Raw genomic sequence first — 144,179 nt, 5'->3', positions numbered from 1 at the left:
CTGTGTTGTTATTCTCAGGTTTCTTTATTTGAGGCGTTTTTGCACTTTGTGACTGAACCTAGCAAATGATTTAAACTGAAACTGGTCAGACTACATGTATTTCCAACACAATTAATAAACTAAAATACTTACGATTAGAAACTTCATTGCGTGTTGATCCTTTCCTTTCCATGGTTCCAAAAGTTAAGAATCAACTATTATATTTAAACATTACAACAGTAACAATGGCGAAAGGGTTTAAGTATATTTAAAATATGGAGTTTTTAATGAGCTATTCTATGTATTGCCTAAATGTGGTATCATGAGTTGATAAACGAATGTATAAGATTTACGAGCATATATATGGGCTAAAGATAAAAGTAGTCCGAACTGTGCATTGTGGTGTATAGAAAATGTTAGTGCATACTTTGGTAGCCTATACTCTCTAATACGAGTACCCAATGTCCTCGTGTATTTTTTTTTGGTGATTTTCTTTCATAATCGCGATCAAGATGACAACTGCATTTGTGCCCATATGTGCATGAGCCTTGACATTATGTGATATGTCAGATCTTTTATAGTTTACAAATTAAGGATATGTGTTATTGTGTACCAATCTTTCTACTACATGTGAATAATATTCAAAATCGAGTCCAGTATGGCAACCAACTGTATGAAAATGTTAAGTTTATTATTAGCTTTTCCATTTCACGGCCACAAAACGCCAGCTCCACCACTTAACGGTGGTGCAAGGAAAAATGAACTGTCGACACTTCCGTGGTGTTGATGTGCCCTGTATTTACTTCTAAAAACTTCTACAAACGTGATTTATTTTTTATTTGATAATTTTGTCAAACGGACATATTTCGAATATCGGAGAATGTGGTACCTTGTTAAAACCCATAAATTACAGGCAGGCTAAGACATGCTGAAATGCCTTCAAACACGAGTGTACGCTTTGTTTCAGTGTATGGTATAGGTAGCTATATAAGGGAAACAAGTATTATTATCTTAAATTCATTTGAGGAATGCTACAAATGTTCCGGGATGAATCGGTGCATGATTTTCACTAAGCCATACAGCACCAATAAACACTTTTTTTCGAAAATTTCGAAATATGTTACAAGTCAAAATATTTATGTTAATTTGGGCGCAAGTTGTACTCGATAGTGCCACCACTTCTCGACAGCGTAGACACTAGAGCAACAACGCCAGCAGTTTTATTACATGCATATTTCCTTTTTAAGATTTGTTGTGTTCCGGCGTAAGTACTATTGATAACAATTATATTTGCATGCGCCCGAATGTTCTTACGTGTGTGTAAGCAACGAAGTGTACTTGAAATGCTAGCAGATCTCAAAATATTTACACGTCCGATTCGCTTTTGGTACTACTATTCGCCTTCTATTGAAACGAAATCGTCTCTAACCTTTAGTAAAAATGTTCTTACATGGTACCACATTCTCCGAGTTTCTAAATATTTCCGTTTAAAAAAATATCAAAGTGAAATGAAATCACATTCACGTTAGCAGAAGTAAACACATGCAGGACACAGCACCATCACTGAAGTGTCGATAGTTCATTTTCTTTGCACTACCGTTTAGTGGTTGAGCTGGCATTTTGTGGCATTTGATTCTTTGGTTTGGCAATAGTAGCTTATGTTGTAGTCCTTTGATTACAAATTAGATATAAACGAGCATTTTGAACAAGATCAACATCAAAATTGCGTCCAAGGAGGCCGTCGGAATTTCTTTCAAAATTGTGAATCGGTTTCACATTTGGTCTTTAATCATCGTATTGTTTATGGTATCATTGACGTACCCAGCAATGTAACAAGAAAGCATTTTGGACCATATCAAGTTCAATATGGCGTTCTAGACGGTCGCCCGAATAAAACAAAATGGAGTATATAAACAAAAAGGCGAGTTTCCTAGAATAAAAAACTCACTTTAGGATTTTTATTTGATATGTGATTCTTTCAATTTGGAAACACATCGAGATCAGGAAGAGAAAGGTCTGGCTAGTACGGTCGATGATCAAGCGATTCCGAGCCATATCCCTCGAGTAACTCCTTTACATCCTCACGTTTGTAAGAGAACGCGGTGTGCTGTCAATTGTTTCAGTGGCATGATGCTGGACGAAATATTGTCATAAACACTCGGCGGTACCCTATGTGATGTAAATACGTCCCGAACGTCATATGCAGTTATCATAATTGTCTTGGGACAGTTCTGACCTCGGCGGAATTTATCCGGTCTTGGCAAATTTTGGTTTACCATTCTCTACTCAATCCATCGATACCAAGTTTTATCAAGACCAAGGATTCTCTGCAACATGTCATCATCTTCCTCATCGTTACTTTGTATGAGTGAGCGAGCGATATTCACCCGTTGGTGTGTCTGAGAGCATACTGGGTACCCAAAGGTGGCGCGAGGTCATCGAATTCGTGTACACTCAGGTCTAGGCTATCACAATGTGCAAACAAACAGTTTCTATACACCGTCGTGGCCCCATTTGGCTAACGGACTTGTTGTTGTCGACTAAGACTGCTATTTGCTCCGATAAAGATTAGAATTATTAAGCATTATGATTTTGTAACCTTTTTTTACTTCCCTAATTAAGGTCAACTAATGAATAAGTTTGGTGCCTGTGACATTCCTGAAATAGAAAGAGATAAGGTGGGTTGATTAATTTGTGTTACTAAAATACCATTTTAATTCATCATTTTATCTGTTTTGCTTCATGCGTGCATTAGTTTTGTTTTTTTTCATTTATCACCTCTTGAACTTAAGCACCAGTTTGTGTGTACCGTTTCGCTTTCGTATTAAGTCACGTCATAAAGAACAGGCTCCCAACCCGAGGTCTCTTCGGGTGCGCATTAGATGTGTGGGTCTCTGAAACAAGCCGATATTGACTTACATGATAATCCCATTGGTGCAAAAAGGTACCAAACAACATTTTGACCAAAATTGACTTTTCACTATTTTTAGTTTGAAATAACTTTTTTTCTACCTTGTTTAAAACAATCTCCCCTGAATATTGAATATTGACTGAGATATGTGTTCGTGCAGTTTAGTACTAAGTGAAATTATTGTTTTTGATTGGTGGAAAAGGGTACCATATGCCATCTGGTGTATGCAAGAAGGTGCTATAAGACACATGGTACCTTTCTACATTGAAATATTTTTACACATTAGATATATTTTTTTACGCAAAAGGGAGCCTTATGGCATGTGGTACCTTATTGCATGAAATTATTCTAAAGCATTAGGTACATATTGCGATGTAAAAGGGAGCCATATGACTTGTGGTACCTTCTTGCATAAAATGATTTTAACTAAATAAGTTTACAAAGTGTGCAATAAGTGACCTAGTGGCATATGGTTCTTTTTTGCATAAATAATTAAGACTTAAATGTTAAATTTTTACAATATAATAGATGTTTATATGGTACCTTAATGTACTGATAGCAATACACAATTTTCTACTAAATGACACTGATAACTGTGATATCAGGTAACAAGTGTCCGGTAGGTTATTACCACTTTTTGTGGGATAAGAAACAGATGTTGTTGACTACACATTCGAGAAGTGTAAATTGTTCATAAGGACAGAGGATTAAGAAAACATCTACAAAACGAAATTAAGTAATAATGATTATAACTTTATTTGGGGTGCGTTGAATATAACTGAATATATTACTTGTCTGTAAAGTAATGGTATTTTGGATTTATCCGTTCTAATTTGCATTGCGATATGTATTATGGAATGTGTATTTAGCGTAAAATACATCTAAATATTTTTTTATTAATTTAGTAAAGTAGGTATAACAAAATTATGTTTCAGTAAGATTTCATGGTAAGATGAAGATATATGCTTTGCGACGCCAATAGCTGATTAAAGTGGTATTACACAGAAAACAATATGTGGAGATACTATAGCATCAAACAGAACTATTCATGACGAGCCTGCTATACAGAGTTCCAATTCTGAAGATGATTTTTCATTAACAGATATACAAAGGTGTGAAGGACTGAGGTAACCTGTCAAATTAAAATTAATAGATCCAAGTAAAGAAGTTTACAATGACATTGCTCTTGATGAAACTTACAAACCAAGCAAGGATCATTTTACTTCCAATGAAAATGAGACTGTATAAGGAAAATATAAACGGAAACAGACGTTTTAGCGAGGAAATTCATGGAAGAAAATTCCGAAACATATCAAAATATAGCTAATGAAGACTCGAATAAAAGAGAAGCGGGAAAGAACATAGAGAGATGTCCATCAAAAACTAATGAACAGTATAACACTCTTACAAATTAGGAGATGCAAACAGACAATACAATTAATAATTAGAGCCACTTGGAAAGAGCAAAGCGTATGAGTATAAAGTTAAAAACAGTGCAAACAATGTACGACAGTCACACATATCACGACTGGATAACTGTCTTGTCAACAATGAACTTAAGCCAGTTAACGTCCGTGGAGATGGAAACTGCTTTTACAGAGCAAAAACAGAAAAATAAAATGAATTTATAACTGACCATGTATCAGAAATAAGTAAACCCGTGTAACATTATGTTGAAAACCAGTGAACATTCTGTTCAAACAAACCCATAGGGTACCGCAGTTCACCAGAGAAAAAAAGTTAAGAACAATTCTACAAGCCAAAACATAACCAATGTTTCGTGTGTGGATTATATAGAAGGTATAAAGCAAATGGTAGTACTAATGAAAACTTGACCAAAGAATACGAAGACCCCCAGTTAAATAAAGTAAAAGAAATAGAAGAGAAGGAAAAGGTCAAAGAGAGAGCAAAAGCTTTCAGTAGTGTTTTAATACGTTGATACGTTTGACTCACAGGCAGTACTTAGGCCTTACAACTCTCTTTTCTTAAGTCAGTGAGCTAAGCTACTGTATAAAACTTTGTGACCATTTGACCATTTATTTGTTGTGAAAAAAACTTAAGTATTTTGTCACCTTTGGAACAAGACCCAGTGCAAACGCTATGTAAGTTTGTTAAAAAGTTTATGTGGAAGAGATTGTGTACATCTCTGACAAAACAGAAATCAGTATGTAATATTATCCTTTCTGTTCACACTTTCAAGTGCCACAACTCAAACCCCTAAGTAACAAGTTCCTTGTGTCAGGACAATTTAAATGGAATGTGATTCTGTTCACTCAACTATAGAAACAGCAAAAAAAACGTCTGTGTGTGTTCGCGCAATGGATTTAACGAAAGACAAACCTGTATGTTGTGGTTCCAAACAGATTCAACCATGTGGTAGACTACAAGACATTGTGAAAATACTGTCCAACCTTAAAAGTGTCAACCTCTGGTATGCGCAGAAAGTGGCTACATGTTAAATTGAGTTAGGTAAGAAATTCCTCACCCAAAAGTGTATTTATGAACTATTCACTTGAAATGGACTCATACCAACCATAACAAAGTAGACGGAAATGTTGGCCTTTGCACAAAGCAGACTGTTTCTTCACCTCTCATTTAATGTCAGCATAACAAACATAGATGTTGTGCCAGTCACTAGACGATGAAGATATTGATGATGAATAAACATGAGTATTTCAATATGAACAGATATATTTTTCATAATGGAAAATGCTTTCCGTTTGCAGTAGAACTATTTACGGTATAAGCTTCATGATTAATTTCTGTGCGGAAAACAGTGAACACTAGCTTGTGTATACATATAATCAGTGTGCAATGCAAAACTGTTGACATGTGTAACAATTATGATAAAAGTTAGTACATTGACACTGAACTGGGATTAAAAATCATGATACATAGCCTTGTTCTTTGTAATTTAGTTCAAATTTTTGCACCATAAATGAATTATTATAACGTTTACTATAATATAATGCTATAAATATAATCACTTATATTTGACATATTGTACCAAATGTTGCAATATTAAAGATCAATGAACATTTCTTATGTTTTGTGTTTGATATTTAATGCCAATACATCAAGCAATAAGGTACCATATGACATAAGGCACCTTATAGCATGCAGTTTTATCTGATTATTCCAACCAAGGTTTATGCAATAAGGTATTAGTTGCCATATGGCTCCTTTTCACATTATTTGTTTTACCTTATCACTTTATGCAAGAAGGTACCATGATACAAAATTAACTAACTAACCTTTATTATCCATTGTATTGATATGCAATTCAAGGAACAATTTAAATAAACCACTTCAGATAAGTGATAAAAGATTCAAAGTCGCAAAATCGTTTTCTGGTTTTTCAGGAACCGCCAAACCATTAAACTCAATTTACTCGAAAGTATTAAAAAATGTCGCTTGGTACCTTTTTGCACCATTGAGACGATTTATTATGTGTTATTTCCTTTTAAACATGATTTATTTTGAAAACTTGCTTCATTTATTAGTCCATAAAATCCGTACTTGTATCGTTATATCAGTAACAACAAATAGCAATAAAATGTGGAATGTCCAACAAAATAACAATGGTATATTGTTTTCTCTTCAGTAAAAGCACAATTTTATTTCCTCAAAATTACGAGCCATATATAGCATAATATGAACCACTGTCATGTCAGTTCCTGGTTAGTAACCGGTACCGATGTGTCCAATACGAGAGGGCAAGATAACTTAATAGGCATGGCTCAAATCTCTCGAGTGAGAGGCGTACACTTATTTCACTAGACCATCCAAATAGGGTCTGATTGTTTTACAACTCTCAAGATAAAACTGTAAGAACTCTAAGATGGTCCAAACTTTCCAATGAGATTGTGGTTATGGTATGCCTTCAAAGGGTGTATATGCGGGGAAATGTGCGTCCCCTATTACAAAAATCAGTAAATATGTGTATCACGCAATAGAAATACGGTGGAGAAGGGACATCAGTTTTGGCTTGTCTGCTAAAATTATAGTAAATTGAAGTTTAAATTCTTTAAACCATATTCCTACCGTTGACTAAGTTTGAATGTCTTATGAGCTGTTATTCAATGTTGTTCATGGAGTGTTCAAAAACATAGATTATGTTGGAACATGTTTAAATAAAGGTGTGCAAGAATCTCTAAAACAGTAATCAGATGACGTCCGTTTAAAACCTTTAATTGTTTTTAATATTTACAAGTACGCTAAATCATGCCGCCACCATGTTTTAAGATTCTTTTCTACTCCCATATAAGATGTAGCACAATAAATAAAATTGTTTTAATTTGACGAAAAATATGAATATATATATATATCGAAAACAATGGTTCTTTCGTGTTTAAAATGAAAGAAAGCTGCTGAAAAATACGATATTTAAACTTTCTACCTTATGAGACGATAGTAGATCGGTGTTCATCGTTTAGGAATCACCAGTCGTTTAATGTTTGTGCGTTCAGCTTTTAAATACACGGTTACAATATTGATATCAGAAATTATTATATTCCATATATGCATTTTTTAATTTGCAGTTCAAGGCTTATCACTTAAAGTGTTTGTTATACATGTGTATGTATTGACTTTAAAAACGAGTAACACAGCGTATTATAATATTTATCGTATATAAGATCAAACAGATTCATAAGATCAGATATATGTTCATCAAATTCATTTTGGTAAATACGAGGCGGGAAACGGCGTATTTTGATCTAAACATAGGAATGAAACTTGAATATTCGTCAATACGATAACACATGTTATCATAATGATTATAACACGATAATTTTAAAGATTTTTCTAATTTTCCATTTTTAATTTGTACCCTTTCAGATAGCATGCGTCATTTACAACGATAACTTTATGTTATATCTTGAGTCACTGACAAAATATCAATCTTTTGCCCCGTAAATAAGGAGGTGGTACACGATTTCGCATTAAACAATATTTTCATTTTTAGATTGGTTCTTCTGATGTGACCATTATGAATTAGCAAATATAAAATTAACTATCCATTGTAATGTTAAGAGGTTGTAGTAGGTTGTTTAAGTTTCTATTTTTATCAGTTGGTTGTGAGCATTTAGAATGTGAGAAAAAGAAAATTAAACAGTAAATAAAAGACAAATAAATCGCTTTAAAAATATTTTTTTATAGAAAGTATTCAACACGTGATAGTTTAATATAATGGAAAGTTTGTCCTAATTTGTCACACAGTTTGTTTTCATTTATAAAAGTGTCTTTCAGTGCAGATACCGAAAAGTGGTTGAACTATTTTCAGCACACATTTAGGTGGTTAAACCAAAATAAAATTACTATGAAGGCTCTTGTACAGCAAAGGAATTGTCAGGAAAATTAAAATACCTCATTTGAATAATGTTAAAGCAGAAACCATTGCACAAATATGTGTTTTTGAAATTTAAACGTCCTAGAAAGTATCAAAATCTCGCTTCCCACATTTGTAAACAACAGACTGGCCGAAAGTTTTCCTTCAATAACTTGTTTATACCGTAACCTAAACGCATGAAATAAAAAGCCGAGTGAGGCATGGTAATTGTAGAACCGAATGCGCGTCATGATATTTTTGAAATATATACTTTATACCACTTACCAGGCGAAAACAGATTCCAAAAATCCTATTTCGTCATGGTTTCGCCGCCATCTAGCATATCAAGCTCCAAAACCTCACTTAAACCCTTGCAGATTCGGAATACGTGTACCCCCCTGCATTTGCAATGATGTTTTTAATTTCAGGCCTCTATCTTAAACACATTGTGAGCAACCGTCGTCTGGACTTGAAATGGATTGTGGAAAACGACAAATGGCAAATACAGGAAGTGAAGGACGAGTTCTACCTCGAAGTCAACACTCCTTTCTTCCCTTCTCTGGAGAGGGACAGACTTTTGTCGGATAAAAGGTCGAATGACTTATCTATAGTAAAACTAATATATTTCGGGTACGGGAAAATGAAGGACGAGTTCTACCTCGATGGAAACACTCCTTTATCCCATTCCTCGGAGAGGGAAAGACTTTTGTCGGATAAAGGGTAGAATGACTTTATATGGTAAAATTATTATATTTCGGGTACGGGAAAATGAAGGACGACTTCTACCTCGAAGGAAACACTTTTTTCTCCTCCACAGAGAGGGGTAAAAGTTTGTAGGATAAAAAGTAGAATTATCTATACATGGTAAAATGATCTTTCGGGTACAGAAAAATGAAGGAAGAGTAATACCTTGAAGTGAATACTCCTTTCTTCCCTTCTTCGGAGAGGGACAGACTTTTGTCGAATAAAAGGTAGAATGGCTTATCTATGGTAAAATATTATCTTTCTCGTACAGGAAATTGAAGCACTCCCTCGAAGGAAACACTCTTTTTCCATCTACGCAGAGGGACAGACGTTTGTAGGATAAAAGGTAAGATGGCCTATCATTCGGGTACAGGAAAATACAGGACGATTTCTACCTCAAAGGGAACAATTCCTTTTTCTCGTTCACGGAGATGGACAGAATACTGTCGAATAAAAGGTAAAATGAGCTTTCATTTGTTTTATTATTGCTGACTTAGATCATCAATTTGTATGTCCATAAAGGAAGTATTCAACAGGCTTTTGACGAATAATATGTCAAATAACTTATCTGTGGTTGGACTATTTCTGCCTTTTGATTTGTTTAATCTATTGGCGGGTACACGGCGTGATGGACGAGTTCAACCTACGTCGGAACTTCCCATCTTTCCGACAAGATAGGTAAAGGGAAATTGTACCGAACTAAATGAAAAATAATTATACTATAAAGGGGTAAAAGGGGTGTGTTGTACCTGAAGACCCTATATCGGCCTTATACTGGACGATATTTATGTAGAAACTCGAGGTTCTAGTTTTTGAAACAAGTACATTTTGAAGTAAACCTTATAGTTCAAATGATTTCGTATATTCTCTGCAGCCTGGATTTCGTTCAAACCGCATATAATACTTATGTTTATTTTTTAACGTAGCTCTATTTTCTATATTAGGTCTATACCGCTTACTTAATATGACGATTTCATTATATATGTTAAACTAACCAGTTATATGATATGCAGCAGAACACAAGTAGGAAAACACCATATATTCAGGCAAGGACGTATTTACGGAAAAAACAGCGGGCGAGTCTGTGTCCGACATTCGGCTGTGTTACGAGACGGCAGAAAGCACCGGAATGACTTTCCTCACAGGATTTACTAGGTGATTTGGGTGATTCGCAAATCGGCGTACAGTTAAACTGCTTGAGTAAACATTATCATTCTTAGGAATACATTGGTCACATTCATTTCTTTTTATGGAATTTAACAATGACATTTACAGTGGGTATTTCTTGTAAATGTTTTGGAACCGGGTACCCGATCTTAAATTACACGCTGGAACACAGGTATATGTACATACTTTCCGCAAAATACAGTGGCGGATCCAGTATTTGACATTAAAGTGTGCGTTACTTAGGGGCACAAGCTTTTGACACATCCTTCTGCTTTTTGGGATATATCTTCAGCACTAAAATAGCAGCACAATATTAAAAGTATTTCCTCGGAAATATATTTCTCTTTGTTTTCCTGATTGCTCCCACGACCTCCCGACTCACTGTGTTCGATTGTCATAGCATCTAGAAAAACATTAAATATCAGATGCTAATATTCAGACACTCTCAAACGATATACAATGTACTTTTAACATTTTACAGACGTGAAGTCTGCTATCGACAATGGAACCCTGGGGAAATTACAGGTCATCAAGACCACGACCAGAGACTCGCCCAAACCGCCGTACGAGTTTCTCAAATCCGCTGGTGAGATGTACTTTTAACATTTTACAGACGTGAAGTCTGCTATCGACAATGGAACCCTGGGGAAATTACAGGTCATCAAGACCACGACCAGAGACTCGCCCAAACCGCCGTACGAGTTTCTCAAATCCGCTGGTGAGTGCTTTATTGTCGGTTCATGTTCGAGATTTAAGATATGATATGAATAAATTGAGTACTTATACTGTGTAGAAACCAGAACTAATGTCAATTTCGAGAGGCGAAGCTAACTTAAAACTGGTTGGAATCAAACCCATGACCTCGTGGATGAAAGGAATGAATCCTCCTCTACTAGACCGCTCGAAACAATTGATGTTCCATGTTAAAAAATAATTGTTTTACATTGTACACTTATTACTCGTATTAGGTAAATTAAAAAGTGTCCGCGAATGATTCATATGATATTTTGATACAACATATAGATGTTCAACAGGGGTTGAAAAGCTAATAATTGTTTATCCTGAAATAACAACCAGAGCTCTGTTGGAGTAGTGAGCGATTCGTGCCCAAAGCAGGGTAAAAGGGCATAGACAAAAACAATGTATCTCAGGGCAAGTGTAATCATCTAGACTTTATACTGTTTTAATACATAAATCTACGAGCAAAATGCAATCTGGTCAACTGTACAAAAGTCTGATGTTATCATGATTAATCCTGAACTTAAGAACCCATGCAACTAATATAATTGTTACAAAGTCGTTTTGGTAAGTGATCCGACCATTTCGTTTTCAGACATTACCGGCTGCAACATCTTGGCGGACCCTGGTATCCACGACATCGACATGGTTTTCTGGCTAACAGTGCGCAGAGGCCAGACTCTATCTAGATAGCATGCAACGTGCACGACAAGCAGCTACAAGTAAATTGAGTAAAAAATACACGTATTCCATGTATTCAAATATAGTCCATGTATTCAAAAAACACATTAATTTATCTCTTACTACAATGCAACATACAGCATTCAATGACTAGTTTGTGGGTAACGCCTATGTTTGCTTTACAGCGACAATTTACATATTCGATACTTTATATAGTACTGTTTGCACATGTACTTAGTGTTTGAGCCCTGAACGATACCAGGGCAGTTGATATCGCTGTATCCAAACGTAAACCTGGTTCTGAACAGAGTACTGGTTTCTGCCCAGGAAACGGACTCGAAAATGGTCTTATAAGCTATCAGATTTCGTCACAATCGAGCTAATAAAAATAACTATACACTAAACTTAACTTAGCGATTGAGCGTATTTTTTACATATTGCTGTGGACATTTCTATTAATAGAAGGGCTCATACACTCACAAAGGATTCTTTCATATACAGTTTACATAGGTTTCACATCAACTGGCCAACTGAATCGAAGCCTAAGATAACGCTCTTTTAAGTGCCGAAATCGCTTATGATGCGGTAACACTTGACCTCCATCCAATGGCATTGTCATCCTGTTTGAAGCATGAGTACTGTAGCTGAGTTATTTGCGAACACTACACAGTACTTTTGTGGATGTTGGAGGCCTTGTGACACCCATACTATTTTGATAAAATTTGAAAGGGTTTTATTTGGAAAAAATATGCAAATATACATGAAAAAAATCGTATAATGTATTTTTGGACATTTATAAAATATATCAATAAATCAGCAAACAAATACTTTTTGTTTGATACCGAAATAACATTTGGTCACCAAGCCCCAATTAGATATTTGTTGATGATAGTTGAGAAGTAGCTTATTAATGGAGCAATAATATCCAAAACTGCACCTCAAAAGTGCCTCCAAAAAAAATCTTATATTTATGAAACAATAAACTATCTTTAATGTACCATCATTGGGAGTAATTGTGAAATGATACACACAAAGAGTTATGTATAACGACACTGACGAGGGGTGAACGTAGTAACTGTTTAGTGCTATTCACAAGCTTATTGTGCAATAAGTAACGTGCATTATTGAAATGTTCATATTCGCCCGCATATTAGTTATTGAACAGTACGACCGTTAACCTTCTGAAAATACGCAAAAAACAAAGCAAAGATAACACCCTAAAATATGAAACAGAGCCAGTAATGTGACATTTGCACGTACGAACGGTCTCCATAATAAATTTAACATGAAATAAAAAATGATTTGTCAGCCATGCGATTGCGGGCCTCCTCAAGTACCCGTCGTTAGCATAGACGTGTTCAGAGAGTGCGTTTACGGCTATGACATACGTGTCGAGGTTCGCATCCTTTTGTCAATGAAATACATTACTTTACCAGTGAGAATTAAATTTTAAAAGAAGTTGAGGAAAATAAAGTGTACGCGTATTTATACGTGTAGGTAAAAGATGGCGAAAACGGGTATTTTAACGTGTAGGTACAAGATGACGTGTAGGCGTATTTATACGTGAAGGTACAACATGGCGTACAAGATGACGTGTGCGCGTATTTATACGTGTAGGTACTAGATGACGTGTACGCATATCTATACGTGTAGGTACAAGATGACGTGTACGCGTATTTATACGGGTAGGTACAAGATGACGTGTGCGCGTATCTATACAAGACTATGTTGTTTTGTATGTGGTATGACAATGTTGTTATGTATGTGACATGACTATGTTGTTGTCTATGAGGCATGCCTGTGTTGTTTTAAATGTGTTATTACTATGTTGTTTTGTATGATGCATGACTGTATTATTTTGTATGTGATATGAATTATACATGTATGTTGTTTTGAATGTTGCATGACTGTGTTGTTTTGTATGTGGTATGATTTCGTTGTTTTGTATGTGATATGACTGTGTTGTTTTGTTTTATGGCATGACTATGTTGTTTTGTATGTGACATGACTATGTTGTTTTGTTTGTGGTATGACCCTCTTATTTTGAATGTGGTATGACTCTGTTGTTTTGTAAGTGGCATAACTTTGTCGTTTTGAATGTGATAAAGCTCTGTTCTTTTGTATGTGGTTTGACTCTGTTTATTGTTGGTCATAAGACTCTGTTGTTTTGTAAGGTTTCTGTTGGTATGACAATGTTGTAATGTATGCGGGACGACTATGTTGTTTTTATGTGGCATGACTCTGTTTTTTTGTTTGATGCATGACTGTCTTATTTTTTATGTGATATGACTATGTTGTTTTGTAAATGATATGACTCTGTTGTTTTGTATGTGATACGACTCTTTTGTTTTGTATTTGGCATGAATGTGTTGTTTTGTATGTGACATGACAGTGTTGTTTTGTATGTGGCATGACTGTATTTTTTTGTATGTGGTTTGACTTTGTTGCTTTTTATGTGATATGACTGTGTTGTTTTGTATCTGGTATTATTGTGGTGTTTTGTTTTAGGCATGACTATGATGTTTTGATTGAGGCATGAATGTTTTATTTTGTAGTTGGCATGACTGTGTTGTTTTGTATGTGGCATGACTGTGTTGTTGTTTTTTATGTGGCATGACTGTGTTGTTTCGTATTTTGTAAGACTGTCCTGTTTTGTATGTGGCATGACTGTGCTGTTTTGTATGTGGTATAACAATGTTTTACCTATGTGGCATGACTATGTTAATTCGTGTATGGTATGTCTCTGTTGTTTTTGTATGTGGCATGACTGAGCTGTTTTATTCGTGCCATATCTGATCTGTTTTGTATTTTGTATGACTGTGCCGTTTTGTATGTGGCATGACTGTGGTGTTTTGTATGTGGCATGACTGTGGTGTTTTGTATGTTGCAGGACTGAGCTGTTTTGTATGTGGCATGACTGTGGTGTTATGTATGTGGCATGACCGTCTTGTTTTGTATGGTGCATGACTGTACTGTTTTTATGTGGCATGACTGTGGTGTTTTGTAAGTGACATGACTGTACTGTTTTGTATGTGGCATGACTGTACTGTTTTGTCTGCGGCATGACTGTGGTGTTTTCTATGTGGCATGATTGTACTGTTTTGTATGAAGCATGACTGTACTTTTTTTATGTTGCATGACTGTCTTGTTTTGTATGAGGCATGACTGTACTGTTTTGTATGTGTCCTGAATGTCTTGTTTTGTATGTCGCATGACTGTACTGTTTTGTATGTGGCATGGCCATACTGTTTTGTATGTGGCGTGACTGGGTTGTTTTGAATGTGGCATGACTGTGTTGTTTTGTAGGTGGCACGACTGTACTGTTTTGTATTTTTGGTGACTGTATTGTTTTGTATGTGGCATGACTGTACCTTTTTGCATGTTGCATGACTGTACTGCTTTGTATGTGGCATGACTATTCTGTTTTGTAAGTGGCATGACTGTACTGTTTTGTATGTGGCATGACTGTGCTGTTTGTCATGTGTCATGACTGTCTTCTTTTGTATGTGGTATGACTGTGGTGTTTTGTATGTGGCATGACTGTACTGTTTTGTATGTGGCATGATTGTACTGGTTTGTATGTGGCATGCCTGTTCTGTTTTGTATGTGGCATGACTGAACTGTTTTATATGTGGCATGACTGTACTGTTTTGTATGTGGCATGACTGTACTAATTTGTATGTGGCATCACTGTTCTGTTTTGTATGTGGCATGACTTTCTCGTTTTGTATGTGGCGTTACTGTTATGTTTTGTATGTGGTATGACTGTCTTGTTTTGTATGTGGTATGACTGTGGTGTTTTGTATGTGGCATGACTGTACTGTTTTGTATGTGGCATGACTGTACTGTTTTGTATGTGGCATGACTGTGTTGTTTTGCATGTGTCCTGGCTGTCTTGTTTTGTATGTGGCATTACTGTCTTGTTTTGTATGTGGAAATACTGTACTGTTTTGTATGTGGCCTGACTGTGGTATTTTGTATGTGGCATGACTGTTGTGTTTTGTATGTGGCATGGCTGAGCTGTTTTTTATGTGGCATGACCGAGCTGTTTTATGTCTGGCATGTATGTGCTGTTTTGTATGTGGCATGACTGTCTTGTTTTGTATGTTGTTAGACTGATATGTTTGGTATGTGGTATGACTGTGGTGTTTTGTATAAGGTATGACTGAGCTATTTTGTATATGGTATGGTTATGTTGTTTTGATTGTCGAATGACTGTATCGTTTTGTATGTGGTATGACTGTACTGTTTTGTATGTGGCATGACTGTATCATTTTGTATGTGGTATGACTGTCTTGTTTTGTATGTGGCATGACTGTGCTGCTTTGTATGTTATTTGGCAGTGGTGTTTTGTATGTTTTATGACTGTCTTGTTTTGTATGTGGCATGACTGAGCTGTTTTGTATGTGGTATGGTTGTGTTGTTTTGAATGTCGAATGACTGTATCGTTTTGTATGTGGTATGACTGTACTGTTTTGTATGTGGCATGGCCATACTGTTTTGTATGTGGCGTGACTGGGTTGTTTTGAATGTGGCATGACTGTGTTGTTTTGTAGGTGGCACGACTGTACTGTTTTGTATGTTTGGTGACTGTATTGTTTTGTATGTGGCATGACTGTACCTTTTTGCATGTTGCATGACTGTACTGCTTTGTATGTGGCATGACTATTCTGTTTTGTATCTGGCATGACTGTACTGTTTTGTATGTGGCATGACTGTGCTGTTTGTCATGTGTCATGACTGTACTCTTTTGTATGTGGTATGACTGTGGTGTTTTGTATGTGGCATGACTGTACTGTTTTGTATGTGGCATGATTGTACTGGTTTGTATGTGGCATGCCTGTTCTGTTTTGTATGTGGCATGACTGAACTGTTTTGTATGTGGCATGACTGTACTGTTTTGTATGTGGCATGACTGTACTAATTTGTATGTTGCATCACTGTTTTGTTTTGTATGTGGTATGACTGTCTTGTTTTGTATGTGGTATGACTGTGGTGTTTTGTATGTGGCATGACTGTACTGTTTTGTATGTGGCATGACTGTACTGTTTTGTATGTGGCATGACTGTGTTGTTTTGCATGTGTCCTGGCTGTCTTGTTTTGTATGTGGCATTACTGTCTTGTTTTGTATGTGGAAATACTGTACTGTTTTGTATGTGGCCTGACTGTGGTATTTTGTATGTGGCATGACTGTTGTGTTTTGTATGTGGCATGGCTGAGCTGTTTTTTATGTGGCATGACCGAGCTGTTTTATGTCTGGCATGTATGTGCTGTTTTGTATGTGGCATGACTGTCTTGTTTTGTATGTTGTTAGACTGATATGTTTGGTATGTGGTATGACTGTGGTGTTTTGTATAAGGTATGACTGAGCTATTTTGTATATGGTATGGTTATGTTGTTTTGATTGTCGAATGACTGTATCGTTTTGTATGTGGTATGACTGTACTGTTTTGTATGTGGCATGACTGTATCATTTTGTATGTGGTATGACTGTCTTGTTTTCTATGTGGCATGACTGTGCTGCTTTGTATGTTATTTAGCAGTGGTGTTTTGTATGTTTTATGACTGTCTTGTTTTGTATGTGGCATGACTGAGCTGTTTTGTATGTGGTATGGTTGTGTTGTTTTGAATGTCGAATGACTGTATCGTTTTGTATGTGGTATTACTGTACTGTTTTGTATGTGGCATGGCCATACTGTTTTGTATGTGGCGTGACTGGGTTGTTTTGAATGTGGCATGACTGTGTTGTTTTGTAGGTGGCACGACTGTACTGTTTTGTATGTTTGGTGACTGTATTGTTTTGTATGTGGCATGACTGTACCTTTTTGCATGTTGCATGACTGTACTGCTTTGTATGTGGCATGACTATTCTGTTTTGTAAGTGGCATGACTGTACTGTTTTGTATGTGGCATGACTGTGCTGTTTGTCATGTGTCATGACTGTACTCTTTTGTATGTGGTATGACTGTGGTGTTTTGTATGTGGCATGACTGTACTGTTTTGTATGTGGCATGATTGTACTGGTTTGTATGTGGCATGCCTGTTCTGTTTTGTATGTGGCATGACTGAACTGTTTTATATGTGGCATGACTGTACTGTTTTGTATGTGGCATGACTGTACTAATTTGTATGTTGCATCACTGTTTTGTTTTGTATGTGGCATGACTGTCTCGTTTTGTATGTGGCGTTACTGTTATGTTTTGTATGTGGTATGACTGTCTTGTTTTGTATGTGGTATGACTGTGGTGTTTTGTATGTGGCATGACTGTACTGTTTTGTATGTGGCATGACTGTACTGTTTTGTATGTGGCATGACTGTGTTGTTTTGCATGTGTCCTGGCTGTCTTGTTTTGTATGTGGCATTACTGTCTTGTTTTGTATGTGGAAATACTGTACTGTTTTGTATGTGGCCTGACTGTGGTATTTTGTATGTGGCATGACTGTTGTGTTTTGTATGTGGCATGGCTGAGCTGTTTTTTATGTGGCATGACCGAGCTGTTTTATGTCTGGCATGTATGTTCTGTTTTGTATGTGGCATGACTGTCTTGTTTTGTATGTTGTTAGACTGATATGTTTGGTATGTGGTATGACTGTGGTGTTTTGTATAAGGTATGACTGAGCTATTTTGTATATGGTATGGTTATGTTGTTTTGATTGTCGAATGACTGTATCGTTTTGTATGTGGTATGACTGTACTGTTTTGTATGTGGCATGACTGTATCATTTTGTATGTGGTATGACTGTCTTGTTTTCTATGTGGCATGACTGTGCTGCTTTGTATGTTATTTGGCAGTGATGTTTTGTATGTTTTATGACTGTCTTGTTTTGTATGTGGCATGACTGAGCTGTTTTGTATGTGGTATGGTTGTGTTGTTTTGAATGTCGAATGACTGTATCGTTTTGTATGTGGTATGACTGTACAGTTTTGTAAGTGGCATGACTGTGTTGCTTTGTATGTTATTTGGCAGTGGTGTTTTGTATGTTGCATGACTGTCTTGTTTTGTACGTGGCATGACTGAGCTGTTATATGTGTGGTATGTCTGTGCTGTTTTGTATGTGGCATGACTGTACTGTTTTGTATGTGTCATGACTGTACTTTTATTGTGTGGCATGGCTGTACTGTTTTGTATGTGACATGACTGTCTTGTATTGTATGTGGCATGACTGTATTGTTTTGTATGTGGCATGATTGTTTTGTTTTGTATGTGGCATGACTGTCTTGTTTTGTGTGTGGTATGACTGTACTGTTTTGTATGTGGCATGACTGTCCTGTTTTGTATGTGGCATGACTGTCTTGTTTTGTGCATGGCCTGACTGTACTGTTTTGTATGTGGCATGACTGTACTGTTTTGTATTTGGCATGACTGTACTGATAAGTATGTGGCATGACTGTCTTGTTTTGTATGTGGCATGACTGTACTGTTTTGTATGTGGCATGACTTTTCTGTTTTGTATGTGGCATGACTGTACTGTTTTGCATGTGTCCTGACTGTTTTGTTTTGTATGTCGCATGACTGTACTGTTTTGTATGTGGCATAACCGTACTGTTTTGTATGTGGCGTGACTGGGTTGTATTGAATGTGGCATGACTGTGTTGTTTTGTAGGTGGCATGACTGTACTGTTTTCTATATGTCGTGACTGTATTGTTTTGTATGTGTCCTGACTGTCTTGTTTTGTAGGTGGCATGCCTGTACTGTTTTGTATGTGGCATGACCGTACTGTTTTGTATGTGGCGTGACTGTGTTGTTTTGAATGTGGCATGACTGTGGTGTTTGTAGGTGGCATGACTGAGCTGTTTTGTATGTGGCATGACTGTGGTGTTATGTATGTGGCATGACTGTGATGTTTTGTGAGTGACATGACAGTACTGTTTTGTATGTGGCATGACTGTGCTGTTTTGTATGTGGCATGACTGTGGTGTTTTGTATGTGGCATGATTGTTCTGTTTTGTATGTGGCATGACTGTTCTATTTTTTATGTTGCATGACTGTCTTGTTTTGTATGAGGCATGACTGTACTGTTTTGCATGTGTCCTGACTGTCTTATTTTGTATGTCGCATGACTGTACTGTTTTGTATGTGGCGTGACTGGGTTGTTTTGAATGTGGCATGATTGTGTTGTTTTGTAGGTGGCATGACTGTACTGTTATGTATGTGGCATGACTGTCGTGATTGGATAAGGCATTACGGTCTTGTTTTGTATGTGGCATTCCTGTACTGTTTTTTTATGTGGCATGACTGTACAGTTTTGTATGTGGTATGACTGTGGTGTTTTGTTTGTGGTTTGACTGTGGTGTTTTGTATGTGGCATGACTTTTCTGTGTTGTATGTGTCATGACTGTGGTGTTTTGTATGTGGCATGACTGTGCTGTTTTGTATATGGTATGACTGTCTTGTTTTGTATGTGGCATGACTGTTCTGTTTTGTATGCCGCATAACTGTCTTGATTTGTATGTGGCATGACTGTACTGTTTTGAATGTGGCTTTACGGCCTTGTTTTGTATGTGGCATGACTGAGCTGTTTTATGTGTGGCATGACTGTACTGTTTTGTATGTGGCATGACTGTCTTGTTTTGTATTGGCATGACTCTACTGTTTCGTTTGATGCATGACTGTCTTGTTTTGTATGTGGCATGACAGTGCTGTTTTGTATGTGGTATGACTGTGGTGTTTTGGATGTGGCATGACTGTACTGTTTTGTATGTGGCATTACTGTCTTGTTTTGTATGTGGCATGACAGTGCTGTTTTGTATGTTCTATGACTGTGGTGTTTTGTATGTGGCATTACTGTCTTGTTTTGTATGTGGCATGACAGTGCTGTTTTGTATGTGGTATGACTGTGGTGTTTTGGATGTAGCATGACTGTACTGTTTTTTATGTGGCATGACGGTCTTGTTTTGTATGTGGCATGACTGATGTGTTTTGTATGTGGCATGACTATGTTGTTTTGTATGTGGCATGACTGTACTGTTTTGTATGTGGTATGACTGTGGTGTTTTGGTTGTGGCATGACTGTACTGTTTTGTACGTGGCATGACTGTACTGTTTTGTATGTGGCATGACTGTGGTGTTTTGTATTTGGCATGACTGTACTTTTTTGTATGTGGCATGACTGTCTTGTTTCGTATGTGGCATTACTGTACTGTTTTGTATGTGGCATTACTGTACTGTTTTGTATGTGGTATGACTGTGCCGTTTTGTATGTGGTATGACTGTGGTGTTTTGTTTGTGGTATGACTGTTGTGTTTTGTATGTGGCATGACTGTCTTGTTTTGTATGTGGCATGACTGTGCTGTTTTTATATGTGGTATGACTGTGCTGTTTTGAATGTGGTATATCTGGGATGTTTTGTATGTGGTATGACTGCTCTGTTTTGTATGTGGTATAACTGCATGATTGTGTTGTTTTGAATGTTGTTTCACAATATTTTGATCGTTTATAGGCCTTGACTATGGAACTTTTAGCAGGGTTATTGCTTTTGATTGGCCCTTCAGTTTACATTGTAATCTTGTTACTTTCTATAGGTGAAATTTCCCAAACATAAACCTTTATATATATTTAAACATATTGTAAGGCACGATTTTCAGGCGTGATTAATAATTATGAGATGGCTTTAACCGCTTGAAGTGTTCTTGGAGGCAAATTCCAAGGCGTTACTCGATAATATTTAGTTACATGTAGCCTTTATGTTTAATTTGTTGCTGGAGTGAGATTCGGAGGCGTGTCTAGAAAATGTTAAGTTAGCTGTCAATGTTTTGTATGTTCCTGGAGTGAGAATCCGAAGCGTGATTCGATAGATATTAGATAACTTTGAATGTGCTGAGTACTCCTTGAGTGCGAATACCAGGCGTGATTCGGTAGTGATGACAAAGCTTTTAATTGGTGTGAGATTCCCAGCCGTGACTCGATAATGAAGCGATGTTAATGTTATTTTGTTCTTCTTGAGTGCTATTGAAATGCCACAAGCTTTATCGGAATCGGCAGGGAGTGGGGGTTGCAACCGTTCCGCGACAGTCAAGAGAATATTTCATGTCAATAAGTTCAGAAATTATGCATCAATCACACCAACAATCCCTCACCCACATATATATGTTGTTGGTATTTTATAGGTAATTCCCGTATTGCTAAGAATAGAATATTGTTTATTGGCACGTTAAGTATTGATCATGGTCGCGACATCATGTAGAATTTACGATAAAGAATTTACTTGTGTTAATACTTAAATTATAAAGATTTACATTCCTTTTCCTACTACGGCTTCCAAAATTTCAAATTTATACAACAATTTTTACACACCCTTTAAATGTTCAATTAGACCAAATTATATGTCAGAATGAACCTTTGAATAATTGATCATATCATATATTAACGTACATGATAGCTAAAGCTATCTAAAACCGACCTTTATAAACACTGTACATGTACATGAAACGTCACCGCACAATGAACATATCTAAACCGAAAGTAGATGTCTTTCGATTGATAATATTTTACCTGGAGGTGTGTGCAAAGTGACCTATACTAAAACGAAAGTAGATTGGCATTTGTTTATTAGCAGCGGAAAGACAGATACGGAAGACTTAAACCTGTTTTAAAAGTAAAAGGAATAAACACCTGGGAAACACTATGGCTACCGGAGGAATTGACGATACACTTCTAGAATGTAGTAGTGACGCCGTCGTTGGAAAGATCGGGAGCAAGTGTGAACCTTGTCGTCGGCGGGACAGGTCAGAGGTTGCTTCAATGTTTTGTTATACATGTAAGGTATATCTATGCGATGACTGCTGTGAAGTACACAGGATACACATGACAAACGTTTATGAACATAACATCGTTGCTGCACATGATGCCTGTGTCAAGCCAGATGTCGATATGAAGGGACTGGATCAGTGTTGCCAACACAAACGAGTGTTCCTGTTTCACTGTGAAGACCACGACGATTTGTGCTGTGAAATATGTGCCTTTTCTCGTCATCGTAGATGCGAGAATATCCACGAAATAGCAAAGGTTGCTAAGATTGTGAAAGATGATGAAAGGGATAAGATACGTGAATCAATTATCGCTGTCTCAGAAGTTATAAGAAAATGCAAGGAGGATCAATTGAACAACGTTTCGCGAGTGGAAGAAATAATGAAGGAAATTGATACTTACAAGGAAGACTTTTTAACAAAAATTGGGAAAGCCAAGGCGCGAATTGTCAGAGACATGACGAACCATAACACACAGGAAGACGAACGGCTAAATACGAGGAGAAATGCGGCTGAAAACCTGGAGAAAGAACTCGACACGAACTTGGCAATGTCAGATAGCGTTCGCGAGACTGGAACGGAAACGAAAATATTCATTCTAAACCACATTCTGAAAAGGACGCAGGACAAGGCATCAACAACACTGAACACTTTGTGGAAGAATGATTACACCGTCAAAGTGGAATTAAAAATCAACGAAAACATTTTAAAAATAAAAACTACTGATGTCGCATTATTCTCATTAAATAAAACACAAGAGCCAAAAATACAAGAACCAAAAGCCGTGCGTCTGGAGCTGTTGAAGACAGTGGAGCTCGTGAAGACAGGAGATGACATGAATGTGCCGTTTGTTACTGGGCTGGACCTCCTGCCGGACGGGAGAATCGTCGCCGTGGATCAGTCCAATCAGAAATGTTTTATATTGAGTGACACACTGAAGAGGTTTGACACATTTTATAAATTTAATACGTATCCTTCGGACGTAACGTCTTACTCTGATAACAATATTGCAGTAACTGTTAGTTACGGAGATATCCAATCCATCTGCCTGTTGACAGTGGACAGTGACAACACGATTACGTTGAAGAAGACGCTGACCACGTCCACCTCCTACAACTCCATCTGTCCCCTGAACGACCGCACGTTCGTAGTGAGCACCTGGGACGACCCGCGGCCTGCCAGGATGATTGACGTGGACGGCAAGGAGAGCGACTTTGACAACGTGAAGTTTCCTGGAAAGACGTATAAGTGTGGTGAAAGTAAATGTACCTACATACAATCCCGGGATACGCTTGTTCTTATTGACAAGTTTGCTCGCACAGTTTACATGTATAACACCGTATCCGGCAAGGGCATCGAGGTTAAAGATGGCCGGATACGAGAACCGAGGGGCGCCTGTGTGGGCAACGGTGACACTGTGTTTGTCTGCAGTACGGACACAAACTCTGTCATCCAGGTATCGGCCGACGGGGACATACTGGCGTCATGTGACGTCGACATGGAGTATCCGTTTGCCGTTGCTGCCTCCAGGGATGGCTCGAGAATGGCCGTGACCAACTGTTTGAGTGGAGTGAGAAAACTGAAACTGTTTAAAATAATTCAATGAAAGTGTATTGGTCAAGAACAGAAATAGATAAAAGTGTTTAGTATTATCTGTATAAAAGGTAATAATAACTTTCTGTTTGAACATTATTTGTGAATAGATTGTAAATAAGATTGTTATAGTTATACAATGTGTTTTTTGAAGAACGACTTTGATTTGTCTTGCACGAATATGTTTTCAAGATAAATATGTTTCTTAATATAATTGATTGAAAAATGATGAAACACCCCTAAGACAGAAAATCATACTTGGGTACAAACACAATTCCTAAGATTCTTTACGAAATGCCGTATGAGTATTGTATTCACTGAAGCGTAAAAGAGACAAACGGAGGTATTATTATTATTATTATTATTATTATTATTATTATTATTAACAATTTTATTAACATCATTATTATTGCATGTGTTAATATACAACTAGTTTTAAGGTGCGAGTTGTTCATGATGCTGATGTTGCTACTAAAATCATATTAAACCCGCGCTTCGCGTATATTATTTAAATCAACATGGTTGTGGGTGCATTCATTAAAGATGTGTGTGAAGTTGGCTCAGCCATCGCCAATCGACAATCGACATTCAAAATTATATAGTAAAACTACAATGTCGAGCTGGAATGTCGAGCTTGACGGAATACCATCTCGACATTCGATATTATATAGGGGATTTTCAATGTCGAGCTGGAAAGTCGAGCTGGACTGAAATATAGCTCGACATTCGATATTATATAGGGAATTTTCAATGTCGAGCTGGAATGTCGAGCTGGACGGAATACTAGCTCGACATTCGATATCATATAGGGGATTTTCAATGTCGAGCTGGAATATCGAGCTGGACGAAATACTAGCTCAACATTCGATATGATATAGGGAATTTTCAATGTCGAGATTAAATGTCGAGCTGGACGGAATTCTATCGATAATATATAGGAAGATTTCTTTGTCGAGTTGCAAAGTCTAGCTAGACAGAATCGTAGCTCGACATTGGATGTAAAATAGGGAATTTTCAATGTCGCGCCGGAATGTCGAGCTAGACGGAATTCTAGTTCGACACTCGATAATATATAGGAAGATGTCACTGTCGAGATGCAAAGTCGAGCTGGACGGAATCCTAGCTCGACATTCGATACCATATACGGAATTTGCAAGTTCGCGCTGCAATGTCGAGCTGAACAGAATCCTGCCTCGACATTCGATATAATTAACGGAATTTGCAATATATCTGTGCAATTTCGAACTGGACGCCATCCTAGCTCGACATTCGATAATATAAAGTCAATCTTCAATGTCGAGCTGAACGGAATCCTAGTCATTCGATGTACAATAGGGAATTTTCAATGTCGAGCTGGAATGTCGAGCTGGACGGAATTTTAGTTCGACACTCGATAGTATATAGGAAGAATTCACTGTCGAGTTGCAAAATCGAGCTGGACGGAATTCTAGCTCGACATTCAATATAATAAAGGAAATTATCAATGTCAAACTGGAAGGTCGAGCTGGGCGGAAATCTAGCTCAACATTATAAAGCAAATCTTAAATGTCGAACTGCAATGTCAAGCTGGACGGAATCCTAGCTCGACATTCGATACCATATACGGAATTTGCAATATATCGGTTCAATTTCGAACTGGATGACATCCTAGCTCGACATTCAATAATATAAAGTCAATCTCCAATGTCGAGCTGAACGGAATTCTAGCTCGACATTAGATAACATAAAGAGAATTTTCAATGTCGAGATGGAATATTGAGCTCGACGGAATTCCAGCTCGACATACGATGTTATATAGCAAATCTTCACCGTCGAGCTTCAATGTCGAGCTTAACGGAATTCTAGCTCGACACTCAATATTATAAAGGAATATTTCACTGTCGAGTTGCAATGTCGAGCTGGACGCCATCCAAGCTCGGCATTTGAATACATAAAGCAAATTTTCAATGTCGAGCTTGACGGAATCCTAGCTCGACATTTGATATTGTAAAGGAACTATTCAATGTCGAGCTGCAATGTTGAGCTTGATGGCTTCCCATCTCGACATTCGATACTATGAAGCGAATTTTTAAAGTCGAGATGCAATGTCGAGCTTGACGAAATCCTACTTCGACATTCGATATTTAATAGATAATATTCAATAGCGAGCTGCAATGTCGAGTTGGGCGGCATTCTAGCTCGACATTCGATATTATATAGGGAATTTTCAATGTCGAGCTGGAATGACGAGTTGGACGCAATCCTCGACATTCAATATTATATAGGAATTATTCAATTACTGTCGAGCTGCAATGTCGAACAGGTGGGCTTCCAATCTCGACGTTCAATAATATAAAGTTATATATTTTCAATGTCGAGCTTGAATGGGGAACTGGACGGAATCTCAGCATGCCATATGATATAAATATAGGAAATACTGACCGACTGATATGTACAATGCAATATAAAACTATATGTACTTCTTTGAAAGGGGCATGCTTAATGTAATGAGTTATTTGGCTTAACGAGAGGCTTAAATTTGTTATGCGTTATATTTTTGGCAAGCTCCGAAGTTTATATAATATGTCCCCCAACGCCGAACACCTACAACAACCACTTCTACGCTTTTAAAACAAACAAGAACACAAACTCTTAAAACTACGCCTTATACAAGAACAATAAAACACAACCTATTATTCTTAAAACTTTTTTTCTCAATATTTATCTTTGTCGGATTGTGTCCGCGAGGTTGAATTGTTACACTATCGTAAATGCTCGACCATATCAGGCAAGCTCGGAACAGAACTATTTTCAAACCAAAGCTCTTTTAGCACTGCGGTATTCACTGCTTGCCCGTAATTTAGCCGTTGAAAGCGTTGGAAATACATTTTCCAGTTCATCTGTCTATGCCAACACAACTCACGACAACAAACACAATGCCATCTACCTTAATTAGACATACACCAACTATTACGGTGCCAACAAGAACAAATACTATTCTTACTTATACCACTAATACTCGTAAAATACTGGAAATAGCAATCTGTGACAAATGTGACTCATAAAAATGGTACATAAAAACCGGCTACGATCACAAATTTCCCATGAGCTGTGACATATATGTTCGAAATGTGTGACAACTGAGATCTTATTTTTCCCAGCTGTGAAGAAAAGGATCCTGTATTTCCCAGGTGGAAAGAATATGATCTGGGGGAAAATAAGGTCTTACAAAGCCATTCTGCACGTAATTCAAGCTTACCATTGTAAATTCACTTTTTTTAAACCGAATGCCAAAGTATTATTCCGTCGAGGCCAAAATCAATGCACAACATTAAAGATTTCCTATATAATATCGAATGTCAAGCTAGAATCTCGACCAGCTCGACATTTCAGCTCGACATTGTAGATTTGCTATATAATATCTTATGTCGAGCTGGAATTCCGTCGAGCTCGATATTCCAACTCGACATTGAAAATTCTCTTTATATTAATATCTAATGTCGAGCTAGGATTCCGTTCAGCTCGACATTGCAGCTCGACATTGAAGATTCCCTATATGATATTGAATGTCGAGCTAGGATTGCGTCCAGCTCGTCATTCCAGCTCGACATTGAAAATTTTACTCCTGATAACCTTTTGATTTCACTCCTGATAACCTCTTGATTTTACCCCTGATAACCTCCTGATTTTACCCTGATAACCTCTTGATTTTACTCCTGATAACCTTTTGATTTTACCCCTGATAACCTCCAGATTTTACCCTGATAACCTCTTGATTTTACCCCTGATAACCTCTTGATTTTACCCCTGATAACCTCCTGATTCTACTCCTTATAACCTCCTGATTTTACCCTGATAACCTCTTGATTTTACCCCTGATAACCATTTGATTTTACCCTGATAACCTCCTGATTTTACTCCTGATAACCTCTTGATTTTACACCTGATAACCTCCTGATTTTACCCTGATAACCTTTTGATTTTACCCCTGATAACCTCTTGATTTTACCCCTGATAACCTCCTGATTTTACCCTGATAACCTCTTGATTTTACTCCTGATAACCTTTTGATTTTACCCCTGATAACCTCCTGATTTTACCCTGATAACCTCTTGATTTTACCCCTGATAACCTCTTGATTTTACCCCTGATATACTCCTGATTTTACCCTGATAACCTCCTGATTTTACTCCTGATAACCTTTTGATTTTACCCCTGATAACTTCCTGATTTTACCCTGATAACCTCTTGATTTTACTCCTGATAACCTTTTGATTTTACCCCTGATAACCTCCTGATTTTACCCTGATAACCTCTTGATTTTACTCCTGATAACCTCCTTCCTTTTGACATTATTTCTTGTGAGATGTATAGATTGATTTAGTTACCTAAGAATAATGAGAACATTATTTGCCTTGATTAGTATTTAAGTTATTTAAATAAAAATATTTAAATGTTATTTGAATTGTGTTGCAATTAAAGAAAGTTGCTTCTCAATAAGGTGTCATTAAATACAGTGGAATTGATAAAGAAAACAGTTGTAGAATCGTATCGTCGAAAGGTCATAGCTTAAGGGCCAATGTCGAAATGACTTTTGTCATAGTCGAAACGTCAAAGCAAATGTACGTCATAAACATAAGTAAAAAGGTAAATGTTTGAATAAAAAAAGAAACATCCAACAAAGAGGTGTCGGTAGAAGTGATTGTAGTGGTGGTGCTGCTGCTTCTGCTGCTGCTACTAAAGATGAACATGCTCCCGCAACTTTTACTGATGCGTATGGTGATAATGTTTGTGATGGTGATGGTTGTGGTGGTCGTGGAGGTGGTGGTGGTGGTGGTGGTGGTGGTGGTGGTGGTGATGATGATGATGATGATGATGATGATGATGATGATGATGATGATGATGCTACTGCTGTTGCTGATGATAATGATTGTGGTGGTGATGGTGGTGGTTGTGTTGGTGGTGCTGGTGTTATTTTTGACGAGGATGATGATGAAGATGGTGATGGTGATGGTGGTGTTAGTTGTGCTGGTGATGTTTGTGGTGCTGTCGTCGGTGGTGTTTGCGATTGTGATTGTGGTGTGAGTTTTTTTTCGTAATTTCCTTTATATTGTGCATGTTTTTAAAGAACATAAAAACTTTGACCATTTCATATTTTAATATTACTTACAAAAGTGATATACCCTTATGCAGGTCGGTCTTGTACAGAATACCGCTTTTAAAAAAATAAGAATAAGTTATGCATTCGTATCCTCCGTATTTTTTTGAAGATGTTAGTGGAAACAAGGTATTTTTTGTTGGCTTATGTATATGGTAAATATAATATGCGTTTGATGTCGATCACTACATAATTTAATTGTAATGAAGTATCTATATTTAGCACGTTTATTTCTATTACATTTTTTGTGTTTTACATATTCTTTCTTTACCCACCAAACCCTTTGATACTAAAATAATTAAATGTCAGTAGCGGCATAATCATCGTTTATAATCAACATCATTATCTGCAGCAGCACCACCACCACTACCACACCATCAACAAAACCACCATTGACACTTTTTTTTTAAATCGCAGCACAAAGAAACAATAAAACAACATTAACATTTTTTTTCAATAACAGCATTAATCAAAGCAAACAGACTTATGTAAACTACACCAATCCATCTACTCTTTTTGTTGTTGTTTTTAATTTAAATAGAAAGACATGAATATTATTTCGATACACACAAAAGTTGTCGACATTTGAATATGGACTGTTTCTGTTCCGGGTATAAACACAAAGCTATAATATTGTGTGGACAGGTAGGAAAGGAAAGGGTGTCCATATAATGGCTTAGGTGTGAACTCGTTTTAAACCACTTACAGATCGCAATCAATAAGGTGCATTCATGTCCATGTACATATTTGTCTTATCATTTGATTGAAGATTATTTGCAAAAAAATCAAAGCAAACTTCATTTCAGAGATAAGTGTGTGTGTTCGACTATATCTAAGTTTAGGGCTTTAAGATTGGTTGAAATATAGAATACGATACGATGTTGTTCCGTAGACGTCTTAAATTCGCTTGATTAAAATGGAATACCAATATTTTTTTGTTTTCTTGGGCAGTTTATAGCTCACAGTCAGAAGTAAATTGTGTTAGTATGTTAGTATTACTGTAGAATATTTGCAGTCATGAGAAACTATATGCTGACGGACAGTTGAACACTTAAACAGACGGACGGATAAGTAGGCACGCAGCAAGCCAGACAGACGTACGTACGGACATGTAGGCTCACATCCAGCCAGACAGACAGACGGACGGACAGGTTGGCACACATCAAGCCAGACAGACAGACGGACGAATATATAGGCACACATCAAGCCAGACAGACTGACGGACGGATAAGTAGGCACGCAGCAGGCCAGACAAAGAGACGGACGGATAGGTAGGCACACATCAAGCCAGACGGACGGACGGACAGATATAAAGACACGCAGGAAGCCAGACAGACGTACGGACGGATATATAGGCAGGCAGCAAGCCAGACAGACGGAGGGGTGGAATATAGGTACGCAGCAAGCCAGACTGAGAGACGGACGGATTGGTAGGCACACATCAAGCCAGACGTACTGACGGATATATAGGCACGCAGCAAGCCATACAGACGGACGAACGGATATATAGGCACGCAGCAAGCCATACAGACGGACGAACGGATATATAGGCACGCAGCAAGCCAGACAGACGGACTAACTGATCTATAGGCACGCAGCAAGCCAGACAGACGGACTAACTGATATATAGGCACGCTGCAAACCAGACTGAGAGACGGACGGATAGGGAGGCACACAGCAAGCCAGACAGACAGACGAACGGATATATAGGCACGCAGCAAGCCATACAGACAGACGAACGGATATATACACACGCAGCAAGCCAGACAGACGGACTAACTGATCTATAGGCACGCAGCAAACCAGACAGAGAGACGGACGGATAGGTCGGCACACATCAAGCCAGACTGACGGACTGATGGAATATAGGTACGCAGCAAGCCAGAAAACAGACGGACGGAGAAGAAGGCACGCAGCAAGCCAGACAGACCCACGTACGGACAGATAGGCACACATCATGCCAGAAAAACAAACGGACGGACGGATATATAAGCTCACACCAAGTCGGACAGATGAACGTTCGGAGTTATAGACACGCAGCAAACCATACAAAGGTACGGACCGATAGATATACACGCAGCAAACGAGACAGAAGGACGAATATGTGGGCACACAGCAAGCCAAACAGATGGGCGTATCGATATAAGGGATGGCAACGAGTACCCGAGTATTCGATCGAACGTCCGAGTACTCGAGAAAAAATATATAAAAATTACATAAATCACGATGTACAGACGAAGTAACAGATCTGGTTAGTTGCCAAGAGGACAATTTACGGTCCCTCTAATCCCCGCTGTGTACACAATTGACCCTAATAAATTAGTTGATGGTTGCAAACTGTCAGTAAAGAGCCCCTATTTCCAATTAGCACTGATGTCAATTAGCGAAGTTTTGAAGCGGAACTTTCACCTACACAATTCTATTGTTTACCGATTAGAGGCCTTTCACCAAACCATGGACGCTAACGAGCGAACGAGTAGCGACCGTTACGAGCATTGATTTCTTAATGGGCGTATTTTAACTATTTTTGCAATGATTATCACAATTGATTGGTTGATATCTTAAATGAAGAATTATGAATATTAATGAGGTAAACAACAATAATACAGTACGAAGTATTTCGTTCTTTATGTATGCTATTGATTTTCGTTCATTGTAATTCTGATTGATGTTCATTATAAATCCCGACTTTCTAGACGCTCGAATAAAATCCGGGTTAAACTTTCAAGCTATATTGTTGCTAATTTCAGTGCACACTTATATGTAAAATCATCAATTTAAAAGTGAAATGAAAAAGACAAAATTAAAAGCATGAAACAGCATTTGTTTTCCTTTTATTTAATTTTCTGTTAAGGTAAATAATGAAAGTCTAATTTAACGATTGAAATGACCAACAATACGACCAACGCATAATATACGCCATGAACGGTACATCTATACACGATCTTGTCTTTCCCAAAAACAAATTCATTTTTTCCGAGTAATTTTCGACCCGAGTACTCGATCGAAAGATTGTTCGAGTACTCGAGTAGCAATTTTACTACTCGTTGCCACCCCTAATAGATATACATGCAGTAAGACTGACAAACGGACGGATGGATGAAAAAATTATGCTAACGGATAGGAATTTTAAATGTTGTAGAATAATTAACAACGTAATAAAAATATTGATTGGGTATACGGAATAGACATGAAGTATTTTATTGTAAGTTGCCCAAGATTTTAAGTATATTCCATGGCGTGCTTGTGGAAGATACGTTGATCCCGACCCGAGCGAATGGTGTTTTTCGGAAACGAGGTTGGCCTCGTAAACACATACAATTGTAGTTAGTCAGAGGTATGTAGTTAATTTTACAGCACATTATGAACAGTTGGACACACTGAAATGATGCAGAAGGTTGTTTGCATTGTCACCAAAATGTGAGTAATATGCTTGCACTAAACGAATTGGGGGTTAAGGTACAAAAAATTGGTCAGGAAACGTGTTCAGTCGAGAAATAACCATGACGTTTGGAAGATAGGAAAACAACATGCAGAGATATGCCATATTTGCCGAGAAAGTACGAAAAAATCGGGATAAATTTCAACACATTTATTTGTAAACATTGCCTCCTGAGCAAAATCTGTTCAATTACTTTTTTATCTTTAAAGTTATGATACCAAACTAAGATGTCGATTGAAGAATATGTTTTTCCACACACACTGGACGCATTAATTTTTCTAAATGATAAAAAGGTCAACTCACCAGGCCATTTTGTTTGCCATGAAACATTTTTCTCACTTAATGTTTGCCATAAACGAAATTACGTCCTCCCCCTTTTATCTATGGTAAAATCAATATCTTCCGGATCAGGAAGTTAAGGATGATTTCTACCTCCAATGAAACACTCCCTTCTTCCCTTCTTCGAAAGGGACAGACTTTTGTCGGATAAAAGGTAGAATGACTTATCCATGGTAAAATCATTATCTTCCGGATCAGAAAGTAAAGGACGAGTTCTACCTCGAAGGAAACACTCCCTTTTTCTCCTCCATGGAGAGGGACAGACTACTGTCGGATAACAGGTAGAGTGACCTTTCAATTATTATATTATTTCCGACTTAGATCACTTTAGTATGAATGTCGATAACGAATTTAATTGACCAGTTCTACATCTTATGTTGTTGATGTGTTGGGCGTCCATACAGGCTTTTGACGAATAAAATGTCAAATGAGTTATCTTTCTGCCTTAAGATTTGTTTAATTTATTTGGGGGCACATGGGGCGAAGGACGAGTTCTGCCTATGTTGGATCTTCCCACTCTTCCGACATGACAGGTAAAGGGATATTAAACCGAATCTATTATCAAGCAATCTTCTAATCGTAAAGGAGGTTTGGTGTACCCGAAGGCCCTATACATCATAGTTGTACTGGACGAGATTTAAGTACAAACCCGTGTTTCTAGTTTTTAAAACAAGTACGTTTTGAATTAAACCTTATAATTCAATTGTTTTCGTACATTCCCTGCAGCCTGGACGCCGTTGTGGTCGTGTCACTAAACAGGACACATACAGAGTGCATTGTCCAGAGTCTCAAAAACGGTAAACTTCATGCTTTGGAAAAGTATTTTATATTAACGACAGTTATACCAATAGCTAATTCATCTGCACAACTTAGTGTTTATTTGGTACGAAACTCAGGGCATTTACTGTTTATTTCTTACGAACCTCAGAGCATATACTGTTTATTTCGTACCAACCTCGGGGCATTTTCTTTTTATTTCCAAAAAGCTTCAGGGCATATACCGTTTATCTCGTACAAGCATCAAGGCATATACTGTTTAATTCGTACGAGCATCAGGGCATATACTGTTTCCTTTCGTACGAGTATCTGGGCATTTACTGTTTATATGGTACTAACTGCATGATATACCTTTTTACTTTGTACAAACCGCATCGGATACTGTTTACTTCGTACAACTCCCAGGACATACTGTCTATTTCGAACAAACCGCAGAGCATAGTTTTGTTTATTCCGTACATACTGCAGGACATACTGTCTATTTTGTACAAACCGCAGAGCATACTCTTGTTTATTCCGTACATACTGCAGCACATACTGTCTATTTCGTACAAACCGCAGAGCATACTCTTGTTTATTCCGTACATACTGCAGCACATACTGTCTATTTCGTACAAACCGCAGAGCATACTCTTGTTTATTCCGTACATACTGCAGCACATACTGTATATTTCGTTCAAACCGCATAGAATACTTATGTTTATTTTTAACGTAGCTCTATTTTCTATGTTAGGTCTATACCGCTTACTTAATAGGACAATTTCATTATATATGTTAAACTAACCAGTTATATGATATGCAGCAGAACACAAGTAGAAAAACACCTTTATATTCAGGCAAGGACGTATTTACGGAAAAACCAGCGGGCGAGTCTGTGTCCGACATTCGGCTGTGTTACGAGATGGCAGAAAGCACCAGAAGGACTTTCCTCACAGGATTTACTAGGTGATTTGGGTGATTCGCAAATCAGCGTACAGTTAAACTGCTTGAGTAAACATTATTATTCTTAGGAATTCATTGGCTATGTACATTTCTTTTTATGGAATTTAACAATGGCATTTACAGTGGGTATTTCTTGTAAAAGAAATGTGCAAATATTTTGGAATCGGGTACCCGATCTTCAATTACACGCGGGAACACAGGTATATGTACATACATTCCGCAAAATACAGTGGCGGATCCAGGATTTGACATTAAAGTGTCCGTAACTTAGGGGCACAAGCTTTTGACACATCTTTTTGCTTTTTGGGATATATCTTAAGCACTAAAATAGCAGTACAATATTAAAAGCATTTCCTCGGAAATATCTTGCTCTTTGTTTTCCTGATGGCTCCCACGACCTCCCGACTCACTGTGTTCGATTGTCATAGTATCTAGAAAAAAACATTAAATATCAGATGCTAATATTCAGACACTCTCAAACGATATACAATGTACTTTTAACATTTTACAGACGTTTTGACGATTCGTATCGAGACGTGAAGTCTGCTATCGACAATGGAACCTTTCGGAAATTACAGGCCATCAAGACCACGACCAGAGACTCGCCCAAGCCGTCGTACGAGTTTCTCAAATCCGCTGGTGAGTGCTTTATTGTCGGTTCATGTTCGAGGTTTAAGATATGATATGAATAAATTGAGTACTTATACTGTGTAGAAACCAGAACTGGTGTCAATTTCGAGAGGCGAAGCTTACTTTACGCTGGTTGGGATCAAACCCATGACCTCGTGGATGAAAGGAATGTATCCTCCTCTACTAGACCGATCGAAACAATTGATGATCCATGTTAAAAAAAAACTGTTTTACATTGAACACTTATTACTCGAATTAGGGAAAATTAAAAAGTGTCCGCGAATGATTCATATGATATTTTGATACAACATATAGATGTTCAACAGGGGTTGAAAAGCTAATAATTGTTTATCCTGAAATAACAACCAGAGCTCTGTTGGAGTAGTGAGCGATTCGTGCCAAAAGCATGGTAAAAGGGCATAGACTAAAACAATGTATCTCAGGGCAAGTGTAATCATCTAGTCTTTATATTGTTTTAATACATTAATCTACGAGCAAAATGCAATCTGGTCAACTGTACAAAAGTGTGATGTTATCATGATTAATCCTGAACTTAAGAACCCATGCAACTTATATAATTGTTACAAAGTCTTCTTGGTAAGTGACCGACATTTCGTTTTCAGACAGCACCGGCTGCATCATATTGGCGGACCCTGGTATCCACGACATCGACATGGCTCACAGTGCGCAGAGGCCAGCGTCTATCTAGATAGCATGCAACGTGCACGACAAGCAGCTTTAAGTAAATTGAGCAAAATATACACATATTCCATGTATTCCATGTATTCAAAAACCGCATTAATTTATTTCTTACTACAATGCAACATACAGCATTCAATGACCAGTTTGTGGGTAACGCTTATGTTTGCTTTACAGCGACAATTAACATATTCGATACTTTATATAGTACTGTTTGCACATGTACTTAATGTTTGAGCTCTGAACGATACCAGGGCAGTAGATATCGCTGCATCCAAATGTAATCATTGTTCTGAACAGAGTACTGGTTCTGCCAAGGAAACGAACTCTAAAATGGCTTTTTAAGCTATCAGATTTCGTTACAATCGAGCTAATAAAAATAACTATAAACTAAACTAAACTAAACTTAGCGATTGAGCGTATTTTTACGTATTGCTGTGGACATTTCTATTAATAGAAGGGCTCATACACTCACAAAGAATTCTTACATATACAGTTGACATAGGTTTCACATCAACTGGCCAACTGAATCGAAGCCTTAGATAAGGCTCTTTTAAGTGCCGAAATCGCTTATGATGCGGTAACAATTGACCTCCATCCAATGGCATTGTCATCCTGTTTGAAGCATGAGTACTGTAGATGAGTTATTTGCGAACAATACACAGTACTTTTGTGGATGTTGGAGGCCTTGTGACACCCATACTATTTTGGTAAAATTTGAAAGGGTTTCATTTGGAAAAAATATTCAAATATACATGAACAAATAAATTAAAAAAGAAGCTTTTTTGGCCTTGAACGATTAAAAAACATGCCATTTCTCATCGGGTTTGATTTAGAATAAGATGCAGATACACCAAACTGTATTTACATATCGTATAATGTATTTTTGGACATTTATAAAATATATCAATAAATCAGCAAACAAATACTTTTTATTTGATACCGAAATAACATTTGGTCACCAAGCCCCAATTAGATAGTTGTTGATGATAGTTGAGAAGTAGCTTATTAATGGAGTAATAATATCCAAAACTGCACCTCAAAAGTGCCTCCAAAAGATCTTATATTTATGATACATTAACTATCTTTATTGTAGCCTCATTGTGAGTTATTGTAAAATGATACACACGAAGAGTTATGTATAACGACAATGATGAGGGGTGAACGTAGTAACTGTTTAGTGCTATTTACAAGCTTATTGAGCAATAAGTAACGTGCATTATTGAAATGTTCATATTCGCCCGCATATTAGTTATTGAACGGTACGACCGGTAACCTTCTGAAAATATTCAAAAAAAACAAAGCAAAGAAAACACCCTAAAATATGAAACAGAGCCAGTAATGTGACATTTGCACGTACGAACGGTCTCCATAAAAAAATTAACATGAAATAAAAAATGTTTTGTCAGCCATGCGATTGGCGGCCTCCTCAAGTACCCATCGTTAGCATAGACGTGTTCAGAGAGAGCGTTTACGGCTATGACATACGTGTCGAGGTTCGCATCCTTTTGTCAATGAAATACATTACTTTACCAGTGAGAATTAACTATTTTTTTTAAAGAAGTTGAGGAAAATAAAGTGTAGGCGTATTTATACGTGTAGGTAAAAGATGGCTAAAACGGGCATTTTAACGTGTAGGTACATGATGACGTGTAGGCGTATTTATACGTGAAGGTACAACATGGCGTACAAGATGACGTGTGGGCGTATTTATACGTGTAGGTACTAAATGACGTGTACACGTATCTATACGTGTAGGTACAAGATGACGTGCACGCGTATTAATACGGGTAGGTACAAGATGACGTGTACGCGTATCTATACAAGACTGTGTTGTTTTGTATGTGGTATGACAATGTTGTTATGTATGTGACATGACTATGTTGTTTCTATGAGGCATGCCTGTGTTGTTTTAAATGTGGTATTACTATGTTGTTTTGTATGATGCATGACTGTATTATTTTGTATGTGATATAAATACATGTATGTTGTTTTGTATGTTGCATGACTGTGTTGTTTTGTATGTGATATGACTGTATTGTTTTGTTTGTGGCATGACTATGTTGTTTTGTATGTGACATGACTATGTTGTTTTGTTTGTGGTATGACCCTCTTATATTGAATGTGGTATGACTCTGTTGTTTTGTAAGTGGCATAACTATATCGTTTTGAATGTGATGAAACTCTGTTCTTTTGTATGTGGCTTGACTCTGTTTACTGTGCTGTATTGTATGTGGCATGACTGTGTTGTTTTGCATGTGGTATGACAATGTTGTTATGTATGCGGGACGACTATGTTGTTTGTATGTGGCATGACTCTGTTTTTTTGTTTGATGCATGACTGTGTTATTTTTTATGTGATATGACTATGTTGTTTTGTAAATGATATGAAACTGTTGTTTTGTATGTGATACGACTCTTTTGTTTTGTATTTGGCACAAATGAGTTGTTTTGTATGTGACATGACAGTGTTGTTTTGTATGTGGCATGACTGTATTTTTTTGCATGTGGTTTTACTTTGTTGCTTTGTATGTGATATGACTGTGTGGTTTTTTTTTGACATGGCTATGTTGTTTTGAATCTGGTATTATTGTGATGTTTTGTTTTAGGCATGACTATAATGTTTAGATTGAGGCATGACTGTTTTATTTTGCAGTTGGCATGACTGTGTTGTTTTGTATGTGGCATGACTGTGTTGTTTTTTATGTGGCATGACTGTGTTGTTTCGTATTTTGTATGACTGTCCTGTTTTGTATGTGGCATGACTGTGCTGTTTTGTATGTGGTATAACAATGTTTCACCTATGTGGCATGACTATGTTAATTTGTGTATGGCATCTCTCTGTTGTTTTTGTATGTGGCATGACTGAGCTGTTTTATTCGTGCCATATCTGATCTGTTTTGTATTTTGTATGACTGTGCCGTTTTGTATGTGGCATGACTGTGGTGTTTTGTATGTGGCATGATTGTGGTGTTTTGTATGTGGCATGACTGAGCTGTTTGTATGTGGCATGACTGTGGTGTTATGTATGTGGCATGACCGCCTTGTTTTGTATGTGGCATGACTGTACTGTTTTGTATGTGGTATGACTGTACTGTTTTGTATATTGCAAGACTGTTCTGCTTTGTATGTGGCATGACTATACTGTTTTGTATGTGGCATGACTGTACTGTTTTGCATGTGGCATGACTGTATTGTTTTGTATTGTATGTCTCTGTTGTTTTTGTATGTGGCATGACTGAGCTGTTTTATTCGTGCCACATCTAATCTGTTTTGTATTTTGCCGTTTTGAATGTGGCATGACTGTACTGTTTTGTATGTGGCATGACTGTGGTGTTTTGTATGTGACATGACTGTACTGTTTTGTATGTCGCATGACTGTGCTGTTTTGTATGTGGCATGACTGTCTTGTTTTGTATGTGGCATGACTGTACTGTTTTGTATGTGGCATGACTGTACTGTTTTGTATGTGGCATGACTGTCTTGTTTTGTATGGTATGTCTATGTTGTTTTTGTATGTGGCATGACTGTACTGTTTTGTATGTGGCATAACTGTTTTGTTTTGTATGTGGCATGACTGTCTCGTTTTGCAGGTGGCGTTACTGTGTTTTTGTATGTGGTATGACTGTCTTGTTTTGTATGTGGTATGACTGTGGTATTTTGTATGTTACATGACTACTGTATTGTATGTGGCATGACTGTACTGTTTTGTATGTGGCATTACTGTCTTGTTTTGCATGTGTCCTGGCTGTCTTGTTTTGTATGTGGCATTACTGTCTTGTTTTGTATGTGGAATGACTGTACTGTTTTGTATGTGTCATGACTGTGGTGTTTTGTATGTTGCATGGCTGAGCTGTTTTTTATGTGGCATGACCGAGCTGTTTTATGTCTGGCATGAAAGTGCTGTTTTGTATGTGGCATGACTGTACTGTTTTGTATGTGGTAAGACTGAGATGTTTTGTATGTGGCCTGACTGTGGTGTTTTGAATAAGGTATGACTGAGCTATTTTATACGTGGTATGGTTGTGTTGTTTTGAATGCCGAATGACTGCATCGTTTTGTATGTGGTATGACTGTACTGTTTTGTATGTGGCATGACTGTGTTGCTTTGTATGTTATTTGGCAGTGGTGTTTTGTATGTTTCATGACTGTCTTATTTTGTATGTGGCATGACTGTACTGTTTTGTATGTGGTATGGTTGTTTTGTTTTGAAAGTCGAATGACTGTATCGTTTTGTATGTGGTATGACTGTACTGTTTTTATGTGGCATGACTGTGCTGCTTTGTATGTTATTTGGCAGTGGTGTTTTGTATGTTTCATGATTGTCTTGTTTTGTATGTGGCATGACTAAGCTGTTTTATGTGTGGCATGTCTGTGCTGTTTTGTATGTGGCATGACTGTACTGTTTTGTATGTGGCATGACTGTTCTGTTTTGTATGTAGCATGACTGTACCGTTTTGTATGTGGCATGACTGTACTGTTTTGTGTGTGGCATGGCTGTACTGTTTTGTATGTGACATGACTGTCTTGTATTGTATGTGGCATGACTGTACTGTTTTGTATGTGGCATGACTGTACTGTTTTGTATGTGGCATGACTGTCTTGTTTTGTATGTGGCATGACTGTACAGTTTTGTATGAGGCATTACTGTACTGTTTTGTATGTGGCCATGACTGTCTTGTTTTGTATGTGTCCTGACTGTACAGTTTTGTATGTGGCATAAATGTACTGTTTTGTATGTGGCATGACTGTACTGTTTTGTATGTGGCATGACTGTTTTGTTTTGTATGTGGCATGACTGTACTGTTTTGTATGTGTCATGACTGTTCTGTTTTGTATGTGTCATGACTGTTTTGTTTTGTATGTGGCATGACTGTACTGTTTTGTATGTGGCATGACTGTTCTGTTTTGTATGTGGCATGACTATACTGTTTTGTATGTGGCATGACTGTTCTATTTGTATGTGGCACGAATTTACTGTTATGTATGTGGCATGATTGTCTTGTTTTGTATGTACAATTACTGTACTGTTTTGTATGTTGAATGTCTGTACTGTTTTGTATGTGGCATGACTGTACTGTTTGTTATGTGGCATTACTCTACTATTTTGTATGTGGCATGACTGTTTTGTTTTGTATGTGGCAAGACTGTCGTGTTTTGTATGTGGCATTACGGTCTTGTTTTGTATGTGGCATTACTGTACTGTTTTGTATGTGGCATGACTGTACTGTTTTGTATGTGGTATGACTGTCTTGTTTTGTATGTGGTATGACTGTGTTGTTTTGTATGTGGCATTACTGTACTCTTTTGTATGTGGTACGACTGTCTTGTTTTGTATGTGGTATGACCGTGGTGTTTTGTTTGTGGTATGACTGTGGTGTTTTGTATGTGGCCTGACTGTGGTGTTTTGTATGTGGCATGACTGTGCTGTTTGTATGTGGTATGACTGTGCTGTTTTTTTGTGGTATGACTGGGATGTTTTGCATGTGGTATGACTGTTCTGTTTTGTATGTGGTATAACTGCATGATTGTGTTGTTTTGAATGTTGTTTCACAATATTTTGATCGTTTTCTGGCCTTGACTATGGAGCTTTTAGCAGGGTTATTGCTATTGCCTTCAGTTTACATTGTAATCTTGTTACTTTCTTTAGGTGAAATTTCCCAAACATAAACCTTTATATATATAAACATATTGTGAGGCACGATTTACAGGCGTGATTAATAATTATGAGATGGCTTTAACCTCTTGAAGTGTTCTTGGAGGCAAATTCCAAGGCATTACTCGATAATATTTAGTTACATGTAGCCTTAATGTTTAATTTGTTGCTGGAGTGAGATTCGGAGGCGTGTCTAGAAAATGTTTAGTTAGCTTTCAATGTTTTGTATTTTCCTACAGTGAGAATCCGAAGCGTGATTCGATAGTTATAAGTTAACATTGAATGTGTTGAGTACTCCTTGAGTGCGAATACCAGGCGTGATTCGGTAGTGATGACAAAGCTTTTAATTGGTGTGAGATTCCCAGCCGTGACTCGATAGTGAAGCGATGTTAATGTTATTTTGTTCTTTTTGAGTGCTATTGAAATGCCACAAGCTTTATCGGAATCGGCAGGGGGTGAGGGTTGCAACCGTTCCGCGACAGTCAAGAGAATATTTCATGTCAATAAGTACAGAAATTATGCATCAATCACACCAACAATCCCCTACCCCTCTTGAGCGTCAAAACGTGGAGCCGCCCCTGCTTAAGAGTTTGATAAAACAGTGACATGATTTTTACCAGTTTTGATATATTTGTCAAAGTTGAGCAACAGCTTCCCAGAAAAAATATTGATATACTTTGCTCATATATATATGTTGTTGGTATTTTATAGGTAATTCCCGTATTGCTAAGAATAGAATATCGTTTATGGGGACGTTAAGTATAGATCATGGTCGCGACATCATGCAGAATTCACGATAACAAATTTGACTTGCGTTAATACTTAAATCATAAAGATTTACATTCCTTTTCCTACTACGGCTTCCAAACTTTCAAATTTATACAACAATTTTTACACACCCTTTAAATGTTCAATTAGACCAAATTATATGTCAGAATGAACCTTTAAATAATTGATCATATCATATATTAACATCCATGATAGCTAAAGCTATCTAAAACGGACCTTTGTAAACACTGTACATGTACATGAAACGTCACCGCACAGTGAACATATCTAAATCGAAAGTAGATGTCTTTCGATTGATTTTTTACCTGGAGGTGAGTGCATAGTGACCTATACTAAAACGAAAGTAGATTGGCATTTGTTTATTAGCAGCGGAAAGACAGATACGGAAGACTTAAACCTGTTTTTAAAAGTAAAAGGAATAAACACCTGGGAAACACTATGGCTACAGGAAGAATTGACGACACACTTCTAGAATGTAGTAGTGACGCCGTCGGTGGAAAGATCGGGAGCAAGTGTGAACCTTGTCGTCGGCGGGACAGGTCAGAGGTTGCTTCAATGTTTTGTTATACATGTAAGGTATATCTATGCGATGACTGCTGTGAAGTACACAGGATACACATGACAAACGTTTATGAACATAACATCGTTGCTGCACATGATGCCTGTGTCAAGCCAGATGTCGATATGAAGGGACTGGATCAGTGTTGCGAACACAAACGAGTGTTCACTGTGAAGACCACGACGATTTGTGCTGTGAAATATGTGCCTTTTCTCGTCATCGTAGATGCGAGAATGTCCACGAAATAGCGAAGGTGGCTAAGAATGTGAAAGATGATGAAAGGGATAAGATACGTGCATCCATTTTCACTGCCTCTGATGTTATAAGGAAATGCGAAGAGGATCAATTGAACAACGTTTCGCGAGTGGAAGAAATCGTTAAAGAAATTGATAAATACAAGGAAGACTTTTTAACGAAAATTGAGGAAGCAAATGCGCGAATTGTTAGCGAAATAAGGAACCATAACACACAGGAAGCAGAACGTCTAAATACGAGAAGAAATGCGGCTGAAAACCTGGAGAAAGAACTTGACACGCACTTGGAAATGTCAGATAGCGTTCGCGAGAATGGGACGGAAACGGAAATATTCATTCTAAACCACACTCTGAAAAGGACACAAGACAAGGCATCACAAACACTGAACATTTTGTTGCAGAATGATAACACCGATAAATTGGGATTAAAATTCGACGAACACTTTTTAAAAATGACAACTACTGGTGTCGCATTATTTTCATTAAATAAAACAGAAGAACCAAAAACACAATTAAATGGAGACAATGTAAGCAAAACAGCAATAAGCTCAACAGACGAGAAACAAACAAACCAACAAAGGCCGGTGAGTCTGGAGCTGTTGAAAACCATGGAGCTTGTGAAGACAGGGGACGACCAGAGGGAGCCGTTTGTTACTGGGCTCGACTTCCTGCCGGACGGGAGGATCGTCGCTGTGGATCAGTTCAACTGTAAATGTTTTATTTTGAGTGACACACTGAAGAGGTTCCATACATCTTATAAATTTAAGACATATCCTAGGGACGTAACTTGTTACTCTGATAACAATATTGCAGTAACCGTCAGTGCCGGAGACATCCGAACCATCTGCCTGCTGACAGTGGGCAGTGACAACATGATCAAGCTGATGAAGACGCTAACCACGTCGTCCTACTGCGACTCCATCTGTCTTCAAAACGACAGAACGTTCGTAGTGGGCACTATTGACGACCCGCGGCCGGCCAGGATGATTGACGTGGACGGCAAGGAGAGCGACTTTGACAACGTGAAGTTTCCTGGAAAAACGTATAAGCCTGGTGAAAGTAAATGTACCCACATACCATCCCGGGATACGCGTGTCCTTTCTGACAGGCATGCTCACACAATTTACATATACAAAACCGTGACCGGAAAGAGCGTGGAGGTGAAAGATGGCCGGATACATGAACCCAGAGGCGCCTGTGCTGGCCCAGATGAATCCGTATTTGTTTGCAGTGGGAACACAAACTCCGTCATCCAGATATCGCCCGACGGGGACATATTGGCGTCATGTGACGTGGACATGGAGTTACCGTACGTCGTTGCCGTCTCCAGGGATGACTCGGGAATGGCCGTGACCAACTGTGCAGGTGGCGTGAGACAATTGAAACTGTTTAAAATGATACAATAAAAGTGTATTCGTCTAGCTCAGAAATAATTAGTGTATTGTATAATTTTATTATGAAAGTAAATATATCTTTTTGTATGATCATTATTTGTGAATAGTTTATAAATACGATTGTTGTGGTTATAGAATGTTTTTGTTTTTTTTTTTAAAAACGACTATGCTTTGTATTGTATTGATATGTTTCAAGATAAATATATTTCTAAATATAATTGATTGAAACATGATGAAACACCCCTAGGACAGAAAATCAACTTGGTTACGAACACAATTCCTAAGATTAATTATGAAACGACTTCCAGATTATTGTATTTACTGAAGCGTAACAGAAAAAAAATATTCAATAAAAATAAATAATTTTAAACTGTATTGTATTAATGTAATGTTGACATATGCTATCAGTTTTAAGGCTCGGGCGTTCAGGATGCTGATGTCGCTACTATATAAATATATAACTCGCGCTTCACGCTCGTGTATTATTTCAATCACCATAATAGTGGGTGCATTACTTAAAGTTGAATTCCAGTTTTTAATGTTTATATTAAATATTAATAATTGGAATGTTATAGCCAAAGTGTCAATATGGAAATGGCAAAAACAGCGTGTCAATGCGGAAATGTCATAGCCAAAGTGTCAATATGGAAATGGCATAGACAGAGTGTCAATGTGGAAATGTCACAGTCAAAGTGTCAATGCGAAAATGTCACAGCCAAAGTGTCAATGCGGAAATGCCAAGTCAAAGTGTCAATGTGGAAATGTCGTAGTCAATGTGGAAATGTCGTAGACAACGTGTCAATGCGGAGATGTCATAGACAAAGTTTCAATATGGAAATTGCATAGACAACGTGTCAATGTGGAAATGTCATAGACAAAGTTTCAATATGAAAATTGCATAGACAACGTGTCAATGTGGAAATGTCGTAGACAGAGTGTCAATGTTTAAATATCGTAGTCAAAGTATCAATGCGGAAATGTCGTAGCCAAAGTGTCAGTATGGAAATGTCATAGACAGCGTGTCAATGTGGAAATGTCCTAGCCAAAGTGCCAATGCGGAAATTTCCTTGCAAAGGCTTCAATGTTTAAATGGCATATTCACGGCTTCAATGTCTTAATGTCATACCAACGGCTTCAATGTCATAATGTCATAGCCAAAGAGACAAAACGAAGCCAAAGTGTCACTGTCGAAATGTTATAGCCAAAGTGCCAATGTCGAAATGTCATAGCCAATGCTTCAATGTGGTAATGTCAAAGCCAAAGTTTTGAGGGAAGTAGATAACTTAAGTCTTATATAAAAATATATGAGTGACAAGGTCAAAGCTTAAATGAAAATAAGAAAACCCCACCACACGTGTGTCTGTGTTGGTAATTGTTGCTGTGGTGGTGGTGGTGGTGGTGGTGGTTGTGTTGCTGCTCTCAAGTGAAAATTTGTACACGATTTTTAAACTCAACATTATCTGTAACACGTACGAGTACCTACATATACAAGTACACGTACACGTGGTGTTTCGTTACCTCGTATACTAGTAATTGAATTTTTACTGGTGGCAGAATGAATCTCACTAACAACGGAATGCGAACCTCGAGTCGTATGTCAAAGCCGTAAACGTTCTCTCGGAACACTTCTTTTTTCGTCATCTATTTAACCTTGGAAAAGGAAAGTAGGTATGTACAAAGGTGACTTTGCTTGCCTTGTAAATATCTTACAATATTTCATTGTTTGGTTTTTGTAGTTATTTTTACATCAGAACGGCAACCAGCTGTACCATTCAATAACTAGCGTGCTGGTAAATAACAACATTTCAAATATACGCGTACTACTTATTGCATGGTAAACTGTCAGGTAATAAATAATAAAAGCTCGATCATTATGCACCCAAATCAATTTCGAGCTATACGTTTCGGCACTAAAAAGAGCAATATTCAAGGATTCGATTTATTGACCGGTTGATGTGAAACCAATTCATTTTCTACATGTATGAATCATTTGCGTCTTTACGAGACAACCCCTTAATAGTAAGCTCTAGTTTGATGCATAAAAATGCTTAATAGCCGACGTCGGGAGTCGGGTTTTTTTAAGTGATTAGGAGGCTATAAGTAGATGGTGCATTTTTTTTTGAAAATTCACTTGATGTATTTAGGCGGAGCGAAAACCACGATTATTCAGTGCTCCAAAACCCCAAAAGCTAACTTCATTCGCAAACATTATTAAATGTCTGATACCGCAATGACGACGTAAAGCAGACATGTGCGAAATATTAAACCTATCATTGAGTGTTGGAATATGTGTCGTATCAATACGATAAATTACAGTTGTATTTTGAATGTGCTGGAAAATACTTGTAACTGCTGGTCGTGCACGTGGCACGTTATGTAGATGGACTCTGGCCTCTGCGCACGTGTGAGCCAGACAACCATGTCGATGTCGTGAACACCAAGGTTCGCCAGAATGTTGCAGCCGGTGCTGTCTAATAATGAAATGGTCGAGTCATTTACCAAGTAATCTTTGCGGTCATTGTTTTAGTTGCAAGAGTTCTAAGTTCAGGATTGATCCTAATTTAGGATTGAAGACTTTAAACATAAGACTATTGTATAGTTGTTATGATTGTTTTTGCTCGGACATTTGCTCACACAGCTGTAATAAGTTCCATGAAATGGATATTAATATATGCCTTTGGAAATAATTATAAAAGGGTTTAAGCCCCTTACGTGACCCTGCTTTGGGCATGAGTCTCCAATCACTCGCACATCCCTGGCTATTTCTCAAGATTGACAATGATCGCCTATTAGAACCTTATGTCACATACACATATCAGCTGATAGTTGTCTTAATACTGTAACTTTAACCAACATGGAAACACGCACCGGTGGGCTTCAGAAACTCGTACGACGGTTTAGGTAAGTCTCTGGTCGTGATCTTCCCGTTAAAACGTACTTGCTTTGGAAATAAAGGTGTTTTCCTATTTGCGTTCTGTTTCCTATGATGTAACTGCATTAACAATTTAGAATAAATGTATGGCATGCGTTTTGTACACAATATGCTCTGTAACTTGTACAAAAAACAGTATGCTATGTGAGGCTGGGTAGCGTAAACTGGTGTTTACCCCAGAGGACTCTTGTTTCACTAACTGTTCCAAGGCGGTAACCCCAATAATGGGAAACATTTGAGGTCAAGTACTCGTAAACTAAATTAAATCCCATTGGACTCCTGATCACTAACTGTTCCAAGGCGGTAACCCCAATAATGGGGAAAATTTGAGGTCAAGTACTCGTAAACTAGATTAAATCCCATTGGACTCCTGGTCACTGATTGTTTGAAGGCGGTAACCCCAATAATGGGAAAAGTGTGAGGTTGAGTACTCGTAAACTAGATTAGACCCCCATTGGACTCCTGTTTGAAGGCGGTAACCCCAATAGGGGAAAAGTGTGAGGTCGAATACTCGTTAACTAGATTAAACCCCGTTGGAATCCTATTTCTCTGTCTGTTTGAAGGCTTTATTCCCAGTATTATCACAAGTGTGAGGTTGAGTACTCGTAAATTAGATTAAACCCCATTGGACTCCCGTTTCACTGTCTGTTTGAAGGCGGTAACTCCAATAATGGGAAAAGTGTGAGGTCGAGTACTCGTAAACTAGATTAAACCCCATTGGACTCTTGTTTCACTGTCTGTTTGAAGGCGTTATACCCAGTATTATCACAAAAGTGAGGTTGAGTACTCGTAAACTAGATTACACCCCATACTGAACTCCTCTCCCATTGATTGTTCTTTAGCGAGAACCGCAATGTTGAGACAAGTGTAATGTTGGATGCCAGTTAACTAGATTTAACCCCAGTTACCTCCTAGCTTGCTGACCGTTCAATTGCGGTATCCCCAATATCGGGACAGGATTGTGGATGGGAACCCGTAAACTTAATTAAACCCCAGTGAACTCCTGTTTCTCTGACCGTTCCAAGCCGGTCGCCTCAAAGTTAGGATAAGTGTGAGGTTAGGTATTCGTAAACTAGTTTAAACACTAGTGACCTCCTACATTGCTTACCGTTCCAAGGCGGTAACCCCAATATTGAGAGGTTTGGTACCAGAAAACTAGATAAAACCCAAGACGTTACTTGGACTGTTTCACTGACTGTTCAAAGGCGCTCATCCAGATGCTTTGACAATTGTGAGTACTCCTAAACTAGCAAAACCCAAGTGGACTATTGTTACTGACTGGTCCAAGGCTTGTGACAAGTGTGAGGTTTTATACCTGCGAAATATGTTTTAAAGTTGGGAGCTAGACGACTCCTGTTTCACTGACTGTTCCAAGGAGGTTACCCCAACATGTATTGATTTATTTTAATGCATGGTTCGTCCGTCTTTGTTAAGTGATGTTCTGTATATCTGGAAAACATGTACATAACCAGACTCCAATATCATAAACATACTTAAGTAAAATCTCAATATCTAACTCATTTTCAAACATTTCGCATTTTTAGAGAGAGGGTCCTCGTTCAAGTTGGTGATTTTGCTTGTCCCCGTATTTCCATTATTTTATCACAAACGAAAAATACATCAAAATTAGAACACGTTGTTTTAACATTACAATTTGTACATATACAGGTACTTTAAATGACATCGGTGGCTATACAACAACATTCTAACATCCTGAATACTTACATACATAACATATCCGTCCGTCCGTCCGTCCGTTTTTCTGGATTGTTGTATGTCTACTTATCCGTGCATCAGTCTGTCTTGTCCGCATATCTGGCTCTCTGTCCTGCTTTCTGCTTGTTAATATATTAGTCTGTTCATCTGACTAGACGACCGCCCGTCTGACTGGCTTGATCTAGGCCATTGTATGGACATTCTTTCCCTTTTCTCGTTAAAGCGACACACTCTGCTCGGGCAAGTATATTGTTTTATATATACTAAACAAATAATAATAAAAGGTTAAATTAGGTCTTTCGAAAAATCATTATAATTATAATTATCCTAATACCTGATAGCGAAAAACAAACATATAAAAGAATAGCTTAGGTTTACTTAAGTTTATTAAAACAACTCGAAACAGTCAATATACGATATAATGCTGACAACTTTCGTACTTATCAAAATAACAATAAGCTCAGTTTACTATAAAACCAAATACATTTCAATCATACAGATATCCCCTTTACACTTTAACCCCCTGGCCCTCACCCTCAATACTCGCGCGCCCTCTCAGGCATATCCCCCAGCCCCTGAACATATACGAGTACTAAAATCCTGTGTAATTTGTATTATTTAAAGGCGCACGATATAAGTTTATGCTCAAATTGTTGTTTATATATTCATGTTGTTATATACATATAATATGTTTAATGATAAAAAATATTGGTCTTTAAATATGTGGGGAGTTTTCAATTAATGGCTACGTGGCGACGAATGCCTCCGTTAAAAGCGCCATAATATCACCTGCAGGAATATTGACTAATCAATAAAGTTATTCGATTAATCAAAAACTGCTCAGTTATAAGAGTTTTTAGGTGTATACAAAATACCAAATATACCAACTTTGTAATATTTCCATATTTTCTATTTTCTATTATTCATGAGAGCCTCTACATTGAGGTCTTTATCATATAACTCAATGTGTTCATGGTGTACATGAATCTGAAAGAATAAACGTGTTGAGTTGACAGGACTTTAATTGTTCTTAATAAATGAACTCATTAAATCTATGGAATACGTAACTGTATTTATATAATATAAAACTTTGACGAATATTGATCAAACCTCGTTTTGAATTTATAAACTAATCAACGAAGGGTAAATAACAATGCCCAAAACTTTCGACGGGAATCTTGAGTCTAAAAGATAGGAAATCTTTTAGGTGGTAATTAAGTCAGTTGTTTACATTAGCAAAAAAGTAACACAATTGCAACTTTGAGTCTCAAGTTTAAATTCAGGTCTATGGACAGTCTCAGGTACAAGTCTAGACGAAGACCTTGAGACTGTTCGTAATCATGGCAAAAGGTCTTGAAAGCCAAGATTGAACAAAATGGTTTGTTTCTAGAATACCACCTAAAACGATCGTCTTTACCCATGATAAGCTCCTGATTTTAATCCTGTTAAGTTCCTGATTAGCTCCTGATTTTATCCTGATAAGTTCCTGATTTTACTCCGGATAAGCTGCTGATTTCTCCTGATAACCTCCGAGTTCACTCTTGATTTTTCTTCTATAAAGCTCCTGGTTTTACTCCTGATAAGCTCCTGAGTTCACCCCTGAATTCAACTCCTGTAATGTTCCCCGTCAGTTAATTGTTTCATGCTTAACGATTTTTATATTCGTTGCTATTTAAGAAATATAACACTGAGGGTCATATGACATTATAAGGACCGGCCAGTCAGCCCCTGAAAGTGTATATGCCGAGGCGTTAGCTAACAATGTCAGAAAAGGAATTTCGAGCTTTTCTGGCATTGTTAAACTGCAGTAATTCATAGTGTTTTATGCTAGATAGTTGGTAGGAGTGACCCTTTTTATAAATCTGAAAAAATAGAACTATTTAAGGTTAAATGTCACTAATTTGTGCACAGGTCAAATGACACCAAAGCAGGAGCTCATTCCCAGATAATCACTGTGATGCCATATGGTCCGAATTGGAGTGTTATATGTCTTATATTATACCGAACACTTTTTTACCATTTGATAAATTTAAAGCGCCTTTGATGTGTTTTATTGAAATAAAATAATAATATTTACTTACGAAAAAATGTCGTGAAAATTGCAAGCATCACTCACCAGTTTTATGACGTCAGCGGTCCATATTATATGACGTCAGCGGTCCATATTATATTTTTGGTGAGGTCCGGACCGGCCAAAAACATGATATGGACCGCTGACGTCATAAAAACTGGATTTTTTATTAAAATACATTAATAGACGGACCGATCAACTTTATACACACAAAGAAGGGACACATTTATGTAAGGTATAATATGGTATAATAATGATGTTTGTTTGAATTATAGTTTCTCGATTTTCAAAACTGCTTGTGAGATGTATATGGATTAATTTTGTTTACCTAAGAATATTAAGAAGCCTGTTCGCTTTGATCAATACTAAAGTTATTTAAATAAAAATATGTAAATGTTATTTGAATTGATTCCTTGTGTTACGATAAAAGAAAGCTGCATAATAAATGTCATAGCCAACCTTTAATGTTGAAATGTCATAGCCGAAGTGACAACAATGTCGAAATGGCATAGCCAAAGTGTCAATGTCGAAATGCTACATCCAAATTTTCACAGTCGAAATGTCATAGCGAAAGTGCCAATGTCGAAATGTCATTGCCAAAGTTTTATGGTCGAAATGTCATAGTCGAAGTTTCGAAGGAAGTATTAACTTAAGTCACATTTATTATACATAAAGGTCTATAATGACTTGGTCAAAGCTGAAATGAAAATTAGGAAACCCACCACACGGGTTAATGTGCCATTGTGTAAGTGGTGTTGAAGTGTGGTTGTGATACTGTTACTGCTGTTGCTGCCGCTGCTGCTGCTGCTGCTGATAATGATTGTGGTGGTGGTGGTGGTGGTGATGATGATGATGATGATGATGATGATAATGCTGCTGCTGCTGATGCTGATGCTGCTGATGTGGTTTTCAATTGTCACCACCCATAAAGATTCAAATGTAAGGATTCAATCCAAGAATGCAAAAGATATAAGATAATACATTAATTTGTTGATTTTATTTTTCTTTAAGACAGTTCCCCGTGATACATGTATGTCATTGTTCTCAACAATTGTTAACTGATGTTTATCATATATACAGGTATGTCAACCTTAATGTATTGTTCAAGAAACATAATCCAAAAAGGGCTTACCTAAAAAAATCCATAACAATTAATTAATCTATGGGCGCTTTAAATTCCCTTAATAATTCATAAATATTAATGCCTGAGCGTGGCTGGTGACTATATATATAATATTAAATATAAACGATTAAACTCAAATAACGAACTAGTCCAAAAGTTCATACCCAATCATTTGTTCTTTGTTCATTTAAAGAGAAAATAATTGATAAAGACCAAAACTGTTTTCATGGTGACCAAAAAAGAGAAAGTTAATGGATATAAAAAAGCCGCCTCCCTGCATGACATTTTAAATTTTCCCCAAATGTTAGACGTTTCCCATAATTCTTTCACTAATCTATTCAGTTACTTAAAATCAAAAGTCTCCTTCAATAATATATTGTTACCATATACTTCCATCATATAAGCATAAATTCGTTCGCCCAAAAGCTATGATTAAAATAATCAGAGTCAACTAAGATTGAACATTATATTTAAAAACTTAATTTTACATAATGTCGAATATCAAATTAAGCTAGTGTCGTACGTATCTTTGTGTTAAAGTTCAGTACAAAGTGTTAAAGGCACACTTGAAATATGTGTGAGCTACGGGAATGTTGCCAGAAAGTAAAGTGAGTATTGAATATGACATCATGAATAAGCGTGTGTGTGCCTTTATATTACAGACACGATGGTTTCATAGCATAATTATTTTCATTATAATTTTTGAGACACCTTTTCCGGAAGTGAAACAATTTCGGCTCAAGCTGGTACTTTATGATTGTCACGGTAACATTACCTATCCAGGTGTAATGAAGGCGGCACGGTGTGGCTGACCCGTGATCTAGTGGTTACACACTTGATGGTCAATCAAGGGATCACAGGTTCGATTTCACGTCGCATCACTTAAAAACATCGGCCCGTGTAACAGTGCTATACACTGGTACACGTTTAAGAACCTGGGCCCCGTTTCAATAAGATATCTTAGTCGTAAAGTTACGCTGGCGTAAATATTTAGTTACGATATTTTTTACGGGCGTTTCAATAAAGCTGTCGTAACAATTATCGTAAGTGCTCCGCGTTTTCTTTTCGGCGAAAAGTGAAAGTAGTGAAACGTCACTTCCGTTATCAATATTGTCGTATGTCAACATTGAACCAGATATACAAATGGCAATGAAAAGAGATCGTCAAACGAATTGGAGCATGGACGAGGAGTCGACTTTAGTCGACTTCTGCGTAAATAATTACTCGTTTTTGTATGGGGGACTTGGCCCTACCGTTACAAAGCAAGGGCGCCATACAAAATGGGAAGAATTGCGTGAAGAGTAAGGATTTGCTACTTTCAGTTTTACTTTCAGTTTCTTTTTAAAAAGTACGTGGAAGGATTAATTTTAAACCTAAGGTTATGATTCCAGTTAACTTAAACATAAGCTGTATCGATTCGAAATGAACATTTCATTCCCTAGTTATGTCACTGTTTTATTTCGGATATTGATCTGTTTAGAAATGCATCTTGCCACCTAATATTTAATCGCACTAGATCTACTCAATTATTCAATTAATATTTTCGAAATGTAATTATGAATTATCGTTGTTGTTTTTATTTCATTCAGGATCAGTGCAGTAGGGCCGGGGAGGACTATTGATCAGTTAAAAAAGAAGTGGACGGATTTAAAGGTATGTATTCACAAGCCGATTTAGAGGGATGAGGTTGCCCCCCCCCCCCCCCAAAAAAAAAAAATGCGCACTTACTACAAATTGTTACAATGGCATTGAGTTGGTAACCTCAAACACACATGCAAATAGTTAATGCAGTATTCTGTCAGTTCATAGGTTGGGGCGCATGTCAAAATGTTTGGCCTCTAAGTTACACACCCTCTAACGTCAACTCCTGGATCTGCCCCTGGTATTCGATTATAATTTTGGTTGTGTCTTTTACAGTTGATATATATGCACGTTTTTTTTTAAAACTGGTTAATGATGGTATGGATGTATATATTTTTAAAAATGTTTTCAGTCTGCAGCAAAGAAGAACGAGATAAAGCGGAGGCATTTTGCTGCCGGGACAGGTGGGGGTCCTGCGCCCCAAGAGCCAACTGATGTAGAGATGAAGGTGAGACACTGATGTTCTTCTTGGATACAATGTATTTGTTGCACATACATGTTTTGATTGACCTTGTAGTTAGCTTATCACTTCATAGAATATATTTGGCAATGTGGTGGGCGTATAAGCATTATTTATTTTAAGTCGGACAATTTTCATTATCATTTTTCATGTTAACACTGGAAATTTATTGCCTAAATTGTCTTGTTCCTGTCTACGGAAATGGTATGTACCTTCATTCTAGAAATAAGTCATAATGGTCAGATTCAGCAAAATAGTTACTTATTGTTACACAATTGTTTTTGCATTTAGATCCTGAGTGTAATCCCCGAGGAAATGGTAACAGGGGTTGCTGGTGGAGTGGATGTTTTCGAAGGTAAATTTGCATATATTGAGTGAAATATAATGTATGTACAAATAAATGTACATAATGCATTCATTATTTTGTACATTCATATAAGCATTTTAAGATCAGCGGAGGCTTACAAGAATTGTATGTATTTTTTATCAATAAACTTCAACTCTTGTATACCAAAGTACCAGTCATTATAATTTAGGTCATGCCGTACATTTTGTTGGAAAGTTTATTGACTGAATGCATATCAACTTATAAATCAGATATAATTTATTATTATGAAATTTCAGACTCATGCAAGCCTCATGCTGTCAAAAAGTATAGGCCATCTGAGCCTTCAGGGTCAACTTTCACCGCCAACAGTTCAACGCATCATGGTAATTTTGTCAGTTGAATGAATTTTGTTCAATAACAAAATCATAAACATAAACAACAATTTTATTAACAATAAAGAAATATGTAATTAAGTGTACACATAGGACTTTTGTCCTTTTAAATATGACTACAATCTGTATGGTCAAGTTATTTATAATGAAATAAACGTATCTTTACATATAATCTCTCAAAACATCTTTCTGATAGACATTTAAAGAAAAATGTCATAGTGATTTTTTTTGAAGTTCTAAGAATTTTTTTTACTGTTTCAGACATAAGTATCAGTGAGGAAGAGGTCAATGGCAAAGAAGACAGTAACACAGGTTATTTTGATAAGTCAACATTTTTTTAATAAGTAATGCTGGGAAAAAAACAACACAACATTTTTTTGCAATGAAAGCTAATAGCGTGTAGAAAAAAACACAGACAAGTTCATTTCTATTTTGGGAAGCCACGATAATGTACCACTGGTGGTTATTGAACCAAGAGTTTCTTTGGCATAGAGGGACACCTACACCACTAGACCATTCCCACCCTTTTTAGGAGCATTATACCATTTTTATAACCTTGCTGAACCTCTATTGAATTAACATATTTTTTCAAATTATTTATAATAGCATTCAAGGAATATTTTTAATAGTAAAATTAAATAAGTAAAGAAATTCAACAACATCATTCTACTTGTGTATGATTATATATTTGTCTTTTATCCCAAAACAGAATCAAGACCTACACCACCAAAAAGAAATGACATTGCTCATCAGATGCTTGAAGAGCAAAAGAAACAAAACGAGTTCCTGGCAATGATTAATTTCAACCTTGCAGAACTTGTGAGCTTGAAGAGGACAGAAGTCCAAATTCTGTCAGAAAAACATCTGAACAAGACATTTTTTTAAATTAAAAGACAGTGAATACTTGAATGAAAGGGAGTGAAAATAGTTTATTGGTTGTTAATATATATGATAAACATAATATGAATGTGTACATATTATTTCTATATCATAATGTACATGGTTAACTTTACTTGCTAGAATGTCATTATGGCATACATACTAAAAATTTAACTATAATATGTTCTTTTAAATGAATTTCAATCAAATTACTTTCACTCCCTTTCATGTTACATTACAGTTTATTTCATTTAATACTATCATAAAAACTCGGGAAAAATCCTATTACATTTCATAAGTGCATATACATGTAAATGATAACCTCTTCAAGCTTACAAGTTCTGCTGTATGATCTGTTTGAAAATATTTCTCCATAAAAAGAGTGTAATTTAGTTATGTCTAACATTGTCATCAACCAATGTGATAACCGAAAGACATTTTTTTCATTTCCTTTAATACATGCTTTTGCTTATTTTTCAAGTGCAATACAACCATCATAATTTAACTAGTTTTACACTAGTGTAATTTAACTTGATATTAAAGTTGCACTCTAACAGATTAAAAGTTTTGACTACTATGATATTTTTTGTCTTGGAACAAGCCATTGTTGTAACATCCAAAGAAACCATCTATATAAGAAAGCTGATAAAATATAAGATCACAATATCTTATATTCAAATAAAAAAAATCTGATGTTTTATTCATTTTTTTAAACAATAAGTAACAGCCATTAAACATCAATTGTCAACCGGAAATATGACAATCTGTATTCTGATCTTTTGTTAGCAATCTTTTATCATTGGCTTTCAGACATTTAAACAAAGATTTGCCCTATCCAAGACAAAAAATAAAAAATAAACTTGTTAAAATGGTATATCTGTGAGAGCTTTAAGGCTCACTTTGAAGTTTTCACTAATCTGTTTCATAACTTTCTGTAGTAAATGGCAACTCATGCAAAACATTTTTATGTATTACACAATTTATAAGCTCAATGACTAAACTGAAACCCTTAGACTATGTTATGGTACAAAATAAGTCTTAGTGCATCTTTATATAAACAAAGTTTGCTTTCTTTATCGGTTTTGAAATGAAAGCCCACTATTGTTTCCAAATCAAATGTCTCACACACAAGCATGGAACACTTCTTGTTAGGAATTTTTATATGTGCTCCAAAATATTTGTTGAATTTTCTAAAGAATTATTAGTTATTGACTTATAATCTAGTTCTAGGCATATAAAACAAAGAAAAAAATGTTTGTTTCAGTGTACAATTGCAATGTATATCATCTTGTGAATACCTGAAGACAATATAGGCTGTATCTAGTACTTGTTTTGGTGCTCAATAGGTGAAATATAATAAGATCTTGAACTAAAATGAACAATACTAACCCCTTCATGATTGTTGAAAGTTTACATTTGTCTCAAAATTTGAACTCAACAGGTATGTTTCATTTTTAAACTTTAATTTTTGCAATAATATTTCAACTTTCAAGATTCATGTTCATGTCTTAAATAACAAAATTTCTATGAAGTAACCTCATATTAAAATATCACATCAGAATTAGAAATGATATTTTCATCTTTATAAATAATGAACATGAAGTCGAGAATTTGTGGCAAATGTGTTTCTCAGTGTGTGTTGTAAATAGTATATTATCTATTGAGTTATTCCTTAATGCTGTTGCTGTTAACATTTTACATCTTCTGTGATATGTATAGCTGTGATATATCTACCATGTTATATTACAGAATAAATAATTGAACATGTTACTAGTGAATTTTTGGTCAATGGAATATGTTTGTAGACAACCTTCAAAAATGTTAATGAAGAAGCTAAGAGGCCAACGTTAGTGCACATTTAAGAATGCACATACACTTACCTAACAAAAACAAGAGCGATATAATAACTTAATGTCCCAAAACTTTAATGAAGGGTATTGGACTTATAAGTGAAAATCCCAACTTGCCCTAAAACTTTAACAAGACGTCGACGCCGGGGCGAATAGTATAGCCCTCCTTATTCTTCGAATAATCGAGCAAAAAAACTGGTGTAAATATAGTGCCAACACTGTATTGAGTAGTTAAACTCTTCTTATTAATTAAATTGCCCATATAAAAAATAAACCAATTAACAGTTCAATATCGATTTATAAGAATGTTCCGATGAAGCACCCCGCTGTGGTTTGGTGCTGGTACAGCAAGTGGCTGCTGGTCCATATCTTGACCGTCCTGTCTCAGAACTGTTCCTGGCATTGGCACATGCCGGTCTAGACATAAATTATGCAGGTGGATGCAGGCTGTGACAATCTGTGCGCATTTGTCAGGGGAAAACATCAGACAGCCCCCAGTCTTGTGCAAACACCTAAAATGCATGTTTTATTTTTAAACATGTTTTTATTCGACCTATTAATCACTTTGGTCAAATAATTTACGCAAGTCAATTATTACTTTATATCCAATATTTTCAAGTTTGTCAAAAATATGCACATTGTAAGAAACAATATATTCAGCGGAGTGTTGTTTACAGAAATATACATATATTGATGATCTAGCTCATTCCATCATTTACCTGAACCTTGACTTCAATAGTCCAAAGGCTCGTTCCACAACGACCCTCCCCCTTGCATGAGCAACATTGTAAGCTGTTTGTTGTATCCCTTGTGGCCGAAGAACTGGGGTCATGAGGTAGTGGCGTAATGGATAGCCGCTTTCACCCAACAACATCCCTACATCGTTCAGCTCTAGGTGTCTCTTAAAATAAATAATACATCAATCAAATAATAGTGCTTGTTCTTTTGTCATTATAATATCACCAAATATAAACATTGAGCATTTTAATCAATACATACAAAAGGTTTGTACAAGTATGTTACATTGTATTCCATGCTTTCAAACTTTCTATAAACATCACATTACAATGGTGCCATATAACGCTTCTTAACTTTATATTTCATTTTCAGTCTCATTATTAAAACAGAAATTCTGGGTGACAAATATAAAGGTTTTACCTTCAAACCACAGTTATCAAAAATGCCTGCATCATTTGCAGATCCAGGCCATCTGGCCACAACATCATTGAATCTACAATAAAACAAATGGTCTTTACTGTATTGTATTAAAAACAATGAAAATAATTTTAACTCCAAAATTATTGATTTTCTTTATGTCTACCGGTATGTGATTGTAACATTATAAAGTAGATATATTAAATAATTTAAAGGGTAAGCATTGTGTTGTCCTTCAATTAAAAATCATGCTTGCAGAGATTAAAGCTGCACTATCACAAATTGACGGTGTTGACAGAACCGGCTGCTTTTGTGATCAATGCCTTCATTTCAGTAATACGACCACTCACAATAAATATCAATTGTCTGAAAAATGCCTTTTTTTCTTTTTATATAATATCATTCTTAATGGATATTATGGTTTATGGTCTCAAAAAACATATTGTACAATAAGTATATTTAGACCATGTACAAAAGATTAAACTCATCGATCATTTTTGTCTTATGATGTTTAATATCCATTTACAAATACAAACCTCATATTTGAATTGACAACAGCCTGTATGTTCAGGGCGTGGTAACCTTTTCTGCAAACATATACTTCCTCATTGTCATGGGGAGCTATGATAGGCACTAACGTCCCATCAACAGCTCCCAGAACTCTTGGAATGCCACAAAGTGTGTAGAATCCCAAACTGGCTTCTCGCCTCTCTTCCAAAGTCGTTGGAAACCTGTTTAAAAAAAACAAAAATACCAGTATATTTCATGTTTCTCAATAAATATGAATTTTACTATGACAGTCATGGATGTAGAAAGTAACTGACAAGCCACTAATAATTCTATTTTAAATTCACTTATTCTTCCCTTTTTTAAATCTGCCATATTGCCATTTGAAGCATTAATGTAGGCAGCCAATTTTTCTTGAGCTTAATGCATTTCCAGCATTCATTTCAATACCATGCTTGTTAGTTTCATGCAAGTTAATGTAACGTTCAAGACTAAATGTGGACTTGCCTTATATTTTTCATCTTATTGTTGATGGCCGCAACAACTTCATGGAGGTGCCTACTCATGGATGACCTTGACACACCGTGCAGGTCACCAACCTCTGAATAGAAATCCCCTTTGCCGAGGAACCGAAGTGTCAGCAAAAGCTGGAATTACAAAAATGGATCAAATAAATTTTTCAAAACAATGAGTTGCCAACTTGCCTAGACTTCTTTTAAGTCAACATATATATTTACATGTTAAAAACAATAAATATCTACGTAGTATACTTTCCCTGGTAAATAGAGACAACAGTCATGTACATGAGGTCAACAGTTGTCAGAATGCTGTTGTATTTCCCATCCGAATATTCCATCCGAAAATTAGTGATGTTCTTTTAAAAATTCCAAACGTACTTGCATCCGTAGTTATCAGCAAATACACAAGTACAATACACTTCATTAATCCAAGTGCAAACTGTGTAAATGCCTGAATTAGGTGTGTTAACAAACAAAACCGAATTGGATGGAATTTTCGTCTTTTTTTGTTGTTTAGTCGTGGTGGTCTTGAATCGCCGGTGTACTCCGCCATTTTCTTTTCTTAGCAACCGAACTAAGGGAGCTTACCCAATTATTGTTTTAATCCAACGAAACACTAAAACTCTTCAAATGAATAAGTTTATCCTCAAGTGTTTACCTTGGTCTCTGCCGAAATCGAGTGCCCGCGATTCGTCTGTGGGGAAACATCCTCCGATATCAAGGCCAAAAGCTCGAGTATCTCTGCACTCCCCAACCGATACCGGGAGACGACAATATCTTCCCGGACATCGGCTAGGGTTACCTTGCCGGAAACGTCCTCTCAATCCCATTATTATTTCTTGCCATGTAAAGAACGCCAAACGCTGCCGCCATATTTACGCTTCTTAAGAGAGGCTAGGTGCTCCCGTAAAGTTACGACCAGAATTTAAGATAATTTCCTTAAGATATTCTTATTGAAACGCAATTTACGCCAAAAACAGAGTTACGTCAGAAAGTTACGATCTTAAGCCTTACGATCTTTATTGAAACGGGCCCCAGGGTAACTCTGACCAGGGTTACATTAATTATGAGCACTTTGCTTCAAAAATATAATATGACTTACAATCTTATCGGAGCACTCTCCGAATGAGTCTTGCCCGAGTGCGAGTAAAAATGAAATAAAAACATAATGCGCGGCTCGGTAGCTCAGCCGGTTCGGCGCCCACTTTAACCGCGGGGTCGAGTATGATTGCACGTTTTTTGCCACCCGGTGACATTTGGTGCTCAACGAGGGACCGTGACTGTATATATATATATATATAGAGAGAGAGAGAGAATAGTCGGTTAGTGCCGTGGATGGAGGAAGTTTATCTGGAAAAGCGAAGGAATTTATCGGGTGAGCCGCACATACAGATTTGAATTTCTTTTCCGAGAACAGCTTAGACTATTTTGAAAGTCATACAAAACAGGCTACACGTAATTTAAAAGTTTAATTTGACACAATTCCGCGTCAAAATGAACATTTTATTGATCATATAATATGTTAACGTGCATTATAGATTGTGCTATCTCACAACCGAGCTTTATTGCACTGCACATGTTCATGAAACGTCAATGCACAGTGAACAAGTAGTTGTCTGTCGATTGATAACAATTTACCTGGAAGTGAATGCATAGTGAACTATGCTAAAACGAAAATAGATTGTTATTTATACATTCACAGCGGAAAGACAGGTACGGGAGATTTAAACCTGTTTTAAAAATAAAAGGAAATACACGTTGGAAAAACTATGGCCACCGGAGGAATTGACGATACACTTCTAGAATGTGGTAGTGACGCCGTCGGTGGAAAGATTGGGAGCAAGTGTGGACCTTGTCGTCGGCGGGACAGGTCAGAGGTGGCTTCAATGTTTTGTAATACATGTAAGGTATTTCTATGCGATGACTGCTGTGAAGTACACATGATACACATGACAAACGTTTATGAACATAACATCGTTGCTGCCAATGAAGCTTGCTTCAAGGCAAAGGTCGATATGAAGGGACTGGATCAGTGTTTAGAACACACACGAGTATTTATGTTCTACTGTGAAGGTCATAATGATTTATGCTGTGAGATATGTGCAATTGCTCACCATCGAAAATGCGACGATGTCCACGAAATAGAAAAGGTAGCTAAGAATGTAATAGATGATGAAAGGGACAACATACGTGCATCCATTGCAACTGCCACAGAAGTTATAATGAAATGCAAGGAGGATCAATTGAACAACGTTTCGCGAGTGGAAGAAATCGTAAAAGAAATTGATTTTTACAAGGAAGACTTATTAACGAAAATCGAGGAAGCCAAGGCGCGAATTGTCAGCGAAATGGCTAACCATAACACACAGGAAGACGAACGTCTAAATACGAGGAGATATGCGGCTGAAAACCTGAAGAGAGAACTTGACACGCACTTGGCATTGTTGGATAGCGTTCGCGAGAATGGAACGGAAACGGAAATATTCATTCTAAGCCACATTCTCAAGAGGACGCAAGACAAGGCATCACAAACACTGAACGCTTTGCTAAAGAATGATGACACCGTCAAAGTGGGGCTAAAAATCAACGAACACATTTTAAAAATAAAAACTACTGATGTCGCATTATTCTCATTAAATATAACACTAGAATCAAAAACACAAGAGTCAACAACACAAGAACCAAAAACACAATCAGCCGTGCGTTTGGAGCTGTTGAAGACCAAGGGCCTCGTGAAGACAGGGGACGACAAGATGCAGCCGTTTGCTACTGGGCTTGACTTCCTGCCGGACGGGAGGATCGTCGCCGTTGATGTCTTTAACTGTAAATGCTTTATCTTGAGTGACACATTGAAGAGGTTCGACAAATTTTATAAATTTCCGACATATCCTAGGGACGTAACTTTTTACTCTGATAACAATATTGCAGTAACCGTCAGTGAAGGAGACATCCGAACCATCTGCCTGCTGACAGTGGGCAGTGACAACACGATCACGCTGATGAAGACGCTGACTTTGTCCACCTACTGCTGCTCTATCTGTCCCCTGAACGATCGCACGTTCGTAGTGAGCACTTATGACGCTCCGCGGCCTGCCAGGATGATAGACGTGGACGGCAAGGAGAGCGACTTTGACAACATGAAGTTTCCTGGAAAGACGTATAAGCTTGGTGCAAGTAACTGTACCTACATACAATCCCGGGATAGTATTGTTCTGACTGACAGGTTTGCTCACACAGTTTACATGTATAACACCGTATCCGACAAGAATAGCAAGGTGAAAGGTGGCCAAATACGAGAACCGAAAGGCACCTGTGTTGGCCCTGATGACTCTGTGTTTGTCTGCAGTAAGAACACAAACTCCGTCATCCAGATATCGCCCGACGGGGACATATTGGCGTCCTGTGACGTCGACATGAAGCATCCGTACGCCGTTGCCGTCTCCAGGGATGGCTCGAGAATGGTGGTGACCAACGGTGCGAAAGGCGTGAAAACACTAAAACTGTTTAAAATAATACAATAAGAGTGTATTTGTCAAGCTCAGAAACAAATAAAGGTGCTTTGTATAACTAATTATGAAAGTAAATATATTCTCTGTTTGAACAATGTTTCTGAATAGTTTGTGTATAAGATTCTTGTAGTGAAACAATGTGTTTTTGAAACAACAACTATGATTTGTCTTGTAGTGGTATGTTTATAAAATAATTTGTTTCTAAATATAATTGATTGAAAAAGAAGAAACACCTCTAGGACAGAAAATCATACTAAGATACAAACACAATTCCTAAGATTCTTTATGAAACTCCTTCTAGAGTATTGTATTTACTAAAGAGTAAGAGAAACTTACAAACAAACAAAAAAACATGTCCCCAATAGAAATTAGTATTATTTAACTGTGATGTATTTTTGTATTGTATGTTTAAGTATACTATGAGTCTGAAAGTGCGGGTCGTTCATGATGCTGATGCTACTAAAATTATGTAAAACTCGCGCTTCGCGTTCGTGTATTATTTCAATCACCATGGTAGTAGGTGCATTGCTTATAGCTGAATTGCATGTTATTATGATAATAATAATAACGTCATGCCGATGAACATCTTTTATATCATTTATTTAACAAAATTGCACAGGGCAATATTTTAAGCCTGTATATTAGGAATGCAAACGAATGGCAAAATTGATATTCGAAAATGTGGTAATTCCTTTGATCGAATATTCGAATATTCTAATAGTTTAAAACTTTATGTATATTTAGTATATATACATAAAGTTTTGAACTATTAGAACCTAACCTCACAGAACAGTTATTACAAACGAGAACATTTTCAACAATGAATCGTTGTGACAATATAATGCAAAAGCAGTTAATCGAACAACAATTCAATAACGTGTCCTTTCCAATCATATTCAATGCATTATGCTACTGTTGCTGCTGATGATGATGATGTCGGTGGTTGTCGTGACAATCTCGATAATTGTTTTATTTATAAACATGTTTGCCCCTGAATTTACTGCTGATAAGCTCCTGATTTCACTCCTGAATTCGACTCCTGTAATGTTCCCCGCCAGTCATTTTGTCCATGCTTCACAACTTTATTATTCCTTGTTCTTGTAAATAAAGGATGTTTGTTTGAATAATGGTCACTCTTTGTTTACTCAATTGCTCGTGTCATGCATATGGATGTATTTTGTTGCTTTGATTAATTTTGAAGTTAATGAAATAAAAGATATGTAAATAATATAAGAATTGTTTCATTGCGTTGCGATTAAACATAAGTTGCTTCTTAATGAGGTGTTATTAAATAAAGTCTAATTCGATGTAATTGATAATAAAAACAAATATATAATCGTTACGTCGAAATGTTACAGCTAGAGTGCAAATGTCGAAATGTCATAACATGTTTAAATATGGAAATGTCATAATAAATGTTTCAATATCGAAATGTCATAGCAAAGGATTCAATATTGAAATGTCATAACAAATGTTTCAATATGGAAATGTCATAACAAAGGATTGAATATGGTAAAATCATAACAAAGGATTCAATATGGAAATGTCATATCTAGAGTGCAAATGTCGAAATGTCATAGCAAAGGTTTCAATATGGAAATGTCATAACAAAGGTTTCAATATGGAAATGTCATAGCAAAGGATTCAATATGGAAATGTCATAGCAAAGGTTTCAATATGGAAATGTCATAACAAATGTTTCAATATGGAAATGTCATAGCAAAGGTTTCAATATGGGAATGTTATAGCAAAGGTTTCAATATGGAAATGTCATATCTAGAGTGCAAATGTCGAAATGTCATAGCAAAGGTTTCAATATGGAAATGTCATATTAAATGTTTCAATATGGAAATGTCATTGCAAAGGTTTTATTATGACAATGTCATAGCAAAGAATTCAATATGGAAATATCAAAGCAAAGGATTAAATATGAAAATGTCATACCAAAGGTTTCAATATGAAATTGTCATAGCTAGAGTGCAAATGTCGAATTGCATAGCAAAGGTCTCAATATGGAAATGTCATAGCAAATGATTCAAAATGGAAATGTCTTTGCAAAGGATTCAATACGGAAATGTCATAGCAAAGGTTCCAATATGAAAATGTCATAACAAAGTTTTCAATATCGAAATGTCGTAACAAAGGATTCAACATGGAAATGTCATAACAAAGGTTTTAATATCAAAATGTCATATCAAATGTTTCAATATCAAAATGTCATAGCAAAGATTTCAATACCGAAATGTCATAACAAAGGATTCAATATGGAAATGTCATAACAAAGGTTTCAATATGGAAATGTCATAGCAAAGGATTTATTACGGAAATGTCATAAAAAAGAATTTAGTATTAAAAGGTCATAACAATGGATTCAATAGCGAAATGTCATAGCAAATGTTTCAATATGGAAATGTCATAGCAAAGGATTCAATATGGAAATGTCATAGCAAAGGATTCAATATGGAAATGTCATAGCAAAGGATTCAATATGGAAATGTCATAGCAAAGGATTCAATATGGAAATGTCATAGCAAACGATACAATATGGAAATGTCATAGCAAACGATACAATATGGAAATGTCATAGCAAAGGTTTCAATATGGAAATGTCATAGCAAAGGTTTCAATATGGAAATGTCATAGCAAAGGATTCAATATGGAAATGTCATAGCAAAGGTTTTAATATGGAAATGTCATAGCAAAGGTTTTAATATGGAAATGTCATAGCAAAGGTTTCGATATGGAAATGTCATAGCAAACGATACAATATGGAAATGTCATAGCAAAGGTTTCAATATGGAAATGTCATAGCAAAGGATTCAATATGGAAATATCATAGCAAAGGTTTCAATACGGAAATGTCAAAGCTAAGGTTTCAATATGGAAATGTCATAGCAAAGGATTCAATATGGAAATATCATAGCAAAGGATTCAATACGGAAATGTCATAGCAAAGGATTCAATATGAAAATATCATAGCAATGGATTCAATATGGAAATGTCATACCAAAGGTTTCAATACGGAAATGTCAAAGCTAACGTTTCAATATGGAAATGTCATAGCAAAGGATTCAATATGGAAATATCATAGTAAGGGATTTATTACGGAAATGTCATAAAAAAGAATTTAGTATTAAAAGGTCATAACAATGGATTTAATAGCGAAATGTCATAGCAAATGTTTCAATATGGAAATGTCATAGCAAAGGATTCAATATGGAAATGTCATAGCAAAGGATTCAATATGGAAATGTCATAGCAAAGGATTCAATATGGAAATGTCATAGCAAAGGATTCAATATGGAAATGTCATAGCAAAGGATTCAATATGGAAATGCCATAGCAAACGATACAATATGGAAATGTCATAGCAAAGGTTTCAATATGGAAATGTCATAGCAAAGGTTTCAATATGGAAATGTCATAGCAAAGGATTCAATATGGAAATGTCATAGCAAAGGTTTTAATATGGAAATGTCATAGCAAAGGTTTTAATATGGAAATGTCATAGCAAAGGTTTCGATATGGAAATGTCATAGCAAACGATACAATATGGAAATGTCATAGCAAAGGTTTCAATATGGAAATGTCATAGCAAAGGATTCAATATGGAAATATCATAGCAAACGATTCAATATGGAAATGTCATAGCAAAGGTTTCAATACGGAAATGTCAAAGCTAAGGTTTCAATATGGAAATGTCATAGCAAAGTATTCAATATGGAAATATCATAGCAAAGGATTCAATACGGAAATGTCATAGCAAAGGATTCAATATGAAAATATCATAGCAAAGGATTCAATATGGAAATGTCATACCAAAGGTTTCAATACGGAAATGTCAAAGCTAACGTTTCAATATGGAAATGTCATAGCAAAGGATTCAATATGGAAATATCATAGCAAAGGATTCAATACGGAAATGTCATAGCAAAGGATTCAATATGGAAATATCATAGCAAAGGATTCAATATGGAAATGTCATAGCAAAGGTTTCGATATGGAAATGTCATAGCAAAGGATACAATATGGAAATGTCAAAGCAAAGGTTTCAATATGGAAATGTCATATCATAGCAAAGAATTCAATAGGAAATGTCATAGCAAAGGATACAATATGGAAATGTCATAGCAAAGGATTCAATATGGAAATGTCATTCAAAGGATTCAATATGAAAATGTCATAGCAAAGGTTTCAATATGGAAATGTCATAGCAAAGGTTTCAATATGGAAATGTCATAACAAAGGTCTCGATATGGAAATGTCATAGCAAAGGATTCAATATGGAAATGTCATAGCAAATGATTCAATATGGAAATGTCATAGCAAAGGTTTCAATATGGAAATGTCATAGCAAAGGATTCAACATGGAAATGTCATAGCAAATGATTCAATATGGAAATGTCATAACAAAGGATACAATATGGAAATGACATAGCAAAGGATTCAATATGGAAATGTCATAGCAAAGGATTCAATGTGGAAATGTCATAGCAAAGGTTTCAATATGGAATTGTCATAGCAAAAGATTCAATATCGAAATGTCGTAATTAAGGATTCAATATGGAATTGTCATAGCAAAAGTTTCAATATTGCAATGTCATAGCTAGAGTGCAAATGTCCAAAGGTCATAGCATAGGTTTCAATATGGAAATATCATAACAAAGATTTCAATATGGAAATATCATAACAAAGATTTCCATTTGGAAATATCATAACAAAGATTTCAATATGGAAATGTCATAACAAAAATTTCCATTTGGAAATATCATAACAAAGATTTCAATATGGAAATATCATAACAAAGATTTCCATTTGGAAATATCATAACAAAGATTTCAATATGGAAATGTCATAACAAAGGTTTGAGTATGGAAATATCATAGCAAAGGATTCAATATGGAAATGTCATAGCAAACGATTCAATATGGAAATGTCATAGCAAAGGTTTCAATATGGAAATATCATAGCAAAGGATTTAATATGGAAATGAAATAACAAAGGTTTCAGTATGGAAATGTCAAAGCAAATGTTTCAATATGGAAATGTCATAGCAAAGGTTTCAATATGGAAATGTCATAGCAAAGGTTTCAATATGGAAATGTCATAACAAAGGTTTGAATATGGAAATATCATAGCAAAGGATTTAATATGGAAATGAAATAACAAAGGTTTCAGTATGGAAATGTCAAAGCAAAAGTTTCAATATGGAAATGTCATAGCAAAGGATTCAATATGGAAATGTCATAGCAAAGGTTTCAATATGGAAATGTCATAGCAAAGGTTTCAATATCAAAATGTCAAGGCAAATGTTTCAATATCGAAATGTCTTTGCAAAGGTTTCAATATGGAAATGTCATAGCAAAGGTTTCAATATGGAAATGTCATAGCAAAGGTTTCAATATTTAAATGTCAAGGCAAATGTTTCAATATCGAAATGTCTTTGCAAAGGTTTCAATATCGAAATGTCATAACAAAGGATTCAATACGGAAATGTCATAACAAAGGATTCAATATGGAAATGTCATAACAAAGGATTCAATACGGAAATGTCATAACAAAGGATTCAATACGGAAATGTCATAACAAAGGATTCAATATGGAAATGTCGGAGGAAAGGTTTCAAAATCGAAATGTCATAACAAAGGATTCAATACGGAAATGTCATAACAAAGGTTTCAATATCGAAATGTCATAACAAAGGATTCAATACGGAAATGTCATAGCAAAGGTTTCAATATCGAAATGTCATAACAAATGATTCAATACGGAAATGTCATATCAAAGGATTCAATACGGAAATGTCATAACAAAGGATTCAATACGGAAATGTCATAACAAAGGATTCAATACGGAAATGTCATAACAAAGGTTTCAATATCGAAATGTCATAACAAAGGATTCAATATGGAAATGTCATAGCAAAGGTTTCAATATCGAAGTGTCATAACGAAGGATTCAATACGGAAATGTCATAACAAAGGATTCAATACGGAAATGTCATAACAAAGGATTCAATACGGAAATGTCATAACAAAGGATTCAATATGGAAAGTCGGAGGAAAGGTTTCAAAATCGAAATGTCATAACAAAGGTTTCTAGGTATGTATATGTGTACACTGTTTTCAATGATTACTATTTTTTTAGTAAGTACTTGGGACCCTAGAGGGTGCTACGTGGTACGCGGAATTTAGAAATAAACGCTATATTTGGTACGAAGACTCGTGATATAAATTTATGGCAGTTGTTGCGCATGATTCGTATAGAAGCTGAAGTTTATTTGGTACACAACGGGATATGTGAGGGGAAGAAGTTAAACCCCCTGCTACAAATAAGAAATAAATGGCAAGTTTCCTTCATTTTTTATGGCTGCCAATCACCTACATGAATGGGTCATTAAACATTTTTATAAAAATATCCATGAACAGCTTGTATACATACAAACATACATTGACTAAATACAAATCAACTTTTTACCACGGGTGCTATGCATTCCCTTCTTTGGACATTTAACTAACTACGTCGTTCTCACTTCGGTCAAATGAAACAAAGCCACTGATCCCAAAGATTGAATGTCAGTTGACACGTCAAGACTGGCAAATCTCGAACAGGAAGTGCTGGAGTGATGAATGATGACGTCATAGTGGCCTTTCTACATACTCGAGATCGGCGAACATTTTTGGGTTCTCATGAAGGAAGTTGTAATTTGACTCGTCAACCCTCTCAGTCCCTCGTCAGATTATCACGGCGTTGACATGAAAACGGCCAGTGAGTTATGGCTTGGATGAGTATATGTATAGGGCGACCGAATCTATCTGCGAAATCTGATTTTTCAAATTCCTCCTTAAGTCCTCCTTCAGCAGCCTGGCCGCTAGTCAGCTTCTGCGCAAAGATCCCACTCAAATGTCCGCGTAGGATGGTCGCTTCCATCGGACCACGAGCCCATTTGCAGCTATAAAGATGACTGCCTCTTGTGCGCAATCCCTGAAACCGGTGTGGTAGGAGGATTCGGAGGAGGCGGCGTCTATGGCTTTGGTTGCGATGCGGATGATTCTCTGCTGAAGCTGGAGCAGTGTTAAATGGAACACGGTGAGCTCAAGGATGTCCGTCTTGTCCACACGCGACATTGGTGAAATGAAAATAAAATGAAGATACAATTTGTGGATTTTTTTAAATCACGCACAACCACCCATTTATACGCAATAAATTTTAATTTAGCGACAAAAACATTAAATTTCCATGAGGTTTTGATAAATGTCATCTTGTTTTTTTCCTGACTATCAATATTTTAATGATAATTTAATATATTTATTAGCATTGCAAAATCATCGTACGTATACACTAAATTATGGCTTACTAAGTCTGCTTTTCAAGTGTCCTTAACTAAATGGCATATGGAAAGCTACATTTGGTAAGAACGAAATGCTATAGAAATTATTCAACATAAAATTGCGTGTTAATAACATTTGATTATGAAAAAAAGTCATGTCGGGGCGTTCCTGATGTCGGATGGTGTCAGCGTTAAGGAACTTGAGACGGTCAATACTCGCGTTCATCCTCTCACGGCGTTAACGCTCTACTAGGAGCTTGAGACGGTCAATACTCGCGTTCATCATGTCACGGCGTTGACGCTCTACTTGGGGCTTACGTACATATAAGGGACACAAAATGAATTGATATATACATGCAGCTATGCAGTAATATCTGTATAGAAATAAGATCGGACAAGCACACAGCCAAGGCTCCCAGCGATTTATATTCTTCAATGTTAGACACTGAGAATGCTTTTGAAAAAGAATGAATATATTGCATTTCATTATTCTTCTTTATTTGTAACAATAGCGATTGTCCGATTACTTTAGAAAACTGATTCTAATAGTATTGATATACTATTTTATCATAGTTTAATGATTCTAAATATAATTGATTAAAATATGATGAAACACCCCTAGGACAATAAATCATACTTAAATAGGTACGAACACAATCCCTAAGATTCTTTATGATACACCTTCCAGGGTATTGTATTTACTGAAGCGTAAGATAAATTTTGACAAACCAAATAAATGTCCTCAATATTATTGATATAATGTAATTAAACTGTGATTAAATGTTATGTCAATAATATTAGAATCCGTTTTAAAGTGCGAGCCGTTCAGGATGCTGGTGTTGCTGCTAAAATTATAAATAAACCCGCGTGTCGCTTTCGTGTATTATTTCAATCACCATGGTCGTGTGAGCATTATTTGATAATGAATTGCAGGTTATAATAATAATAATAATAATAATAATAATAATAATAATAATAATAATGAGATGTGATTTTTACTGAATTCCACTCCCGTAAAGTTCCCCGCCAGTAAGGCTTTTCATGTTTAACGATTTTATCATTTCTTGCTCTTGTATAAATATGATGTTTGTTTGAATCACTCTTCTTTACATATTTGCTAGTGAGATGTATGTGGATTTATTTAGTTTACCTAATAATAAGAAGAATTCTGCTTGCTTTGATTATTATTGAAGTTATTGAAATAAAAATATGTAAATCTTATGATAATTGTTTACTTGTGTTGCGATTAAAGGCAGTTGTTTCTCAATGTGGCGTCAGTATACTCAGGCTTACTCTATGATATTGATAAAGAAAACAATTATATAATCGTAACGTCGAACTGCCATAGCTAAAGTTTCAATGTTGAAATGTCATAGCCACAGTTTTGATGTCGAAATGTCATAGCAAAAATTTTGATGTCGAAATGTCATAGCCAAAGTTGATGATGATGATGATCATCATCATCATCGATGATGATTATGATGATGATGATGATCATGATGATCATGATGATGATCATGATGATGATCATGATAAAGATGTAAGATAATACATTTGTTTATTTTATCATTTTTAAGATGGTTTTCCGATATATAGCGTATAGTTGGGGTGTAAAAGGATAGGTTTGATCACACAACAATCTGGTTAGTTTACATTGTAGCATATAAAGTTCTATGTAAACCTTATTTTATAGTAAGGGAAACATACATCCAACAGCATATACAATAAGTATCGCTATGTCGAAGACGTTTGCACCTCGGGAGATACTTCCAGATAACGAACATTCGAAACAACCGAATTCAGAACTTGTCTCAATTAACCCAACGCATTCGATTTTTTTTCGAAATAACCAGAACATCGAGATAACGGTGTTAGTTTAAGATAGCGAATTTCGACTGTTTTTGTTTTAATATTAAATGCGTATAACATAGGTTGGTACTTTGTTAATTTTAATGCATTATTGTATTTAACTAATTTGAATTTAATGATCATAGCGAGTTTCGACTGTTAATGTTTGATTATTAATGTTGATGCTTTTTTTGAATGAAAGATAAATATATTATTAAGGTAAAGATACAAAATATCAGCGATAATTTGGCGCTATTTAAACTATGGAATATGTGGCCACGTAGCTCTAAATCTAAAAGATGTATCAACCTTATTGTTGGACCTTTAAAGAAAACTTCGACCAGATGGGTTCTGCTTACTTAATTGAATATGATTTAAATAAACTAAACTAAAAAGTGTGTATTTTCAATTTCATAAAAAAAACAATAAAATTGTGTTTTTAGTTTTCATAATACTTAAATAGTACTAATGAGATCGCGTGGCTTTCCGATGATTTTTAATAAAAACCTTTCAACTCGACAAAAAACTTTGTTCGCGAGCTTAAACCAACACTGTTGTATTGTTAATGGGATGATAAATCAATGATAAGGAAAACTGTTTGACATTTTTTTCTAATAAAAGAGGAAGTTAATTGATGCGTATCGATTAGAACGGTTATGACTCATATCGAGTTTAGATAGCAGCCTCTCTGCATGATATGTTAACTTTTCCCCAAATGTCAGACTGTTTCAAATCCTCATTTAATAAAATATTTTAAATATAACAGCATCCGGTATAAGTTTGCAAATCCGGTTTACTTGCAAACTTAGTTTTTTATTATCTTAGATATCAACTTCAAAAGCGACACATAGAAAGTTTGCCCATTAAATAAGAAATATTTTAAGTAAAATTAAAAAAAAAGTTTTAAGAAATATGAAAATTTTAATTCCAAAATTGATTTCTCCCGTTGGCCACCAATTGGATTTTAGGTCCCCCGCGGGGTTTTGGCAAACTCCAATTGGAGAATTTTCCATATGAGCCGAAACGGGGGAAAAAATCAGCAATTTGAAAAAAATCAAATATTACAATTTGGAACAGAAAATTACATTTCTATGTATGTCTGTAGTACTAGATTCATAAACATAATTAAAATCTAATAAATAATCAAAAATTATGATTTTGTAAAAACGGCTCTCCAATTGGGGAAAATTCCAATTGGAGAATTCCACAGTCAATTTCTATAGATAAAAGCCACCAATTGGAGTTCACAGAAGTTGGTGATCACAGAAGTTGGAGGAATCACCAGTTGGAGACTTTCACCGTATAACATCTGCTGGGGAGAAATAAAGTTGTGATATATACATGTCATGATATTATTGCTCATTAATTTAATATTGTAGATTATTCAAGAAAATAACATTGCAAGATGTTACCTGATTTCGAGTATTACATCGGTGTTTTCACTTGTGACGTTGTGTGCAATCTAAAACAGTGATCTTAAATACAACTGCGTCAGATTTGCGAATTATTTATCCTTTTCTGAAGCCTTCTGGTCCTAGATGCTCGAAAATATTAAATACTTTTAAAAAGAATAACTTACTAATTTTCATTTCCTGGTGGGCTCAATTTGTGTCTTTCAGTTAATCGAATAGGTTAGAGAACACCATCTTATATTGTCAGTAGGTACATTAAACTATGTTGACTTAGTGACAAACTTAATTTGATCACTCAGATTTAAAGAAAAAAACCTTTCGATGTGTATCTTTTATCCTATGCAAAAGTGGCTTCTTTTTATTATTTCGTTTCCATCACTCACGGTATGTTATTTTTCTTGTCATATGAAATGGGTACATATATGTATGATAGCACTATCACGAACCTATTACCAGTATAGGTTAAACAATTATTTATAAGTCAGTGATATTATTTATAAATGTTCTATAACATTGTGTATTGACTTAATACTTCGTAAAAAAATAAGCTCAACAATCATTCTTTGTTTCAGAATTCATCCATTTCAAATGATTCTTTGAAAAGGAGCCATTATCTCGGTTCACTTATTGTCAGGGTTTAGGAGCTGTAGCTAAAAGCAGTGGCGATATTCGTTTACACTCTTAAATTGTGCTCAGTTACATTGAACACCTGCCATAACTGAATGATAGCTTTACATTGATAAATAAGAAGTAAATATATCCAAATACTATTGCAAGGGGTATTTTTTTTGCAAAAGTGTATAGCCCTTCACGCAATTCATGATAGTTTAAAAACTCATGTCTTGAATGACATTATCTTTGATCAAGTATACGTTCTAAGCATTAGGAATGATATTGTTCATATTGTTTCATCCTGCTACCTGTTTGCATGTTTTTGTTCGTTTATCAAATATACGCATGTACTTTGCTTATCAATATCATGTCCACGTGTTTGTGAATGGAGGATAAAGATACTGTAATAATGTTTCAAAGATGAATATCGTTAAACACGTTGATTAAATATTAACATATTTTTAAATCACATTTATGAGAGTTAGGTGAAGATTTTGTGATGGATTTTATATTTGCTACTGTACAATAGGGGGGGTTACTGCGTAGGAGACGAACATTTTCTTAAACCGGTTTAGCATCAAATCAAGTAGGACCTACTCCGGTGACCTCAGACGAACATTCGTGTAAAAAATGGATTGAAATGGACAATCATAAACTTTTGGGCTATGGACTTATTGAAGACAACTGTATGGTAAGTCTAAATGCCGTTTGTTTTCATGATGGTTTAAATGATAATAATTGTTTGTTATTTTTGATCACGCACAGGTATGCCCCCCCCCCCCCCCCACATAGTGACATTACTCCGCAAAGCTTTGTCTGCTTTTTCCTCGCAAAATTTCCTCGGGAATGGGCGTAACCTAGGTTCCCTTTGGTGCGAGGACATTTTACCATCAGTTCATTCCTGCAGGGAAGGAATTTAAGCGGGGGTTAGTCCACCTAAATGGCCTTCAGTCTTTTGAAGATTTTTAGACTATGGCAGACTCGAGACAGGGATACATGTAATGTAGTTAGTGTCGGTTAGAACCAGCCGCCCACCCGGGTAGCCCAGTTGGTTAGAGCGCCATGCTAGTGTTCCGGCGGTCGTGGGTTCGAGCCCCACACCGGGCGCACTTTTCCTCCCAGGTTAACTTTAATAACAAATGTCAAAATAATAAAAAAGTATCCCTGATTGCTAATTATTGTAGCTTTATAAAGCCGGGATTGGCTGAACCTAAAATCCCACTATTCCCCGGACCTGGGGAGTTCATGGTTACAATTGACTGCAATCATTTTTTTGAAAAAAAAGGTAAAAAAGTGTTAAAAAAAGTGTTATTGTTTATCCTTCAAACTAAATTCAATTGACGCCAAGTCTATTGCTAACTATTGCACCAGTCAATTGTACATAGAAACAGTGATTCTTCACAATCATGTGCTTATTTGTTTGTCATACTGTACCAAATTATTTGGGAATATTGTTAGCACATGTTTTAATAATACCATTTTACCTCAGGACAATTTTTCAATAAGAACTCAGTCAAGTATGAAATATTTCCATTTTGGAAGAATGCTGTAGATCTTTTACATTTGAAGATTTGGAAATTATTCTTGGTTATTCTTTAAAAAGTGTCAAAATTTGAGTAGATCTATGGTAATGCAATTAGTAGCTCAAAATTTTAATCCTTCAATTGTTATTTTAAAAACTGTTTTACTTAATGATAAAGGAAAATTATTCATTTTATTAAACAGATGTACACAAGAAGGTATGCAATTCTAATTTTGTTAATTTTATCCAAAATTGAAAACTTATGGCTAAGTATCTGTAGATGTTGATATATATTATATATATACAATTGACTGTTTTTATTGCTTATTAGTGTTGGGAATCAGACTGAAATATTACTATAGATAATCGGTTTATGAAAACAATCAATGATCGATTATTAATCGTTTTAATCATTATTTAACTATCTTAGGTCATCATATATAAGGCATATAGATAAACTACATGAACCAGTTTAAGAAAAAATGTTCCCTTACAATATTATTTGTACATTTATTTGTATAAATTACATTATTTATTCAGAACGCAACTATACTTTAGTGTTTACAAGTTACTATTACAGATCATGAGACTGCAGGCTCTAAATTTTGTGTACGGTATTGAATACATGTGTAAAGTAAACACAAAGAAAAATATCAATTTCGTTTTGATAATCAGTCAGTAACAAGTAAAACAAACAGTTGAATATTCTGTGTTTTACAAGAACATTTTCTTTCAGAAAACTGAAAAAACTAAATTATTACATGATTTAAGAAGTAAACAATACCGGTAACATTTTAAAACCACAAAAGTGTGATGTTGAGAACCAATCCTTTTGCAGTTAAATTACAAAGAAAATTTGTAATAAGGTACTGTAGTGAGCTACTGACATGATAATATGACTAGATAACACAATATAGTACCACATGAACATTTCAACATTAACATGTATTGACCAGAAACAAAATATATTTTCAAGACAATCTTTTAACTGGTAGTCGGTTGTGGTTACGTCTCTTGTTTCTATAATCGATTGTTCAAATTTCACTATCGATTGTCGCTGATGAAGGCCTTTCCGATCAATTGTCGATTATAACTGATCTTCGGCACAACACTATTGCTTATACTTCAGCGTTTTGAGATTTCATTAAGTTTCAAGTAATATTTTTCATATACTATATCAATATAATTTCCATGTTCTTTTTTTTTAATAATGATATAGATAGACTATACTAATTAGTGATGTTCTGATGATCAATTATAATGAAAAAATAACTGGTATGTTCCTGAAATCAGTTTTTCTTCTTTCATCTTGTCAATTTTGTTCAGTTGTAATCATTAACAATATGGCTAAAGCAACAACAACATTAATAGTGGGGTTTTTTGGTGAAATTTACTGCCTTACTGCCTTCTTCCCTAGTGAAAACTTGTCCATTTTTCACCATATTTTATGTTTTCCAAATTTGATAAGTGGAGATTTCATAACATTAATGAATAAAAAATCTTGAAAAGACTTACTATAAATTAACAAAATAATATATGCATAAAAATCTTTAAAACATGTAGTATATAGAATATTTTAGCACAAGCCCACAATCATGCACTGGTGAAAATTATGTAATCGGGGCTTGTTCTAATTCTGAATTTAATATAGCAGGGCTTGAAAAAAAAATATGCCAAGCAATAGAGTAATAATTCAGGCTTGTTCATCCCGAACTCCAATTTCGATGATATATTTTGCCATTAAAATCTAAATTAGATATTTAAGCCTGATTTTGTATTTTTCCCAATGTCAACTTTTTTCCCAAATTGTATTGTACAGGTGGTAAAAATAATTCCATAAAATACACTAACTAGATATTTTCAATCCTTTACCTAACATAAGTAGAGTAAAGGATGATGAGTTTTTGTACAAGAACAAAATTACAAGTACGGTACCAGGTATTGTCAAAAAATATTTCTTCTATTAATAAACAGCAACGTGAGTGGAACTGATTACCAATAGTCAAACCAGTGTGTGTATACCACGTGATAAATTACGTCATATATGCTACGTCGGAAGGCAACATTTTGCTTAAAATGAACACTTAAATTAAATGCCGCCAACTTTACGCCGCAATGCCGCTAATTTCACGCCGCTTGGCCGCTACCTTCACGTACATAACTTTCATATAAACGGACACGCTCTGAAACTTATCTCTGAAATGAAGTTTGTTTAAAAAGAGGTTTTGCAAATATACTTCAATTACATGTTAAGACAAATATGTGAATGGACATGAATGCACCTTACTGATAGGGGCCATTAAGTGGTTTAAAGTTCATATCTAGGACATTGTATGGGCATTCTTCCCTCTCGTTAAAGCGGCTCACTCTGCTCTAACCAGAATGTGTGTTTTATATACACAAACAATTAGCAGCGTTAAAAATGGCCTCTCGAAAAATTATTATTATCCTATTACCTGATAGCATTTCTTAACCATAAGAATAGCTTTGGTCTACCAGGTTGTTAAAACAACCTGAAACAACCAATACACGATCAAATGTTTCGTGCAGATTAAAATGAAAATAAATTCTTCATCTTCTATAAACAAATATACTTCAAACATTCGGGTGTACCCCATTCAACTCTTACACCGCCGCCCCGCCCTCCCTCATCCCCCAATTCTTGTGCGCCCTCTCAGTGTAATTTTCTAGTCTTAAGTCTCAAATACACGTCTAGACTCAGAAAAATACTATTGGCATTTTTGATGATTTATTACAGTGGCGGATCAAGGATTCGACGTAAGTGGGGGCGTAACTAAACACGGAATCGCAATTTATTTGGCCCACGGTCAAGTGTTTGCAGGGGGTGGGGGCGTGGGTGTTTTGTGTACTCCCCATTGAACAATTTGACAATGTCTTATTGGAAATGGTGCATTTTGGGCGTATTTTATTACTGTTTTTTTCCTATATTAAACTACCTTGCAAACTTGGACAATTAGGAGGGAGTGGGGTCGGGGGGGGGGGTCCCCTCCTTTGGATCAGCTAGTGAATATCATTTTACTTGTTATAATTACTTTCAATTTCTTTTTCCATATATGCTCCTGGGCTGGTTTTCATGAAACATCTCAAGTTAATTTCTTATTTAGTCATTTCCTGAGGTTAAGATTTGCACTGGTCGAATGATATAATAACTAAATATTATTTTAAATACTTTATTTTCATTAACTTTATGTAGTACATATGATTTTATGTATAAAACCTGTAGTTTTTCTTAATTTGACCATGAACACTTTAGAAAATCTACTTAAGTAATTTAATGACTTAAGATGTTGTATGAATACCAGTTTGTTTTTATTATCATGCCGCTTATAAACTGGAATAATATAGAATTTCCCTTATTCACCCAAAGCTTGTGTCACTAAAACTATAAAACCTAAGTTTATCATTGTTAGTATTACAACACCTGAGAGGTTATTGCCTTAAAGGGTTCTAATGCTTTGTAGGCAGGTTAGTCAAAGGTCAATGCCGTGCTGACCTTAAGATGACCTTTAGCTGAAATCAATATATGAAGAAAACAAAGGTCAAGGTCGTTGTGACCGTAAGCTGAAAATTCACAGTTTCCAATCAATAATTGAAAACGCTTAGGCTTAGAGACTACAAACTTGGTAGAGGTCCCTTAAACATGACCAGCACCCTAACTATTTTGACGTCAATAGGTCAAAAGTCAAAAAAACATTTTGAATTAGTTTTTTTCAATAATGTTGAGGTTGTGTACAGATCAGCTAGTTTAAACCCCATAAAGACTTCCTGTTGCACTGACCGTTCCAAGGTGGTAACCGAAATATTTGCTTATCAATATATTCTGATTCATTTGTACAGTGATTTTGTTGCTGGGTGGAATGACTGTGATCCTTTATATATGCTATATCTGTGTTGTTTCGTATGCGGAATAATTTTTTTGCTTTGTATATTGCATGACTGTGTGATTTTTGTATGTGGCATGACTGTGTTGTATTGTATGTGGAATGATTTTTTTTGTTTTGTAAGTGACATGAATGTGTAGTTTTGTATGTGGCATGAGAGTGTTGTTTTGTATGTGGCATGACTGTGTTGTTTTGTATGTGGCATGAATGTGTAGTTTTGTATGTGGCATGACAGTGTTGTTTTGTATTTGGCATGAACGTGTAGTTTTGTATGTGGCATGACAATGTTGTTTTGTATGTGGCATGAATGTGTAGTTTTGTATGTGGCATGACTGTGTTGTTATGTATGTGGTATGACTGTGTAGTTTTGTATGTGGCATGAATGTGTAGTTTTGTATGTGACATGACTGTGTAGTTTTGTATGTGACATGACAGTGTTGTTTTGTATGTGGCATGAATGTGTAGTTTTGTATGTGACGTGAATGTGTAGTTTTGTATGTGACATAACTGTGTTGTTTTGCATGTGGCATGACTGTGTTGTTATGTTTGTGACATGAATGTGTAGTTTTGTATGTGACATGACAGTGTTTTTTGAGTGTGACATGACTGTGTTGTTTTGTATGTAGTACGACTGTCTTGTTACGTATGTTGCATGATTCTGTTGTTTTACAAGTGGCATGACTGTGTTATTTTGTATGTTGTATGACTATGTTGTTTTTGTATGTGGCATGACTGTGCTGATTTGTATGTGGTATGACTATGTTGTTTTGTATGTGGCATGACTGTGTTGTTTTGTATGTGGTATGACTGTGTTGTTTTTGTATGTGGCATGACTTTGTTGTTTTGTATGTGGCATGACTGTGTTGTTTTGTATGTGGTTTTACTGTGTTGTTTTTGTATGTGGCATGACTGTGTTGTTTTGTATGTGGTATGACTGTCTTGTTACGTATGTTGCATGATTCTGTTGTTTTGCAAGTGGCATGACTGTGTTGTTTTGTATGTGGTATTACTGTGTTGTTTTTGTATGTGGCATGACTGTGTTGTTTTGTATGTGGTATTACTTTGTTGTTTTGTATGTGGTATGACTGTGTTGTTTTGTATGTGACATGACTGTGTTGTTTTGCATATGGTATGACTTTGTTGTTTTGTATGTGGTATGACAGTGTTGTTTTGTATGTGACATGACAGTGTTGTTTTGTATGTTGTAATGTTCGGTTTATACATTTAGTTATAACTATACCTTTATTTTCTCAAATTCATTTTCAGTATAACAAAAGTAGTGTATGTTATAGAATAATTGTTATGCGAAGTCTGTAATAAAGTTTAGAAATAATACGGTAATAACATATAACCAAATTTAAAAACGAATGATATAGAAGGCATCAGATTTCTTCAACAGTCAAAGAATCATTGAAAAGTTCCAGTTGACCAATAAAATGTATTCACAAAGTTGTGTTAAAATGACAAAGCTATTCGAATTTATTAATCGTAAGCGAATCGCACTAACAATATAAACCAAACATGGAGACGTAATGTGTTCCTTACTTTACTCACTGAACTCATTTCTTTTATCAAGGTTATATCAAGGTCCAACTTAAAGTTAAGTTGATATAATATAATGTTAACGGTGCAATTTTAAGTTACTTCATACTCTAGCCGTCCTCAATATTTTATTAAAAAAGCATGAGCATTTTTATTGTCATCGCATCTCTCTCTACACCTTTAACAAATGGCATAAATAGCATATATAACAATTTGCATAAATTAAGACTTAAGTTAGACAGACGTACGGAAGGATAGGCACGCAGCAAGCCAAACAGACGTACGGGCGGGTAGACACGCAGCTAACCACACGGACGTACGGACGGGTAGGCACGCAGCAAGCCAGACAGACGTACGGACGGGTAGACACGCAGCTAACCACACGGACGTACGAAAGGGTAGGCACGCAGCAAGCCAGACAGACGTACGGACGGGTAGACACGCAGCAAGCCAGACAGGCATACGGACGGGTAGACACGCAGCAAGCCAGACAGACGTACGGACGGATAGACACGCAGCAAGCCAGACAAACGTACGGGCGTGTAGACACACAGCAAGCCAGACAGACGTACGGACGGGTAGGCCCGCAGCAATTCAGACAGACGTACGGACGGGTAGACACGCAGCAAGCAAGACAGAAATACGGACGGGTAGAAACGCAGCTAACCTCACGAATATACGGACGGGACGACACGCAAAAAGCCAGACAGACGCACGGACGGGTAGACACGCAGCAAGCAAGACAGACGTACGGACGCGTAGACACGCAGCAAGAAAGACAGACGTACGGACGGGTAGACACGCAGCTAACCACACGGTCGTACGGACGGGTAGGCACGCAGCAAGCAAAGCAGACGGACGGACGGACAGGTAGATACGCAGCAAGCCAGACAGACATACGGACGGGTAGACACGTAGCAAGCAAGACAGACGTACGGATGGATAGGCACGCAGCAAGCCAGACAGACGTACGGAAGGGTAGACACGCAGCACACAAGACAGCCGTACGGACGGGTAGGCCCGCAGCAATTCAGACAGACGTACGGACGGGTAGACACGCAGCAAGCAAGACAAAAATACGGACGAGTAGAAACGCAGTAAGCAAGCCGGACGTAGTGACATTTAGGTTGACACACAGCAAGCCAGAAAGACGGAGAATAAAGCACGCATCAAATCAGACAGACGTACGGACGAATGGTTAAACACGCAGGTAGCCAAACATACATACGGACGGATATGAAGACACACAGTTAACCAGACAACCTGACGGGCGGATAGTTGGGCACGCAGCAAGCATGACGTACGGACGTTAAGGTAGACACGCAATAAGCAAGTCAAAGGGACGGACGGGACATGATGATTCGTATATAGCACACACCACTTCCTGGTGGGGGTATATTTAATGTTTGTGTATTGAGTTAATGGGAATATTCAAACGCATACAACCTCCTATACACACTAGGAACCAAAATTACAAATGGAACAGTTATTTCTTAGGCCATGACCAATTAATAACATTGCTAGTGTCATTTGGTGGGTAGGTTCTGGGTTTTTAAGTCCAAACAAAATTAACATTTTTCATAAGTGAAATATAAGGACGAATATTTTGGAAGTATTAAAACAGTTTGAACATAATTACATAAACAATAAAAAAATAATATTTAGTAATTTGCAAGTGAATAGTTTTTCTGTTTTAAATTAAAGAATCTCTTCTCTGGCTCTGCTTTGTATATATCGTAGAGAATTATGCTTGTTGATTTTTACATTAATTTTGTTTGCCTTCCTGCCTTTAAAGTTTGTTTTGAAATAGATTCACGATTCAGGGTTAATTACAAAATATCCAGAAGGCCGTGTCACATGTGGACGAATAAAGATACAAAACAGTGTTTTCGATGACTCAATGCATGTATATTTCAAATAATAAATTATTATTCAATCAAACAGTTATAAGCCTAAATTTCGAATTCACATATAGAGCAACACAATTAGTTAGGTAAATCAAAACATTTCATAATTTTATCTTATAATCATACCTTGTTGTTAAAAACCTGCCAACGTACGTTTATTTTGTCTATATTTATTTGTTTTGTGGATATACAGTCATACAACAGCTACAACAGTAGTTCTATTATGAAAGATAAATTAGCAAATAACAATGATCTGAAACTTATAATTTATATAAAGACACTTTATGTACAGATTCATCCTAAACAAATAGCCATACAGAAAGAAAGTATTTGCCAAAGGAAAAAGTTATACTAAATACATATCAATATATGTTAGCAATCAGAAATATCGCTTACACTGTAGATAGTACTAACACTTAAACACTTGTACGACTATATACTTTAAGATAAACATTCGCTTTTGTTAAAATAATTCTCTATATATAAGTATCTCATACTTTTATGTAAATTAAGACATATTCGTAACTAATTTTACAATATTAAAAACGAATGAAAATAAATAAGCACATAATACACATACAACTCATTGAATAAAGTTTTGCATTTTAGGTTACGTGTCATATCAGAATATAGACTACATTCTACATTTAAATATGAACATGACGCTCAACATTTACTTTCGTTGAGTTGGCTGTACAGGACACAATTTACTAAATTAAATGATCATCGGATTGCAAGTTCAACATTCACATATTCACAAATTTAGAAGTGGATGAGATTTGAAAGCCGATAGTAATAATTAAGACCAAACTGCCCTTGTTGTCATCTCAAATTTATATCATACAAAAACAAGTATCCATTTTTAATCTACTGTAATGAAGTATGACATAATAAAATTAATTTTATTTAGCGCAGATATATGTAATCAACATTATAAGCGAGAACTGAAATATGCAGGTAAATGCATGTTTTTTATTGCATACTTTCGACTTATTGAGCTATTCATAATGAAACAGAGGTTTTTATTCTGAAAACATCATAAAAAGAATTGTTGCTAAGTATATGAATAAGCAGTTTTGTATCAGAAAGGTTAAGTGAACTAAATATTGATTTTAACCAAAATAGTATATCCTGCTTGTAAGGAAAAAACGTACGTAACTCCATAAATAAATCAAGGATGCATAAACTTCCTTCATTTTTAGAAAAAAATGCAAAATACGATAAAATGGAGCGAATAAATGTTCTGTTTTTTTTTGGGCAAACCCATTAACATGGAACAGTTGATCAATAAAAATGGATGCTTGCTTTCTGTTTAGTAGATAATCAAAATAATATATTTTAATATATAACTCGTTTAACGATGCAAACGTACATGAGGCACACAGTGTTAGGAAGAAAATATCAATAATGTCAGCGTTAACTTAATTTCTGACGCTATTAGCAAGTGCAATCCCAGTTAAATAACAGTTAACACAAATAAGCAGTTTTCACTTGAAATGAAAATGAGTTTCGTTACGTCTAAGATTGAAATATTGTTTGCCTCGTAGCACCATCATAAACGTTACAAAAACGACAAGCCGCTCGTGAAATGACGCTGTTGGTGCTACTTTGTTGCAATACATTGCAATCGTACAAAAATCAAAATAAACAAATACATACACAACTCTTCTGCATATCGGTCAAGTAAACAGTATTTGAAAACCCCATCTTACAACACTTTGTCAAACTCAACACAGCAATCACTTCCCATTCCACACAGTTATCACTGCCTGTTCGCGTATAAAATGATGATGTTCAAATTCACGAAACGCCATTCAAAATGTTTAAAAATTTATTTCGCTTATAATATATATACAAATGAAATCAAATTGAAATCATTGTTATTAAATATAATAAAGCTTCATTAAAACATTAAATCAATACCCATAGAAGTAGTATATAGCTGAAATCCAGCTTTTCTCAGCAGAGACGTTATTTGTTCGCCAAGGGATATCACCGCATAGAAGATCGCCAACATTTAAGGTGAATCACGCGCAATAACGCGCCAATTTAGTAAAATAAAATGTAAATGTATTTGTGTAAGCAATTTGAATTAAGCTATTTAAAAAATCGAAAACAGTTAACGTAAGACTCGAATAAGCCAAACTGATCACCCGTCCGTCTTATATGATAATAAACGATATATCAAACATAATCAGGTGTATTGCGTATTAAAAGAACCGGTTATAATTTCTATCATGACGCATTGATTTTCGTTTCAATTCTTTGTAGGGTTGCTTCTATCTGGTCTATTTTGTTGCTCATATGAACAATGTCTTTCGTGTTTTTCTCGTTTTCGAACTGTTTAAAGTTTCGAATTTTAAATTGTTCCAGAACATCTTGAACTGGGGAAACACAAGTGACCTGGCTATTCTTCTGCCCGCCCTCAACAATTCCTATACACAAGTTCTTCTTATCTAAATCCTTTGCTAAAACAAGTGCCCCAGAATCGCCTGGATTTGCAAAGAAATCGTCTCCTGGAGCACTACGGACTTGGTATTGATTAAACAATTTCAACTGATAATCACCAACCATCCATTTCAACTCCATTGTCTTGAAGCAGACAAATGGCTCTTCGAATTCCAAGATACCTTCGGTGAGTTCGGTTGCCGCTCCAAATTTGGATACTTTTTTTTCACTGAATGGTATTGTTCCACATATTTTACCGGTTTCGAATGAAAATGCAGGATTTATATATTCACCTGAAAAAGAAATGAGAACATGTATTCTCCTAAAAACATATAACCACATAGTTTCAAAGGCAATCAAATACGTGTCAATAAAATGTATACATATAGAGTTTATGTTTACGTTGAGATAGAAAATGAATTCAGAAAAAGGTAATACACAGCATATGCGATCGAAACGTTTATGAACTCGTCAAAATGCAACGATTCCGACCAGGTTACAAGTAACTTTAAAACTTAAAAATCTGACGGTGCATGCAAAAATCATTAGCATGCGTCTTTCTTTATAGAACACAGCGGCGCATTTCGGACCACTACAACATAATACATATAGAGGCCTTAAAGGTAATTATATATGAGATCAGTACAAAGTGTGCCTAAGAACTGAATTTGAAGGAGATTAACCACCGAATTTAACTAAAGTATGGCGAATGTTGCCGAAAGGCAACCCAAACAAATATATATATATATATATATATATATATATATATATATATATATAACGATGTTGTAATGTCCGTGTAAACTTTGTTTAAAGTCGTGTCGCATTGCGCGTATCTCGGTATGTGTATTTTGTTAAACTAAGTTATTTATAGTGTTTTGCTGCTATGCCGGGTCAGTGAAATCAAGTGCAAAGAAAATTAAAATCAGTAGACGAGGAGAAAAGGACTGAGCACTTATTCCAACATAAATAAATAAAATTATAAGACTAAACATGTCATACTTCATAGTAGTCAGCAATTTAGAAAAAAAAAAACATACGAAATGTGTAATTTTAAACAACGTCTTTTAAATGTTTGGCTTCTTATATTGTTATTGAAAAGCAAACCAAGATACCCGTCCACACGCCCACACACTTTACTGCCAATACATCCAAAATACGCGACTTAAATGTACCAACTATAGATACCTTTTCTCAATATGAAGGGACTTCCACCAGACAATGGAAACCGGTTTTCAATTCGAAATAAAACCGCATCTACCCCGGATCGATTGTCTCCTCCCGGACAATAAGCTGCTTCAACTATCTGTCCCATTGGAACCTGATTTGAGATTTTTTCTGGCTGAAAGACGTCTCTCATCTTGACATCACGATACTTTTCTGGTCAGTCCTTTAATCCTTAATTCGATCCATGTTTTTCAAAACGTTCTAATTCTTTACTATTCAACAAGGCATGTGCGCATGTTAAACCAATTAATCCATGCTTGTGGTGATCGTAAAATCCCCAAAGGGTTCCTCCGCGTATGTTGCTCCGAAAGATTTTGCAGCCCATTTTAACGTTGTCATGGTATTCTGTACACGTTTTCATATAAGGAGTAAAAACGCCTTCCAGCACATCTATAGCAATTTTGTCATATGTTTCATCAAATGGATCTTCGTCAATCGGAATGAAGCCTTTTGCATGAACGAAAAACACTATGCAAAGCCGCCTGTCTTTATAATGATTGTCGGTTTTAAATCCTCTTGACTTTTGGGTGCTTGCGGTTATAATGCTCAAGTACCTATGCCTTTTGAGAAGCTCCTCAGAATGGATATTAATGCATCGTTTAACCTTCAGCTGGTCTCTCATGGACATGTGTTCAACAGTTTTACTTTGGTATATCGACTTTGCTTCGGTTGAGTAGCATCCTAACACACGAAACTCAGTAGCAAACAAAATATCTTCTTCTAAAAGTGTCACATCAATTATTTTTTTCAGCGTTATCACAAAAACAATGTGGTTTCCCTTTTCAAGGGTAAACGATGGATAAATATCCGCCACTATGTCCGTACACTTAGTTAGCGTTTCTATCTGCTTTTTGGTTTGAACAATGACAGCTTCGCATATTTCTCTTACTATCTTCGATTTCCGCCCATATAAATCACACAACTCATCCAAAATATCAGCTGGTGGAAGACATTTCTGGATCAGACGTCTGATGTATTTTTCTCCGCGTAGCGAACTCTGGTTCCATTCGTAGATTACTTTGAACATCAGAAATAATGTAATATTATATACGTATTTCGTGAAGTATATGTACATGTATACTGCAAGCACATGTCGTTATTTGGCGAAACTTTATTTGCATTAACATTTGAAATAAAATGTTAATAAATGTTTCAAGAGGCTTGACACCGTATGGTCACCAAATCAGCAAATGCATTTTTTAACAAAATAATCCTAGAATTTTCAATACCGCAGGCCGACAATACATCATTTTAAATGATTGAAATTACATTTTGTCGCTGTCTCAACTGTGTTTACCCGTTTAAAAATAGCGCATAATGGTTTCACGGTTTATAGTGTGTATAGATACATATACCGTCGCTAGTTTTTCATTCGCTGTGATGTACGTGGTAGACAAATCCAGTAAATTTCGAATTGAGAAAATACGCAAAAACTGCGAAAGAAACATGTGTGGTAAGCGATGTGATACACCAGTAAGTTGAATTCAACAACAACGATATCAATTGTATGTAAATTTGCGACAATTTTTGTCTTTTTTTTTGCTAATCTATCATCTTGTGTCTAGTCCCTTTAAGGGGGTTATTAAATTAGAATTTAATAGCTTCATGTACCAAATGTGATATGTATTGAAAATGATTTAAACCGTATAAAATGGCTATATCTTTAAACACATGTACATCTAACTGCAAATATTCCTAAGATGGTATTTCAAATGCGTATATTCTGTTAACCCAAAGTACATTATAATGGTCAAAATAAACACCGGGTTTATCTTCTGCATATTTTGTTATGCAATGAATGTTTTTGTTTGATTTAGGAGTGTTGCAAGAAGTTCAAAATTCAGACACTTCTATGTTAACAGCGTGTCATCAATAAAACAACGTTAACACAAATGAGTCAAAATTGCACAATTCTACTAAACTCCATGTAAGACTTTACGTCAAACATATCCTTTCTTTAATGTTTCGATTTGATTTTTTTTTCAAATGGTGTTCATTTAAATGCAAATATATCCACCATTTAAAACCATTATAAAACAAAAGAATTGAGGTAGTGTGTTGTTGTAATTTCTAAAATAGGAGCTAAACCGGCTAATTTTGACAATACTGGCCCCTGTTTCCTTTTGTAATGTGCTCTATGTTGAACTGGACATACCTACTTTCAGAATTGTGCTATTCATGGACACAGACTAACCTCAATCTACACACATGGCACCATTGCCAAAAGACAAATATTTCAGACCCATTCTATGTAGGCCCACATAATGCGAATGTAGTTTTTACACCCTTTTCGGAAATTCAACAAAATGTCATCCTACTTTATCCTCGTATATATATATATACAGAGAGAGAGAGAGAGAGAGAGAGAGAGAGAGAGATTTTATTTTTACACTTCAACTTCAATTCCTTAAATGAACTGCCTTTTGGCAATTGCGGTTATCATCCGATGAACGCAACATCTTCGGATATATTTGGATCGCGAATCATCGCATAACAATATACATGGAAATTGTTTATCTTGTAAGTGTTTGTATTGTGTCAGCAGGCCCCGTAAACCACGTAAATCAACATTTTAGAAAAAGTTCATTTATGATGTGTTAAATGTATTGTAGTCATTAGTGTTTCAATTTTACGCTTAAAAGTGATTTTAAGTGGTTGATCTTTTCCCACGTTATTGTGACGTTATTTGATCAACTGTTTCCGGTTACGGTCAGGTCGTTCTATTAACAGAATGGGTGAGAAAAGATTACTGTTAGGTTTTCTTAAATGAAATGAATAACTTTTTAGAAATTCTTGAATGAAATAATGAACTATTGGTGTAAATATAAGTAATAAATTGCGGAATTGATGTCATTATCGGGGATATGAACGCCATTGGGCTGGTGAAAGTACGCGTGGAGTCCACATACTTTAACTTTAACCAACCCAATTCTTTCATACCCCGATTATAACTTCAATCCCGCAATTCATCCCTTAAATACATATAAACATCAAAGATTTGTCACATTTAAGTCGTCATATAAGACACAGTTTAATTCAACGATCTTATGAAATGTCTTAATAAGTAAGCCTTTGGCAGCTTACTTACATATTTCCTCGACGTGTTGAATACTAATGAGAATTATGACTATTAAAGTGTCAGATTCATGGCATCCTTTTTTCCGGCCAACAATAGCGAAAAACCACATATGTTTCCCCTGTACCACCACAACTCAGTGCTGAGTGCATGCCCATTTTGATGACGTCATAATGCGTTATTTCCATGTCGTCATTAATGAAGAAATCATAGAATACTGATTATTTATCTTATATTATTAGGTTCTTTTTTTCTTCTGTTTTTGATAAAACAATCATTGCTCAATTCAAATTATGAATCTTCATCAAAACAGATCGATATAGAACCGCGAATGAATTGCCAGAATGTTGTCAATAAAGGCAATATATTTTCCAAACAAAACGCTTACAATATGCCAAACGATATATGTTTTAACCAGTTGAGAGAGAGAGATATGTATAATTACACAAATAAATTACAAAACAGGAACGAAACGTGTTGTTTGATATAATTCACCCGGAAACAAAATGTAGCGTGTTATAAAAGGCCTGGGCAAGCACAGCAGCTAATTTTATAATCATGTTTTAATAACCCATTGTTCAATGCTTAACATACATTAAACGTGAGATACGTACTAACTCAGTAAAGATGAACCATGACAACAGAGTTCGTTTCAAACAAAATCGTGTAACTTACATTTTTTGTTTTGAAATACAACGAATAAGATTTTGTACAAAACTTGGTTATTTTAGATGAGCAAAATAAATTACTAAAACTCAAATTACTGAAAGTTAACTTCTCGCATTGTTATTTGTTTGCATTTAGCATCTGATAATCGTTTATCTGATGCATCTGATTTTAGTTTGGAAAACCGCTTTATTTGCAAACTTTTTGTTGAACGACCTTGGTTTGCTGAACGATCATTTTGTGTGAAAGGCGGACACTTCCGATTGTTTTACAACTCTTCAAATTTTGGTTTTCACTGTTCCTACCTTTTCTTTTTTTGTCCATTAAGGGCAACGGCAGTGGCTTTGGCGGCCCAGCCCCATACATTACGAACTGACTTCCGTCTAAAACGAGTACAAAAAAATTAACAAAAATAAACAAGGCAGTCTTATTGATTCCAGGATCTGACATAAGGGTAGATCGTAACCAAACGGTATCGTACTGATACTTATGTGAAAAACTACAGAAACAAGCTCAGTTAAGAAAACGCATTGGCATTGAGTTACTGTCCAACACGTGTATAAACTTTGATCACCATGTAGAGAAATGTAGTATATATATTATCTGGGACCAATCATAAACATACTCTCAGATATAATTTTATATTATAAACAGGTTCATCTTGGTATTCATGTTATACTTTTTAAAACTTACTTTTATTTTTGCGCAGGATGTGTGACACATCACGTGGTTGGTTTTCATAAATCAAGTTGATGAAACGATGTATGCAAATATCATTCATAAGTGTGTTGTTATTCAAATGTTCCTTTGTGTATGTGAATTTTTGTACCAAACCTAGTTTCCATACGATCCTAGATCTTGATTACATAATGATAAATACTTAAACTGTGTTTGAAATACATGTATATCCAAAACATTCTGCATCATTTGAAATAAAATACTTACGATCAAAACGGTCATATCTTTGAGCCTTTTTGCCTTTCGTTGTTGCTGAACTGCTAAAAAACAAATCTGCCTAGGTTAAACATTATATTTAAGGCTGAAAAAGAGAGACATTTTGAGCAGAATAGTTGTAGATTTCATTATTAATGCGTTTATGCTTCAAGTGGGTATTTATTTGCATTTTACATACCTGAAATAACTATTAAATCACCTTTTTGTATACCTTGTGGTCTTTTGTTTTTCTTTGTCCTCAGAGGGACCAGTTTCAGCAATCATCTTGGCAGGCTTCGTGACCGCATCGCATTCGTGGGACCCTGTGTACAAATTAAATATTATATCAAACGGATGTTTTAACTACATTGCTAAGTAGCAATAACACATGGGTTATTGCTTACAAAGTGCATGATAAAATCATGTTTGCTAGCTTATATACTAATTTATTTCAGCCCGATTGTAAGTGACCTATGATATAAATACATGTTGGGTTTCTTTTATGGGCAGTAACCAGTACCGAGTTGTCCTTATTGAGAGGCCAAGGTAATGTGTGCCCGAACTTCATGAGTGGATACTTTAAGCACTTGAGTATCAAAAATCACTAAAATCACTAACAATCTTATCGAAGTACTTGCCGCATGGGCCTTGCACGATTGCGAGTATCAATAAGCTTACACACCACCAAGACACTACCACCGGACAACGAAGCCATTCAGGCTCTTGAGATTGTCAGAAGGTTCTTAAAATTCTTCGCCGATACTGATCGTGATCTTCAGTACACTGTCAAGCCATATTATGATTAAACAGTACACGAGACAGACAAGATGAGCCAATAAACCATCCTTGATTTTGCGAAACATAATTCTGACCAATGCCATAATATGCACTGTCATGTTGTTTGTTTAGAAAATCTGCTAATTGGTAAAAATAAACTATGCTATTTTTTCACTATTTTTTGTTTTATCGTTTACATTTTCACGTTTATTATACGACAGCCTTTGAACATATGAGCGATTTCCACAACGCATAACTTAAACGGTGCCGTAGTAACAATCGATATTACGACTTTTGAAAATGAATTGTAACACATTTCATAACGAACTAAAATGGAAACCTTGGTCGTTCGAAACATCGGATCACTTGAGGTTTTAGCTCGGGCCCGTTGTCCTCGAGCGATCGTAGTTTTACTGCATATCCAACAAAGTCTGCATCAGTAAAATAAAATACTTACAATAGGAAGGGGTTTCTCGTTGAGTTGTTTTGCTTCGAGTAGTTACTGAACTGCTGGAAACAATCTGACTAAGTTAGACACTATATCTCAACCATCTATTGTTAACGAATGATAGGATGCATGCACATATATACATATAAATAAAGATTTCTCCAAAAAGCAAATTTGACGTAACGTCTCAAGGATGTTTTCAGTATCATGAGTTGATAAGATTTATGTACGTATATAAGGGTTTGTGATAGAAATATAATTGTTGTCGACAAAGACTGGTGTTTACTCAAAAATATCTTATTAGTATCTTATATAAGTGTGTCCTACACTAATATATATGTGTTTTTATTCCATGATTAAGGCCAAAACAATAACTTAGCCTGGTTCTTGTACATGCCTATAAAATAGTTTTTAGTGAAATAACATTAGTATTTATTATTAATGTGCTTTGACTTCATGCTTGCATTAGTTTTTCATACTAAGTTACTATTAAAACACTGTCAGTTTTTAAATATATATATACTGTTTGACTTGCCTTCTTCTTTTGTCGACTGGGGAAACAAACTCAAGCAACAGGGAACTCTTCTGGACCACTTCAGTTTTTTTGGTCCCTGAAATGAGTGAACGTTGACTAGCATGATATGTTTGGTGTCCTCTGAAACATGGATTACTTTAAAAACTTCTTTATCTATTAGGCCATGAAAATCGGATGTTTTTATATTACTTCGCTAAACACGAAAAGCAATGAAAACTAAATTGCATGGTGCATGGTGGAATGTCTTTTTATTTAATGCATATACTAATTTTGTTCGATTGTGAGCCGTAAATGGGCAGATATTAATCACTTTCGGGTCCATTTTCTTGGTGGAATGGTATTCAATATTGGTCTTAATTGAATCTAAGAACGATGTAGCTGATCGGATTACTGGTCATTAATAACTGACCAATAGTGTGAATGAAGTAAATGATGTATGACCATAAAGATGTTGTATATTGAATACCACCTGAGTACCAAGTGTCCTTAAAGAAGAAGCAAAATAAAGTGGGGCTCGAACATCTGGAGTGAGAGGCGGACAACAAAACACCCTTTTTTTACAACTTGACTCAGTTTTGTTGTCCATCTCGCGCCTTGACGTGGACTGCCCTTCGCGTACGGAAGGACCTTGTTAAAACACAATTAGACAAATTGAATAAAAATATAGAAAACACAAACAAGGAAGACGGAACGTAGCCGGGATTTGACGTAAGAGAGGGTGTACCCTTGGACTGTAGACCATAACTTTTAAATTTTGCAATTTCGATATTTTTCGAAATAATTGATTATGTTGGTATTTAAACAGTTCGCACTATTGCAGATGTATGTAAAGATTTAACTTGATATTTCAATTCCTTGCCAAACCCACCGCAAATCAAAAGTCCCACTCACATGGAGCGCGTGTGAAATTCATAAACATAAATTTATGTTATTAAATGATTATCCACGTTAATTTCCAAACCCGTGCTTTAAATAATTATGTATAGAAACCAAGCGGGGTCTCATTCAGAAAATTTATGAACTTTGATTCCCATAAAGGAATTTGGTATATATAACCTGAGACAAATAATAAACATACTCCAAGATATAAACAATTGATAAGTAAGTATTTATCTTAGTATCCATTTTTTACTTTTGAAAAGCGTATTTTTGTTTAATGCGCAGGTTGTGTGTAACGTCACTGAGAGTCGTAGCTTTTGTTAGAATATTGGTGTTTATCACGAATCAAGTTGTAGCCAGTTATATCCGAATATTATTCTTTTAACTATGTAGAAATTCGGTGAATGACTCTTTGAAAAATGGTAGTAATACTGATGCCCATAGGGCTTGAACTTTGATTAGAATTAAATTTGTTGAGATAAACATGTCGTTTGTCCAACACAATCGACACATGTAATATGAAATACTTACGACCAGAAAGGACTCCTCGATCAGCTGTTTTCTTTTCCATGATTGGAACACATCTAAAACACATCTGAATATGTTAACACTATTTTATACAATCAACGGTCACGTAAGAGAAAAAGTATGTAGTATATAAAAAAGGATTTCCCATAAAGCTAGCTTAACGAATTGTTTCAATAAGATGTATTTATCATGATAAGATTTATACGCGTTTAATGGGTTTCAATGTTGTACCATGATGGGTCACGTGATCAAAATGAGCCAGTTAACATTATTATAATTGTAAAATAAAACTTTAAAATATGTTGGATAAAAAAACCGTTAATGAACAAACAATTGTCTAAACTGATTAAAGAAAAAATAAACATCAATATACAAAAAAAACTATGACTTTAACGTACCGTTATTACAAACCATTGGACATATATAATGGGTATTTAATAACTTGTCCCAAAATTCGCAGGCTATGGGCTTTTTTATGGATTGGTTTACGAACCGTACGACCCGATCCATCAAAGCTCAGTTTTGGAGAATGTTTTGCATATTTAAAATAATCTGATTTTTAATAAATTGGTAAACTTGAAAACTCAATGTCAATTCATAACATAACCAAATTAAACTCATGGCCGTAACATTGTCTTATTACCTCCCTTTTCTTCAATTAATATAATTTAGCTTTCAATTTTGAAATATTTTATGACAAAAACAATGTAAGGATGATTATTTTGTTTTAAAAATATTTACACGTATTACTTCTAAGTTAAAATTTGAAAATTACTGTACATTAAGCAGTATGGCATTTTAAGCATTAAGAAAGTCACGTGATATTCAAATTTCGTAGTGACGTCGTGCGCGCTAAATAAGGACATAATTTTCGGTTTTATGGCATGAGTTTTATAACGATAAATTTACTTTTTTTATCAAACATTTCAACAATGTCTAAAATGTTAAGAGAAGTTATTAGGATATACATACATTTCGATAAGTTTACTCTACTTAATTATACCGGTACTGGGACTTTAAACATAAATAATATTTACGGATAAATTTATATAAACAAATAAATATTACTATTATTTCTATGCTAAAACAGTTAAACATCTTGAAGTTCTAATAAGATTTTGGAAATTTGTAATTTTATTCAAACTCATTGAAAATATTTCAAATTTACTTAAGATCTATGCTTCTGTAATACGGGCCCTGTGGTACTAACATTCCTCTTAATACAGTACAGTTTGTTTATTCAGACACCTGTATTCCTGTTAATCGTCGAGAATACAATCATGTGAACTTTATTTTAAATATCATAATTGCTCATTATGATAATCAATTCAATTTAACTTGTTATAACTACTTTCAATATATGCTCTTTGGCTGGTATTCATAAAACATCTTATAAGTCATTTCTCCACTAAAAGCATTTCTTAGGTTAAGTATTTCACTGGTCATATGATATAATAACTTAATAATGTCTGAAATACATTATTTTAATTAAATTTATGTAATGCACATTCGTTTATGTTAAAACACTTATCATATCCCTCATAAACTGGAAGAGTATAGAATGTCCCTTATTCACCCAAAGCTTGTATCACACTTAACTCGTAACTAAAAACATAAAACCTTAAGTTCAGCAGATAAACACTATTGCTTTAGACGTCATTGGGTCGAAGGTCAAGGTCGTTTTGACTGTAAGCTGAAAATACGCATTTTCCTATCACTAATTAAAACGCTTAGTCTTAGATACTTCGAACTTGGTTGAGGTCCTTTCAACATGAGCAGCACCCTAACTATATTGACGTCAGTTCAAGGTCGTGGTGACCTTGAGCTGAAAGTCCGAATCCGTTGAATAACTGAAGAATACTTGTATCCAGCTACCTGGAATGTTATACATGTTTGCTGGTGAACGGCATTCGCTTCCCTTTAGTCATGTTTCAAAAACATTCGCGGCGTCGTTGATGCTTTGCATCTTTATAAGTATTGTATGTCTTTATGATAGATGTATAATTGTCGTCGACTAAGACCGGTGTTTTCTCCGATAAAACTTGTAATGTTACTTATTTAAACATATGATTTTTTTAGTGTGTCCTACTTTGATATCAAAGAAATCTACCAAAGTCTAATAAGATTTACCAAATCAAAGGACTGAAGGTCCTGAGAGTTGCCAAGAGAAGTTTCTTGCAGATGCATTGCTAAATGAAGCTTATATGAGTAAACAAAAGTTTTGTAAATATTTGACGAAAGGTTCTAGATTTTTAGCAGACATGAGACATGTAATATTGTCATGGTTTGAAAGAACTATACACAGTTGTTCAGCACATGAAGATGATGTGACATATACAAGATCCAGGTCCCTACCTATAAGGTCAAGATCACACTTGGAGGGAGACAAACAGCTGTATACAATTGTCGGATGTAAAATCACTTGCAGTTACAAGTCTTGCATAAAACAGTTGAAATCAGTGTGACCTTGACGTTGATGAAGTGGTTATAGTGACAAAAAAAAAATTGTGGACTTTTCTTTTATTTTTATCAAGAAAATAGATACATTGCACATTAAGTATGATTTGGTAAAAAATCAGAGGTAACAAAATAGTGAATATTTAACCTGTTTACTGGCCTAAATGGCACACAGTAGCTCAGGGGCCGTATTCATAAAGCTCCTAAGGAAAATCTTAAACTTAAGTGAACATTTCCATTGCAGATTTCTCACTTTTTTACCCATAATACTTCAAAGAAACTTTTCATGCTTATGAAAAACATAGTTTTGCATATGAATGCAAAGTTTCATTGAAGTATTATGGGTAAAAAAGTGAGAAATCTGCAATGGAAATGTTCACTTAAGTTTAAGATTTTCCTTAGGAGCTTAATCAATATGGCTTGAGCCTGTACAAGACACTTAGTAACTAAAGTTTCATCTAGATCCAAACTGTTTGAAATTCAATCCATAGATTTTATTACCAAAGGTTGGGGAAGTGTTTTAAGTTGGAAGTAAATATAATAGTTTTCATGTGCACACTTGGCCTGGGAGTGAAGGGGTTATTTTTTCTAAGCCTTTGAAGATATGAGATGAAGAAACAAGAGGCACATCAGTGCCTGTGCTCCACTGGCCAAAAGGTTCAAGCAAAGACCACCTAACGAACATTTTCGTCAAGTTTCATAGAAATACAATCATCAATTTTTGAGGAGAAGTTATTTGAATTTTTTTTTTACTTTAATAGCTCTGGCTGCCATGTTGTGCAGTGGACCGAAATGATTTGGGCAATTTGAGTAAAGGAGCACCAAACAAACATTTCTGTCAAGTTTTATCGAAAAAAGGTCATCGGTTTCGACGACAAGTCGTATAAAGTTTTTTTTTATTTTTTAGCAGCCATGGTGTGCAGTGGACTGGAACCATTTAACAAATTTTGGTTAATGACCACCCAAGGAACATTTCTGTCAAGTTTCATCAAAATCTGATCATCGGTTAACATTTAATCTGAATAGATTATGAAGCAAATATCTAACCTGAACAAGAACTGACGAGATAGAATCGACTTGGTGTTTCACTTACACTTTTCGGCCATTTAAGTTACTAAAAATAGCTGTTTCATAAACTTTCAGAATGTCACTTAAACGAAAATTAATGTTCAGTCTATATATACTTTCCTATGTATAAATGTAAGGTTTTTTTAATTGATCTTTTTGTGAGAACTTTATGCTTATATGTTTACTCATAAATTATTATTGTTTAAAAATTATTTAAAGATGCTATACATGAAAAATTAAGACATTATTTTTTTTTCTATTAAAGGGAGGTAATTCAGTAGTAAAATGTAATCAAAGCTATTAAAGCATGGCATTTTTTTTCTAACCATGTTGATATTATTACAGTCTATTCAAGCAAGATGCCTTTTGTTTTTACATAGTACCCATAGGTTCTGAAAAACAAGAAGCACTATTCCCAACAGAAGGATGTCACTCCCTATCACTGCATGAGCATCATAATAAAGAAATGTTTACTCAAACTGCAAGCTGCTCAATTGAAATAGGTATTTACCTCAAGCATACAGTTTTATAATGTGGCAAAATAGTCGGACTACTAGATTGTCATTCGGACTAGTAAAATATGCCATTATGCTAGTCCAACTGGCTAGTAGGTTAAAATGTTTTTCGTGAAGACTGCGGACGAGAAGTCCTTAAAGGTTTTTCTATTTTTAACTCTCGCAGCCATGTTGTGAAGCGGACCGGAACCATTTGGGCAATTTTGGTTAAAGGGCATCCCGATGAACATTTATGTAAAGTTTTATCAAAATCTGATAATCGGTTTCTGAGAAGATGTAGTTTAACGTTTTTTTTTCTATTCTTAGCTCTGGTGCCCATGTTGTGCAGCAGACCAGAACTGTTTGGGCTGTTTTGGTTAAGGACTACCCAAGTAACATTTCTGTCAAGTTTCATTGCAATACGATCATCGGTTTCTGAGGAGAAGTCGTTTAAAGGTTTATTCTATTTTTACCTCTGGGGGCCATCTTGTGCAGTGGACCGAAACCATTGAAGCAAATTTGATAAAGGACCATCCAAGGAACATTTCTGTTAAGTTTCATCAAAATCTGATCATCGGTTTCTGAGAAGATGTTCTTTAAAGGTTTTTCTATTTTTTTTGCCCTGGCAGCCATGTTGTGCAGCGGACCGGAACCATTTGAGCAATTTTGGTTAAGGACCACCCAAGGAACAATTCTGTCAAGTTTCATCAAAATCTGCCTATCCGTTTCAGAGGAGATGTCGTTTAAAGATTTTGCTATTTTTAGCTGTGGCGGCCATATTGTGCAATGGACCAGAACTATTTGAGCAATTTTAATAAAGGACCACCCAAGGAACATTACTGTCAAGTTTCATCAAAATCTGCCTAACCGTTTCAGAGGAGATGTCGTTTAAAGATTTTGCTATTTTTAGCTATGGCGGCCATATTGTGCAATGGACCGGAACCATTTGAGCAATTTTGGTAAAGGACCACCAAAGGAACATTCCTGTGAAGTTTTGGCAAAATCCGCCTATCAGTTTCAGAGGAGATGTCGTTTAAAGTAAAAGTTTACGCACGCACGCACGCACTCACGACGGACAATCTGTGACGACATAAGCTCCATGGCCTCGGCCAGTGGAGCTAAAAAAACAATGACTAGATTGGCATAGAATCTGCTTGAAATACTGGTTAGAATGAGATTGTACATACAAGATGGTGTAAAAGTAATACAAGTACAAGGTTTATGTTGTACATTATCAGTTTTGTAAAATAGTATGTCTCGTGTTTCACATCAAACACTGTTTGTAAAACAATTTGCTGCCTGTATGCAATATGGCCTATTAACATCTTGATTAACCTTAAATTTGACCTTTGACTTTGAAGGATGATCTTGGCTTTGATATGTTGCCATTAATTATGTGTACTAACACTAACCCGCGACACTATTAACCCATTATCTGATAAGACACATTTTGATGCATCCGAGAAATGTTAAAAATGGAGCATGTTCTTCTTAAGGAGCAAATGCTCACTTTTTTAAAAAGGTTTTCAAAACTGTTAGAAATTCAATTTTTCTTTTGCAAAGCATTTCAAAAATGTATAACCAAGTGTAGAAAATAATGTCATCATCCAAATATAGCATATCGGGTAATGGGTAAATGATGTACTATGAAAGCAGTTGTATTCCTGTTATATTAATTTAAGGTTAGCAAAAAAATAATTGGCTTGAAAAATTATCTAAGTTGAATGAAACAAAGATAAACAGACAACGATATGTACAGTATAGTAAAAGTTTAGTCATAACATAGAAAGAAATCATAGGCAACATAATAAGCAAATGACATATCAATAGTTTGTAAGATATGTGAAATGACATACACTCAGTCAAAGTTCTAACCGATCACTTCTTAAACTGGATTTTTTTTAAAACTATATTTCTGTCCTGTCTGAAAAATTAGTAATTGTCTCAGCTGATGTAAACTTGGCAAAACTCCTAATCGGTCACTTAGTAAAGTAACTTTCCTGAAAAATGCATAAAGTGTCAACAATATACAGTTCAGTATTCTATTTTCCCCATCTCGTGGCAATATTCTTAGAAAATTTCAGCTAAATCGAAGCTTAAACGGCAGAGAAAACACAGTTCATATGTGATTACTCCTAATCCAAAAGTCACAAGGAAAAGAAATTACAATGCAAATTCCATAGGGAATCACATTTTTCATTGATTTTGTATTTTTAAAATCTTTTGACACAGTCTCTGTTTCACATAGAAGGTAATGTTAAAGTTGAACATTTTTTTTTAACTTATTAAGCCATTGGTGACTGTGTATCAGTCTCACATGTCATGTAATATCATTTTAAAGTGACAAAGGGTGGTATTTTTATTTTTCTTCCTTTATACGCTATGTTAGATTTTGTGACTTTTATTATTGATAGTGTTGTCATTTGAGACACTGTATCTTTTTGATGAAGCGTAGTACGTGAACCAAGTTTTCACAGCATGTGTACGAGATAATGGTCTTTTCATAAATCTAATTTGTAATTAAGCTTATTGTACAGGGAAGGGAATATTAGAAGATTACCTAGGTGACCGATTAGGAGTTTTGTTGAGTGTATTCAGCAAAACAACTCTTTAATACAACTACCTGTCTTAGATAGGTAGTGGTCAATTAGGGAAGGTGTCACCAAGAGCATGTAAAAAGAATGCAGACAGCTGTAGCTGGAATTTGGCAAAAGCAAATTCAATTTTTAAAGCCTGGTATAATAAAATGCGAGTATTCCTGTACTCCTTGTATTTAACTAAAGTATATTTAAAACTTAACTACTAGTAGACATGCATATATGGTACATGGACGCCTCCACTCAATTGGTGTGTGAAAATCAAGGTAGAATGTGAACGTCAAGGTCAGAATGATAGTGATACATGACACTTCACAATCCAAAAATGCAACCACAAGCCAAGTTTGGTGATCGTAGGCCATATAGTATAGGAGATATGCACTGACAAAGATTTAAAAGTAATTCTGCTGATGAATATTCAATCTTTCAAACACGAAAAAAAAACCTATATCGTCTGGTAAAAGTAATGACCAAAAACGTTATAGATGAAATCATTTTTAGTAAAAGAGGTAGATTTTTTCCTACAATATGTAACTGAACTAGAACTCTGACCAAGTGAGCTCTACCATTGTATGAAGTAAATATGAAATTCCATCCAGTAGTTTTCAAGTTATGCTCCAGACAAGTAAAAGTACCAAAGGACAATAGCTCCATAATTAGCAAATTAAGAGTTATGGTTCTTGTACACTGCACTTCATCTCATTGAGTTTTAACATTGTATGAAGTATTATGAAATTCCATCCAGTAGTTTCCAAGTTTTGCTCTGGACAAGAAAAAGTAACAAAGGGCAATAACTCTGTAATTAAGCAAATTACTGCACTTCCTATCATTGAACTTTACCATTGTATGATGTTTTATGAAATTCCATACAGTAGTTTTCAAGTTATGTTCCGGACAAGACAAAGTAACAAAGGTCAATAACTCCATAATTAGGTAAATTAGAGCTATGGTTCTTGTACACTGCATTTCTTCCCATTGAGCTTTACTATTGTATGAAGTTTTATCAAATTCCATTAACTCATTATCTCCTAGAGACACATTATTGCACAATTATTGTGGCTGATGTTTGAAGAAATTGTGAGAAATAGAGCATTTGCTCCTTAGGAGCAAATGCTCTATATCCCATAATGCCTTTAAAACCATTGAGATAAACCGATACTTCAAGCCTTCAAGATTATTTTTGGTTAGCTAAAAATATAAAAATGACATCGGAATCTAAATATAGCATAGGGGATAATGTGTTAAGAAATACTGAAGTTATGGAAGAAAAACAAAAAACGAATGGACGGACAGACAAACAGGGTGATTACTATAGGGCTCCCACATTGATGTGTGGGGGTCCCTAATTACACCAAAATGAATAAAGTGTGAGGATTTTAATGCCTCATGATTCCCACCCCAGATTGTAAATTAGTTTACGAACCGTTGCGTGCTTTACAATTGGCCAATTAAAAAGTACACAAGAGGTTGATTGGCACATTGCTGCTCTTGTTTCATACTGGTACCTTTAAAGTAAAATTGTGAAACGCGGCTGGTGGTTCACATAATGATTGACAGTTGTGGGCAGGAACTATGAGAAAAAAAATTCTCAAATTCAATTCAAATGACTTTTATAATAGGTAAAATACGCCACTTTCACATCAAATAATGCATCAATCTGTCACATCAATGACAGATAGGTAATGTCCTCTAACAGACAAAGATAGATTTTTGTGTGTTTTAAAGTGAATTTTCATCAAGAATATTACTCTAAATAATGAAGATCAAATGTAAAGGTCAACGTCAGAAGGACATGAAACTGATGAAAGTGGAACGCTGCATTCAATATATGCATCCTCACACTAAGTTTGGTAATCCTAGGTGATAACTAGATCCCCGTTCGATTTAGTGAAGATTCCATCCTGTTCTGTGACTAAGCTTGATTCCACACCACCCAGGTCAAGAGCTAGCAAGTTTGGTAATTCTTGGTGATGGAATGATATAACAGGCAACACTATGAATGCTCCAGTGTATGAAAAGTAAACATCTCTAAACTATAAACTATGAACATGATTTTTCACTCATTAAAGGTGACCACAGACTGTCATGCTCCAGTGTATGAAAAGTAAACATCTCTAAACTATAAACTTTGAACATGATTTTTCACTCATTAAAGGTGACCACAGACTGTCCTTTGGCTATGAAATTCAGTGTTTTTGGTAGTTTGGCTGTAATGTCTTCCAACTGACACTGAAAGGCTGCAACTAGCACTTCGTTTGATACATTGAAGATTCCATCCTGTTCTGTGAGTAACTGGGATTCCACATCACCCAGGTCAAGTCCTAGAATGGTGGCCGTCATCTCGGTGTTTGGCATGTCAGTAACCTATATAAATAAAGTAGGGAATAACTCCGTTATTAAGCATAAAGGGGTTATGGTTCTTGTACACTGCACTTCCTTTCATTGAGCTCTACCATTGTATGCAGTATATGAAATTCCATCCGGTAGTTTTCAAGTTATGCACTGGACAAGAAAAAGTAACAAAGGGAAATAACTCTGTCATTAAGCAAACATGGGTTATGGTATTTGTAAACTGTACTTCCTCTAATTGAGCTCTACCATTGTTTAAAACTTTATCAAATATAATCTAGTAGTTGTCATAGTATGCTCTGGACAAAGTTTACACTATTAAACTATGGAACAAGGGGAGATAACTCTTCAACAAATTGACCAAGCGTTATAACCCTTGCAAAGTGCACAACTTCACATTGCTATCTATCTAAGTTGCAAGTTTCAATCAAATTCCTTCAATTCCTTTAATTCTTTCAAGTAGTTTTTAAGTTAGAGTATGGGACAAATACACTATCGAAATAGTTTGCATGCGTAATTGCCAGGGGTAGTATAAACATTTCATAAATGAAACGCTTGATGTTGATGGGACATCTTTACCTTAACATGGCCGCTAAAAAAATGAGCGGCTTCCTGAGATGCAATATCATGTTAAATATGAAGTTTGTCAAATGGATGAAAAGTTAATGGCAATTTTACATCTTGAATGTGACCTTGACAAGTGGACCCTCAAAATGTGTGGGTCATTGAGATGCACCTTCATGCTAAAATTCAAGTCTGTGCATTGCAAATAGTTTAGGTAGATCAGAGGATTTGGAAAGGAACTTTTGCTCGAGTACATGTATGTTTGTATGTTCCAAGATATAGCATTTACCTCTATCTTTGTAAATTGTGTTGACGACAGGGATTCCTCATTGTTATATCTCTTGCTGTTGACAACAATATTGGTGATGGCAACAACATCCCCCAACACCACAGGCTCTGCTGCAATGTTGCGCCACAGGCTGACTTTCACCTTCCCAGTACGGTCCTCCACCGTAATGGTCCGCACATTCACCTCTTTGTCATTCACCATTACTGTAGTGGCAACGCTGTCCTGCAAGGAGAAATAACATCGACATCTTTGATGTGGCATAAAGAAGTTTTTGATTGCTTATTTTCAATCATCATCTTTTATGTATGCCAACATTTGTCTGCCTGTAAAGGGGCAATAAATTTGCACACAAAAAAATCGTTAGTTATTACCCTGTCAAATTGTAACCCTTGCGATGGTAAATAAAAGTGTGTAGTTGAAACACCAATGCGCCCAAAGGGTCTTGTCACAAATAAATTTGACATTTGACCTTGAAGGATGACCTTGACTGTGTTATGTTACAAATTAATATCTGCAACTTAATGAGATACACATGCATGTCAAGTATCAATTCTGTATCTGCAATAGTTCAAAAGTTGACCTTTGACATTGAAGGATGACCTTGACCTTCAAATGTTACCACTGAAAATTGGTGGCTCCATCAGGTACACCTACATGCCAAATATGAAGTCACTAGCTGTATTAGTAGAATATATGACAATTAAGCTTTGTGACATTGAACTTTGACCTGCAACACATAATCTTGGATGTGGTTAACATTTCTGTAAAATTTAAAAAATCATTTATTCATGACGGGAGATATGGATCAGACACGAACATGTGTACGGCTAGACAGACACATAGGGCGAATCCTGTTACACTCTATCCAATAAGCTCTATGTATGGGTGATGGTATACTTTGTATAACAATTACGCAATCAATTTTTAAGTGTTCACTTTTATATATATACACTTTGAGAAAACACTTAGAATACACTTTGTGCTCAATACAGTCCAAAGGACTTAAAATCAAAGAAGCTCGACCAATAAAAATGAAAAAGTTAAAATCAAACTATTGATCAAACACACACTTAACAATTAAAATCTCGTTTCCAATATTCAAACACGTGTGATGTAAACACTTGATGAAAAAAGTCACAAGTGCTTCTCAAATACTTGCTTTACAATATTTTAACAATGTATCCAATATTCCAAACACCTCAAACTATTGATTATCAAACTCTTGATGTAAACAAAATGTTAATTGATTTTTAACCAGTCTTTAATATGTCAATTCAATACATGTCTATGAGTGTGAACATCAATAAAATAATCCCAAATGTACGTGTTTGATAATGGTGGTGGGGGCGAATAGCGCAGTAAAATGATATTATCATTGATAACCTAAATTTAGCATGCGCACTCGAGTAACGTTAAGTAGAAATGCACGGAATACAACATACATATATAACCCGAGATAAACATAAGGCTTGGTTACGAAATTATTCCATGCATGCTAAAATGAACGGAGACGGATCGTTTTTCCGAAGTCGAATTCACGTAATTTGTGCAAAAATGGTTTGTTTAAAAATGCACAGAGAACATCAAACATAAATAACCTACGATAAAAAGAAAACTCAAGTGAATGACAATATATTCAAGTGCATGCAAACGGAACTGCTGATTGTCGATTCGTTGTTGTTGAACGAGGGCCGAGATTTTACAAAATGGCAGGCTCCGGTGTTGTTGAACGATGCCCAGAGTTTTTGAAAAATGACTGACTTCGGACGCTTTGTAAATTGTGCAGATATGTCACAAGACAAAAATAACAATGCACTGCTATGATTGTAAAATACTCAACACATACAATAAGAAATTGAAGGAAAAACAATTTGTTATAGTTGGCTACTTACCAGATATAGTTTGTGGTTTGTAGAAGAGTTAGCCCGGATTGAAGCTGGCGACGATTCCTCCGCGATATTTTAGTCGAACATTCAAAATGAATTGTATATAAATCACTTATGATAACAAACGTTTCTCGACGTTATTTTTTTTTAATTTCCATACGTTTATTTTAATGAAATAACAAAATAGCACGCCCGACACTTCACATTCATGGACTACTTTTAGCCGAAGTACCACAGAATTGGGCGGGTTTTGACAAGCTGGCGGGAAATTCAATGGACTACTTTTATTACCCGGTACTGCACAATTTGACAGAGGGGTGAGCGCAAGACTGTGCTAAGTGCATTCTTTATTGCTTTACACTTAACACAGTCTTGCGCTCACCCCTCTGACAATATGTAAAAGCATAAATTACTACGAGACAGGATAAATCATTTTTAATACCTTCATTTGACCAAAATGCAAATAATCGAGTTTCAGACTCGCACAATAAATGATTTATTAAGACACATCACACATAATAATTGAACTATGCATGTGGAAAACATGATAGATATGGAACTTCTTTCAGCGCGGCATTCTACCTGAATCAAGGGGTCCGCGAAAAATAGTGTAACTCTGAAATATGGTATCAAACATGACTCCAGAGAGTTTGCCTAAAGGCAACTCAAAAAGACATATCTTGTTCCTGTATCATGCATAATGAGGAAAAGGTAAGGTAGATTGGATGCTTTTTAGTGGAATTCATTATTTATGTGTCTTTCCCTCATGTATGCATTTGTGTTTTTACACTCCTGAAACTAAGTAACTATTAAAAAAGTTAAATGTACCGTTTTGATGTACATCTTAATGTATCGGCAGGTGGAGCATGCTTAGCACCAGACCTCGGTCTCTTTGTGACCGCATAAGATTCGTGGGTCCCTGAAATATTTGTAAATTTGCTAACATGATATCTGTAGTGTTCCCTGAAACACGGTTTATGCTAAAACCTGCTTAATTTGATTTTTCATTAAATTCTTATTTTATCATTATATCGTTAAATACAAAAAGCAATTCAACTTGGAAAATTCAACACATTCTGCATGCTGGGATTGCTTCTTTTTTCCTCTTCTTTTTTGAATTTGTATACTTATTTTTTTTCATCTAAAGTGTGACCTATCTATCAGCTGACATAAATCAACCTCCGGTCCGTTTCCTTGTAGAAACCAGTACTAAGCTGACCTTATTTATGGAGCCAAGAGAACGTCCCTGGTATGACTCGAGAGTCTGGAATGAGGGATGGTCACTAGTACATATAAACCACCCCTTTTAGGTAGGAATGTTTGACAAGTTGGTGCTGTAAACTAAGAATAATATTAATAAATTATTAACAATAATTTGGGTTTAAACTGTTCGGTCTACCCCTCCTTTTCTTAACAGTCTTACTTCCTGACTTGGTATGCCTTTTGCGTACGGATCTACCTTGATCTAAAAGAAATAAAATGATAAAGTTTAAAACAAACTTATTAGTCGGAGCGGAAAAACATGAACTATAAAAGTATACATTCCAGTCGGAGCCCCGAATATTGGTGTTTCTTTCATGATTTTCATGAATCAAATTGATGCAAACATGTATTCGAATATCACTTTTTTAACTGTGTTGTAAATTTAGGGATGCAAAAGAATGGCAAAACTGATATTCGAATATTCGGTAATTCTTTCGAACGAATATTCGAATATTCGATTACCAAAATACATCTTTTAGAAGTTGTAGTAAACTATTATTATTATTCGCTAAAGTAATAGCCGGGGAATTTTAACCCTACTTTGTCGTAGCGGACCCTGATTTTCCATAAATGAGCCTCTGAAATTCCCAATTTTTAGAAAGAAAAAAAGAAAAACATTATGAACAAACAAATAAAATCGAATGATTTCAATTTCACTTCATTTTTGTAAACAATGTAAAATTAGATGAATTGCTGGTCAAATGGCGTTATGCGCCAATGGAAGGTCATTCCGTATGACGAGCAGCCTCGTTCTAGGAATGGCCTCCGCTAAATATAAATATGGAAAAGCCATTGATTTGCGTAATTTTGCACAGAAGACAACACATTGGTGTGAAGGCCGATTCCTTAAATCCTTGATTAGCAAAAGCATTTCAATTTAGCGAAATTTTATATCACTTGTCTATTAGCCAAATATTGGAAAAATTACAATGGGCTTCCTATAGTACCCGATGTTTTGGCCCTAGATGTCACATGACTCGTGTTTAGTCTATTGTCATCACATTCACACCTTTGGCATTAGGGGACAATCGTTGTGAAAACAAGACAACTGAATTGTATACACAACAACAGAGTTGTGGGCAAAATTATTATTATTTTATTTATTCAACAACAAAAATCGAATACTCGAATACCTATTTTGACATTCGAATACCAAACGTTTGATTGAATATTCGAATATTCATTTGCATCCCCAGTTGAAATAGTTAAGTTTAATTTCATGTTGTTTTTTTGGTTGTTTTTAAAACGCATGCCTTTCTAGGCAGTTTTCGATTAAAACCAGTGAAATCAAATATTTACATGTACGGTTAAAAAGGTTACCTTGTTTCCTTGTTTTCCCCATGATCTGAATCCAATCTAAATATATTTAAAGACTTTATTCCAACAAGCAATGACCACGATTGAGAAGATGTCAAACAGGAAAATAAATACGGATTTTCCAAAAAGCTATATTAGTCGCAATGAGATAAGGGTATCATGTGCTGTTATGATGTGCGCTGATATTGGTTTATGATTTAAGTAATCATACAGTCGGCAAAGCGGTGTATAACACGTGTTTACCTATCTTGCTAGCCTTAACCCTCCTATACAGGATTTCGATTGATGACCTCGCGCTACTTTTCTTTTCATGATGGCGTACCTTGGTCGCTGTTCGTCCAGTATACACATAACCGTTTTCATTTCGTCCATTTTGCATGTGTATTCGACATTTCAACAGCTTTGGCCATCCTTTGTGCTGAAGGTATGTAGGAATGTTCTTGTATCATATCCTTAACATGTAAACATAGTTAAACAATAAACAAATCATAACCGCAAATGCAGTACATACCATTTTAAATGGCGGTTTCAGGACTCGAATGGATAACGAGATAGCCAAATCGCCCACGGTACACAACGATCCATATTGTAGAAGAGAAACTGACATTGATGTATATGATGTGTTTCAGCAGTTCAAGTGAATTTTGTTTAAAAACAATTGTTAAACGTAGTATAAGGAGATTGAAGATAGGGTAAGCTCCCGGCTGCTTAAACTCCGACAGTGCTTAAATAAGAAGGATGCTTGAGATTTTTCTTCAAATAAGGAAGTTTTATATAGATTATTTAACTTCAAAAGCTGGGCGAATGCAAAATCAAGTGTAAACAAACAAAGTATGAAACACTTGAAAACTCTACATGAATAGTGTGTGCGTTGAAACAATTAATTCATGAAGGAAATTTTGCTTCGTTTTATATATTTTCATTATAATACTTAAATCAGTTGATGTGTTATTTGCCTAATTTGCTTTGTTTTTCTACAGTTAAGAAGTAATGATAATTTAGCTTGAATTATTTAAATCGTCATCGATAAAGCAAAATTCCAAGATGCATGTTTATTATTGCAGCGCTCAATCACAAGAGAAAATATTGTTGGTAGGAATAAAATTAAGCTTTTATCACCTGCCAGACATTGTGTATTTCATTTAGCCATTAACAGTCGTGTTAGTTTTTATATGTCTACTTAAGTTATGTATTTTAGATATAATTTGAAAGCGTATTGCGTACTGATTACTAATAGTTTAAATAAATTACTAAAAAATACATTACAGATAAGGTAATTGTATTTTGTATTTGTTTTATGACAATGGCAACTTTTCCACGTAAATGGTTGTACTGCGTCTTAATTATCTTTATAATAATAATCAACTATTGAAAGAGTACTTACGGTTCTTTTCGTACTGTTGCTATTTTGATTGCCTCCTATATCACAATGTTCTACTATTTTTAACATTTCGTCGGAAATAAATTAAAGCTTCATTAAGAGATTAAATAATGTAATTGAGAAAGTGCACTACAAATGTTAAAATGACAACAATAAAATAGCATGTAGAACGAAATAAAGGCGGGTAAATGACTATTTGTACCATATTTACCATTAAAGAATGTTACTCATTGTCGTCATTTCAACCCGATTAACGGCTTGCTTAATATATTTTAAATGGTAAAAGTTTTCTTTTCATTTCATGATCTATGCGGAGTACGCAAGATTCGCGCTGATGCCGTCAATTATGAGCCCACGATTTGCTTCTTCATACTTAGATTTTGAGAGTAGAAAGCTAGTGGAGGGTCGATCGTTCACAAGTAAAAAATATATTTCTTGATGCGTTTATCTATAGGAACTGAAAAAATAGCATGAACGCCTTGCAGTTTACCCACGACAGGAATGCGAATAACATTGATATATGTACGACTATTAATATGTCATGACAATTGCCGCATCCCATTCTTTGATGAAAATTGAAGTCCCTTCAATACACGACAAAACATGACGTTCCATTGTGGTCAATAAACAGTCATTGTCAAACAGAGACAGCTGTTTTATAGCGGACGTGGTCGGTTCTGCACTAATCAATGAGGACAATAAACATTCTCGAGGCTGATGTTTTATACACTAGCGGGAGTGGCCAGTACTTCACTTACCATTGTGGACAATAAACATTCTCGATCAAACCGAGGCTGCTGTTTTATACACTAGCGGGAGTGGCCAGTACTGCACTTACCATTGTGGACAATGAACAATCTCGATCCAACCGAGGCTGCTGTTTTATACACTAGCGGGAGTGGCCAGTACTGCACTTACCACTGAAGTCAATAAATATTCTCGATCAAACCGAGGCTGCTGTTTTATACACTAGCGGGAGTGGCCAGTACTGCACTCACCATTGTGGACAATGAACATTCTCGATCCAACCGAGGCTGCTGTTTTATACACTAGCGGGAGTGGCCAGTACTGCACTTACCATTGTTGACAATAAACATTCTCGTTCAAACCGAGGCTGCTGTTTTATACACTAGCTGGAGTGGCCAGTACTGCACTCACCATTGTGGACAATGAACATTCTCGATCCAACCGAGGCTGCTGTTTTATACACTCGCGGGAGTGGCCAGTACTGCACTTACCACTGAAGACAATAAACATTCTCGATCAAACCGAAGCTGCTGTTTTATACACTAGCGGGAGTGGCCAGTAATGCACTTACCACTGTGGACAATAAACATTCTCGATCAAACCGAGGCTGCTGTTTTATACACTAGCGGTAGTGGCCAGTACTGCACTTACACTGAAGACAATAAACATTCTCGATCAAACCGAGGCTGCTGTTTTATACAATCGCGGGAGTGGCCAGTACTGCACTCACCATTGTGGACAATAAACATTCTCGATCAAACCGAGGCTGCTGTTTTATACACTAGCGGGAGTGGCCAGTACTGCACTTACCACTGTGGACAATAAACATTCTCGATCAAACCGAGGCTGCTGTTTTATACACTAGCGGTAGTGGCCAGTACTGTACTTACCACTGAAGACAATAAACATTCTCGATCAAACCGAGGCTGCTGTTTTATACACTCGCGGGAGTGGCCAGTACTGCACTTACCACTGAGGACAATAAACATTCTCGATCAAACCGAGGCTGATGTTTTGTACACTCGCGGGAGTGGCCAGTACTGCACTTACCACTGAGGACAATAAACATTCTCGATCAAACCGAGGCTGATGTTTTATACACTAGCGGGAGTGGCCAGTACTGCACTTACCACTGTGGACAATAAACATTCTCGATCAAACCGAGGCTGCTGTTTTATACACTAGCGGGAGTGGCCAGTAATGCACTTACCACTGTGGACAATAAACATTCTCGATAATAACACTAATAATAATAATAATAATAATAATAATAATAATAATAATAACAATAATGATAATAATAATAATAATAATAATAATAATAATAATAATAATAATAATAATAATAATAATAATAATAATATCTTTTTTTAGAGAAGGTATAAACACATTATGACATAATTACAGGTTCAACCATAACAACATCATATTTACAATGTGGCCTTATATATGGAAAAAAACACAGAAACAAAATGCATTTGGTAAATCATAAAACATCTGCATCGCACTTATACATTCCTATACAAGAACTTTTGATGTTTTGAATATAATTATTCTATACAAATCATGTTTAATTAACATAACAATTATTTCAATATACATCATGTACACGCCGTCAGACACTCAATAAAACACAACAGTTTATAAAACAACAGTTATTTCAATCTTTTAGATAATGAAAGGATGATGTACCTTTTTGAAACTAATGATATGCACATTTCAAGAGGTGCACTTTATAATTATGCTTAAATGTGTTTAACTTTTTTGCAATACGTATTTCATCCGGAATAGTATTCCAAACCTTCATCAAACCGAGGCTGCTGTTTTATACACTCGCGGGAGTGGCCAATACTGCACTTAACATTGTGGACAATAAACATTCTCGATCCAACCGAGGCTGCTGTTTTATACACTAGCGGGAGTGGCCAGTACTGTACTAACCATTGTGGAAATAAACATTCTCGATCAAACCGAGGCTACTGTTTTATACACTAGCGGGAGTGGCCAGTACTGCACTTACCATTGTGGAAATAAACATTCTCGATCCAACCGAGGCTACTGTTTTATACACTAGCGGGAGTGGCCAGTACTGCACTAACCATTGTGGACAATAAACATTCTCGATCAAACCGAGGCTACTGTTTTATACACTAGCGGGAGTGGCCAGTACTGCACTTACCATTGTGGAAATAAACATTCTCGATCCAACCGAGGCTACTGTTTTATACACTAGCGGGAGTGGCCAGTACTGCACTAACCATTGTGGACAATAAACATTCTCGATCAAACCGAGGCTACTGTTTTATACACTCGCGGGAGTGGCCAGTACTGCACTTACCATTGTGGAAATAAACATTCTCGATCCAACCGAGGCTACTGTTTTATACACTAGCGGGAGTGGCCAGTACTGCACTAACCATTGTGGACAATAAACATTCTCGATCAAACCGAGGCTACTGTTTTATACACTCGCGGGAGTGGCCAGTACTGCACTTACCATTGTGGACAATAAACATTCTCGATCCAACCGAGGCTACTGTTTTATACACTAGCGGGAGTGGCCAGTACTGCACTTACCATTGTGGACAATAAACATTCTCGATCAAACCGAGGCTACTGTTTTATACACTAGCGGGAGTGGCCAGTACTGTACTAACCATTGTGGACAATAAACATTCTCGATCAAACCGATGCTACTGTTTTATACACTAGCGGGAGTGGCCAGTACTGCACTTACCATTGTGGAAATAAACATTCTCGATCCAACCGAGGCTACTGTTTTATACACTAGCGGGAGTGGCCAGTACTGCACTAACCATTGTGGACAATAAACATTCTCGATCAAACCGAGGCTACTGTTTTATACACTCGCGGGAGTGGCCAGTACTGCACTTACCATTGTGGAAATAAACATTCTCGATCCAACCGAGGCTACTGTTTTATACACTAGCGGGAGTGGCCAGTACTGCACTTACCATTGTGGACAATAAACATTCTCGATCAAACCGAGGCTACTGTTTTATACACTAGCGGGAGTGGCCAGTACTGCACTAACCATTGTGGACAATAAACATTCTCGATCAAACCGAGGCTACTGTTTTATACACTAGCGGGAGTGGCCAGTACTGCACTTACCATTGTGGACAATAAACATTCTCGATCAAACCGAGGCTACTGTTTTATACACTAGCGGGAGTGGCCAGTACTGCACTTACCATTGTGGACAATAAACATTCTCGATCAAACCGAGGCTACTGTTTTATACACTAGCGGGAGTGGCCAGTACTGCACTAACCACTGTGGACAATAAACATTCTCGATCAAACCGAGGCTACTGTTTTATACACTAGCGGGAGTGGCCAGTACTGCACTAACCACTGTGGACAATAAACATTCTCGATCAAACCGAGGCTACTGTTTTATACACTAGCGGGAGTGGCCAGTACTGCACTAACCACTGTGGACAATAAACATTCTCGATCAAACCGAGGCTACTGTTTTATACACTAGCGGGAGTGGCCAGTACTGCACTTAACATTGTGGACAATAAACATTCTCGATCAAACCGAGGCTACTGTTTTATACACTAGCGGGAGTGGCCAGTACTGTACTAACCACTGTGGACAATAAACATTCTCGATCCAACCGAGGCTACTGTTTTATACACTAGCGGGAGTGGCCAGTACTGCACTAACCATTGTGGACAATAAACATTCTCGATCAAACCGAGGCTACTGTTTTATACACTAGCGGGAGTGGCCAGTACTGCACTAACCACTGTGGACAATAAACATTCTCGATCAAACCGAGGCTACTGTTTTATACACTAGCGGGAGTGGCCAATACTGCACTTACCATTGTGGAAATAAACATTCTCGATCCAACCGAGGCTACTGTTTTATACACTAGCGGGAGTGGCCAGTACTGCACTAACCATTGTGGAAATAAACATTCTCGATCCAACCGAGGCTACTGTTTTATACACTAGCGGGAGTGGCCAGTACTGCACTTACCATTGTGGAAATAAACATTCTCGATCCAACCGAGGCTGCTGTTTTATACACTAGCGGGAGTGGCCAGTACTGCACTTACCATTGTGGACAATAAACATTCTCGATCCAACCGAGGCTACTGTTTTATACACTAGCGGGAGTGGCCAGTACTGCACTTACCATTGTGGAAATAAACATTCTCGATCAAACCGAGGCTGATGTTTTATACACTAGCGGGAGTGGCCAGTACTGCACTTACCATTGTGGACAATAAACATTCTCGATCCAACCGAGGCTGATGTTTTATACACTAGCGGGAGTGGCCAGTACTGCACTTACCATTGTGGAAATAAACATTCTCGATCAAACCGAGGCTACTGTTTTATACACTAGCGGGAGTGGCCAGTACTGCACTTACCATTGTGGAAATAAACATTCTCGATCCAACCGAGGCTGATGTTTTATACACTAGCGGGAGTGGCCAATACTGCACTAACCACTGTGGAAATAAACATTCTCGATCCAACCGAGGCTGATGTTTTATACACTAGCGGGAGTGGCCAGTACTGTACTTACCACTGAAGACAATAAACATTCTCGATCAAACCGAGGCTACTGTTTTATACACTAGCGGGAGTGGCCAGTACTGCACTAACCACTGTGGAAATAAACATTCTCGATCCAACCGAGGCTGCTGTTTTATACACTCGCGGGAGTGGCCAGTACTGCACTTACCATTGTGGAAATAAACATTCTCGATCAAACCGAGGCTACTGTTTTATACACTAGCGGGAGTGGCCAGTACTGCACTAACCACTGTGGAAATAAACATTCTCGATCAAACCGAGGCTGCTGTTTTATACACTAGCGGGAGTGGCCAGTACTGTACTTACCACTGAAGACAATAAACATTCTCGATCAAACCGAGGCTGCTGTTTTATACACTCGCGGGAGTGGCCAATACTGCACTTAACATTGTGGACAATAAACATTCTCGATCAAACCGAGGCTACTGTTTTATACACTAGCGGGAGTGGCCAGTACTGCACTAACCATTGTGGACAATAAACATTCTCGATCAAACCGAGGCTGCTGTTTTATACACTAGCGGGAGTGGCCAGTACTTCACTTACCATTGTGGACAATAAACATTCTCGATCAAACCGAGGCTGCTGTTTTATACACTAGCGGGAGTGGCCAGTACTGCACTTACCACTGTGGAAATAAACATTCTCGATCAAACCGAGGCTACTGTTTTATACACTAGCGGGAGTGGCCAGTACTGCACTAACCATTGCGGACAATGAGCAGTCTCGATCAAACCGAGGCTGCTGTTTTATACACTAGCGGGAGTGGCCAGTACTTCACTTACCATTGTGGACAATAAACATTCTCGATCAAACCGAGGCTGCTGTTTTATACACTAGCGGGAGTGGCCAGTACTGCACTAACCACTGTGGAAATAATCATTCTCGATCAAACCGAGGCTACTGTTCTATACACTAGCGGGAGTGGCCAGTACTGCACTTACCATTGTGGAAATAAACATTCTCGATCAAACCGAGGCTGCTGTTTTATACACTAGCGGGAGTGGCCAGTACTGCACTTACCATTGTGGAAATAAACATTCTCGATCCAACCGAGGCTGATGTTTTATACACTAGCGGGAGTGGCCAGTACTGCACTAACCACTGTGGAAATAAACATTCTCGATCAAACCGAGGCTGCTGTTTTATACACTAGCGGGAGTGGCCAATACTGCACTTACCATTGTGGAAATAAACATTCTCGATCAAACCGAGGCTGCTGTTTTATACACTAGCGGGAGTGGCCAATACTGCACTTACCATTGTGGAAATAAACATTCTCGATCAAACCGAGGCTACTGTTTTATACACTAGCGGGAGTGGCCAGTACTGCACTAACCACTGTGGAAATAAACATTCTCGATCCAACCGAGGCTGATGTTTTATACACTAGCGGGAGTGGCCAATACTGCACTTACCATTGTGGAAATAAACATTCTCGATCAAACCGAGGCTGCTGTTTTATACACTAGCGGGAGTGGCCAGTACTGCACTAACCACTGTGGAAATAAACATTCTCGATCAAACCGAGGCTGCTGTTTTATACACTAGCGGGAGTGGCCAGTACTGCACTAACCACTGTGGAAATAATCATTCTCGATCAAACCGAGGCTACTGTTCTATACACTAGCGGGAGTGGCCAGTACTGCACTTACCATTGTGGACAATGAGCAGTCTCGATCCAACCGAGGCTGATGTTTTATACACTAGCGGGAGTGGCCAGTACTGCACTTACCATTGTGGACAATAAACATTCTCGATCCAACCGAGGCTGCTGTTTTATACACTAGCGGGAGTGGCCAGTACTGCACTTACCATTGTGGACAATAAACATTCTCGATCAAACCGAGGCTGCTGTTTTATACACTAGCGGGAGTGGCCAGTACTGCACTTACCATTGTGGACAATAAACATTCTCGATCCAACCGAGGCTACTGTTTTATACACTAGCGGGAGTGGCCAGTACTGCACTAACCATTGTGGAAATAAACATTCTCGATCAAACCGAGGCTGATGTTTTATACACTAGCGGGAGTGGCCAGTACTGCACTAACCACTGTGGAAATAAACATTCTCGATCAAACCGAGGCTGCTGTTTTATACACTAGCGGGAGTGGCCAGTACTGCACTTACCATTGTGGACAATAAACATTCTCGATCAAACCGAGGCTACTGTTTTATACACTAGCGGGAGTGGCCAGTACTGCACTTACCACTGAAGACAATAAACATTCTCGATCCAACCGAGGCTGCTGTTTTATACACTAGCGGGAGTGGCCAGTACTGCACTTACCATTGTGGACAATAAACATTCTCGATCAAACCGAGGCTACTGTTTTATACACTAGCGGGAGTGGCCAGTACTGCACTTACCACTGTGGAAATAAACATTCTCGATCAAACCGAGGCTGCTGTTTTATACACTAGCGGGAGTGGCCAGTACTGCACTTACCATTGTGGACAATAAACATTCTCGATCAAACCGAGGCTACTGTTTTATACACTAGCGGGAGTGGCCAGTACTGCACTAACCACTGTGGACAATAAACATTCTCGATCAAACCGAGGCTGATGTTTTATACACTAGCGGGAGTGGCCAGTACTGCACTAACCACTGTGGAAATAAACATTCTCGATCAAACCGAGGCTGCTGTTTTATACACTAGCGGGAGTGGCCAGTACTGCACTAACCACTGTGGAAATAAACATTCTCGATCAAACCGAGGCTGCTGTTTTATACACTAGCGGGAGTGGCCAGTACTGCACTAACCATTGTGGACAATGAGCAGTCTCGATCCAACCGAGGCTGATGTTTTATACACTAGCGGGAGTGGCCAGTACTGCACTAACCACTGTGGAAATAAACATTCTCGATCAAACCGAGGCTACTGTTCTATACACTCGCGGGAGTGGCCAGTACTGCACTTACCACTGAAGACAATAAACATTCTCGATCAAACCGAGGCTGCTGTTTTATACACTAGCGGGAGTGGCCAGTACTGCACTAACCATTGTGGACAATGAGCAGTCTCGATCCAACCGAGGCTGATGTTTTATACACTAGCGGGAGTGGCCAGTACTGCACTTACCATTGTGGAAATAAACATTCTCGATCAAACCGAGGCTACTGTTCTATACACTCGCGGGAGTGGCCAGTACTGCACTTACCATTGTGGAAATAAACATTCTCGATCAAACCGAGGCTACTGTTTTATACACTAGCGGGAGTGGCCAGTACTGCACTAACCATTGTGGACAATGAGCAGTCTCGATCCAACCGAGGCTGATGTTTTATACACTAGCGGGAGTGGCCAGTACTGCACTTACCATTGTGGAAATAAACATTCTCGATCAAACCGAGGCTACTGTTTTATACACTAGCGGGAGTGGCCAGTACTGCACTTACCACTGAAGACAATAAACATTCTCGATCAAACCGAGGCTACTGTTTTATACACTAGCGGGAGTGGCCAGTACTGTACTTACCATTGTGGACAATAAACATTCTCGATCAAACCGAGGCTGCTGTTTTATACACTAGCGGGAGTGGCCAGTACTGCACTAACCATTGTGGAAATAAACATTCTCGATCAAACCGAGGCTACTGTTTTATACACTAGCGGGAGTGGCCAGTACTGCACTAACCACTGTGGAAATAAACATTCTCGATCAAACCGAGGCTGATGTTTTATACACTAGCGGGAGTGGCCAGTACTGCACTTACCATTGTGGACAATAAACATTCTCGATCCAACCGAGGCTGATGTTTTATACACTAGCGGGAGTGGCCAGTACTGCACTAACCACTGTGGAAATAAACATTCTCGATCAAACCGAGGCTACTGTTTTATACATTAGCGGGAGTGGCCAGTACTGCACTTACCATTGTGGAAATAAACATTCTCGATCCAACCGAGGCTGATGTTTTATACACTAGCGGGAGTGGCCAGTACTGCACTAACCACTGTGGAAATAAACATTCTCGATCAAACCGAGGCTACTGTTTTATACACTAGCGGGAGTGGCCAGTACTGCACTAACCATTGTGGACAATAAACATTCTCGATCAAACCGAGGCTACTGTTTTATACACTAGCGGGAGTGGCCAGTACTGCACTTACCATTGTGGACAATAAACATTCTCGATCCAACCGAGGCTGATGTTTTATACACTAGCGGGAGTGGCCAGTACTGCACTTACCATTGTGGACAATAAACATTCTCGATCCAACCGAGGCTGATGTTTTATACACTAGCGGGAGTGGCCAGTACTGCACTAACCACTGTGGACAATGAGCAGTCTCGATCCAACCGAGGCTGATGTTTTATACACTAGCGGGAGTGGCCAGTACTGCACTTACCATTGTGGACAATAAACATTCTCGATCCAACCGAGGCTGATGTTTTATACACTAGCGGGAGTGGCCAGTAATGCACTTACCATTGTGAACAATGAGCAGTCTCGATCCAACCGAGGCTGATGTTTTATACACTAGTGGGCGTGGTCAGTACTATACGTACCATTGCGGACAATAAACACTCTCGATCAAACCAAGGCTGCTGTTTTATACACTTGCAGGCGTGGTCAGTACTGCACTTACCATTGTGGACAATAAACATTCTCGATCCAACCGAGGCTGATGTTTTATACACTAGCGGGAGTGGCCAGTACTGCACTAACCACTGTGGACAATAAACATTCTCGATCCAACCGAGGCTGATGTTTTATACACTAGCGGGAGTGGCCAGTACTGCACTTACCATTGTGGACAATAAACATTCTCGATCCAACCGAGGCTGATGTTTTATACACTAGCGGGAGTGGCCAGTACTGCACTTACCACTGTGGAAAATGAACAGTCTCGATCAAACCGAGGCTGAGTGGCCAGTACTGCACTTACCACTGTGGAAATAAACATTCTCGATCAAACCGAGGCTGCTGTTTTATACACTAGCGGGAGTGGCCAGTACTGCACTTACCATTGTGGACAATGAGCAGTCTCGATTAAACCGAAGCTCCTGTTTTATACACTAGCGGGAGTGGCCAGTACTGCACTTACCATTGTGGACAATGAGCAGTCTCGATTAAACCGAAGCTCCTGTTTTATACACTAGCGGGAGTGGCCAGTACTGCACTTACCATTGTGGACAATGAGCAGTCTCGATTAAACCGAAGCTCCTGTTTTATACACTAGCGGGCGTGGTCAGTATTGCACTTTCCATTTAATCAAGTCTCCTTAGTATTAGAATAACGTATTTATATTACTTATAAATAAATATAATAAAACGCAATGACAATATGGTAACGACATGACAATTCTCTTAATTTATTAATACTAAATCAATACAAATGCATAAAAACGTAATTTAAAGCTCTTTTATATAATATAAGTAGTAAAAAACGAAAAAAAAAACGGAATGAGTGACCATGACTTTAAGAAAAAACATTTCTACCAATGTAACTTTCGGAAACTTTTTTAATTTTGGACACTAGAATTGTTCTAGATGATGAGTTTGTAGGTTTCATATGTGTCCTACTTTTTCCAGGTTTGGCCTTTGTCTTTAGATTGACTAAACTAAATGTGTTGTTAAAAATGAATGTGTTCTTTACGCATACTTATTTGTGTCTATGGTAATACAATGTAAATTGCATTGTTCATGCAATGAGTAAATGATTAAATAAACCGAAATTGTCAAGAAACAGTTATAATTTGAAGACGATTTGCTGCTGCAAAATAGTCATACTCGCCATTTTTGTTTTAGCCGGATGTGAAGTAACTAATTGTATTATAGTGCTCCTAGCAATTCTAATCAGAATAACTCGACGGAATTGACGTTATAACTCAGTTCCGAGTGTACAATCAGTGATTTGTGTTGGTGCCTTCTGAAGTGTACCTAATTCAGAGTGTGCACTGCTGCTCTGGCTTGATTTATTTGTATTCGGAACACCTCGGCAATGTTCCATCGTAAACAACATAGGATGTATGCCTGTTCATCAGAAGAAGTAGTTCATGATCTTTAAATAAAATAATCGATTAAATAAACTGTTTGTACTAGTATTTGGTATTATTGAGTTTAAATTAATTGCCAGATAAGAGTAATGTTTAATAATAATAAATATTCCCAAGGGTAAAGTCTAACAAGTTTAACAAGTTTAACAGCTAAATTAACATTACTACCCGACCAACTTGCAGCGTAGTTAAATGTAAAGAATTCTGACATTGTAAACCGTCCATATACATCAGAGGTTGTTTTCGATGGAAAATGGCCGAGGAGTTCCGAATAGTTCGAATTGTTTTCAGGTGATGTATGTATTCGATATTTGAGAAGTTGAACTTTCTTTATCAATTCATATGTTAGTTTTACTTTATTCTTAATTATTTTCAAGTCGATGCTGGCACCAACGAAGCTTCTCTTTATTTTGTAATCATTAATCAATTTGATTGTATGTATATATAGTATATATAAACTAGTTTAAACCCAAGTGAACTCGTGGCCTAGTGAACTCGTATCCTAGTGAACTCGTGTTGAACCGAACGTTCCAATGCGGTAATCAAACTATTAATCAATATAAAAGCTATTTATGTGTGTGTTGTCTATTTGTGGTGTGTCTACCATGATGTCGTACACTAAGTGTGACATTCTAGGCCTTACCTTGTACCTATTTATGTGTGTGTTGTCTGTTTGTGGTGTGATACCGTTTTTGTCTCTCACCTATGGGGACGTTCTGGGCCTTATCTTGTTCCTATTTATGTGTGTGTTGTCTGTTTGTGGTGTGTTACCGTTTATGTCTCTCACTTAGTGTGACATTCTGGGCCTTACCTTGTTCCCATTTATGTGTGTGTTGTCTGTTTGTGGTATGCTACCGTTTATGTCTCACACTAAGTGTGACGTTCTGGGCCTTACCTTGTTCCTATTTATGTGTGTGTTGTCTGTTTGTGGTATGTTACCGTTTATGTCTCACACTAAGTGTGACGTTCTGGGCCTTACCTTGTTCCTATTTATGTGTGTGTTGTCTGTTTGTGGTATGTTACCGTTTTTGTCTCACACTAAGTGTGACGTTCTGGGCCTTACCTTGTTCCTATTTATGTGTGTGTTGTCTGTTTGTGGTATGTTACCGTTTATGTCTCACACTAAGTGTGACGTTCTGGGCCTTATCTTGTTCCTATTTATGTGTGTGTTGTCTGTTTGTGGTATGTTACCGTTTTTGTCTCACACTAAGTGTGACGTTCTGGGCCTTACCTTGTTCCTATTTATGTGTGTGTTGTCTGTTTGTGGTATGTTACCGTTTTTGTCTCACACTAAGTGTGACGTTCTGGGCCTTATCTTGTTCCTATTTATGTGTGTGTTGTCTGTTTGTGGTATGTTACCGTTTTTGTCTCACACTAAGTGTGACGTTCTGGGCCTTACCTTGTTCCTATTTATGTGTGTGTTGTCTGTTTGTGGTATGTTACCGTTTTTGTCTCACACTAAGTGTGACGTTCTGGGCCTTACCTTGTTCCTATTTATGTGTGTGTTGTCTGTTTGTGGTATGTTACCGTTTTTGTCTCACACTAAGTGTGACGTTCTGGGCCTTATCTTGTTCCTATTTATGTGTGTGTTGTCTGTTTGTGGTATGTTACCGTTTTTGTCTCACACTAAGTGTGACGTTCTGGGCCTTACCTTGTTCCTATTTATGTGTGTGTTGTCTGTTTGTGGTATGTTACCGTTTTTGTCTCACACTAAGTGTGACGTTCTTGGCCTTACCTTGTTCCTATTTATGTGTGTGTTGTCTGTTTGTGGTATGTTACCGTTTATGTCTCACACTAAGTGTGACGTTCTGGGCCTTACCTTGTTCCTATTTATGTGTGTGTTGTCTGTTTGTGGTATGCTACCGTTTATGTCTCACACTAAGTGTGAAGTTCTGGGCCTTACCTTGTTCCTATTTATGTGTGTGTTGTCTATTTGTGGTGTGTTACCGTTTATGTCTCACACTAAGCGTGACGTTCTGGGCCTTACCTTGTTCCTATTTATGTGTGTGTTGTCTGTTTGTGGTATGCTACCGTTTATGTCTCACACTAAGTGTGACGTTCTGGGCCTTACCTTGTTCCTATTTATGTGTGTGTTGTCTGTTTGTGGTGTGTTACCGTTTTTGTCTCACACTGTGCCTGTTGTCCCTGGCGTGGTCGATGTATTTTTGAAAATGATGTATATTTAGTGTTTTTATGTGATATTTCTTACCATGTTGTATTTAAAAAGAGGGTAAGATGCAACATGTATTGTTTTCAGCTGTAAATAATCGTACCAAACAGATAAATTCCAAGAAACGTCCACTTTGAGAGAATTTAAATGTAAGTCGTGTCTTCTTAAAAAGATTGATCTCATAACAAAAATTACACTTGATAGAATTTCCAATACAGCACTATTAGATTTGATATCAAACATTATACATAAATTTGGTATGGTGTAAACTATTCGGATATCTGATAGAAAACGTAACGCTTAAAATGAATATAATGTACAAACGGATGCGATCGGATATTAAGTATACTAAACACTTCAAATTAATAAAGTGCGCACCATGAGGAGATCTGATATCCAGCATTACACTCTAATGTGATATAGTGCGTACTATGAGGAGATCTGATATCCAGTATCACACACTAATTTGATAATGTGCGCACAATGAGGAGATCTGATATCGAACATAACACACTAATTTGATCAAGTGCGCACCATGAGGAGATCTGATATACAGCTTTACACACTAATTTGATAAAGTGCGTACTATGAGATCTGATATCCAGCATTACATACTAATTTGATTAAGTACTCACTATGAGGAGATTTGATATCTAGCATTACACAATAATTTGATAAAGTGCGCACTATGAGGTGATCTGATATCCAGTATTACACACTAATTTGATAAAGTGCGCACTATGAGGAGATCTGATATCCAGTAGTACACACTAATTTGATAAAGTGTACGCTATGAGGAGATCTGATATCCAGCATTACACACTAATTCGATAATGTGCACACTATGAGGAGATCTGATATCCAGTATTACACACTAATTTGATAAAGTGCGCAATATGTGGAGATCTGATATCCAGTATTACATACTAATTTGATAAAGTGCGCATTTTAAGGAGATCTGATATCCAGTATAACACACTAATATGATAAAGTGTAAACTATAAAGATACCTGGGGTGGTATTCAATATGCGATTAAGTCATTATTATGGTCATACATCCGTTAGTCCGTTATTTAAATCACGCAATCCTATTAGCTACATCGTTCTTAGATCCAATTAAGACTAATATTGAATACCATCCCCGATATCAATCATTATACACTAATTTGATAAAGTGTACAATATGAGGATATATGATATCCAGCATTATAAATAAAATTGATGTTGTGCGCACTTTGAGGAGATCAAAGAACAAAGTTATCGATCTGAAACAATTGAAGATAGAATTACATGTCCAGTAGAATTTCAAGACCAATACTTTTACATTCATATATGATCCGTATTGCGCGATTTAGAGCTTTCGGGTATAATAATTACAAATGAAACAACAAAAATACAAAAAACGACACCAATGTAAAGTGTTTTAATTTCTTCCAAACTTCTTTCTTTAAAAAATGTCATTCCCTCAGCATTTTCTGTAGTCTTCCTTTCTGGAAAAATATTGTAGTAATACTCAACGTTTCTGGAATAATGTTGTATTAATAATCATCCTTTCTTGAACTATGTTGTATTAAAACCCTTCATGTCTAGAAATATGTTTTATTAATACTATTCCTTTTCGAAAATAGCAAAATAAGATAAGGTAAATAAGATTTGACAAAATGATTAAATGAGGGAAAAACATGTAATAATGCGATTCCGCTTGGCTCGAACTTTTCATGGCTTGAACTTGTCATGACTCGAGTTGTTGTGGTTTGTTCCGGCAAATTCGAGGTATCGGGATTCGACTGAATATGTCTTAAGCCCAGATCGCGCGGTGAGGCTCATAGTGTTGTGCCCTTATACATGTATAAACTTGTCGAGGGTTAGTTTGGAAATTTTACTCTACTATGGTTTATAATACTTCATCTGAGATGGTTATCATATGTTGCATGTAAGTGTAATATAATAATTATATATGTTATAAATGTTTGACAATACAATATGATTAACCCATGTGATGTTGTTTATTCTATGTACATAAAATATTTTCATTCTTACGTAACGCATGATTATGTAATATCATGAAATGAGGAGAGACTCGGTCGAAGAACCAAATGGCTGTATGTCTCTCGATATTACAACGACATTGGTGTTATTTAAGTGGTCAGATTGGGAGGAATTGGTCAGGTTTTAAATTTAAACTCCATATTTACCAATGGAAAACAAAACAAAAGTGAATACGTTATATTTAGCAGAGTTTATTGGCATGTTTGCATTTGGTCGTTTACAAACTTTCTACTTATGACCAATATTTATGTGAAAAACTACATAAGCAAGCTCAGTAGCCAAAAGTTTAAACATAAACCCCGTTTAATGGCAAGAATAAGTGCCAAAGACAAAAACAATAAAACATAAAATCACAAACAAGAATCATGGAATAACAGCATAAAACTCCACAAACAACACGGTGCATATATACTATATAAAAACTAAGTATGTTTATCAACGATTGATTGGTCTTAGAACGGTCAGCTAAATGTAAATTTACTGGAGGTTTAAACCAGTTTATGTTCGCAAACCTCATTCTTATCCCAACAATCCTGAAAAAAGTAAAAACGTAAATGAAATTTAATAATAAAATAAATAATAAATAATAAACTAATCGGTTAACCCTAAGTACTTAAATGATTAGGGATCCCGACTATATGTGCATACAAATGAATACTATTTAGAGTACCTAATGCAAACACTTTTCAAAGATACGATGCAGTTAATCTTTGGAACTATGAGCATCACACACAGTCTGCCTTAGAAAATATAAGGTTTAAGACTGTGTGATCATAGAGTTTCATAATAAAAAATATCATTGTACTAAAACTGGGAACAAATAAAGAAAACATTTTTAAAATCAAAAACGATAGGTATTAGCTAAACTTTTTTTCCAAAATAGGAACATCTCCATCTAAAGATGGGTAATTTATTACTTTAAAATTTAAATCATCACGTTTATCATAAAGATTGATATTAAATATATACAAAAACGCATAATGCTATTGTAGTAACGTAATAACAAATACATAATTATATATTTACAAAAGCAATATCCTAATAATATGTTAGAAATATAACCACTATATTACAGATAAAAAAATCGGCAAAACATCTAGCTGTTTTTGTCTCAATTTCATAGCACTATATACATACTAAGCCAAGTTTTGTAAAATAAATCACGAATATTTTAATCTAGCCATATTTGAACAATTGATTTTGATACAATGTTTATTTCTATGTTCTGAATAGGCTGTACAACAAAGTAGAAAATGATATTCAGATTCAACAGTATTTGGTGAACAATGTTTACATTTACCAGTCTCTATTTCCAGCGAATGAGAACATAGTCTAAGTCTTGATACTTTTTACGATGGTTGTCATTTTTGACACACGTTTAATATTTTTCAAATAAAAGAAATCTTGTTTGAATCTACAATAGTATTCCATTTTGGGCTGATATTTTGAGCCATTATTATTTCATTCCACCTTTGAACATATTGGTCTCTTACTCTTCGGGTTAACATGGGAATATGATTGAAATCTATATCAAAATCAACTTACAAATAAGCATAACCCATTCTGTTTAACAAATAAGACATAGTGGAGTTCCGCAATTTTTTTCTGGAACGACGTAACTATATTACTACATGTATTATGGTAAATATTGTATTGTTTTAAAAACACGGTGCATTTATGAATTTGGATTCTTTTTATTCCAATATTATGATGCTCTCTCTCTCTAATGATAAAGGAAACCGTCCGAACTCGCCCAAAAGGCGGCATTTGATGTCTGGTGTTTAACACCAAGAATATGATTGCAGAATTATAAACAGAGTTTATCTAACTCGCTATGATCATATGTTCCCAAAATCTCCGATCCATATATAAAAAATAATTGATACAACTAGAGCATCAAACAGTGATAATCTGTTTTATTATCTGGTGATAATGTACTTGAAACAGATAGTAGATGATTTTATGCCTCTAAAGCTTGTTCATTCAATAATTTTACAGCAGTATTTATATTTCCATAATAGGGAAAGCTAATACCTAAAAACAAAGGTTATCCATCATATCAGCAAATTCATCATTATCTGTCCATCTAACATAACAATAGCTTTTTCCGCTTTCAAACACTCATATTTCAGTCTTGATAATGATTTTAAGCTCCAGCTGCATGAATACATAACTGATGTTGTAAGCTAACATGATCAGTAGAAAATAATGCGATATCATCAGAAAAAATAGCGTAATAATAGAGAATGTATCAATATCCAACTCAGTTAAATTGTGAAAGTCAATAGAGTCTTTAACATCATTGAAAAACAAAGTTAATAAAAGGGGTGATAATAGCTCCCTTTGTTTAACACCAAGTCCTATATCAAACATATCTAAGTAAGACATATTACTAGCATCCCTAACACAAGCCTTAATTCTACTTAAAACTTAATTTGATCTCGGAGTTTACGCCAGATTCTACTAAATTGATCACGTCCAAATCAAACATCAGCGCGCACAGGGCTTGGACACAATTTGAACGACGTCATTTCGGACTGGTTTGTTTCAGTTGACGATCGCGAAATATTCCACCACGTGAACATCATAAATAAATACTTAAGGCCTTGATACGCTACTCGTAAAGTTAGCTCTTGGTGAAATATTTTGCGATCTTACACTGGAACAAAAAATATCCTGTAAATCACCAGCAATCTTTTTTTTATAAAGGTTATGAGAACAAAACTATGACAAAACAGACGATTTAGAGATAGCCCTTAGAGTTTAGTACAAGGTACCTAGATGTTACGCATTGTTTTGCAGTGTTTGAAAATGGACAATGAATGGATATTTAATATCGTCTGCCTTTCATTTTGAATTTCATATTTAAGCCAAAGTTATCACGCTCTACATCGACAAAGCCTATTTCTACTTTAAAGCTGCACCCTCACAGATTAAACGTTTTGACAACTGTTTTTTTTTTGTCTTGGAACGAGGCAATTTATGCGATAATGCATGTAAACCAGCCTTATAAGACTGCTGACAAATATTAGATCGCAGATTTTTATATTTAAGTTAGCATTAATTTTCGAACGGAAATATGAAAATCTGTGATCTGATCTTTTGTCGGCAGTCTTTTATCACTTATTTGCAGATATTTACGCAAACAATTATTACTCATTTCAAGAAAAAAAAGTAAAAAAAAGTTGTTAAATCGGTATATCTGTGAAAGTGCAACTTTAAATATGTGTCATATCATGACTTTTTTGCGTCTCCCTTTGATGTCAGGGCTCTGCTTCAAAATATAAAAACGAGTTTTTGTCCACAATGTACCTCGGTCATGCCTTCATAGTCTTTACATATCTTACCTCGAGTTGCATTATATTATTTTGGCGTGACATTAGCATCGTACACCACGCATATCACTTTTTCTTACATTTGAAAACAATTGTAATTGAAGAGGCATGAGTATGAGACGGGTCCGATGCTATTAATACCACTTCGATGTTCAAGTGAGGTGTCCCCAATTTACAACGTATTCAATTTGGTAGCGCTTTGTGGAGGCATCCTTATCTTGTTTATATAAGATACGTTTTTAACAAAAAATCTAAATTTAAGCGCGCTTCTTTAATGACTGTCATCACAATCTGTATGAGCAAATATCATATTATTGTTCATACAGTTGATGCATATTATGATTATTTTCACAATGACATTTTTCAAAAGCGATATTAATTGATTTCTAAGCTATGTTCATATCATATATCGTTTCTTTGCATCTGTTTTCGCGATTGAGAATGGTCCATGAAATATTGCCTTTTTTCGTTTGTGTCGGCGAATAAGATTGTTCGATCAGATTAATCTTCTTTTGTGCCTGCGAGTTTTGTGAGAGCTTTCTCTGCAATTTATCAACACTCCTCTTACCGGCAAGAGGTAGAATGGGCGTAACCGTTTTTTAACAACATGGTACAGAAGTAATTACTTCACCCTTCAACTCTGTTTTAAGGCGCTCACGTATCGTATATTCTTACATACCGGACGTGTGTTTCCGGTCATGTGACCAGTGCTGGAAAACCCCGTCTTACACCCCCCACGTAAGATGAGTCATGTGCAACAACGCGCCACTTCTTATTTCTTTTATTGTATGTTTTATGAAAGGTATATTATGCCATTTCAATGAAGCTCAATCAAATATATAATTATCCAAGACTTTTAATTAAAATTGAAAATAAATAATAGTAAAAACGCGATTTTTAGAGATTTTTAAAAGTCAATAGTGATTTACAAATTACTGCGCTTTATGACGTCAGTAAACAACGTCGCACGCACTTTTTGGTGAAATGTACAAATGTGCGTTTTCTACGCCTCCAAACCCAATCCTGAACCATGCGACATTGCCTTGCAAACGCAATGCTGAACCATACGACAATACCTCGCAAACCCAATGCTGAACCATACGACATTGCCTCGTAAACCCAATGCTGAACCATACGACATTGCCTCGCAAACCCAATGCTGAACCATACGACATTGTCTCGCAAACGCAATGCCGAACCATGCGACAATACCTCGCAAACCCAATGCTGAACCATACGACATTGCCTCGCAAACCCAATGCTGAATCATGCGACAATGCCTCGCAAACCTAATCCTGAACCATGCGACATTGCCTCGCAAACCAATGCTAAACCATACGACATTGCCTCGCAAACCCAATGCTGAACCAGGCGACATTGCCTCGCAAACGCAATGCCGAACCATGTGACATTGCCTCGCAAACACACTGCTGAACCATGCGACAATGCCTCGCAAACGCAATCCTGAACCATGCGAAATTGCCTCGCAAACTTAATCCTGAACCATTCGGCATTGCCTCGCAAACACAATGCTGAACCATGCGACATTGTTTCGCAAACATAATGCTGAACCATGCGAAATTACCTCGCAAACACAATGCTGAACCATGCGACATTGCCTCGCAGACATAATGCTGAACCATGCGACATTGCCTCGCAGACACAATGCTGAACCATGCGACATTGCCTCGCTGACACAATGCTGAACCATGCGGCATTGCCTCGCAGACATAATGCTGAACCATGCGACATTTCCTCGCAAACATAATACTGAACCATGCGACATTGCCTCGCAAATCCAATGCTGAACCATGCAACTTTGCCTCGCATACACAATGCTGAACTATGCGACATTGCCTCGTCAACACAATGCTGAACCATGCGACATTGCCTCGCAAATCCAATCCTGAACCATGCAACATTGCCTCGTAAACCTTAAATGCTGAACTATACGATTTTTCCTCGCAAACCCAATGCTGATATCATTAAATTGCTTTTCCAAAGTTTACATTTATACTCAATACATCGCTTCCGTGACATTCATTACATACGCAGTGGGCCAATTCTGCTGCTAGTAGACACACCATTTGTTTATTCTTCCTATGTATTTGAATCGAACAACACTTACATATATTCAAGGTACAATCTTATACATTTTGAATGTATACTTTTCTTTAAACTTTCCTAAAAAAGTTAAGTAAGATGCTAAAAGTAAAGTTTTGTTTCAGTAAATTACATTTATTAGCGTGTGTGACATTTCTACTGGACATAGATGTAGCTGATTTTCTGTAACAAAATGTATAGTATGCGAAATTCAGCAAATTACATTTTTAGCGCGTGTGACATTTCTGCTGGACATAGATGAAGCTGATTGTCTGTAACAAAATGTAAAGTATGCGAAATTTGTATTTTCTGAGAAACTATCTGTCAAAACAATGCATTCGTCTAATTCAAACTAACTATCGTAGTTGTATTTGTAACAGTGCCCGTGTTAAACAAAAAGTTGATACTTTAATGGACGGGCAACTCAACTTTCATGTGTTCTTTTCCCATATCAGAAATATTTACACTTTACATTTTTTTCTTCTACTAAGCAAAGTTGTCTTACATTTTCGGAACATGTTGACGTAAAATTGCAGATTGTTTATGTTTTCATATTTGTTCACAATAATAAAAACAGAAATGTAACACGTTGCATGCGTGTTATGCAGAACGTATAACATAAAGGTGAAATCCATAACAACCTAACATATACGAGATGTGATATTTCTACACAGTGATGCGATTTTAGTATTTGAAAAGTGACCACTTCACGATTGCTTACTCATGATTAAGTTGTCAATCCGTAAAGCCTATCGCAACCTTAATTGCAATATTCCAAACAACGCCGACTGTCAACCGCCTGTAATACACTTGAACAAATCTATCAAATATGCTACATAGACGATATTCTAAATGTTTTTTTAAAACATTACTAAGATTATCGTAGAAGGCTGGTAAAGCACTACAACAGGGATTTGATTCAACAATCGATAGCAGTACATTAACGTTAATACGAATGACACATTAAGGTCAATAATAGAAGTTAATATTCTGCGTTTCCACTGACGTTTTTAAATATAACCGTACTTCCTCACGATGATAACGATGATACTGTTGACCACAGTTTTTTACCTCCCAACCATCGTGCGGACATTCGAGAAAGGTACTTTCTGTGCCCCGACACTTCACGTTGTCCATCCAAATCTTTCCAATGTGCATGTCCCAATTATCGCCAACATAGTAGTCACATTCCTGGAACCCAAACGTCCTACACAACACGTTAACGTTGTTAGTTATGTTACGTTCGCCAAAATGTAAATACCTATCAGAATTATGGTGGCACACTGCGCCCCATACACCATTGTGACGGACCTCAAGGCGCCCCACGACCCCGGTTGTGCTGTATGGACGTACATTGGCAAGACGGATGTTTTTTGCGCATGGGTAATAAAAACCATTACGTTTAATTTCTAAGTTATACTTTATACATATCTTCAAAGAAGCGATCTCTTTCTCTAAGTCGCTTGAAGTTGACTGAATTTGATTTCGTAGCTTTTCCTCTACATCTGTTACTTCATCTGCTATCGTTTGTAGTTCCAAAGACATATTAGTGATTTGAGTCGACATTTCCGAAATGTTAGTACTGATTAAATTGACAATGCTTTCTGTTTCAAGTATAGATTCACTAACATTGAAAGCAGCGAGTTCCATAAACCTTAGCAGTTTGTTTTTATTCTTACCATATATGGACGACATTTTACTTTTCATTTTGGTTTCACTTTTATTCAGTCTTAAGTCTATTTCCTCATTTACGTTTGCTATGAACTCAGCCATTTCTGATCTTATATTGTCAGAAAAAGAATTTACGTTTGTAGCAGACCCATTTATGAACGCTAACAAAGTAACGTTTGCAAACGACATTTGTTCATGAATGTGCTCGATACTTTCTTGGACGTCTGTAGTCATGATTATAAACTCCCTTAAGTGGTCTTTTACATCTTGATTCAGTTTATGTAAGTCGTTTTTGTCGTTGGAGTAAGCCTTGCGCATATGTTCAACCTCTGCTTTTAGAACATGACAAGTTTCGTTATTCCTTTCAGGTACAACTTGCTCACCACTTTCACTAGTTTTATCACCAATGTTGTACGATGTAATGTCCGTGTCTTGGATATCACCTCCCAAGTCGTGCGTAAACGTGGAGTTTTCAAGAATAACGACTCTGTTTGAGATTTCTTTGACCTCATGCTGAATGTATCCCAACTCCTGCAAAACATCACCTGGTGTCAAGATTTAAAATGAAAATTGCAGTTTGTTAGACAAAATCAAGGTATAGTTTTCAGAGCATTTGGTATTATAATGGGCACAAATATAGACACTATATAAAATCATCGACCCATCAACGATTTAGTTAAACAATTCAGACATGCGACAAATCATTGCTTATTTGAAATATTTTGCCTTTGTTGAATGACATACAATAAATACGGCATTCGTATAGTACCATGCTTACCGTAAAGTACTTAATATGGTCCTTTTTGTCGTTTGAGTAAACCTTGCGCATATGTTCAACCTCTGCTTTTAGATTTTGACTTTCTTCGTTATTCCCACCATGTACAAATTCCACATCACTCTCACTAATTGTATCACTAATGTTGTACTCAGTAATGTCCATGTTTATGATAGAGCTTCTCGGATCGTGCGTAAACGAGATGCTTTCAAGAATTTCGACTCTGTTTGCGATTGCCTTGACATCATCTCGAACGTATCCCAACTCCTGCAAATCATTACTGTTTAACAGTATTTTATTAGGCTTTAGAGGCATTTTTGATTCAAAATAAAAACCCATATATCAGTGTGTGTATACCACGTGATAAATTGCGTCATAAATGCTACGTCGGAAGGCAATATTTTGCTTCGAATGAAGACTTAAAACAAGATAACTTCACTATTTCTTCACCAGTTTAGATGAAACAAAGCGAAGTCTACACCTCTTACAGAGCCCAACCTTCGGTCTTTACCAGAGTTTGATTGAGAGTTTAGTTTCTTCAAACACTTCAAAAAACCTTTTCACAATACGGCCGTCTGACGGAGCACTGTCAAAACATTATTATGGAAACAGGTTTGTTGAAGTGTTTGATGAAACTAATCACCTAATCAAACTTATGTAATAAAACGAAGGCGGTGCTCTTTAAGTGGCATAGACTGCCCTTTGTTTTATTTAAAATGGTGTAGTATAAGAAAAGTTATCTTTGATTTTAGTCTTCATTTTATGTAAAATGTTGCCTTCCGACGTAGCATATATGACGTAATCTATCACGTGGTATACACACACTGTATATGGTTTGTTAAATATAATCAGTGTATCTTTTTTTTTAGAGAATTCGATAGGTGAATAAATACAAATATACATGACTTATCTACCCATCGGTCCATCAAGTAACTCGGTTAAGAGTTCAGGTATCAGACAAAGTGTTGTTAACTTTAATTGAAATTCTCCTTGGTATAATGTTAATATAGTTTATATGTCATTCGTATGATATAATGTGTACCTTAAATATGAAGTCCTTAAGAATTTTGAAGTCCTCTTCCAATCGACTGAGCCGTGTCCCCGAGACGGGCCTCAATGCAATCAGGCCGAACATCAAACACAACGAAATGGGCCTCATTGCGGTTTTGCTGAACAATAAAAAGGGGGCTTTTTTATATTATAGGCTAAATGCATTAATTATTGACCAGTTTCTAACACAATATTTTTTAACATTTTAAAATAAAAGATGTAACTGTTACGGATAAAACATAACATAACAATTATTCAGAATTAAAAGTTTTCAACATTCATAGCCAATATAAATACTATATCCTTTTGTCGTACACGACATGGTCAATAAGGAAATTTTGCATAATTTCATTCATATTAGTAAAAATGGCATTAGTATAACTATCTTGTTAGGTTCATGGCCGTAATATAGATGCATAATGATTAAATTTACTAAGTTTACGTGAAGATTTTCTAGACTCTGATGACATCAAATTTATAAACGCTTTTTGTGTGCCAGTGGAAAATACGGTTTAATGTATTATTTCCTTTTAAATTAATAACTAGAATGAAATGATATTCAATTTCAATGACATTCGTGTTTCAATTAGTACACATTCTATTATACATTCTATCTGTTCTGGGTATATTATAATGTCATCCGGATTCAATCAATAAATCGTGAGATGAGACCCAAAACTTTGTAAGTGATATTCTAAATTAAATTCTTTGTATTTCAAATATCTTGCTTAAGTTCGTTTTGATACCAACTGAATGTTTCTAATCCGTTGGATTGATTAATTCTTGTATTCCACGATTGTATAGATATCACTAATCCTTTGCTTTATTAATTGTATGGGGAGTACTTTCGCACTAGGTGTTAAAACTACTTATTATTTGAACTTATATTACTCGATTGTATGTAGTATTATAATTCGAGAATTATCCCATGATGTGTAAGTGTAGGATATATATAATTATATGTACTTTGATATTGGCATAATTTTGATATTTATGTTTTGAAAAAGTTCTTCTTGACATCATTATATTGTTATATGTAATCTGATAGCATTTGAAACTCAATGTAAAATTCCTTTCTGACAACAAATTAAGCGTGTCCTTTGTTTTCATATTTGTTTTCTTTATATGCCTTTATAAAGCCTAGTTATATGTTTTTATAATTTGCTCATGGTTGTAAACTTGTTTGCATTGAGTGTATTGATATAAACTTTGAAACTTTGAACTAATATCAGAACCACTGTTCACGCAATCTGTCTTTAAAGGCTTAAATTGCAATTATAATTTAAGTTTTGTTTTTAAGACGAACAACTTCTAATGTTAAATTATAATGATGTTTTATTCAAGATGACATCCACAACTAATTTTAACATTTGGCATATAATAAAACCGTTCTGATCACAGGGGCTAGAAACAAACTATTTTTGTTTATTTAAGCCTATATGTATATATATAGAATAAAGGGTAACATCGACTTTTTACACTGACTTTATCTTTGGGAAAAAATCACATATTTAAACGTTAGTGATATCCAAAAACACACATGCATGCACAGGTGAGGCTTCCATCTACACGACAATGTCATTCAAATGATTCCAAACAGGCGCATATGTTCGAAAACTCAAATAGCTTCAATCCAAAAACCGTCGAACACCGCGATGTCAAGATCGACATCCAGCAATTCTATTTATATATACATTTAGGCTTAAATAAACAAAAATAATTTGTTTCTGGCCCCTGTGGTTCTGATATTTCTTCACATCTTCTCGTGCTTTCTAATCAATGTATTTCGAGGAAACAAGCATAAGATGAACAAACCTAAGAGTTAAGAAGGCAGCAGTTGGCAATTCGAAACAAGAGCTAAAATCAGCATCCTAAATGTTACAAATGAATGTACAAATAATTGTCATGAACTATTTACACAACAAAAATAAATATGTAGTCGGTACTCACTTTACAAATGCGCGGGCACAACAATGATTTATTACGTACTTGTATATCTAAGAACCATATATATATGCGCCGATCTCTGTGCAAACCCGTTATGACAGCTAAAATTTAAAAAGGGAAATTCTGCACATTTTTGAAATACAAATTTGAAAAAAAATTATTTTGTTTGAAATAGTTCATACATAAAATAGTAAGTTCAATCTTTGTTAATAGTTATAATCAATCGCAAAATGTTTATTTTATTAAAACTATTGCTTACTTTGATATTGGCAATTCTTTACGATTCGGCCAATGTGTCTATTAATGCATTACAGACGACAGCAAACATGTATTCTTACTTGTTACATACATGTACTTTTTGAAGTCAAGGGAAGGAAATCTTTCAAAAGATGGAAAAATAATTCCGAGTTATCGAAAGAGTGAATTGATCAAATGTTATCATTTCACTCGAGCCAGAGTGAAATGATCAAGTTATCATTCACCAATATTTTTTTCATAACAAACCGCAAAATGAAAAGGGAAAACGCAACTTTCTGATGCATTATTTAGAACTTTTCATATTTTTAGAAAAAAATAACATTTTTTTATCTGACAACATCCGACTAACATGTATGAAGTGAAAACAAATATCCAATCGTTTAAACATTATTAACGTTCATTGTGTGTGTGTTAGCGGTGCTAATTTATAGGCAGTTTGAGATTATGGTAGGATGCCGCCATGTTGATTATCCGGATGTGACGTTATCACTTGCTCACCCAAAGGTTTATGCGTGGGTAGATTTGATATGTTTTAAGCATCCGCCCACGAGTCAATACGTACTTAAGGCATCGTTCACGAGAAAACACAAGTTTTAGGCTCCTCAACGAGTCAATATGTGTTTAAGACTTAATCCACGAGTCAATACGTGTTTTAGGCTCCGCACACGAGTCAACACGTGTTTGAGGCTTTGCCCACAAGTCAACATGTCTTTTAGGCTCCGCATACGGGAATATACATGTGAAGGCGACCCCACGAGTCAACAAGTATTTAAGGCTTTAGCCACGAGTCAATACGTGTTTGAGGCTAATGACACAATACAACACGTGTTTTAAGCTTCGCCCACAAGTCCCTACGTGCTTGATGCTTTATCGTCAAGACAATACGTGTTTTAGTCAATCCCAGGAGTCAATACGTGTTTAAAGCTTCATCCACGAGTCAACACGTGTTTAAGGCTTTATCCAGGTGTCAATACGTGATTAAGGCTGCGCCCAAGAGTCAACACGTGTTTAAAATTTCCTCCATGAGACAACACGTGTTTTAGGCTTTCGCCCAAAAGTCAACACGTGTTTTAGGCTTCGCCTACGAGTCAACACATGATTCAGGCTTTGCCCACATGTCAACACGTCACGTATTTGGGGCTCCGCACTAGAGTCAGGACGTTATTTAGGCTTCGCCCACGAGTCAACACGTGTTTTAGGCTTCCTCCACGATTTAACACGTTTTTTAGGTTTCGCCCACGAGTCAGCGTGCGTTTAAAGGTTCATCCACGAGTTAACACGTGTTTAAGGCTTCGCCAACGAGTCGACACGTGTTTTAGGCATCGCCGACGAGTCAACACCTGTTTCAGGCTTCGCCCACAAGTCAACACGTGTTTAAAGCTTCATCCACGTGTCAACACAGGTTTTCGGCTTCTTCCACGAGTCAACACTTGTTTAAAGCTTCATCCACGTATCAACAGGTGTTTTAGGGTTCGCCCACTAGTATACCCGTGTGTAAAGCTTCACCCACGAGTAAACATGTGTTTTCGGCGTCGTCCACGAGAAAACACGTGTTTTAGGCTTCGCCAATGAGTCAACACTTGTTTAGAGCTTCATCCACGAGTGAACACGTGTTTGTGGCTCCGCACACGTGTGAACACGTGTTTTAGGCTTTGCCCACGAGTCGAAACGCGTTTCAAGCTTTGCCCACAAGTCACTTCGTGTTTAAGGCTTCGCCAATAAGTCAAACGTATTTGAGGCTCCGACTACGAGTCAATACGTCACACGCGTCATGAAACGAATATAAACTCATCCAATAGAATATCTTAAAATACTTCGACAATGCGATTTCTTACTTAAAAAATAAACGAATACCGCTTCAGCATGTGTTAAGGGATATCTATAAACAGCGTTGCGCTTTCCATTATCCGAAATTCTATTCTGAACTACTATAAATAGCCTGTCGTTTTCCATTACACTTAATGTTATTTCAACCCATTAGTTAACAGTGTTGCACACACCTAATGCTTTTGGGACAGATTTATAAATATCTCTGTATTTCCATTCCGTTATGTTTTTCTAACGCATACATTAACATCGTTGCGCTTTCCATCACTGTTATTCTTACCAATTAATAAAAAGCGCTGAGCTTGCAATCATTATTTTTGTTATTTTAACCCTTTAATTAACAGTGGCTCATAATACCAGTAATGTGTTACCGCTCCGGACACACGTGATTGAGATATTTTCTATCATACCTTTAACTATTTTTTGCTAAAAACATGACATAAAACACGCATTTTTTATACATATTTCACCAAAAACCACGTGCGATAATGTTTACTGACAGCATAAAGCGCAGTTATTTTTATTCACTGACTTTCAATGAGAGTAAGACTTTCGCTGGGATTTTAGTTAATGTTACATTAGCCGACTGTACTCAACAAAGATTCCTTATGTCATACCAAAAAATGAACTCCTTATACATATATTCTTAATCATATCGTTTCAAATGTATAAGACTATAAGTATCTTCCATGGCCGAGAGTGTAAGATAGGTTCATTCCGACCCTGCGCGAGGGTCGGGATGGACCTATCTTACACGAGCGGCTATGGTAGATGCTTTTTCTCCCACCTCAGTTAAACAAAATTAAGTAAAAATGTATTTTTTGCTGGAACTCTTTTGTGCTTAGTGAAAATAATTGCGTACGGATATGCGATAATTCGTGGTTGTCATGGATATTCGCGCAGTGATTCAGAGTGTGTAAATGGTCTGATGGGTCTTTAAATAGTTCTAAGAAGAGTGAAGCATTATTTCTTAAAAGGTGCATGAAAACTGTTTTCTGGTGACATTTGAAGCGAGAAATAATTAACTAGCGTTCTAAATATTGCCACAAGACAAGGTTTCCATGATGCGCTACAGATGACAGTCTTCAACAAGGGAGGTAATAACAATGTGGTGACCATTAAAAGAAGTTCCATACGGGCATTTTATCTTCGCCCGTGGGCATGATAAGAATTTCTAGCATGGTTAAATTAATGGATCTACTTATCTGAGGTGGGAGAAAAGGATTTCGTGTCTAAAACCTCAGATGGTTAGTAAATGACATGCATTTGAGATCGTTAATGATAGTTGTTCAAAGTTCGATCCTATGCTTTTTTTACTTTTTCAAATTGATACGTGTTCATAAAAAACTTATATAAAAAGAACGTTGAAAATATATTTTGTCTGAAGTATAAGCCATTTATGTGTTAATGTGCGCGCTATATGTGTTTATGGGCTCATTGTTTATACATTTATACTCGGGTCAGCTATAGCTCAACCCTGTTGATCTCACTTGTTCTATGTAGAAGTAATTTGGTAAGATATAGCTCAACCCTGAGTGTCTCATTATTAATATTTAGATTACTTTGGTCAGCTAAAGCTCAACCCAGAGGACCTCATTGCTTCTTTATAGAAGCACTTTGGCCAGCTATAGCTCAACCCTGAAGACCTAATTTCCTCTATATAGAAACACTTTGGTCAGCTATAGCTCAACCCTGCTGGGCCTCATTGTTTCTATAAAGAAGCACTTTGGTCAGCTATAGCTCAACCCTGCGTATCTCATTGTTTCTATATAGAAGTACTTTTGTCAGCTATATCACAACCCTGAGGACCTCTTGGCTTCTATATAGAAGCACTTTGGTCAGCTATAGCTCAACCCTGAAGGCCTCTTTGTTTCTATATAGAAGGACTTTGGTCAGCTATAGCTCAACCCTGAGGACCTCATTGGTTCTATATAGAGGCACTTTGGTCAGCTATAGCTGAATCCTGAAGACCTCATTGTTTCTATATAAAAGTACTTTGGTCAGCTATAGCTCAACCCTGAGTGTCTCATTGTTTCCATATAGAAGCACTTTTGTCAGCTATAGCTCAACCCTAAGGACCTCATTGCTTCAGTATAGAAGTACTTTGGCCAGCTATAGCTCAACACTGAGGACCTCATTGCTTTTATAAAGAAGTACATTGGTCAGCTATAGCTCAACCCTGAGGAACTCATTCTTTCTATATAGAAGTACTTTGGTCAGCTAGAGCTCAACTCTGAGAGCCTCATTGTTTCTGTATAGAAGAACTTTGGTCAGCTATAGCTTATCCCTGAGAGTCTGATTGTTTCTGTATAGAAGTACTTTGGTCAGCGGGCGCAACTGATAGGCACAACGTTTTTAAATGTGCCGCTCCCACAAAACCGAAATTTAGATAATTTAATTTGTTGGCCGGGGATTTGTGGATACTCCCCCAAGTAAATTTAAACAACTTCTAATCAGAATTTTGAGCGTTCTTTATTACTTTTTTCTCAAATATTGATATAGACAGTAAACTTGGACACGTCCCTCCCCCTGGATCTGCTAATGGCATATTTAAAAATGTACGTTTGTTTGTTATGGTTCATCATCATCATCATCATCATCATCATCATCATCATCATCATCATCATTACCATCACAACCATCACAAACATCACAAACATCACCACCACCATCATAGTAAACATCATCATTATTATCATAATCATCATCGTCATCATCATCATCATCATCATCATCATCATCATCATCATCATCATCATCATCATCATCATCATCATCATCCCCAGCGGCAACCATCAACGTGGTCATCATCACTTTTATCGTCATTGTTTTACATCATCGTAATTTTAAGCATTATAGCAGAATAGAAACGCATGTCAAATTCTATCAATTTATTAACACATTTACATTATCAAAATTTAGCACTTTGGCTAGGAAAACTTTATATTGCACATGAATGTATAAATATAATGTTTTATGATACATTTATAGTATCAACAATAAAATATCCCTGAACAAATAGCGGCATTTAAAGTCACAAATCAAATATACAATTCCACTGTAAAACATTTCATGAATACAAATTTTTGTTGCCTAATAAACATAATGTTATGAAGCAACAACAACAACATAAATGTAATATCTATTTACTGAAGAACTAGTATAACTTGTACATGACATTTACAAACATGCCACCTATTTGACGAAATCATATTTGTATAATGCACGTTAAGTACATACTTAAGTACATCTGAATTGCGTCCTTAACCTAATAGTGTATATAATTGTACAAAACCTACAACACTTTAAGTTGATTCTAAGATTGATTGACAACATTACAAAAGCTTCTAAATCAGGCTTTGAAGTCAGACCTATATCTATTTTTGCAATATTCAGACGCATAGCTCAAAGTTGTGGCCCAATTTTCAATTTAAGTTGTTTCCCTTTCATTGTGAAATATGTATACATTGGGCCGAACTCAGAACAATCACTCTCACTCGCACTCAATGAGTTAATCCTCTGTAAACACATAACGGTCGAGATAATTTCGAGTGAAATGTATATCCGTATTCACAGGTGTGAGTGAGACTCAAGTGTTTTGCGTGAGTGGGACATTTGTGAGTGCTCGGCTAGGTCACTTGAACCGCCCTCAAGGATTGGTTGTGAATACAAACTGAATGAGTGTGAGTGAAAAAAAGTACATGGCAAGTAAAAAAGATGAAATATATCAAATATTTGGAACAAATAAGGGACATCCTCGTTCCCAGACAATATTTAAGAGACCGGGATAATCCATTGAAGTACATGATCATTCAATAACGTTGCCATCTATAAACAAAAAACTGATTTTGAACGCCCAGCAAAGTTGATGTTTTCAATTCATCGAAGGCTACAAAGACAGACAGCTAAATGTACGCGAAGTTAGCAGCCTAGCGTCATGAAGTTAGCGGCCTAAAGGCTTGAAGTTGGCGGACTAGAGGCCTAAATGTGTTCTCTATTTTAAGGTTATTGTTCAATGGTTTAAATGGGAAATATGATAAATCAATGTTTTTAGTCGTGCATTAGCATAGCGGCCTTAAATTGTTTTCTACTTCAAAGCATTTTTATATTAGTTTTCTTCTAAAACAATGCTAAAATAATTGTTTTCCTATGCAAAATTCATCACGCTGGAGCGATTTCTTTTTCAAAAAGTCGTTCAGCAGTCCAGCGCCCTAGCGGCGTGAACTTAGCGGCCTGGTGGCATAGCGGCCTAAAAATCCCCAAACCTCAATCTAGCGGCCCATGAAAAGGGGGAAATGCTGATATTCGCTAAAGGATGTTGATTTATGAATAGAAGCATTAATTTTTCATTGTTTTAAAAAAGAACGCATATAAAATGCTTTGGAATAGGATAATAAGTTTAGGCCGCTAGTCACATGAGGCAGCTAGGCCGCAAGGCCGCTAACATTACGCCGCTAGGCCATTTCATAGCGTGGTCAGGGAATTGATATGTATTTTCCAGCCTACATTCAGCTGGATTATTAGTACTATTATTATTATTATTATTATTATTATTATTATTATTATTATTATTATTATTATTATTATCATCATCATCAGCAGCAGCAGCAGCAGCAGCAGCAGAGCAATACCTCCAGCAGCAGCACCAGCACCAGCAGCAGCACCCCCAACACCAACACCACAATATCATTATCATCATCATCATCATCATTATTATTATTATTATTATTATTATTATTATTATTATTATCGTCATCTTCATCCATTTTTCCCTACATTTCTTGAGTTGTTTTTCAATTCGAAGTGTAATT

At 36.3% G+C, this 144,179-nt stretch overlaps 8 protein-coding genes and 1 pseudogene across 9 annotated transcripts; 5 read left to right on the top strand and 4 right to left on the bottom strand.

Moving 5' to 3' along the window:
* Nucleotides 1-8,631: 8,631 nt before the first annotated feature.
* Nucleotides 8,632-38,521, top strand: LOC128219306 (myo-inositol 2-dehydrogenase-like; annotated as a pseudogene).
* LOC128220646 (uncharacterized) lies at nt 22,116-24,227 on the top strand. The gene has a single exon (XM_052929126.1). The coding sequence runs from the start codon at nt 22,176-22,178 to the stop codon at nt 23,901-23,903; it is 1,728 nt and encodes a 575-aa protein (XP_052785086.1). The 5' UTR covers nt 22,116-22,175; the 3' UTR covers nt 23,904-24,227.
* A 4,155-nt stretch (nt 38,522-42,676) lies between the features above and the next one.
* LOC128220685 (uncharacterized) lies at nt 42,677-44,841 on the top strand. Its single transcript, XM_052929176.1, has one exon. The coding sequence runs from the start codon at nt 43,405-43,407 to the stop codon at nt 44,518-44,520; it is 1,116 nt and encodes a 371-aa protein (XP_052785136.1). The 5' UTR covers nt 42,677-43,404; the 3' UTR covers nt 44,521-44,841.
* Nucleotides 44,842-53,817: 8,976 nt separating this feature from the next.
* On the top strand, nt 53,818-56,100 carry LOC128220320 (uncharacterized). Its single transcript, XM_052928679.1, has 6 exons — nt 53,818-54,003; nt 54,344-54,439; nt 54,743-54,806; nt 55,076-55,162; nt 55,433-55,483; nt 55,881-56,100. Exons 2-6 carry the CDS (start codon nt 54,434-54,436, stop codon nt 56,054-56,056), a joined length of 384 nt encoding a protein of 127 aa, XP_052784639.1. The 5' UTR covers nt 53,818-54,003; nt 54,344-54,433; the 3' UTR covers nt 56,057-56,100.
* LOC128219305 (putative nuclease HARBI1) lies at nt 56,100-60,910 on the bottom strand. The gene is made up of 7 exons (XM_052927116.1): nt 60,739-60,910; nt 60,333-60,337; nt 60,070-60,209; nt 59,592-59,789; nt 59,059-59,131; nt 58,620-58,801; nt 56,100-58,412 (listed from the first exon to the last, which is right to left on the bottom strand). The coding sequence occupies exons 1-7, from the start codon at nt 60,908-60,910 to the stop codon at nt 58,187-58,189; spliced, it is 996 nt and encodes a 331-aa protein (XP_052783076.1). The 3' UTR covers nt 56,100-58,186.
* Nucleotides 60,911-61,809: 899 nt separating this feature from the next.
* LOC128220575 (uncharacterized) lies at nt 61,810-66,131 on the top strand. The gene has a single exon (XM_052929021.1). It carries the CDS (start codon nt 61,850-61,852, stop codon nt 63,599-63,601), a length of 1,752 nt encoding a protein of 583 aa, XP_052784981.1. The 5' UTR covers nt 61,810-61,849; the 3' UTR covers nt 63,602-66,131.
* Nucleotides 66,132-83,718: 17,587 nt separating this feature from the next.
* LOC128220075 (uncharacterized) lies at nt 83,719-87,490 on the bottom strand. The gene is made up of 2 exons (XM_052928329.1): nt 87,301-87,490; nt 83,719-86,405 (listed from the first exon to the last, which is right to left on the bottom strand). The coding sequence occupies exons 1-2, from the start codon at nt 87,470-87,472 to the stop codon at nt 85,900-85,902; spliced, it is 678 nt and encodes a 225-aa protein (XP_052784289.1). The 5' UTR covers nt 87,473-87,490; the 3' UTR covers nt 83,719-85,899.
* Nucleotides 87,491-87,511: 21 nt separating this feature from the next.
* Nucleotides 87,512-109,612, bottom strand: LOC128219304 (uncharacterized). The gene is made up of 10 exons (XM_052927115.1): nt 109,469-109,612; nt 108,309-108,350; nt 107,714-107,804; nt 95,185-95,237; nt 93,775-93,850; nt 93,249-93,301; nt 92,247-92,337; nt 92,027-92,079; nt 91,387-91,464; nt 87,512-88,356 (listed from the first exon to the last, which is right to left on the bottom strand). The coding sequence occupies exons 1-10, from the start codon at nt 109,488-109,490 to the stop codon at nt 87,512-87,514; spliced, it is 1,404 nt and encodes a 467-aa protein (XP_052783075.1). The 5' UTR covers nt 109,491-109,612.
* LOC128220074 (uncharacterized) lies at nt 103,397-107,196 on the bottom strand. Of its 2 annotated transcripts, XM_052928327.1 has the most exons (3): nt 106,892-107,196; nt 105,000-105,221; nt 103,397-104,161 (listed from the first exon to the last, which is right to left on the bottom strand). In XM_052928327.1, the coding sequence occupies exons 2-3, from the start codon at nt 105,198-105,200 to the stop codon at nt 103,940-103,942; spliced, it is 423 nt and encodes a 140-aa protein (XP_052784287.1). In that variant the 5' UTR covers nt 105,201-105,221; nt 106,892-107,196; the 3' UTR covers nt 103,397-103,939. The 2 variants fall into 2 exon arrangements, with proteins under 2 accessions (XP_052784287.1, XP_052784286.1); XM_052928326.1 differs by lacking the exon at nt 106,892-107,196 and having other exon boundaries at nt 105,000-105,308.
* Nucleotides 109,613-144,179: the final 34,567 nt, after the last annotated feature.

This window comes from Mya arenaria, chromosome 15 (assembly GCF_026914265.1).
Source record: "Mya arenaria isolate MELC-2E11 chromosome 15, ASM2691426v1".
In the NCBI taxonomy this organism is placed as follows: Eukaryota; Metazoa; Mollusca; class Bivalvia; order Myida; family Myidae; genus Mya; species Mya arenaria.
Note: the sequence above shows the minus strand (reverse complement) of the source record. Positions and strands in the feature narration are given on the sequence as shown.

Bases quoted from the DNA above. Each gene is read 5' to 3' on its own strand.
- LOC128220075 (XM_052928329.1), bottom strand. From the start codon at position 87,472: ATGAGAGACGTCTTTCAGCCAGAAAAAATCTCAAATCAGGTTCCAATG. The intron at 86,406-87,300 runs GTATCTATAGTT...TTTCTTTTTCAG, and splicing joins TCCCTTCATATTGAGAAAAG to GTGAATATATAAATCCTGCA.
- LOC128220074 (XM_052928326.1), bottom strand. From the start codon at position 105,260: ATGCCACATCAAAGATGTCGATGTTATTTCTCCTTGCAGGACAGCGTT. The intron at 104,162-104,999 runs GTAAATGCTATA...TTATTTATATAG, and splicing joins CACAATTTACAAAGATAGAG to GTTACTGACATGCCAAACAC.
- LOC128220685 (XM_052929176.1), top strand. From the start codon at position 43,405: ATGTCAGATAGCGTTCGCGAGAATGGGACGGAAACGGAAATATTCATT.
- LOC128219304 (XM_052927115.1), bottom strand. From the start codon at position 109,490: ATGGGGAAAACAAGGAAACAAG. The intron at 107,805-108,308 runs GTAAGACTGTTA...CAAATATTTCAG, and splicing joins AAGGCATACCAAGTCAGGAA to GGACCCACGAATCTTATGCG. The intron at 93,302-93,774 runs GCAAGTCAAACA...GATTGTTTCCAG, and splicing joins CCAGTCGACAAAAGAAGAAG to CAGTTCAGTAACTACTCGAA.
- LOC128219305 (XM_052927116.1), bottom strand. From the start codon at position 60,910: ATGGGATTGAGAGGACGTTTCCGGCAAGGTAACCCTAGCCGATGTCCG. The intron at 59,132-59,591 runs GTTTGTATTTGT...GTTTTATTGTAG, and splicing joins GTTGTCAATTCAAATATGAG to ATTCAATGATGTTGTGGCCA. The intron at 58,413-58,619 runs GTAAATGATGGA...CATGCATTTTAG, and splicing joins CTATTGAAGTCAAGGTTCAG to GTGTTTGCACAAGACTGGGG.
- LOC128220320 (XM_052928679.1), top strand. The intron at 54,807-55,075 runs GTAAATTTGCAT...ATGAAATTTCAG, and splicing joins TGGAGTGGATGTTTTCGAAG to ACTCATGCAAGCCTCATGCT. The intron at 55,163-55,432 runs GTAATTTTGTCA...TTACTGTTTCAG, and splicing joins CAACAGTTCAACGCATCATG to ACATAAGTATCAGTGAGGAA.
- LOC128220575 (XM_052929021.1), top strand. From the start codon at position 61,850: ATGGCCACCGGAGGAATTGACGATACACTTCTAGAATGTGGTAGTGAC.
- LOC128220646 (XM_052929126.1), top strand. From the start codon at position 22,176: ATGGCTACCGGAGGAATTGACGATACACTTCTAGAATGTAGTAGTGAC.